The sequence below is a fragment of the Syngnathus acus genome, chromosome 10 (genome assembly GCF_901709675.1).
Source record: "Syngnathus acus chromosome 10, fSynAcu1.2, whole genome shotgun sequence".
Taxonomy (NCBI): Eukaryota; Metazoa; Chordata; class Actinopteri; order Syngnathiformes; family Syngnathidae; genus Syngnathus; species Syngnathus acus.
In genome coordinates, this window is record NC_051095.1 from 6,966,574 (window position 1) to 7,110,752 (window position 144,179).

The window sequence follows — 144,179 nt, forward strand, 5'->3', positions numbered from 1 at the left end:
ATATAGAATTTATTTTATTGAATTCAGAGAATTCAATCTGTTATTTGTGGAATGTGAAATGAGGAGCAAAAGTGACTTGTTTTTATTCATCTCAGAGGGCAGAGGTTGTCCACTTGCTGTCGACTGAAAATGTCATTATAATTATCATTTGTGTCATAGATTTGTTTGATTCAACATCCATCCGACCATATAGTTGTGATGTTGTTTTCAGACTGTGTTCCAAATTGACTTTGTCCAGAAGTTCTCAGTTAAAAACTCTGTAGGATCAAACCAAGCTTTGGGGTTCACCCGGAGTCCTTTAGAAACTTGTCTTTGAGTCTTCCGTTCTCAAAACTTGCTGGAGAGTCTTTCTTCATCGGGCCAGGCGTTAATAAGTGCACTAATTATGTGGGGGGGTGACAAAAAGAAGAGAAGCGACAGCGAGACGGCGTCCGAAGATTGCTCCGTGCCGCTGACATCTTGGCGACGGCGAGCAGGGCTGACAGTGACACTTCTTCTTCTTCGCTCGGCGAGGAAATTAAATGTCAAGCACTGGCGACTTGATTGGGGCTAAATTGGGAGTCAATTGTGTCCGAGCCCAGGATGGTCCAGACGGCGTTCTCGCTTTCGCCGATAAAAGACCACTTGGACGAAAAAGGACCTTCAGAGAACAATCCTCCGCTTTCCTTCCTCGACCTCTATCATCTTCCTCCGTGGCTGTTTTATGGCCGCGTGTCGCCGTGGAGGCTGAAAACAAACAGTGGGCCAGCAAGGACAGTAAATAATTTGGTTCATAATAAAAGTATGACTCACGTTCACATAAGAAATGATCTCACAATGATGGTATGATTATGTGATGTTTCCCTAGTTCTCTTGTCGCCAAGGGAAGCTAAATAAACCAAACCTCATCTTCTGTGAACCCAACTGAGCCCAACATAACATAACCTGGAAAAAATGTAATCTTGACTAACCTAAGTAACAATAAATAAGTTTGTCATGAATTGATTTGGTTTAGATTTGATATTTTTAGCTCGTGCTCCATGTTCACGGCTCATCAAGGTTTTTGTTTCCACCTGTCCCTGCGCCAACCCATCAGCACACGAGACAACGAGGCACACCCGGGCCAAAAACGTGGTAGGTGTGCTTCGTTGTCTCGTCAGTTGTCTTGTATTTAGTTCTCGGCTTCCTTTCAATCTGTTTCTCCATCTGTCATGTGTTGTGTCTTGTATCCACTCGAGGTTTTGCTCCTTAGTGTTTCATCACTTGCTTTTCTGGGACTTTGTTCAGTCATCCAGAATTTCCAATTGATTAGTTTTGTTTGTCTTTTGAAAATAAACGCCACACGAGCTGTCTTTTTGCCAATTTGACCAACAATCTAGACTAACATGACCCGACATTGCCTAAACTAATCTGATTTATCATATTTCAGTGTACTCTAATAATGTAAACAAATGTGATCAGCTCTCACTCATCCGTTAGCCCCCAGGCATGTGGAGCGGTTCCGTGTTGGTTTTGTTGGATTGGGATTAGGCCGCATCCTCGGGACTATGCAATCATCCTTTGAGTGCTCAATTAGCGTCAGTTTTGCCAAACTTCTAGCGTTTGAGGCCCTAGTGTTCACTGACGGGGTCATACGCATTAAATCCAGATTAGTTATCACCGCTCCAGCGACCAGTCGGCGCGTGCCGCTAATCCGAACGTAGGCGGCTTGCCGTTTGGGGACTTGTGGCGTGTTTGATAAGAGCGGAAGGCCAAAGTCGTGCATGATGATATCGTTTGCTGCCGGATGATGCGTCCTGCTGGGAGATGACATACACCCGCGAGACGCTGATGGCCGAGTGATAATGACCGTACGAGCTAATGCCGTCCTGGAGAAGTGATCAAGTCCTCTGAACAGGATGATGAGGTCATACACATTTACATGTAAAAGGGATAATAGAGAAGTGAACCAGACGGTGGCGCTATGATGAAGTTATAAAGTACGATTATGGAAAAGCACTGATGTACGAAGGAACTGACGTAGTTCTAATGAAATACTTTGAAAATTTCTGGCCAATGATGATTTACAAATAAGATGACAACATCCTTGTGAAATATCTACTTGTGTGACAAAATTTTGGTGAAGGGATTACATATACCGTATTTTCCACACTATAAGGCGCACCGGATTATAAAGCACACCTTCAATGAATGGCCCATTTTAAAACTTTGTTCATATATAAGGCGCACCGGATTATAAGGCGCACCTTCAATGAATGGCCCATTTTAAAACTTTGTCCACATATAAGATATATACATTTGGCCCGCGGGCCGGACTTTGGACACGCCTGCTGTAGTGGGTCAATATTGGTCCATATTAAGGCGCACCTGATTATAAGGCGCACTGTCGGCTTTTGAGAAGATTTAAGATTTTTAGGTACGCCTTATAGTGAGGAAAACCGGTAGTGTCCTGGCAAGTTAACTCTGTCTTAGCAAAAGTGGTTGGCAGTTGCAGAGTACATTAGGTGCATTCTTGAAAAGGAGCCACATTTCATTGTTGAATCAATACTTCTACCAGTACGAGAGTCAAAGTATCTGTAGTTCTACTTATGTGAGAACATTTGTCATTTCTGATGGTGCTTTTGTGAAGTAATTATACCCAGACAAGATGAGAGCGACCTGGCCATGGGTTGACAAGAGAAGACGGCAGCAAGATTGGTGGCACACTTGAGGAGTTGGCAACCTGACAATCGCAAACATGATGTCGATCGTCTTGCGACTTTGTAATCGAGGTTTAATGCACTTCATTATCATGACAAGAGTGAGGAACTTAGCGCGCCAGGTCACACCTGAGTTCCTGTCATGATTGACGTCAATGTCAAAGTAACCCTCTTCGCGACCAATTAGCATCCGAGCGCCACTTCCTGTATTTGTGGAGAGCGTCAAGAAGATACGTCCATTAGTGCGCACGTGAAAATCGATAGATGGGAGATTAATGGCGACCTAATAGATCCAACGCCTCCTTCTGCTCAACATTCAAAGTCTTGCGTAATGTTTGTTTACTGTTTGATGGTGACTTCCTGTTTCTTTTCTGACATGGCTTCTTAATAGAAAGTCTAGGCAATTTTTTTTTTATGGCACTTAGGACAGTTGTATTCAGCGTCTGAATTTTCGCAAATCCAGAACAGAGCCATTTTTAATCATAAATCTAGGCTTCTTCAAAACAAAATGGCAGACATCAAGTGGACTTCTTAGTGGGTCTACACATTACAGACTTGTGTACCAAAGTTTATGTTGAATTGGCTTCAGGGGTTGAATTTTCATAATTGAGGTGCTTTATTCCTCTTACTAACCCATTTAAAACCGACCCTAAAATGGTCACGCCAACGCACATCTGATTTCAAGTCGTCTTTTGACCATGTTTTTTGCGGGCCTTCTACGCTATATCATATACTCTATTTATCCCTTTTATCAAAAAATCTTGAATATATTAAAAAAGACAAGACATAAGCAAGAATGTAACATCTCTTAGCCAGACATGAAGTCCTAAACCTGTCGTTAGGTGTAACATCACAAGTGATGGTGATATTGTGACGTGTCAGCAGTCACTTCAAAGCTAGCCAATGACGTTACACTTTGATTTGTAGCGTTTGTGATGTATCACGTCTAACATTAGAAGTGACTTTAAGCTAACATGAATACGACTAACTCAAGAACACACACGCACACACACTTGCACGCGCAAGCACGCACACACTCACCGACGCAGAGGGCTCGTTATCTGTGAAATTAATGGCGGCAATAAGCGACGGCCGGGAGACGCCGGGTGATTAGCAAAAGCAATCGGCTTCTTTATTAGATTTAGAGGAACAAAGACGCAATCGAGGCGGGCGCTCCGGAAGACGAATGGTCGCCGCGTCCTTTGGGCTTCAGGCTGAAGGAGAGGCCCACTATAACGAGTTTGAGAAAGGAAGTGGAAATGTTTGAAATACCGTACAGTTGCACCCTACTGACTTGGTTCCGTGACCACACTTGTATGTCAAATGATTGTCACCTATAAAAATAAATGGAAATCTTTCATCCGTCCGTCGATCCATCCAAATAAACGTCATACGGTGTAAAGAATTGTTTGTGCATGAAACTTATTGTTGACTTGAGAATTGAGCGTGATGCCAACATACAATTGAAAACGTCAATGACATGCTGACAGATAGCGTAGATAATTGCAATTTTAGTTTTCAACATTTGGATATTTGAACACAGGTGATGGAGCAAAACACGTAGACCGAAAATGGAGTTCGGCCCCATCTTCTTTATCCAATGTACAACTTTTTACCGAGTTATAGTCGCAGCAGTTTGCTTACTTGTCGAAGCAATAACTCCGCCCCACAACGGCTTGTATCTCGACAAACTCATGAGTCGGGTTAGTCATATCTCAGTGCACCGTTGAATTTCTATTTTGTCTTGAGAATGCACGCCAGCGTCATATTGTTGGACTATCGACGTTTCCCCATCGATCCTTCCTACAGGAGTTTCGTTTAAAACTTTGAAAACAAACCACGTTGGCCGTCGTTTTACTGACTCCATATAGCAACTTTTATTGTTGGCCAGCACTGATAAGATTCTGCAGCCACTTCATTAACAAGCCGGTGTGCGTGCGAGTGCATGTGCGTGCGTGTGTGGCCTTCCGCCTCAGATTGTCTGTTGTACAAATTGTCCGCACGTAATTGGCCAGTTTCAATTAGCATGTGTCAGATGCGAGCAGGAGACTTTTAATGATGTGAACATGATTTTCACTGATGCTGTGTGTGCGCGCGTGTGCGCGCGTGTGCGCGCGTTCCAATGAGGAGAACTAATTTGCATTTTTGCAGAGTCAATTGACTGCTTTGACGCAACAACAAAATTAATGACTCCCATTACATGTCCTCAACTGTCAAATCAATATACTCGTGTTACAGTTGAATCCCTGTCTTCTTTTTTTTCTTGATTCCCTTTTTGATTTATTTGCTATGCTAGCTGCAAGCAGACTAATCAGCCTAGCCACTAACAGCGTGTTGTTGTTATTTTTTCAATGGCTTTAAATGGCCATTACCTATCACTCTAGGTCAGGGGTGGGCAAACTTTTTGACTCGCGGGCCGAACTGGGTTCTAAATTTGGACCGGAGGGCCGAACCAGGAGCAGATGGACGTAGTGTTTGTGTGAAGTAATATAAGCGACCTGTAAAGGTCATTGCATAAAAGATTTTGGCCTTTAGTAGGTAGTAAAGCATGGATATTCCAAACAAGTTTTTTGAAAACAAATGCATTTATTAACAGCATTAAAAAAAAAATCACTAAAAAACTGCTATCAGTGATTCTCATAAAATACGACACTATTATTATGAATAACAGTCTCCATCACTTCAGTGCCTGCAGGTCAGATTAATGAAAAATGTTTATCTTATGAGATCACATCAAACTCTTAGGAGAGATCCGTTTACCTCGATCTGTGACGGGTTGATGTGGCTGAACGTCACGTCGCGTACGTCGAGCCAAATTGGCCACTCTTTTAACATTCGGCACTCACTTCTTTTCTTCGGGCCACTCATTTTAATGGAAGGATTCCAGGGGAAGGTTTGTGGGTGGCTTTAGCGTCAAACTGTATCTGAAAGCTCAGCGAGCGAATTACAAGAATGCTGTCGTCACAGCCCACGCTCTAAATTCGGGACTGATACAAATAGAGCGCGAGTGCGCCATGTCCGTACTACTGAGTACGTACGTACACGCACTTGTGAGTGTGCACCGAGCTTTCTGACACGGCTTCCGGTAGTAAATGCGCAGGCGAGCGGTTCCCCATCTACTGGGGAAACGCAGTCATTGCAGGCAAAATGACAAAAAAATAAGTTTAATACAATTAATTCAGGGTTGGCGGGCCGGATTAAACGGTCCCGTGGGCCGGATGTGGCCCGCGGGCCGTAGTTTGCCCACCCCTGCTCTAGGTTGAAGTGAATAAAAAAAAATACAAAAGAAGAAAATACAATGGTGCCATGAGATGCGAGTGACTTGACTTGCAAGTTTTCGGGGACACAATTCATTTATTACTTTGACTTGTGAATGCTGACTTCTTCTTGATTTGGCTATTCTAATGTTTGTCATTCACTTTCCATTTCCATTTATATATCTTGATATCAAGAAGCATCTTGGGCTAATATGCTGCTTGCTTGCTAACTGTCGCGATGCTATTAGCATGTTGTTTCGGCAGGTTCGAATATTCTTTTGTTGACTTGTTTATTGCAGCGGTGTCGCTCAAAATGCTCGCTATGACGTTGTTTTGTCGTTAACGCGGTGACAAAGCAAAGGAAAAGCTTCATTAAAAGCAAAAAACTGACGCTAAACACATTCAGCCCCAATTAGCCACGACGGACGGACCAGAACGTTGACATTTTCAAGGCGCTCTCATGATTAGCTTTATAATATTAGTGTCTTAACGCTAGGGGGGAGAAAAAGGAGCGTCGACAAACACGTTTTATCTGCGGACTTGATGGTTTAAAAACAGAAGCTGGAGGAGGACGAGAACGCAAGCGGACATGAAAAGAAAAGATATTATAAAAAGAGAGCGCGAGAGATGCTTAATTTATCAAGGCGGCCGCGTTGCATTCATCCTGTCAAGTCGGCACGAGTTCAGTGCTTTTTTTTCTTCTTCTTCTCGAGACACTGCCAGCCAGAGCCTGTGATTACTCGCCGTCACTCTGAGGCAAAAAGACAAAAGCCCGTCGGGCAATTTGACTGTGAGATGACGACGAGGTAAATGGCGGGTCACCCCTTGCACGATGTCAGCTGTCGTGTTCACGTTGACAGCTGACATCACTACCGTCAGACTTGACTCTATCTTCAACATTTCGCACTTAAACAAAACTTTCGACTTGAGCACTTGCAAGTCGTTCCGCTCCATCATAAAGTGTCGACCAGTTGTAGTTTGGGGACTTTTGGATCGTCCCCTCGGGTGTAAGAAAAATAACGACTGCTTCTGGATGGGGAATTATTATTATTTGTATTATTATTCATATATATATATATTTTTTTAATTATTGTTAATGTATTTATCTAAATCGATGACTAAATTCCACCTCAAATGGCGGATTTAAATCAAAATGGCTGACTTCCTGTTCAGTGTTGGCGATGGGTCACTTTTTCTACGGGTCTTGTTATGATAGACATTCCCACTCAATTTTGTGTCGCAACTGGTGTCAGGGGCAATTTTATTTCTATTTTGTACATGGTCCTTGAGAATTTCCTTTGTGCATCTTGTTTTGATGAAGAAACTTGTCAGAGGTTTGGAGGGTTCAAAGGTGTTTTTCTCGGCGCTTTAATTCTTCCAATTAACTTTTTGATCTGACACTGGCCGGCGCGGTCGCGTCTCGCAAAAATCTTAAAGGAAACCAAAGTTGAAGTGCGTGTTTGTGGAAAAAGACAAAAAGTTGTGCCGTGGAGAGGCGAGGAAGGCCTGCTTGAAAGCCCGCCTGCCTTTTGTGATTGGTCCCCGGGGCCTGTCAATCACAGCGGTGAAGTCAGGTGTGACCAGCCTTGTGGCTCTGTGATTGACAGGACCTCCTGCCAATTAGACGGCCAGCGCGCGCGCACACACACACACACACACACACACACACACACACACACACACACACACACACACACACACACACGCACACGCACAGAGTCAAAGCTACAGTCTGCCTGTAAAAGTCAACTGGCTGCCATGGACATCCGTAATGACTATTGTGTCTCACCATCTCCCATTATGTCCCATCAATTCCAATTTCATCCCATAGTTTTCCATGGCATCCTCGTTATGTCTCACTTTGACATAATATCCTATTTTGGCCCATAGATAAGCATGTAACTTTATTTCCCTTTTTGTCTTCTATAATGGACCATTGTGTTGTGATATGCCCCTTATATCTCACCACAACCAAATATAGTTTTGTCCCATTATTTCCCCTATTTTATAATCATCTGGTTTAGCAAATTGTCCCATTTTGTCCTCTATAATATCCAATTGTGTCCTGTTTTGTCCCATAGCACCACGTAATATCGATTAGAACCTACCATTACGTCTTATAAATGCTCAAAGTGTCCATCCTGTTCCATAGTGTCAATAAGTGTCGCCGATTACTAATTTTTTAAAGGTGTGAAATAAAATGCTCAAAAGAATTAGATTATTAGTTGTTATCAACAGGTTCAAAGGAATAGCAGCCATTGTCGTCCAAAATGCCGAAATGCCTGTTCAATAAAAACCGCGAGTCGTTGATGCTGTTGATTTCTCCAACTCGGCGCAGTAAGTCTTTCCTGAGTTGCCGCCCATTTCATTAGGCAGCCAGCGATAAACGGGCCGCTCTGCTCTGATTTGCTAACCAAGGCTAACACAAACACCTCACTCGACAGCCTTAGCATTTATGTCGTTATTACCATTCAATCATATGTCAAATAAACATAACACTGATGTTAATTCTCCACAAAAGTGCATTTACATCCGGATTAGTTTCAAATTATTATTAGTATTACATCCCCGAAAAATGCATTTAAGCAGATTGGTTGCATTATTTTCCATATTTGCACTTAAAGACTTTAAATGAAACCCGTAGATTTATACTTTAGTATTACGAACAGCAGGGGGTGTGCAGAACATTTTGGAATACTCATTATTATTATTATGACCAATTAATCCTCTTTTGCTGGCCTTAAATTTAGTGAGTATGCTGTGTAATTTACATTATTAAAATACCAGGGGGAAAAAAAAATCTCCTTGACACCAGTTCCATGGATTGACTTGAAATTGGGTGGACTGAATGGGACGCACAAAATAGTCTCAATGACCCAAGCAGAAAACTGAACAGGAAGTAGACAGTTTGTTGTCTGTTTTTGCCATTCAAACGAATGAAAAAAAAAAAAACTGTGGCAAAACTCCAGTATGACTGAGCTGCATGAGATACGTTGGTCGTCTGAACGGGACACACAAAAATCTCCATGAACCATGCCCAGAATTGAACAGGGTGTCGGCCATTTTAATTTGAAAAAGCCAGGTGAGGGGCAATTTTTCTATTTGCTAAAAAAAATCAGCCCTCGACAGCAGTTTAGTAGATCGATGTAAAATCGGACAGGTTTAACAAAAAGTCTCAAGGACTCGAATGACACGAATGATTTGAAAATCAGCCATTTTGGTGTGAAGCCTCATTTTAGGTCTCACAGCATCACTTTTGGTGGTCACCAAATAACGACGAAAAATCTATTAAAAATAATAATTATAACACAAATGAAATTAATAGTAATAAAAAAATAACCAAAATGTAATCAAATAAAACTTTGACATACAATTAAATTAACCAGTTCATGGAATGAATTGAACTCTTGAATCAAGCTGCCCACTGTAATCCTTTAAAAGTGCAAAATAAATGTCTACATTATTTTTTGCAGATTATTTTGGATGGTTAGTACACTAATGTATGGGTAGATATTTAAAGGTTTACTACATAAGCGGTGACATTTGCAGATTTAGCGGCGCTTAAATCCAAATGAAACAATCTGCTGCTTATTTGCGTCCTTAAACGGTCAAAGCAGCTGGAAACAATGGAGACACAAAACGGAGACGAAGGCCTTGATGATTGTTCGGATTTGTACGCGTTTAGCCGAGCTTTCCTCATCTTCTACAAGTCTATGGGGAGAAGTGTTAAATCTAACATTAACACACATGCGCACTTGGCTGTCGTATGATTTTTAATTACTCGCTGCTATTTTTAGCCAGCGTCCCCGAGGGTTTTAGCTCGGCGTGGCGTGTTTCGCTCGTGGCGTCGTCATCTTTCAGCTGTCGTGCTTCCCCGCAGTCAAAGGCGCTCTACGTCAAATTACAACAAACGCAAAACTTGCACAACTTTACAAGGCGGTCGGCTCTGATCGCACGCCAACACTACAAGCAAGACATCATCCATATGCACTTTGAAAAAGGTTTTCATGTGACTGGTTGGTAATATAGTGGTTCACATATTTTCATTTTCATATTTTCATTTTTGTTGGGAATTATCAGATTGGGTCAATTTGGATATTCAATTGAATTCCAACTATTGTTTCACTGATCAGCAAACAATTGGGTTGGCAAGTTTATCATAGAAAACATGCAAGAAAAAAATCCAACCAATACGCTAATTCGAACTGGAATTTTGCCAATTTGGGTCAATTTTACTTTTCATGTGACTAAAAAAAGAAATGTTCGCGTCACTATTTTCACCATTCAACATTAAATTGGCATAACAAAATGAATCTCAAGGAGCCATTTCTTTAATTGACCAGGAAGTCAGACATCTTTGTTTGAAGCCACCATTTTGAATCGGCAATTTGCTTAGATAGAGAAAAAAAATAGCTTTCAAAACTTGTCTATTTCAACAACATAATTGCGCAACCTACTCAAGTTAAATCAATTGGGAAACTTTTCTGAGATTCTGATTGAAGGGTGTACCTAATGTAGAGTCCACTGAGGATTTTCCTTCCCATTTGCCATCTTTTCTTCCATCTCGCGACTTCTTGTCTTCTTTCATCCGGCGCCATTTTTGTGAGAAACGTTGTTATGACGATCGTGATGATGACCACCTCGGCTTGCCGGCAGCCATCAGGCAAACTCGCGTTTGCCAGCATATGCAGATTCCTCCATTTGCATGCATCATAAACTCCAGCAGGCGCACCGCCACTTCCTGCCGCCTCCCGCCACTTCCCGCCTCCATCCACAGCCGGCAGGAAGTCAATCGGCGTCCCGGCCCGCTCAGCCAGACTTCCATTTTAGTTTTCTCCAGTGAAGTTACTTTTGATAGGAGGAAGAAGAAGCAGCCACTGATTATGATTATTATGATGATGATGATGCCCCCATAAAGAATATATGATCAGACCGCATGGAATTGGAGGAAATATTAAAAAGTGCTTCTCACCGGTGTGATACATCCGGACAAATTATCTTTCTAATTGGATTGCCTTGTTGATACTGCGAGGCCATCACACACACACACACACACACACACACACACACACACACACACACACACACACACACACACACACACACACACACACACACACACACACACACACACACACGCCTACATTATAGACTTAGACTTAGACTTAGACAAACTTTGTCATTTTGTAAACACTGGGTGCACACAAAACGAAATTACGTTGCATACGGCTTCCAACAATGTGGTGGTGATATATATACGAAATAATAGTACACAAACGATATCTAGACAAATATATTTTAGACATACACATTAATACACATTTAAGATAGAAGTACATGAAATAATACACAATTGTTTTCACACGTTGATACGTGCATGACGTTTTTTTTTGTTTTATGTATTTGGGTTGGTTTCTATTGTAAACACGTTTCGCTGTTCAATTGGCGTGAAAAAAGATGCTGAAATAGTTCCTCTACTAAATGGAATGTTTTAAAGTTACGCTCCCATTTTTCATCATTCTCGTCATCATCATCCGCCAAGAAGCGGTGGTCTGGGACCCCCACGACCGAACACTTTGCTCCTTGTCCAAGTACGCAGACGTCCTCCTGGCCCGAGGCGATGCCGCCAAGACAAAGCAGCAGATGTCTCGCACAAAGCTGAAAGAAAGCAGAAAGGCGGAGGCCATACAATCGCTGACATTCATGAACGGATACAAAACATCAGCGTGCATTCTTTGTCATCAAGTGGAAGCTAGCGCAGGCACAACATCGACCTCTCCATCTGAAATAAATATACACTGGCTTTGATTGGGGAAGAAAGACCTTTTGAGGTCTGAGTTTTGATAATTGGATCAAAAACAGTAGGGGAAAGACATGTCCCATTCAATTTTATTTTGTAAATCAATTCATTTTACTGATATGAGTATGATGGTCATAATCGTTTTTAAGTTGAGAAATATTTTTCACTCTCTTGGCTTAACATTCTAAATTATGAATATTTAGAAAAAAATATATAAAAAACTTGAAGCATTTCTGTTTGGGACACATTTACATACAAAACCAAGTTGGAAAAAAAAGTGTCAATATAAATCAAATGTTATCAAAATGACCCATACCATATGAATATTATGCGGAAAAACATTGACGCTCACTAATGTTAATTTTTGTTATGGTTGCCTGAGAGACATTTTAGTTCATTTTAGCGTGCGTGTGTGTTTGTGTGTTGAGACAAAGACAAGTTGTGACAAGACGATCCTAGAGCACTGGTGAATGTAACCTTTACCATACAGCACTAAATCATTTAGCATCTTCTCGTATGCATATTTCAAATAATTAAAAAAATAAATAAAGTCAATATAAAACTAAACTGCATTAAAGCACACATGACAGCTGGAAAGTTTAATCAATTACTAGACAGACCGCATTAACGCAGTTTGACATTAAAGGAGTGCCGGCCACTAAAGGAAAGAGCTGGCGTCCCCGTTGAGCTTTTCTCAGCCAGCATTAACGCAAGCAGTGAGAGGTTTGTGTCAGAGCAGGTTATCCTCTGCCGCTAGCGGCATCGTTGCGCTACGGGGAGCCCCTGAATCATTCACGTCGTACTGTATACCTTATTGATGCGGATACGTTGAAAAAGAAGAAGACACTGCAACCTTGCCAGTCGTGTCGATGGGTTGACGAGTGAGACCGATTGAATCATCAACAGGTGGAACGCAAATCTGGTGAAAGAAGGCATGATGTAAAAGATACGAGTCAAACGTCACGCTGGCAGAATACAAATTTGATCGGGTGAAACGTGACTGAGGCTGAACATTTATAAAACCGGTGGAATCGGATCTTATATGATGCAGGTGGAATGCAAAACTGACAAGATAGGATGCTTGAGGGTCAGAAAAGCTGAGTAGTGGAGGATGACTCAACTACCATCCAACATGATAGACGTTGATTGAACTAAATATTAACAGAAGACAACACAAATAGAATCAAACTAAAGCGTAATGGAATATGATACCGGTGGAATAAAAGATGAGTAAATTGGAATAAAATGTGCTGGGATGTGATCATGTGACACAAGAGGCACAAAACAGACAAGATGATAGAGGCGGAACAAAAGATGTTGACCTTTGACGGAGGAAGAACTTGATACTGATGGGACCAAATATCAATACATGATGAAATTTGACACATTGAACACAAAACATAAGGCATTTGGGGTCATGATACAAATCCGGCTGGAATGTGATCCAGGTACAATATGACGTTTGGAATGAAAAAAAAATGACATAGATGGAGCATGATATAGGTGGAAAAGGTTGTTATCAGCACGGGTTCGTGTCGTCCGTGTGACCAGGTCAATTCGAGCGAGGAGAATTCATTTAGTCGGCCGGGTCGCCATGTCGGCGAGCGTGACTGATTGGTTGTCAGCTTCAGACAGACGAGTGTTTGTTCTTTTTTTGGAATCACTCTGTGTCTCCTAGTCCGAGTCCCAAAAAGCCTCCGGGAAGGACTTGCTTTTCCGACGTTAATCCCGTTCACAGCAGACGGGAAGTCGACAAATTGTTTTGGCTCCTTGCTGGAACAACGGGGTGTTCAGAGAAAGCTGTTTCGTGACCAAGCTCGTTTTGGCGGATCCGCTAAAAGCGTCCATGAAGGCAATCTTCCCGGCCGTTACTGCTGTCGTGACGCTGCGGCATTATGGGATGCCGTCGTCTCCTATTGCTTTATTTTATTTAGTTTGTCCGCTTGACTGCGTCCAAGTCTGATGGGAAGCGCCTGAAGGCAACGCGACAGTCCCGCCTGACACCAAAACTACTTTAAGGAAAAGTTTTCCTGACCAATCAGGGTGAAGTTTACTGACTTGACGTTGCTGCTTGGTTTGCATAATTCAACATAATCAAATATGAGACTTCAGGGCTTTTGTTGTGGTTTGACTTGATAATTTCCTTAAAAAAAAAAAAACATCCACGGGCTCCACAAAATAATTATCATATCTTTAATATTTTTTGTCTACTAATGGCTCAGTAGATCAACTGAATATTTTGGTCATACATAAGAATAGAAAATTGGCAAAATCTGAACTCCTTTTATGAAATGTTTACAGTATTGCATTCATAAAAGTTAGCAAAAACAACTTAGTTTCATCCTTCCTATGATTATCGAGATGATCTCTTTAATATTCCTACATAGAGTTTACATAGAATGTTTTTCATTCTTATTTATTATAATAATGCAAATAAACAACAGAGCTGGTTCAATAAAGCAGACAAAAAACTGAATTATTCCAGTCAAAAAAATAGTTTAATGCAAATAACGTGAGTTAAAGTTAATTATTTTGGGCTCAATTTGTCATCATCCATTATTTAAATGAAAGTCAATTAAATGACCTAATTTGACACACATTTTTGTGCACTGAAATAAGATTCCAAAGGATTTGCCTCACTTTGGGTGGACTCAAAACTTCAATTGGTGGAATTGTGAATTGAAGTGAGTGTAAAACAAAGCAGAGTGTTGTTTCTTTTGATTACAGCGGCTGACTTTAATGATCCCACTGTGACAATAAATGTCAGGGAAACACAATTAGCAAGATAAGTTCAACTCCAACACGCACGCACACACGCACATGCTTGGTGTTAGTACTTAGCTGGCAAACGCATCGAGTCATATAAACCTCCAAAGTCAAAGGCTCTATAAGTGGACCAACTTAGAGTTCAAACAAACTGGGTAAAATGTAAGAAAATAACGGTTGCGATAGTGTACAATTGTGTATATTTGTGACATCTGCCTATTTCTAAATCCTTATTTGAAACACAAAACATTGCTTGAAACCCCCAACCTATATAACCCTTACCCTTTCTTGAAACTCTTTAATTTGAAGCAAACTTATTTTTTTAATTTGAAACTCTGAACATGTTTTGAAAACCTAAAACGTCATTATGTGAAAAACTGCGGCGGCAGTAAAGACATTCCACAATGTGACATCATCCCACACCATGAACATAAAATATGACTTGTTGTCATCTGCACATTTAACGGGTGTAACATTTTTATCAATATTTCCTCAGGCTGATAGCGTTTTGATCACGAGAATGCCGACGCTAAATATTGATTAAGTTGGCTTGGGCTGATTTATTGACAAATGTGTGTTATAGCAATAAAAGAAGAGGACGTGGAAAAAAGGAAGGAGAGGATATAATGAAGTGTAATGGAAGCTGAAGCATTTGAACGTCGTTATATTATTTATCTATTTTTGTGTCCTCATTACGTCTCTGTCGTTAGCATGTTAGCATAGCATAGACAACTACTTCCCGGTGAGCATGAGGTCACGCCTACCGGCCATTTGATTGGCACACGGTCATCGGAAGCATTGCTAAACATGACAAAAACAAAAACTTGAACCGATTTAATGTCCACCCCTGTTTTGAAATGAAAAAATATGAAATGGTTTTGATGTTCATGCAAAACAATGTATTTTTGTTGTTGGTTTTGCTGGTGAACACCTCATTTGGCAGTCAATACAAGTTGGATCTGGATCGAATCCAGATCATGCATCTGTTGGACACGTGTGTATGGAGATCAAACTTCACCTGGGCATCCGTTTTCGACTTTTGAACGGGAGCATCTGTGGGTCTTATTGACAGTCGCGTTATTGACAGTGCGAGAAGGCCGCCGCGTCCGTGGGCCTGTCTGGACGTGGCACGAGAACACAGGCCAGCCCGCTCATAAATATGCAGGACCACCAGGCGTCTCTTTGTGGCGTGGCGATCCGTGGCAATGCATCGGGATCATTAATAAACATCCTCAGATGGTCAACAACCGTCACAAACATTTGGATTTCTTCATGTCGTCACTATTTTCGCGTCAACTTTATCCAGTCATGTCCAACTTTTTGGTTGTGTGCGCATGTGTGCGTGTATACGTGTATGCATGTGTGTTTTGTTCAGTCTTTGTGTTTTTGTGTACAGAATGTGCGTGTGTTTCTGAAGGTGTGTTATACATGCGTGTTTGTATATGATTTGTGCTTGCGTCGTGTGTGATTGAGAGTTTGTGCAGGTGTGCGTAAGACAGAGTAAATATGACGATGCCATAATAACCTGGCAGTCGAGAGAAACAAAAATCCATGACATCGATCAAGTGCGAGAGAGCGTCCGTCTGTATCTGTCACTCAATTTGATTGATGGAGCTGTCATCCAGTGGAGTTCAGGTGTGGAGGAGGCGGGGCCAGCTCATCGATTGTCTGTCAGGGGAAATGAGCAAGACCCTCCATCTTGTGTCGTTAGTGCTCAGCTTTTAGGCTCACCGGGAATCACCCGACTACTTTCCCGCTTACCTCTTATTCATTATCATCCTTGCATACTTTCAAACATTAAAAAAGAAAAATCACTTTACAAAAAGTGTTGTGGATCAGACATCACAGTTTTATATCATTCAAATATAAATTCATACAAAAATGTATGGTTGTGTGACTACGCCACTCATGAAGCACTTCGTCGCATTTAATGGGTAACACTGAGCATCACACGGCTACGTACGTGCTTACATGCAATATAAACATCTTACCAATACCAATATGAGACATTTTTGTCCTTTGGTGTTATTTTTAGATTGCTGTAATTTACCCCCCACACCACTAGAGGGACTCATGTGCGCATGGCTGTGTTAAACGCCAAGAAAATGTTATAAGTTGTTTACCGTATTGATTGCTAGGGAAAATGAAACCTGCAAGTATTCTTCAGATCGTCATCAATGGAACAATGTTTTTCTTTCGTATTTTCAAGTGCAAGGCACACGTCTTAGCACTACATTTATCAACCACATAGGGTTTAGTCACTTCAGAAGATGCTAACTGACAACAACATAGGCCATAGCATTTGTACGATGCCACTCTTGACGCCAGGCAAGCTAATTGATGATCAGTCAAGGATTGTCTGAAGAATCTGGTCCCCCTAAACAAGAGTCTTCCGCTCCTCCCTTGTGTCTAATTGCATGCTAAGAGGTAATGCTAATTTAGCAAAGAAGACAGCGAAGGTTATAGCGTACGAACATGCGTTACATTCTTCGGCAGCCAGCATGTCGCGGCTCAGACGTAGCTTAGCCGTCGGTGCGCTAATTGGCTTGAAAAAATGTGTCGCTCTTCACGTCCCTCGTCTGCTGTCACTAAAGATCCTGCCCTTTCCATACTTACTCCCGGCGGGATTCCGGCAAAGCGCGGCTGCTTTAAAGGTGTGATGATCATGATGATCATAACAATGAGAAGAACGCTCCTTGTAGCTTCTTTATTCTTGGAATTGTCTCACATCATATTGATGTTCCTCTCTGAAAAGTTGTTTGTGTTTTACAATGGCCCCATTTGCGTTGCCTTTCAGAGGCATGATTGCCATTTATTTAACTGCCATTTAAAGAATTGCTCCATTAGCACTTTCGTGGCCACATTTTGCGACTTTTGTAGACTACCCTGAAAGCTATTGCTAAAAAAAATTGGCATGATCTTGTTTTGGCACCTGCAAATGCGCTCCTTTGTCATTATTTTGAGCAAAAGCAGCAGGAATAAAATCATATATGTTTTTTTTTATTGTTACGGTGGAAGGCACCAACAAAACATATACTGGAGATTTATTAGTATTTATGGAGATTTTGGCGGTTCAAAAAAACTTTATTTGCATTTAAATCATGTGCGGCCTTTTGAGATTTGCTGGCTTGTCTGGTCACTGTCCTGTATAAATAGTAATGATGTCAGTTTACACATTATTTTCCACACAACAAGGAGGCGAGTATCAGGTGTTTAATTACTTTTGGGTGCACTGTTGCCTTTCAGGTCTTCTACATTCACAAGCGTGATTAAAGCCCGCGTTCGTCTTCATCGGGAAAGTATAGTCATTGCAATGTGCTTTCAAGTCTTTTTCCCAGGATGCAACGCCATTTGCATCGTAGGGGTGCTTTTTCATTCTGATGATTGGATTCTCTTAGGAGCTGTCAGAACCTTGTCGGTGATCACACGCTACGCGGCATTATTGTTTGACGCCGTTTGATGTGAACGACGTGATTTCCTTTAGCGCCGCTCTCAAACATGCCTTTCATTCCTTTTTTCTTCTTGACAAGACGCCGCAGTCAATGTGACTGCTGACGTGCTGTAGTGTCAAGCTGGCTAAAGTGTGACTGCAAGAGAAAAGTCGACGTTTACTAGCAAACACGTCTGCCGTGTGCCGCTCATTTAAACCTGATCACTGACACACACACATATTTTGTATGTATATATATATATATATATATATATATATATATATATATATATATATATACACACACACACATATATATATATATATATATATATATATATATATACACATACACACAGTAATCTCTCGTTTATCGCGGATAATTGGTTCCAAAAACCACCCGCGATAAGTGAAATCCGCGAAGTACGGTCACCAACAAGAAGTACTGGGCAGGGTAACGAGTTAGCGGAAAGATGCTAATTCGCGATCGTGCCAACACGCGAAAACGGAATTCTAAAGGAATGTAAACGAACATTTGGAGCAATACTACATTGTCCTAAAGGTTAGACACATGTTTCCTCAATTTAGAAGTTTTATTTTGACTTTTAAATGTTTTTTTAATTTGGAAAAATTTAATCTGCGATGTAGTGAAGCCGCGATAAACAGAACGCGAAGTAGCGAGGGATCACTGTATGTGTGTATATATATATATACATGTGTATATATATATATATATATATATATATATATATATATATATATATATGTATATATATATATGTATGTATGTATATCTATATATATATGTATATTTGGGAGTGATTTCTGTGCACGTGTGCATGAGAACTTTTAAGCGTCCACCACTACGTGTGGGTGAAAAGTTGTCATTTGCAGGGAGTGTCGATGCAATTATTTACACGTTTTCCCGTATGGCAGTCCTCTTCCTCGCTCATTAGTGGACACGACAAGCCAACATGCTCATTACAGATACGTCGACGCATGTCTGAGAATATGAAAAAGAAAAAGGCGGGAAGACTTGTCTCGTTATCTGGCTAATGACCGTGGCGACTCCCTCAAAGGCTGAACCCCTCACACTTGCCGTATTCCCGCCCTGCCTATCGCTGACAACTTTTGACACGAACGAGCCCGCAAGGGACTTTGAAGAGTCGATTCGGATCAAGGAGCAATCACCTGAAATAACGACAAATGTTTGGTAAGTGGAGTTCGGCACTTACGGCGATTTAATTTCTCACCCTTGAAACGAATGGATGGCTAACCGATAAAGTGTTGTTTCACGTTTTGTCATAAATCCCTTTTTTCATGTCACGTCTACGAGTTGGAATTTTTTCTCACCCTATTCTCATTATTCCAGTTCCTTGAGTGAAGCAATGAGCTCTCTCCAGCCACTCGTATGTTGTCTTGTGTGCCTCGTTGTCCTGCCAGTTTGCCGCTATTTGGTTTCGTTTAGAAGCAGTTAAAGTTGAATGTCGTTGTTCACAGATAAGTACAATAAAGGTCAAACATTAGGAGCTCTCCAAAAGTCTGCACATTCAAAGCATTTCATGATGCTTCTTCTGGTGCTCTAAAGGGACAGCACTGCATATGTACATACAGAAAATGGATGAATAAAAGCAAAATGGCTTTCGTGTGATATCAATAAAATAAAGGCGTTTTTATGAAGACGTTCTCATGTGTGATGTCACGAGAATAAGGGCTTTGCTCGGCGGTCGCATGGCGTGTAACTTTTGGAGTGCAATCATGTGCTAATCAAAGCTTTTACATTCAAAATTGAGTCAATTAAACTGCATCTTGACCTGCACTTGTAGCTCCCAGCTTACAATTAAAATCAGCACACACACACACACACACACACACACACACACACACACACACACACACACACACACACACACACACACACACACACACACACACACACACTGCACTTGGCTGTGAAGGATTATAGCGATGTGGTTGTAATTAGTTGTGGCATAATGAACATTTGGCCCTTTGGACAAGAATAATGAAGCTGCACTTGATGGTGATCGGCCTGAATTTGAAAGAAGAATTAAGAAAAAACACTTTTACGACGCATGATCCACCAACCTACAATACACACACAAATGTACATAACTGGAAATAAATATAAAACATGAACAATAGGACGGGCAAATGGAGACAAATCTTTTATGATTATGGATATTAATAAAATGCCATTTTCAATTCCATGTTTGGTTAAATTGTATTTTGTTAATTTATTCAGGCACCTATATTTTGAAATTTGAATTGCAACAAGTATTTAAAGTTAACAAAGTCAGTACAGCATGTACTTTGACGGAGTTAAACAATAGTCATTTTAAGTTCTTGATTTTCTTTTGCTCTGAACAAATTATTTCAAACTTTTAGCAGTCAATTATGTTAAACTGATTAAAAGCCAATCTTTGGACAGCAGGAGGCTTTCTCGAGAAATAGACAGAAAATGATTTCGTTTCATCACAGGTTTTAGTTTTTTTTTTTTAATGTCCACAGTAAAGGTGTCACCAAGTTAGCCTCGGTCATTAGCAGCTGAAGCGAGGTAAGGAAAATGGTGGCGCCTTTTGTGGGTAAGTGGCTTATCTTTTCTCATTACGCTGGGATTCCCGCACAGCTTCTCGACGCTTCTCGGTGTGATTACATATTCCGCATTCTTCATCTGGCTGTGGCAGAGGAATGATGAGATGGTTGGAACGTTTACACAAAGCTTTGGTTCCGTGTGCACAAAAGCTCGCTTGAAGGCCTTATTGCCCATTATGCTCGGAATGTCAATGCAGGGAGTTAATGAATAAATAAACATGCAATAAGTTTCAGGGTGTATAAGAAATCAGTTTTGAGATCTGAAAGTTTCTTACATCAATTTTTATTTTCAACCCAAGTAAATGTAAGGCCTCATTGTTTGGCTAATTCTAGTCAGGCATCTTTGTGGGCACCTGGTTGCCTTTAACAGCATTTTTTTTTTCTTTTAACCATTAGGGTTAGGGGTAAATAATCTATTGTTGTGATAAATTTATTCTAACCCTGTGCTCTATTACATGCACTATTTTCAAATGCAACTCACTTGAGTGTCAACTTATTGATAAATTGTCTTGCTTTGGTCTCGTGTATATTGATAAAAAGTTGGACTAGCGTTCTTGCGTACACTTCCAATCATGTGCTAAGGAATCAGTCTTTGTTTTATTATTGCTAGCATTAGCATTCACATTTGAAAAAACATTCAGAACTCCATTTACCAAATGTCAAATTGACATTTTCTCATGTTTCTACACATCAGTGGCTTCCACAACAGCAAAGACAATTACAAAATATTGATCCCATATTTTATTGATCTAAGTGTTTTCTCTGAAATCTCTGGAAAGTGACAACTTTTAAACAAAATGACAAGCTTTCTTCAAACCAAAATGCCAGACTTTCCATTCATTTGAAGGCAATTGGTCCTTGAGGTTTTTTTTGTGGGTCCTGTCATGATAGCCAATCCCACCAAACTTTACATTGGTCGATGACGTTTGTTGCACGGGCACTTATTTGTGTTCATATTTTTTAAATCCCTAAAAAAAACAATACTGTACCTTAAAACCAAAATTGATGACCACCCTCAATTGGCATATTTCCCATTCTTTTTTAGTCATGGTTCCTCTCTTGTGAGTTCTGTCATGTTGGACAACCCCATTATATTCCATTTGATGGATTATTGTGGTGTGGAGGGGTCTAATTCCTCAAAAATCTGAAAAAAAAAGACCTAAAAAAACAGACAAACCACCTTAAAACCAAAATGGCAGATTTCCTGTTCATTTTCAAACGTTTTTGTAGGTCCTGTCATTATGGCAAAATCACACAAAATAATTACATTACACACCACCACCACCCAAATCCCGGAATGATAGTACCTTCAGACCAAAATGCGTCACCAGATACAAGGTTGATTGATGAGGCTTATATTAAGAGGTGGAATTTGGCGGGAATTCTATTGATGAACATGCATGTTGGATTTCATGTAACTTCTAACGTTCTAGTCTTTCCCAATTGAGCTGGCCTATGCATTTTTTTTAACAAATTAAAACGCCACAAAAGGAAGAATAGTAGCAAGAAACAAAACAAGTATGTCCTTGGCTGTAAAGCGGAAATAAGATGTGCTTGTTGCCGTATGAAATATAAATAGCACACAAGTTGTTGTCTCAAGTGAGCTGAAGTGAGCAGAGCTTGAGAGCTAGCTTGCGCATGGCCGCGGGCATCATGTCCTTGGCGGTCCGCCGGCTCGTACCCGACCCCCCTCCTTTGCGCCCCCTCCCCGCGGCATATTCTTTGTAGCGGCCGTGCAGTGGCCTTGGGGGTTTTTACCCACAATCCTCCTCAGGGCCGGCCGCTATCGCTTGGTGCGGCGCACAAGGTCAGTCGCCCGCCGGCCATGATCATCCACCCCAACAAAAAATCTTCAACTGAGACACTGGCGCAGCTCAGAAGTTGTCGGTGCTCTTCACCTCACTGGAATAAAAGTTGTACAAAATGTATTTTTCAAAAAAGTTATATAAAAGTTCTCTCGCAGTTTGGATTAAGAATATTTCTCATCTATCAACTGATTTTATAAAATGGCAACAAAACAAGTTACAAATCTAGATTTTCACTGTCAGCAATTAGAATTACATCTCATTTTCAACATTAATATTGTTTTTATAAACAGCTATCGAAAACATTTCATTATAATGTACTGCAATGCCTTGAATAGTACAAGTATTAGTAAAAGATAAGCCGCTAAACATTCACCCTAGGAAGCCTGTTTGACTTGGCAACGAGAAATTTGGTAGGTATGTCAATCATGAAGAGACCCACAAAAAAGTCATGGAAAGCCAAGCCCCAAAACACTCAGACTCTTTAATTTTAGTTTGAATAATTCATTTTAGTCTCAATAGGTGGTGGCTAACTGTACTCAAAAAATATGACATACCGCTTTCAAGGCCAATTTTATTTAGCAACAAGAATCTTGATAGATTATTTTAACATGAATAGACACAATTAAGGTCTCAAAAAGCCATTATCAGAAAGATTTTCCCTAGCAAGGAGTAATTGGGTATACACGTCGACCATAAGTAGATCCTAAAAAAAGCTGAAATGGAAATGCAGGCAAAAAAACAAAGTCTGCTTCTGAATTTTCAGGCTCATTGTAACTGTTTCCATTGTTCACTGTTTAAAAGCTTCAATTATTTCCCTCCATCTGTGCACCATTTCTATTTAAATCACAGTTTTAAAAGTCACGTGGCAGAAGTCAACATGTGTCTTGACACGTTTGAAAAATGATGTCTGCCGTTGTCGCACCTGCGTACTAATTAGCCATCAACACGTGAATACTTTTGCACGCCAACAAACCAAGCAACTTTGATTTATTTGTCTAAGTTGACTTTTTATTTTGTCACACAAGTGATATCCATTCATAAAAATTACACCCGCTTTTATGCACATTAATGTCAGGGAGGTGACGATTAAATGTTGTGCTGTTTGGGCGTTTTATGGATTGTTGCCGATCAATGCGTGTCACCTGTGTACGCGTGTGGCCTGTTTTCCAGCAATTAGACAGCGCCATCAATCAGCCTGCACGTGTTTAATCAAAGCTTATTGATTATCTATATGTGGTGACGCACACACCTGAGTGTGCTTGTTTGATATGTCCACCTTAGCATTTCAGGATGTCGCTGATCCTGGAAATGATAATGCAGGGAGCATAACATTTTTGCATTTCAATCGCAACCTAGTAAAAGGGACACCAAAAATGAAGATGGTTGACTTCATGTTTTCAGCACGGAGGTTTTTTTATGTAGGTCTGCTCATTATAGACATTATTTGCAAATATTATGCAACTATGTCAAACTGGATTTAGAAGCAGAAATTTCCAAAAGACACAAATTCTGTCCGTAGAAGGATTTTGTCTTTGAAGGACCTCAGAAGAGGGTAAAAATGCTCCCAAAAAAAGACTTCCTTTGACTTTTTGGGCCTGGTGTCTTTAGACTTTTTGTGTAGAAGTAATTTGAAACTCATTTCTGCCCTGGAAAAGGCCATAAAATATCTACTTCAAACCAAAATGGTAGAGTCTGTGTTTCATCTGGTATTGTATGCGACTTTTTTTGTGGGTCTGCTCAAGATAGATATGGCTATCAAATCTCAAGGACCACCAAAAAACTGAGACAGGTCCATTTAGTGGTAACTGAAATCCAACTTTGTTGGCTTCATCCATCAGACGACGCCTCTGATTGGCCCAAATTGCCTAACCAATCACTTGACATTTTCCTTCGGGCCACCAACCCCCCCTCCCCAGAGCTGTCTGTGGCCCGGCCGTGGTCCATTTTGCAGTGGTGATGAGGGCGCGGCTCCTTCATTTCAGGCTCCGAAATCAAGCGCCGCTCCGTGGTAATGTAAGCTGTTAACTGGAATCCCTTTTCATCGTCGCCCTTAATCTTCGCACGCCGCCATGAGACCGTGAGACACCATCCCAAAGCCTTTCAAAACCTTAATTCAATCTGCAGCCTCGCTTCAAAGTGCATGTCAGATTAACACACACATACACACAAGAAAGAGCGTGTATGTGTGAAATTGTCCCGTCTCGTCGAAACATTTCTACAAGCTCTAATGTGGAAATGTGACGTGTTTTCCCTCTTATCAGCGTCCACATTTGTCGCAATACCTTTGATGATTCTTGACATCCTTGCTTGATTATAGTACTCACATTTTGTGACATCAAGCGCAGTAACAAAGACCAAAAATGATCTCACACTATAATTTAAACCTACAGTATTATTTTCCAATAATATTCTCAGATTGTATGCCATGTGACGCACAAATTTGGAAGACGTTTTTACTATTTAGTTTATATCTTGCGTTTGTATCGAGTCTCATTACATTGCATATCCTCGAGTTCTCTTTCCGTGATAATCAAATCACATCAGTCGAAACTGTTAAATTGAGTAGTTTGGACAGTTTTGAAAAAATGCTCCACCCCTCGGCACAATTTTAAGAAATGATACTATCCTACAACATTATGCTGAAACGGCACAGCACAATGATAAACTACGATATTTTCTACAATGTTAAGCTATGGTGTTAACATATGGTGATGTCACACTGTGATAATAATACGTATACAATAATCTGGTTTGATTTTATACCGCAATGTTACGCCGTGTTGGCCCTACTATGCAACGACACTGTGCTACGTTGCTATGCTACAATGTTTCAGCTCGTCTCGATTCTAGCCGCATTCAGTCATAGTCATTTTGGTTTCTATTGTTGTTTTGTTTTCTTGTTGGCATTTGTAGCCCCGTTAAGGAGCTTTAGTCATCCCAAGTGGACAATTAAAAAATTGTGTGGTTGTAAACGTGTTGTTTCTTGGGCCTAAACGATGGATTAAGTGTTGAGTTTATCAGGGATTAAACGTGCTGCGCCGGCCGCTATCTGCCTACACGTCCACCTTGCTTTAATTGTGTTCGCCGCTTTGTCCTGGCTCGGATTATGCCTCGCCTCCTCCCCTCCCTCATATGTAAACACTTGGTCTATGCTTTTTCTTTTCTTCTTCTTGTGTTTTACCGTGGCGAGAAAGTGTTTTAGCGCTCTCGCTTCTTAATCTGCAGCCAAAAAGGCGATCGAACGAACATGGATTATGGCGGATTAGCGACTGGTCGGCAATGCGCCTTCCTGATTAATCCACCGGTTTATTGTGTCCGGGGGTGAAAGGTTAACCAGCGTGGGTCCGGGGGTGACCCACATCTAAGAGGCTAATGTTTGAACAGGGAATAAATACACAACATGCAAATACGTACGCACTGGGTAATCCCCCCTTTTTACAGTTATTATGAATGGCCTTTACTTATTTATTTTTTATCTTTAGCTCAAGCCACAGAGGCTACATTTGTTTTCTGTTTGCATCTTTTTATTGTGTAATGTTGCATATAATAACAGTTGTTTTGATAACGAGATAGGGTTTATTGCAAATAAATTTTTGACCCTGTCATCGAGTGAATTTGACTCGAGACTTTCTCCTTAAAGTAAAGATCAATAAATCACTAAACGTAAATAAACAAAAGGTGTGCTACATTCTTTGGCTTCACCAAGTTTGGAGACTGTTGGATAAATGTAGCAGGAGAATTTTAACTTCAATATGACCTTGCAATTTATTTGTTGATTTGGTTCCTTAAAAGCTCTAAAATCAAAGAATCAACTCATTGAATCGGAAATATTTGGATGGCGAATTGTGCCATGAGTAAACGTCAGTCCGCTACTTCCAGGAGAACGTTTGGAATTGGATACTACACAACTCACTTGGTGCACATGACCCACTTAAGCGCTCGACAAAATGCACAACAACACAATCTGTGGTGTTCATTCATCCCTAAATGTCTCTCTTCCGGCTCCAGTCCATCTCCCTCCTTCCACTCAATCACACAAATCAGATTAGCAGACATATGCCAGCCGCCATTAAGACCTTAGCGGAGCTCTTACGGGAAGCCGTGATCGGCCAGAGAATCTCAATCAGAAAGTCTGGAAATTGCCTCTTTTATGGGAGGGGGGGGGGGGGGGGGTTGACAATTCCCCTGTCTGATGTTTACTCCATGCACGCAGCGATGCCAATTAACGCACTTGTTAGCAGATGTTTTTATTATTTCTCATCTGCGCACCGTTGACACCTTCTTCACACATTCAAGTCCAGAAATAACCTGCTTCAGCTCAATCTCACAACCGCAGGAGATCTTTGATGCTGGGGAACACAAAAGAGTTTTCTCTTGTGAGAAAGTGGTGAAGTTGCTTTTGGCTTTGTTAATTTGAAAAAAGAATTTACTGCGGCAAATTATGTTTAACTGATAGTCTACACTGGGCAAGACTTTTAGTGGAGGATTGTGAATGGAAAAACATAAATGTGTAATTTGTGAAGATTTTTGTCGAGGGAAATCTGGCTTTCTGGCAAGCGGGAGTGTGTGGTGGCAGCGGAGAGCCGGGCTCGGTTTGGCACACCTCAGGTGAGATGATTCACTCGGACCGAAGACGCTTTGCTGGTTGGACTAGGGAGAGACGCCTACGTAGGGTGAACATAGAGCCAAGAAAAGCAGAGAAGGGATTGAGTGGAATGAGGAGGACACCGGGGACAGGAAGGTGGAGGAGAAGCATAAGGATGAATGGAAGGATGAGGAAGAAATAGACGAGGAGAAGGAAAACTTGGAGTATGAGAAGGAGAGTGGGGGGGGAGCACAGGAGGGAGAGAGCACGACTTGACGAGTGAAAATGAAAAGAATGAAAAGAGACGACGGGGGAGAAATGGCACAGGATGTGCAGGAGTCCAGGCGAGAATTTTTGAAGCGTTTTTAAGTGAACCTCATGTTGTTCATATGTGCTAATGTTCAAGTGAGGAGCAGCAAGACGAGGAGAAGGAAGGAGGTAGAAAGGAGAAAGTGGAAAACATGATCATTATTTTTCATTTACTATTTCTGCAAGCCAGCTAACCTCCCTACCATCATCATCATCACACCTCCACCCCCGTACTTCCCTCTCCCTGCCCCCTCAACCTCCTCATGTTGTAGGTAATGAAACATCATGAACATCTTCATAAAAAAATAAAAAAGTCTCCCGATGTGCTGGTGAGGAGTTAAAGGTGAAATGCTGCAAATGGTAGCGAGGTGTTCAGGGGCACCGTTAATATGACCGCCGCCCGCCTGCGCTCATTACATCAGCGCAACAAACACACCGCCGGAGGGCTAAAGGTTAGCCATGGTGCTAACTATGGTGAACCTCACACAGCCATCATTTTGAAAAAGCTGGGTGCAAATTACAAGATTCAGCCCTCAAAGCCAGTTTGCCTTCGCAACATGAAATTTGGTAGCCACAGAAAGACCACTACTACTATTTTGTCCTTTTCCAGTGATCCTTTAAAATCAAACTCCCATCAAGATTTTGCTTCCCAATTTGGAAAAGTAGTGAATTACAAAAATAACTTGTTGATATTGCATGAAATGTTGAAGTTTATTTAAATGCAGGATGAAGACTTTTTTGCAGGATAAAATAATAATAATGATAATAATTAGATTTCTTCCTGACCTCCCTGGCAGCATACAGTGCGTTTGAGACGCGCTCGTGTGTAGGCGGGACCTGTGGGGGCAGCGTCTTATTGGCTGCCGGCAGGTGCGCTTCCTGAACGGCGCCCCACCCCCGTAATGAGCGCCAACGGGTATCAAACCGCGCACCCAGGCCAGGGCCTCGGGTGGGCCGCCTCCATCACCCGTCAGGGGTACCGCTCATGCCGCTGCCGCTCGGCCGTGCTACATTCGAGGCAGCTGGGAAAGATGGCGATTAACTCTAGTTTGTCAAGGCTAATGTAATGTTTTGGTTAACATCAGAGTTCAGATATTCTTTTATATTTATTTATTTATTTTTAAAATGCCTACAAATGGGGGCGGCTCGGTGGCGCACTTGGTAGCACGTCCGCCTCACAGTTAGGAGGGTGCGGGTTCGATTCCACCTCCGGCCCTCCCTGTGTGGAGTTTGCATGTTCTCCCCGGGCCCGCGTGGGTTTTCTCCGGGCACTCCGGTTTCCTCCCACATCCCGAAAACATGCTTGGTAGGCCGATTGAAGACTCCAAAATTGTCCCTAGGTGTGAGTGCGAGTGCAAATGGTTGTTTGTCTCTGTGTGCCCTGCGATTGGCTGGCAACCGGTTCAGGGTGTCCCCCGCCTACTGCCCGATGACGGCTGGGATAGGCTCCAGCACTCCCGCGACCCCCGTGGGACTGAGCGGTTCAGAAAATGGATGGATGGATGCCTACAAATGAACTGGTGTAATTAAAGTTACAGCATTGGTTCGTCGGCTTGCGGGAGAATTCTGTCAAGCAACCAATAACAGCTCAAATGAAAACCTGACTCGTCTTAAATTGGAATTGGCATTATTAAACATTTTTTGTCATTGGCCTTTTGATCAAGTCTGCCTAGCATCAAGTGACACTGTAAACATACATTTGAGAAATTCTCAACGTAGAAACTGCGTGATAAAGTCATTTCTCCTCAATTCTCAACAGTGCGTGTGTGTGCATGTATAATTAACAGCGATTTGTTTGATGTAACAAATGTTTCACTAATTGTGACAAGTTTTGGGCTTGTCGTTGCTTTTGTTTTCTGTCTCAAAGCTTTGATTCCTATTTACTCTCTCAGCTCTTTTGTTTGTGTGTGTGTGTGTGTGTGTGTGTGTGTGTGTGTGTGTGTGTGTGTGTGTGTGTGTGTGTGTGTGTGTGTGTGTGTGTGTGTGTGTGTGTGTGTGTGTGTGTGTGTGTGTGTGTGTGCGTGCGCACGTGCGTGCATGCCCTCAGGGAAAGATCCCTGCAATCTTATTGAAAGATGTTTACTGTGTGCTTCTAATTAATTTGCATGTTTAGTGACAGGTACCATTCATGACCTAACGCATTGTAATTCAATACCAGTGCTATTTTCAAAGAATTAAATCATTAAGTACAACAAAAGTGATGAAAAGTACAACTATGTAAAACAATGTCTGTACTTATTTATGATTTTACAGTAGCTGGAACAGTGCAAAATATACAAAGAACAACAGCGGTAGTAATAACGATAACATGAGGGAGTACTATGGTGGCCCAAAGGGTCAAAACTTTGCACAAAATGGTGATTGAAGTTTAGAGTTGTATAAGGTCGTTAAACTCCTGAGGCAAATGAGTTATCGTCAGCACTTGAAAAGACTTTTCCACCACGTCTCCATTTTGGGGGACGTTTTTTAAAAAAAGTGTGAGTCTGAGGACTGAACGATTATTAGCTTATTAGCATAGCATCTTGCATCGCTAATTGAATGGCCTTGGATAATGAAGACGCTTATGGTCTTTTTAATTCTTTGTGATTGAATGTTTTGCTTTTGTTGTTTCGTGACTTTGGCGCTCCCGGCTTGATGAAGAAAGTAGGAACTTTTAATTTTACACGTATTGTATTTTCAATTGCAGACAGGTTTTCCAAAGTTTGTACTGAAGCGAGCCTCATTACTCAGTACTTGAGGATTTTTTAAACCTTTGATTTACAAGTAGTACGATTAAATTGTTAATGAAAAACTCCGTTAGAGTTGTTGAACATTCTAATGGAGCAAGCCTAGTAGTTAACCTCACCACCAAAGGCCTTGTATTAGTAGCTTAGCATTTTGATTAATGAGCTATCCATTATTTCAATTCAAATAAATTGTCTTGAATGTTTATGATGGTTTTATGTCAAATAAAAATGCAACGATAGTGAACTTGGCGAATCAATAAACATGTTTTCTAAACTTGTTTGTGCATCTGTGAACTGTACCAAGGTGAACGTCCGGAGAATATTGATGAGGATATTAAAGGCGACCACTCGGTACGCATGGGCAACAAGGTTAATGACTGCAACGAATGCCGGGAAGCGAGCGGCGATGCTGGGGGGCTCGGAGACCACGGAGAAAAACTTCTTGTCCGCCCTCGGGAAGAAAAAAAAAACAGAACAAACAAAAGGGAAAACGGCAACCAGTAGACGTGTCCTCGTCTTGTTTTATTGTCACGCTGCACACCAGGTGGGCGGGGCTTGGAGCCATTACATCATTGGAGTTCATAAGCTAATACTCCTTCTGGAGATGTTATTTTGAATATTTCTTATTTGTGCTTTTATTGTCATTTGACTTCATGTTATGACATCAAACAGCATTATTTTTTATTAATTTGTTTTTTAAGGTTTTTTATTATCTTTGTGTTTTTGTTTAACACATCTTTTCATTTAGGATTTTTAATAAAAAAAGTACTGGTGTTTTACTTTCATGGACTGATTTACAAAAAACAATTATTTAACATGTTTTTAATGCTTTTGGCTGTTTTTATATAATTTATTATGTTAATTTTTTAAATATTGCATTTTGATCATGGTAATTTGAATAATGCTTTTAGTTTTATTTTGTGTTTGTAATATTTTTACTGACGTATTGTAATGTTCTCAATGATGGTTTTATTTTTTAATGTTTTTTTATGAGTTTTTTAATAATGTGTTTTTAATCTCTTATTTTTAATAATGCTTCTAATGATGTTTTTGGCTTGTAGTGAACAGATGCCGAACAAGATAATCCACATACACTTTGTAAGCTGCTTTTAGTTTTTACACACGCTCACACGTATGCTCATACGCACAGACACGCACACACACACACACACACACACACACACACACACACACACACGCGCACACACACAATCTACACTAGCCCAGATAAAGCAAATTATTGAGCCACAGTTTATTCTTCTGCTTGCTTGCTTGCTTGGTTGGTTGGTTGGTTGGTTGGTTTTGGATGGGTGGATCGACGGACAGGCGGATGGATCGTGTACATACAACAAAGTTGAGTTTCCGTGCATGTCAATCAATGCATATATTCTTATAATTTGACACCAACAGGATGAAAACCATTATGTTCTTCCTGCCAGTTGACAATGAGGACTTTATTTTCATGATTGGACTTTTTAGTAGTCTTGAAGTGATACAGTAAGACTGAGTGCAAACTGTCATTAGATGAATTTGTAGCACACCGTCAATTACATCACATAAATAAATATTAAACTGGAATGGCTATGACCCGCTCTCTGAACTCTGTACTAATACAGCAACAAATATACAGTCTGTGTCGCCACCAGAGGTGGTCGTAAATCACATAAGGGCAAGTCTCAAATTGTAGCCTTTAAGTTTCAAGCTCCAATTAGGAAAAATAAATCAAGCAAGTCAAGTCACGTCGCTAAAAAGGAAGTCTTTGTTCAAGCAAGGGAAGAATGAAGTCACAAAATCTTACTCAACATACTGTACATTAGAGTGATGTTGTTTTTCACTGATCAAGTGAAAACAAAGAACTTCTGTATTTCTAAATATTAAACAACAACTTGAGTATGAAATATATGAATGTGTACATAATTTTATTAACATTTGCTTGGCTGTTTACGGCTACCACCGTATCAAATGCTGCTACTGAAATCAAAACTTGTCATGAGAGGAGACCCAGAAGCAGTCATGATACAAAAGTTGAAGATTAAAAGTCTTTATCGAGTATCAACAGAAAGCAGCAGGCCTGGGCATTTAAGAAAACTAGACACGCTACCTGAAAGAAAGCTTGACTCACTGATAATTTCTCGCAGGGTAAACCGAGTTTATATACTGTAAGGCATCAGAATAAAGGTTGACATAACAACAGGACAAATTGTATAAGGGAAACAGCAACTGCATAGCAACTAATACATTTTGGAATCAGGCTTATGACACAAAGAAACTAAAACAAAAGGACACACCATAAAGAATCAGCGACTTTATAAAAACGGATACATCAACACTGTTAAAGTACAGTATAATAAGTAATCTCTTAAACATAAACACATGCAAGCGCACTCACTCTCAAAAAAACTAAGACTACATAAGTCCTTAACACATACACACAGACAAAAACTAAATGCCTCAGCTTCAAGCAGCTTATCTATCCGTCCATATATAATTCCTTTTCCTGTTGTCTCTTTCTTTACTATTCCTGACTACCGTGTTGACTCTCCTCTATGACCTCTTGTCACAAGCCTGCGACCCAATCGAAATTTCAATTGCGTCCGCCTCTTTCAAACGAGCATGTAACTGCTCGAACATGAGCAAATACGATCTACGGTGGCTATGCAGAACTTCACCAAGTCCCCCGCCTTGTCCTTCCAAATGTAGCCTGTAGGGGGCGGTCAAAGCCCGGCAGATGGCAACCTCACGGATCTCCGCGACGCACGCACAGGCACAGCCACTCGCACACACTGCCGCTCGAGAATGGTTAAGTGCAAAAGATAAATGATTTTTATTTATTGTAGTCGGAAAAGATTGATAAATACGAAGGTTAGGGAAGCGGTGTGGGGCGTTTGATGTTGAGGTCAGAATGTGCATACGTGGTTGGGTGGCTTGACAAGCAAATCATTACAAAAGCTTTTAAAGCGCTTCTTGATTTGAGGAAAACAGCCATGCCAACATGTTTTTTTTTTTAATTTATTTGAATATAAATGGTGTAAAATAGAAGAACTTCCAGACCGTTTGCCGACCCCCCCGCTTGCCTTCCAACACGCACGCACACAGCACTCCTCCCTCCTCCCGTCCCTGTGATAGAGAGACATTCACAAACAGGACGAGAGAGAGAGCGCGAGCGAAAGAGTAGTTGCAAGCTTGCAAGACTGTGCTTCAGTTTGTCATCACCCGGGCGGCAGCCTAGCAGCACGCGAGTAAGCAGCGAGCAACCGAGCCGAGGCGCACCGGAACCGGACAGCATCGGACGGCACTGCGAATTGACACCACAGAGGAGTTTTTCTTTCTTTCGATAATCTTTTATCCTCTTTCCCCCCCATTTCCTTTTAACTTAAATTTGTTTACATCCCCCGCTCACTTCTTGCTCCAAAGAACCAGAACCTCCTCCACCACCGCCTCGCAGAACCTCGGACGTGATGCGGACCTCCGCCGCGTAGACGGCTGATCCGTATCTCACTCGCAAAAAGTGGACTTAATTGAGAGAGGAATATTCTCTTGGCTTCATTGGATTTCAACTGCTTTTCACTCTTCAATCGTGTGGATTTTTATCCCATTTTTCCTGCTTTTTCGCACTCCCCGAGTTCCAGAGTGGACACCGACGACAAGCGGAGCCTGGAGTGCTCCAAACTAGGCTACCGCGCAGCGCTCACCCGCTCCAGGTAGGAAAACAGCCACCTGCTCACATGCATCACATTCTCCATGATTCTTTTGAACTACAATGACTCGCTTTCAAAGATATTTTAAAATAGTTTAAAGAACGGATGTGCATTGTTGAAGAATGTTGCGATTTGAGACACTTGTTGTCCAAATGAATTCGAGATTAAAACCAATAGCGTGTTCATTTCCGCCTTCATTGCACTTATTGATCCGTATCGACCGCCGTCCAGCAGAATCCAATAGAACCTGCCTGACACCAGCAGTCGTGCTGGTTTGCGTTCTGGTGGGCTCCATATACAACAACGATCTGAGTACAAAGAAAGTCTGTCTGATCTCAAGTTTGTGAACTCCTTGACAGACTGTGTTTCCGGAGCTAATTTTTGACGAGCTTTCCTCAAAGGGTCACCACACCTCCCCGTTTTTGTGTTTGCGAGCTAAGACAAATGAATCGCAATGGAGAGGGTCCTAGTTGGACCTCTGCCTCGAAATGACCCCAAAACCAATTAACGAAGTGTGATTTCTGTGCGTCCAAGGAAAACAAACATGCATGCGGCATTTGATATCCATCAGATCCACTTTCGGCTGATGCTGATGTTTGGAATCATTAAAAATGAACGCAATCACATCCTCATCATCTTTCTCGGGACCTGAAAAGCGCATTTCTTTGCATCATCAGCGATGTTCCGGATATGTAAGTTCCTGACACGATGGACTTCTTTGCAATTTGAAGCTTGGCTGGTGGCAAGCCCAGGTGCTTTCTAAATTTTTGGGAGGGGGTGCTCGGGAATAGTTTAAAAGCCAAGGGGAGGTTATCTAGGATCTTGTCTGTATGTGTAGTTAAATTATGTTTTTGAGAGCAAGCCTATTCAAATTTCATCGTAGGATTAATGTTAAAAATTATTATGAATGAAAATTGAGTGGTTTTGGATACCCATGCTCGAAACATGTTTTCAAAGCTCTGTGTGTGTGTGTGTGGGGGGGGGGGTTGTCTCCTGGGCGGGGTTGTATATAGGACCTACAAAGATATTCCGGCGTGTGTTGAAGCCTTCAAAATTGTTATAGAAATAATGCAAAAATGATTCACATGAGATGCCTAAAACTTGAAGACTCAAGCCTTGACTATCCATGTTTAGAACATACAGATTGGATGGGGGGGGCAGCCAAGACCCCTACACCTATAGATGATGACATGATGTAGGGGGAATTTGCAATTTTGTTTGTTGCCTCCAATCATTCTGATGTATTTACAAAAGAAAATGTTTGACTTATGCAAATTAAGCAGATTTTGAGGTGGTACATGTCCAGCGTTCCGAAGGTTTGTACACTTCCACCTAAAATAAATGTTTGGAAAATTGTGCATGTTTTAAAGATGATTTTGTCACAGGAATAAAATGATAAGGAGGTATAATGGAATAGGAATAAAATGCTAAAAATTAAAGTTTACTAAGTGTACTAATGAGTGAATGTTGGGGATATTGAGGATGGTAGCGAGGAACCCATAAAAGTGAAAATTTCCAGAAGGATACACATGTTGAGAAACCTGGGCATTTTTTGGGAGTATATAAATGCACCCTTAAACTAGATTTCATTGTGTGGGTAAAATATTTATAAATTATAAGAATTAAAGCAGTTTCAATTTACTGCTGAGCAGGCTTTTCATTACTGTGCATTCTCATCGGGATACACAAGCACCAAATTCACTCAATAGCAATGTTTTTTTTCCGGGGGGGGGGTCATTTTAAAAATGATAAGAATTATTCAAGGAGGGGGTGTCATTTTAAAAATGATAAGAATGAGAAAGTTATAATTGGGTCCTTATACTGCTATCCCCAGGCCTTGAGGAACTTGTGTTATCTTTTATTATCTGTCTTTGAAACACACAGACTCTTGTAAGTGGATTTAGAGTTTCAGTGTGTTTATCCGTGCGTGTGTGTGTGTGTGTGCACGCATGTGTAAGTCAGAGGCGGTGAATCCGGTCTCTCCGGTTCTGCCGGAGGGGCAAGAAAGCGCGTGAATGAAGGAGGGTTTGGCTGGAGACTATTTACATGCACAGCTCACAGTTTGCGGCCTACTCAACTTTGACCTCCTTCCCTACTTCCTGTCAAGTAGGCCGCCAACCTCATGACACATGTGTGCGTCTGGTTATTGTTTTCCTCCTGACACCTGTCAACGCAACGTGTCGGGTATCTCCCAGAGTGTGACTCAAACATGTCCAGGAAGTAGACATGTCCACGCCATCTTTCATAAACATCTACATCCCTCATGAAAGATGATTCCATGCAGTAACCTTTGCCCTAGCACGTGTGTCTTTATATATATATATATATGAAGAAGTCACATGACTTTGGATTTACTTTTATTCTTTCAACAAGTTAACACCTGCCACCAAGGTTTGCTTTTATTTTTTATTTTTTTTGCATGATGCATTCAGGTGACTTGCCAAAAGTGCCGATATTTTTATTCTGTTTTGTTTTCCTCATGTCCTCAACCTTGAATCTGATTCTCCATCTTGTTGGTTTGGTTTGAACATGAAAAGTCCTGTGACTTTGGATTTACTTTCATTTTAGTTCATGAAAAGTTGGCATTTTCAACACGTATCACGTAAAGCACAACGTAAACTGGCTACTGTAGATTGCTGTATGTCAATAGATGTGCGTGCGTGTGTGTTAATCTGCATCAAACAATAGAATGTGAATGGAGTCATTAGTGTAATCCCTTTTGTCATGCGCCCTGGCTGGACCCCACACACACACACACACACACACACACATACACACACACACACATGCACGCACACACGCACACTCACATTTCCGCTGTGTGTCTTTTGTCTTGTTGTAGCTTTGTCAAAGAAAACTAAATTGACTTGAATACTAGACCTGTGTAAAGTACCGTGATGCCGATGCTGAACCGATCGCATGGCAAAACACGAAAACCTCATTAAAGGTTGCAGACGACAAACATTAGAAAACGTTTGAAAAAGTGAATGTTTGTAAAAACATTTGAAGTCAAACAATTTCATCCAACTTTGTAGGACAAGAGCAAGCAAACATCTTAAAATCCAAACAAGCCTTTTTGTTAGTTTTTTTACCAGACCACCATTTCCATCACTTTTGCAATTGTGATGAATCCCTCAAGGATAACAAGTTTCAAAAATAGCTTTTAGTCTCTCATGTATTGCATAACGTTTTGACACAAGCATGCTGTGACATTTGTGACTTTTGTGTTTTGAGGTCATGAGAAGTTTGTTTTATGTCTCACTAAATTCCAGCCGCGGCATTCACATGCTCTTTGCTGACATGCGTGCTGACATGCGTGAGTGTGTGTGTGTGTGTGTATTCACATGCACTCTGAATATGTGTCTATTTACTTTTCATACTTTCCCACATTGATGTTTCCTCAGAATGGATCAAAGCAAAAAAAATAAATAAATACAATAACAACAGAAATCTAGGGAAAGATTGTTTTAAATTAAGAGCTAGCTCGTTGCTTATTGTAGCATTACGTACTTCAAAAAGATGATCAAATCCTTTTCTCTTCAACAAACTAGATCCACAGTACACAATAGAACCAGAGTGACAACTACGTATACATGACAAAAACATACCTGGACTGAATATCATGTTACACCATGTATGTACTGTTTATGTAGACGAAAAGCAGCAGGAATAGTCAACAGTGCTGTACGCAGCGGCCATACATGAACAAAACGTGCATTTCGCAGTTGCGACGTTAGACACTCCATAATAATCATCGTAACGCATCGGATGACAAGGTGACACAATTTGAGTGATTGCGGCGTTTCCACGGTAACGAGGGAGTGTGAAATGCCTTGGCGATCAGTGGACTATTTACCGGTTCTCAAAGAAAGCACACACACTCATTCACAGCCAAATGGAAGGGTGTGTGTATGTGTGTGTTTGTGACACAGCAGGGAGGCAACATGAGTGGCCAGCAGCAACAGGCTGAGCATTTGCTGCTCTTTTGCTGACTTGAAATAGAAGAATTAGAACACTTGGCTCTCCAATAACCTCACTTGTTCTTTGTATGTAACGTGTACACAGCTCAAACAACGTTACCACGTCGCAAAGTTAAAGTTGTCTTCCACCCTCTGGCCTAAACGGTTTTCCACTTTTTTGTCTTCCAGATTAATGGCGGCCCCAAGGCGGCACTTCCTACTCTACCTGGCGGCGGCACTACTATCGTGGTGCAACGCCACCCCCACCGACATCCTTTACCGGGTCCTCGAGGAGCAGCCGCCCAACACCCTGGTGGGCAGCCTGGCGTCGGACCAGGGGCTCCCTGACAGCGGGCACCTGTACAAGCTAGAGGTGGGCTCTCCCTACCTCCGTGTAGACGGGAAGACAGGCGACATCTACACCACCGAGATCTCCATTGACCGCGAGACCCTCAGGGACTGCCGGAACCTCTTTGATGATGACAAATGTTACCTGGAGTTCGAGGTGTCCATCACGGACATGGTGAAAGGCATCGGATCAGGGCCTCGCCTCATCGAGGGCCGCATCGAGGTTCTGGACTCCAACGACAACACGCCCCAGTTCTCCTCACCCATTCTCACCCTGTCTATCCCTGAGAACACCCACGTGGGGGCTCTGTTCTCCATCCCCATGGCGACCGATCGTGATGCCGCTAGTAACGGCGTGGCCGAATACTACCTGAGCACGGGACCCGACGCCGAACAGCTCTTTGGACTGCAGGTGGCGGTGGACACGGACGAGAAGGTGCCCCAGCTGGTTGTTAAGGGGAACCTGGACCGTGAGAAGAAGGACTCGTACGACCTAAACATTCGCGTGGTGGACGGTGGGCGGCCGCCCAGGGCCAGCAGCGCCCTGCTGAGGGTGGTCGTCACCGACCAGAACGACAATGCGCCAACGTTTGAGAGGAATCTTTACGATGCTGAGCTGGCGGAGAACAGCCCGCTGGGACACTCGGTGCTGCAGGTCAGTAGAATCGAAAAAGTAGAGTACAAAAAGTGAGATTTTTGTCATTTCTTTTCACCACTGTTGAAGTCCTGCTAAGTTTTGTCACGGTCTCCCACGGTACTGTGGGAAGATATGGCTGCTGAGTCCCAAAGACTCAAAGGTGCACAACGGTTCAGCTTGCGGTTTACGACGAATGCTGTGCATTCCTTCCAGGCCTTGCACATGCTGATCTAGTCCCTCATGTTTCTCACGATCTTTCAAGACTTACCACGGGCGAAATGTAGACGTCGAGTAGCTGGGGAGGATGATTGTGGCCCTGGAAGAGTCTAATCAAGGTCCCCGTCGCTGACTTTGTTCACATTCGTTCTTTTGCACAGTAACACATATTCCCGTGTGGTAGCAAGTGTGACATAAAAATGGCGTCAGACATCTTTGTTTCTCATTCCGTGCCGGTATGTTTCACGCAGAAACATGGGGAAAAGCTTCCTTTTATGGGCAGCGTGAAAGGGGTTTTAGATGTGTGACAAGGTCTGGCGTAAAATATTGCAGTAAAACTCCTTGCAACACAGAAGAGCCAAAGAAATGATTGTGATTTCACACAGCCATCTTGGGCTATAGATTCTGCAAAATTGGTGTACAAGAGCAATTTTTACACCGCAGAGTGGTCGGTCGGACTGTAATTTTACCTGTCAATAATTTTGGTCGGAAGTGGTCCCTGCTTCCCAAGTTGGACTTCTGCCACTGAACATACCCGTTTTATCTTCCACACTGTCACAGACTTGCGACAGTAAGGATTTGCCAAGGTGATAAATTCCATGTGAGTCACCCATAAGGTAGCCTTGTTAGCATGTGACGTAGCGCTAGTGAAAGAGGCGATTGTTGGCATGTCAACCTCAGTCAAACATTAACTGCGGCTTCTGGGAAGAGCTTTTTTTTTTTTTACTTCTGTCTAGCCGATTCTGCAACAAACCTCCTCGTCACTCTGAGCGGTCACTAGCCAATCAGGGATTATCTATTGCTATTATTGAAGGCGATGCTTGTCACGTAACACCTTTTCAAATGAATGCGGCTAAATGTGAAACATATTGATTAAAAAAAAATTACAACCCAACCTTAATTAATAACTCCCCCCAAAGTTTCATTTCCATGACAAACCATTTTGAATCTTAATTTCAGATATGGAAGTATGCATCTGATTGTAGATTTTATGATATGATTCAATTAATGGTTTAATGAATCCACCTATCCTTAGATGGATTTTAATGTTGAGGTAGCAAGCTTTATTTGAAAAGAAATGTAAAGGAATACAGTTTGACACAAAAACAAGACTATGAATTGGCGACACACTTTTTGCCTACTCTGTATATGCAATCCATATATTTTCTTAGAGTTTACGTTGCTTAAACAACCCCTTGGCATTCTCTCTTTCTTGATCAACAGGACAAGTCGCAATTGACCTCATTCTTTGTTACTTGTGTGCTTTTGAATCCAGAACATATTGTGACTTTTAAGCACCTTCAAATGATGGGCTGTAATTGATTGTTTACAGGCATTGACATTTTCTGATCCTTAGTTGCGGTTGTCCTTTTCAACACTAATCTTGTAGTAGTCATTTGACATGGGAGGTTTTTAGATAAGGTCCGCTGCATCTTTTCTCTGACAATCAATACAAGACGGACGACTCGCAATCTCTAAATCCCGGTAACAGGACGTTGAATCGCGTACGTAAAAAGTCAAGTTGCCTTATTAGTGGTCAAGCGAAGACGATCGACTACAAAAAGAAATGTGAGCTAAAGCGTCAGAGCGGGTCACGTTGGTTAATTGTTAGCGTGGAAGACAAACGGCACTTCTGTCGGCCGTTTGCTCGTCGGCTCGATAGGCAATCCTGCCCCAAGCTGTCAATAATTTACAGGCCGCTCGGCGAAACGCGGCGCTCCTTAAAGCCTTCCCGCCTGGAAAGCAAATCAATGGGCAGGAGAAATGATCTTTTCTTCAGCGCTAACCGCTGGCGACTGGAATCAGCAGCTTCCGACTGTCGGATTTCACTCGGCAAGGGGCAAAGAAGATTTTGATTAGGAGGTCGGATGAACCTCCCGTCTTGCTCTTACAAATGCCTCAAGGATTCTGCGGAGCGAAGCAACCTTTCACACCCTGACGTTGCTTTAAAAAGAGAACACGGCTGCTGAATTAATCATTTTTTTTATTAACATGAAATAGAAAGAAAAGACACACTAACGTCTTCCAGTTTGAGCTCCAAAGTTAAAGATGAGTTGAACTTAACAGTACGTGCCAATACAACTCTTGGACATTCAATCATACTTTTGTGGTTAGGGATAAGATTAGTGGGGTAGGCTTAATGGTTGCTCAAGATGAGGAGGTTTGGTAGTGGTAGACATTAAGGGGTCAAGGTTAGGATAAAGGTTTATGGCTAATGGCCCGGGTTTAGCGTTGGGCTTAGGTTCCGTGAGTCCGCCTCAGGGTTTTAGTGTAGGTCAAGAAAGTGGGTGTCTCAACCGTTCACCCCACTCATATGATTTGTGCTGCGAACTTGGGCCTTTCTCAGCTGCATAACATTTGTATAATGTTTCAATCCTTTTTGAGGATGGCAGACCCCAGAATGAAGAAAAGAGACATACTGTGTTGCTACAATGATGTAAGAGTGTCTCACTTGCCAAGGTGAATTTCTGAGCATGTCTGTATCAAGTACTGCTTTCCAGTAAATATTTATTGAGGCTCGTGTGTGTACGTGCATTTGTGTGTATTATAGTTTGGGGGTAGGCTTTAGGTGGATTTGTCACTTAGGGTAGAACGAAAACATGTTTGGAAGGTGAAGAACCTTTTAAGGGAATAACTCCCGTCATAACGCTCCCTTATGCCAAGAATCGAAGTGCACTTCCTTGAGTTGTTTGTACACTGACCCTGTTTAAAAATTCTCTTAGTTGAAAAAATAGCGTTTGTTCCCCCATGTCAAAAGTCTGATTAAGACTTTTATTTCTCCTGACAGGTGTAGGGTATTGTTCTAAAAATAATAACATTAGTGTGCACTCATGTAGCCATCTTATTATTTTCCATGAAAAGAAAGTATTAAAAAGACAAACACAATTCTTCTAATGATCTCCAAAGATGAATGAACGTTATGTGCCAGGACAATTGGACATTCAGAGCAGCTCTTGTTTTCCTAATCAAACTTGCTTTATTTGGCTGAGTGAATGCGTATCACAAGCGGCTATGATGGGTCCTCCCTTCCCGCTGCTAATGTTCCCAAGTGGAGGCTGTGCTTTCGTCCTATTAAGAAGAAGAACATTAACATTCATTTGTGTCCGTTAAAGGGCAATGAGCCGCCGCCTGTCTCAATGATTCTAGCTTCCAGCTGGACGGAGGGGAAATGTTTTTAGCGGTAACTTAGCTAGTCGCTGTCTCTCTTTATAACTTTTTGCGAGGGAGTAAGACGGAAAATAATCTGACTAATGCGTCTGGTGTCATGAAAGTCTGTTGGACTTTTTAGTTGAACAAACATGTCCAGTAAAATGTTATGTTGGAAACTGCTTGAACGTTATGGTCAGAGTTTAAGGTTATTTATTCGTGCGAGTTTGGTGGATTAGGATAAAATTGGTTTATATGTAGGGTTAGTAGGTTAGGTTGGGGGTCAGATTTAGAATTGGGGTTAAAGTTAATAGGTTACTCTTTGGGTTAGTTGGTGGGCTAGGGCTTCAACCGAGGCTTAGGTGTTATGGGTTTAGGTTAAGGTTAGATCTGAGTGATTATGGGATTGGCTCCATCTGGAGATTAGCGAGAAAGAGTAAGGAAAGGGTTTGGGTTTATGTTTAGAGTTAATGGTGTAGGGATGATATTTGTGTAGGTGTATGGTTAGGTTTAATAAATTAGGTTAGAGGTCGAGTCTAGGGTTAGGGTCAACGGTAAAATTTAGTGGGTTAGAATTTCAAGTAAAGGTTGGTGGGCTAGGCTAAAGAGCAGGGTTAGGAGTGGAGTTATGGATACGGCGAAGGTTAATAAATGAGCTGTCATGGTTTATGGGTTGGGTAATTGGTTAGGGGTTATTATACTACTTATTTGGTAATGTCTTCAAATGTTTTCATGGTTCTGTCATTTGGGACTCAAGTGGTGAGCCTTGAAAGGGTAAACGCATGTTGTCTGTCTTTTCAGGTCCGCGCCAACGATGCTGACACGGGCACCAATGGCGAGATCGACTACAGCCTGCACCAGATGTCCGAGGCACTCCAGAGACTTCTGCGCATCGACCGTTCCACAGGAATCATCTATGTCAAAGGCATGGTGGACCGTGAGGAGGAGAACATTCTCAAGTTCTTCGTTGTGGCCAAAGACCGCGGGCCGAACTCTAAGAGCTCCAAAGTCCTGGTGACCGTCAAGGTCCGGGACCAGAATGACAATGCTCCCACTATCGAGATCCGCGGCATTGGCCTAGTAACTCACCAGGATGGAATCGCCAACATCTCAGAGGACATGCCGGTGGGCACCGCTGTGGCGTTGGTCCAAGTGTCGGACCGTGACGAGGGGGAGAATGCGGTGGTGACATGTGTGGTAGCCGGCGATGTCCCATTCCAGTTACAGCCTTTGGGTGAGTCCAGCAATGACCGTAAAAGGAAATACTTCCTGCAAACCACCACGCTGCTGGATTACGAGCGAGTGAAGGATTACAGGATTGAGATCGTGGCAGTGGATTCCGGCAACCCCGCTCTGTCTAGCACCAACTCCCTAAAAGTGCAGGTCACTGACATAAATGACAACACACCCATCTTCTCCCCAGCCATTGTGGAAGTTGACTTTGCTGAAGGGAACCAGCCTGGTGACAAGGTGCTACAGGTGCTGGCCACTGATGCAGACAGTGGCAGTAATGCTGAGCTGGTCTACAGCATTGTGGAGCGCTCATCCACCACTCTCTTTGAAATTGACGGCAGTAGCGGCCAGATTCGAGTAAAGAACCTGTTGGATCGTGAGGAGATAGAGCGCTACGAGTTTCGTGTGGCGGCAGCCGACAAAGGCGTCCCGAGCAAAACTGGCACAGCAACAGTGATAATTAACATCCTGGACCGGAACGACAATGACCCTAAATTCATGCTGAGCGGTTATAGCTTCTCCGTCATCGAGAACATGCCACCACTCAACCCCGTGGGGGTGGTCACTGTTACAGACATTGACAAGGGCGACAATGCCAGAGTAAAGCTGTTTGTTGAGCCCGACAATGGCAAGTTTGTCATCCAGAATGGCACTGGAAACATTTTGTCCAGCATCTCCTTCGATCGAGAGAAGGAAAGCACCTACACCTTCCAATTAAAGGCGGTGGACGCCGGTGACCCACCTCGCTCCTCCTATGTGGGCGTCACCATCAATGTACTGGACGACAACGACAATGCCCCTTATGTCACCACACCTGCCAACTCATCCTACACATACCTGAGCCCTGTCACCCCATTGGAGACCCTCGTGGCGGTAGTGGATGCTGAGGACTTTGATTCCGGACCTAATGCTGAGCTGGACTACACCATCACTGGGGGTAACCCCTATGGACTCTTCCATATTTCGCCCACCACGGGGGAGATCACATTGGCGCAGAAATTCACCGGCAAGCACAACGGGCTGCATCGGCTGGTGGTTCAGGTTCGGGACAAAGGCAAGCCACGCCGTCACACAACCGCGCTGGTACATGTCTTTGTCAATGACACCAAGGGCAATGTGTCATTGGTTGAGGCTCTGGTGGGGCACAGTTTGTACACCCCCCTGGACCGGGACATCGCAGGGGACCCCAACTATGCCCTGGCACAGCGTAGTAACATCCTGTATGGAAGCCTGGCCGGAATCGCCGGTGTTATCATGGTCATTGTGGCCGTGGTGGTCATCCGGCACAGGCTCCAGCAGGACGCAAAGAGCGGCTACCAAGCCGGAAAGAAAGAGAGCAAAGACCTGTATGCCCCCAAGCAAGGACCCAAAAACTCCAAGGGCAAAAAGAGCAAGAAAGGCAAAGCTCCCAAACCGGCCAAACCTCTGGAAGATGATGAGGAGGCCAGCCTCCAGAAGGGCCTCAAGTTCAACCTCATCAACGAAGCCGTAAGCGACAGCCCCCGGATACATCTGCCCCTCAACTACCCGCCGGGTAGCCCCGATCTGGGGCGCCACTATCGCTCTAACTCGCCGCTGCCATCTATCCAACTTCAGCCGCAGTCGCCCTCTGCCTCCAAGAAGCACCAGGCGGTGCAGGACCTCCCTGCTACTAACACCTTCGTGGGCACGGGTGACAACAACTCCACAGGCTCCGACCAATACTCGGATTACAGCTACAAGGCCAACCCGCCCAAATACAGCAGCAAACAGGTAGGCCACTACGCAAATGCGCCCATGTACCAGCGGGACATCTATTGGACCGACGGGGTGTGGTAGTTTGGCCCCGGGAAAGTACGTAGACCAAAGTTGCACTCATCGAACCTAGAGTCCCCTTGCCACCACGTTCATCTTCATTTTTTCTTTTTTTCCGTTTGCTTTGGTTTCCCTTCATTTTTTTATTTCACCCTCCACATGGACATCATGAAGGATGCGGAATAGACCATATAAGTGAACCCTACTGAGACATTTTGTTGCTTAAACTACAAAAAGGGGCATTTAAAACTTGACGTGGGTCTAGCCTTACTTTGCTGTCTTGTTTATTTTCACTTTTGCGTTCATTGAAGGAGCTTTTGCCAGCATATCCTTGCGAGTGTCGACTTCTCACGCAGACGACATCCCGGTTCAGCGTCTATTTGACAAAGCACCACTGTGAAACCCTCACTTTAATTTTCTTTTGTTTTTGAGTTTTCAGTTTATTTGTTTTTGTATCGTGGAGAGATTTCTTTTGGTTTTGGACCCGTCCAGCATGTTTTCGTAGAAGACATTTTTAAAACGTTAGGAAGGTCCTTCAGTTGATGGTTGTCAGAATCAGTCAAGCTCCCAAAAAGACAAAAGGTTTGCACAGACTCTCGGTGGGTAATGTTGGCCTTCTTTTTTTTACCCACGGTGCCTTGTTCTATTTAATGTCCTCGGTGTGTCTGTGTGTGAGTGAGACGTTGTTCTGCTGTTTGTGTTGACGACACATGCACAGGCAAACCAAAGACGCACAACACACATAAACATACACACACTTTGCACTCAGTTGAAATGATTTACACCAGTGTTCTTCCTCTTCTTGTTCTCTGCTTAAACTTCATGTACATACAATGTTTGTATCATTCTTTATTTGTTGTTGTTTTTTTAAAAATCAAGTTAAAAAGCAGATTTCATTTCAATAAACATGCTTCAATGTGATTGTGGCGCTCTGTGCTTGCTTTCACTCATTGCTTGATTATGACGAGGACGATGATGGTGGGGATGATGAGGATGACGAAGAGGAGGATAATGGTGCACGGGACGTCTTCATTTCCATCTTTCACAAATGGAGATCAAATGTTTTGCATATAGGGGTCACATTAAACATTCATGTTGGTAGTGATTTAGTGATTTTTTTCATGTTAAGTTAAGTTAAGGCTCTCATTATTGTTTATTTGAGTAAGACAATAAAATAAATAGAATATAATTGAAATATATTAGAATATACAGTTTCATGCCCTACGTGTTTCTTTTTATTCATCCCCTCAAAAGAATTTTTGAAATTAAGATATGCATGATAGATGTCAGAATGGTGAAAAAGATTTTGAAAAGCTTCATCTTAAAAAATAATAGTTGAATAGGGGTTTGTAGACTATTAAAAAGAGAATTTGTGTGGGCACAACAAAAACTAAGATGCATTTTTTTGTTCTATTATTCATATTAATAAGATAAGGGGGGTAATAAATACTTAAAGCTACAAACCCAAAACATTTGATCTCCGTAAGTGTCACGCTTTAATGTTGCATTTCACACATAGGGATGTCACATTAGCAGTCGGACGCGGTGCTTTCTGCCTGAACATTGAACCGTCGCCACAGCAACATGATGACTTGTGTGTATGTGCGGGCATGTGTGTGTGTGTATTAACTCAGTCACACATACACATGTGACATAGTTAGCATGGTGATGTGTCTTTTTGGGTGCGTGTGAGGTCACTTCAAGACTTCAAGACAAGGTTGAAAAAATGTGCTCAAGACCCCTTACTTTTTAAACGAAAACGTTGTGTAATCATCCCACATTTATCACTGCATGGTACCTACTCGGCATTGTAATGAATCAGATTTGCCATTGCCTTGAAACTTGGACCAAATTTACTTTCCGCAAAAACTTCAACCTTGCAACTTAGAACCTACGACGCAATAGAACCAACCTCAAACACACATGCTAACATTAGCTTAGCTTGATGCTATGCTCACAGCTTCCTTTTTGATAAAATGTAAACAATGTCCTCCAGTTGTGTTTGTTAACAGGTCTCCATGCAACAGATGCGTTCCGTGTGGTGTGTTTTTTTAATCACCAGTTTCATGCGGTCAGGCCATTGTGGAGTCAAGAAGCACTCGCGAGAAGTTTTTAGCGTGTCGCTAGTCAATTGTTGTTTGACTGCATGTTTGATTGACAGATGGTGTGAATTGTCATCCACAGTGGTTTCTTTATGCGGCTCACTTTTATCTTACATTCAATGACCTAGAAACAACTTTCACCTGAAGAACCAACCGTTTTCTTATCGAGCCTAGAGATAACAACATGTTGACCATGACAATGACGAAGAATGCCTTACACCCTAGAATTAACCTTACAAATTAACCCTAACCCTTACATACTAGAGCTTATAGTAATTTACAACTCTTTATACCCCAGGACCAACAGATAGACCACTTAATGTTAGCTTTAGATGCAAAAACAGTACATGTCACTGCGAAGAAATAATTGTTAAAAAGTAATGTTGAAAAGAAGCATGTGTGTGGGCAAACTAGAAGCACCCCCGTTAAAAAAAAAAAAGCTTGCATGTTAGTCTATGTCAGAAGTAAGTAAAAGTATAGGACCCCTTGAGGGCAATAAACAAGTTAGCGTGCGTCGGTATCAGTGTTAGCAGGTGTTAGCCTTCTGCGGAGGTGGAGGTCAGTGCACCGATGTACCTGTAGGTAGGGTTTAAGGTCAGAAGCGATCCAGCTGCTCCATGTGCTTGTGCAGGAGAACACGCAAGCAGCAACAATATACAACACAAAAGGAAAAACAGCGAAGAAAAAAAACTCACATGAAGGATTGGCATCTAAAGTTGTGCTTTGTTTGTCAGATGGTAACATGCACCAGAGACAAGTTGTTAGTCACGCGAGCTAATCTTGATTCTAATCTTGCTTTGTCTTTTTTTTTTTTTTCAGGGAAAACAACTGTAATTTTATGAGGTTTAGTAATTCCTTTGGGAGGAAAAAATGAGGCACTCTCTGAGAACGCAGATAACAAAAAAAAGTAATCTTGTTGAATTGAAGACCGGTCTATTTTTAGAAACAACAAGTTTTCCTGTTGGTTACCAGTGAAGGACCTCTTTGATGCTCTCACATGGCAACCCACAAACTTGTGTCGCTTTTTCCATCAACACAGTCACATTTTGTTTTCCTGACACGCCACCGTGATTAAAGATATTTAGCTGCAAGCTAATGGTGACAAAAAATAGATTGACCCAAGCGAGTGACTCTACCAAACACAAAACAAAACAGCTCTAGTCACGCTAACATGCTAACAGACTAATAAAACACTAAACTAAGCTTATTTCTGAGTAAGGAGAAAAAGGGTCATAAATGTAAAGGAAAAGTCAAATCTTACAACAATATATATATATTTTTTTCAAAATGAAAAAGACAATATAATGGAAACTCTCGATTCATTTTTTCATGTTTTTAATGAGTGGTTTTACCGGACTTTTGGGTGGACAAAACAATACATTTTTTTGTCAATTTAATGAGTTTGTTAGTACAAAGCAGACATCTTTTGGTGACTTTGCTCTGTTTGACATAATGGCACAATGCACTTGTGCTTTACACAAGGACACTTGTCAAATTTTAAGGCTAACAAAAACAGATTGAACTGCATGCCAGTGTCTCCTGAACAAATCATGTCATTATCTGTAAAGTGCTGTTACATATTTTTTATTATTATTTCTTATTCACCAGAATGTTTACGCTGTGCAATACCTCTGCAACATGAAATACATTCCAATACCTGCATTTTTCTGCATATTATAGACATTTTTCTAATGGGTTACTTTTTCTTTTCTGTTTGCAGGCTGACATTACGCAAAACTGGCAAGCATTAGCAAGCCATCATGTAACTTGCAGGATTAGTTAGCAGCAGCATTTAAGGAGCACTTTAGCCGGCTCTTAACATTTGCGTGTGCGTGCGTCAACATCTGCTCTTTGCTAATCCAGCATTTGACCTCACATCTTCATTTCTTTTTTTTTTGTTTTTCTTTTCCTGATTTGAATTTAGAAATGTTTCGAGAATCTTCCGTAGTCGAGTGAAGCCGAGCTGTTAAAATCCGAAATCTGGAAAATACATTACCAAGAGAATGAAAGACGAGAACAAAATATATGGAAATGTCAGGATTAGCATCTGGCCGTAATCTTTTAGGATGTTAGCGAAGGATTGAGGTCGCCTGTAAACTCACACATTCCCATCGTTCACATAACTTTAACATTCAAATGTCTGACACAATTAAGACAGATTTGAATTTTTCAAACTAAATTTTAATCTTATGCGGTTATTTTCTAGGGAAGAGAGCTGTTTGTGGTAAAATACAGTCAATTTTGATAGAGAAATGGTAGATCTTATTTCCTGGAAAAGAGGTATTTTTGTTAGATATTTTTTTTTTACTATATTTACTATTATCTACTATTATTACTATTTTTCTTATTTTTACTAGATATTATAACAGTATTTGTTTAATTAACACGTTTCATTAATAAATTAAATAAATAAATAATGTTTCATAATTATTTGTTTTATTTTATTTAGAGTTAGTCACTGCTATGTCGAAAAGTCACAATCTTTTGCTAAAGTATCATACTCCAGTATATAACTTTTTTTATAGTTATAGGATGAGGAGAAATATTTAGCGACAGGTTGAGTTCATCACTTCCTTTCACTTGTTCTTCTTTTTGGTTTCTTCCTTCTTCCTCTTTTTTAACCTTTCTTCTCTTTTTTTCTTTCAAGAAAGAAAGATCTTATATTGTGGTTAAAGTTATGCATTTCTTTTATTTGAATAGAAATAAAAATGCAAACTACCAGTAATAAAATTGTATTTGTAATAGAAATGAAAAAACTATAGGAAATGTATCATCAAGAAAGCCACCTATAATCATGGAAAAACAACTCATATTTTTCAAAAACAAAAAAGTCGCATAATGTTGACTTGAAGTCTGGCATCCACACATCAAAATAAGAAAAGAAAACGTTAAAGAAGTCTGGGATTAGTGCCTGAGCATAATCTGCCCCAAAAATTAGCGACGGATTGAGGTCATCACTTCCTGTCACTTGTTCTTCTTCTTGGTTTCTTCCTCTTTTGTTAATTGTTGTAAATTTCCCAAAGGTTTTGTGTTCAAAGGCACACCAAATCCTCCACGCAAGCTGCCAAACACGAATCAACAAAAGTCTTGTGTTGTCTCTATGTGCATAAGTGTGTGTCTCTCTCTTCTCAATACATTGTCATTTCAAACAAAAAAAAAATCTCTTTTTGACTACATGATTTGGACTTTACCAACATCTAACACGAAAACACTATAAATATATAGTGCATGTATATGTATCGTAAATATATAGTTTTGTATGAATACAAAAAAAATGTGTGAGGAAAAAAAAGCAGTTAAATTTATATAGGTCGTTCTTTTTACAAGAAAGTAAAACTAATCTTATGTTGTGTAGTTTATTTAAAAAAAAACATAAAATTAGATTACCGTATTTTCCGGACTATAAAGCGCACCGTATTTTCCGCACCTTCAATGAATGGCCCATTTTAAAACTTTGTCCTCATATAAGGCGCACTGGACTATAAGGAGCACCATTAATGCATCATGTCAGATTTTTAATCCAAATCAAATCATTCTCCATTTTATCTTTTTTATTTCAACTTCAGACGCAACAAATTACTTTATAATCACAAAATAATGATCCACAGTCTTTTTGATTCATGATTCATAGTCTTCAGCGGGCCACTTATGATTGATTTCATGACACAATGCTTCGGGCCAGTTTAAATTTAGGAATTTGGTCCATATATAAGGCGCACTGGATTATAAGGCGCACTGTTGGCTTTTGAGAAAATTTTAGGTTTTTAGGTGCGCCTTATAGTCCGGAAAATACGGTATTCTTAATACTTTACTCAAGTTACCTTTTTCCCATGTGAAAGTTTACCACTTCCCTTTTTCCTTTTTGCCACCTTTTGTACAATTTTTCTTTCTGTTGCACCTAAAGTGTTAGCGATGCACAAAAGGTGATGATGGGCCTTTGACAGAGTGACGACTGAAATGTATTGACCTAGCCGTTACCATGTTAGCATACTGCTTGAGGCGTTATATGTCGCAATGGCAACATTTTAAAAGCTTTCTTCACGCCTCCCTGCTCCGATAGACAATGTGATTGCTGGAAGGCATTCTGGGTAGTTGTGGAAAGGTAAACTTGTTGGGATGTTTTTGTTTGAGGAATGTGGCTTGGCAGTTAGCGTCAGATGATTACTTAATGCTATCTAATCGACAAACACAATCTCAGTTAGGGTATCGTGGATTCGTGGCTATCAAAATTAGCGATTACTAAACTACTCCACGCTTTTCAGGACAATAAAAGACAGATTGTCTTGACATTCTTACTTCGAATCGGTTGATGAGACCTAAGAATATGAATATTTGCCTAAATGTATCTTTAATCTAAAATTCCAAATATTTAAAAACTCATGAAAACTAACCAAGCTGCTCTATGATCTAATTAAAACAAACAGAATGGAGAAAAGTAGTAAAAATAAAATAATTGTTCTTAAACTCAAATTTTAAAAATTGCTAAAGCCTTATCAGAATTGACAAGCTAATTGGCTAGCAAAGTTAATAAATTAAACTACTAAACATGTCAGTTAGCGTTAAGGATGGTTATTTAGTCTAAATTATTAACTAGAAAACTAATGAGGGTAATATATTTTGCAAAAAAAAAAAAAACTGAAGAGCTTCTTTGCCACCCGAAATTTGGTAAACAAAAATATTAGACTTAAATAAAAGTCCTTCCCTAAAAAGATACTGGAATTTTATCATTTTGCTTTCAATATGACAATGGCTCAGTTGTCCCCTACCACGTTATGTATTATTCAGTCCCGGAAGTTTTTGTCTGATTGCTGCTCCACAAATACTACGAGACAGATGGATGATGCTAAATTGCAAATAGTTTGAGTTTCATTGCACGTGGGCGAAGCGCGTGGCAACTTTGGTGACTCGCCACGAAATAGAAATCGGTGTGACAGCAGAGTCCGTTCATTGTAGATCGCAGCTTTAATTGCTTTTTTTCCCCTTCTTCTTCTTCTCTGCGCTTACAGAGAGATATTGAAGCGTCAAGGCCACCCACCCACGTTCATCTACATCTTCTTCACTTGGACGCAAAGTCACTAACAAGCACTTTTTATTTGCATTCTGCTCCTTGCAGGCAGTGAGCCGCTCGTATTTGCTGGTTGAAACGCTGCACGGCAACAACAACAAGTAGAAAACCTTTACAGGGCTTGACTTCGTTCTAACCTCAAAATCCTGCTTTGACCCTCTTTTGCTGGCATGCGTGTGAGTGTGTCTCTTCATGCGTGTCGTCTCTTGGTGGTATGCACTGTGTCATCACTTAGTGACTGACAGGCAGACGACTGACAATTGACAGGATGTAGAACCGCACGTGTGTGCATATGCGTTGTAGTGCGTTATTGTTTATGTGTTGATTCAGGCTGGCGATACAGACTCGAATGCACTTTAAGGAAAAAAAAACAAGGCAATTATGCTTTTTTTGGAAGTCCATTTCCCATCAGATGTTTGACGTTGCTGCGAACTTGACTTTATGCTAGTACCTTATTTCTTTGCTGTGTCTAAAGCTCAGACTGCAAAGAAGCAACGTGACCAGTATTAAGTGTTTTGATGCAGATTAGCAAGCAGGAGAGACCTCTGCCGAACAAGTACAATCTCATCGATTACAGTTCGGGGAGTAACTTGGCCAACAGTGTTGACATGCGGGTTGAAAGGACAAACATGGCCGACTCGGCTTTCTGGGTTACTTTGGACGCATCGCTCACACGTGTCTGAACACTCGCTGGAAGAGTGTTTGGAGCCTCTGGGGGCAATCGGGGTATTGATCGCTATGTGTGTGTGTGCGCGCGTGTAATCAGCTACCAACAACACACTTTTCTGTTTAACACACACACTACCAACAACACACTTTTCTGTTTAACACACACACACACACACACACACACACACACACACACACACACACACACACACACACACACACACACACACACACACACACACACACAGAGTGTAGGTCAGTGTGTGTGTGTTTGAGCCAGTGTCGATGGCGCCAGCGGCAGTGGGGTAGACTGACGCACACACGTGTCCAGACACACACACCAATCATGCTGTCACAGATAACTGATCGGCCGCAGCTTGTTGGCAGAAAATTTTGTTCTATTTTCCACGAAGAATCGTTACGTTCCCGTTGGCATGCCACGCAGGCCACAAAACTTTAGTTCTTTTGAAGTATATCAATTTGTTGTCCGTGATTTTATTTGTTTAATTTTTAATGAAAATAATCCAATCTATTTATATAGTGCTTTTCTAGGTACACAAAGCCACTTATATAAAAGTACAGATAATGGATGGATAGATATTTTTTATGTGTAAATAAGTAAAATGTATTTTATTTTTATGTCTTTATGTCCTTTTTCATCTTTATTTTCCCTTCTCCATCCTCACGTCCGTGAGGCGAACGTGCTAACCAGTGCTCCACCAAGCTGCCCACACAATGTTGTAATATTTAAAAAAAAAAAAAAAATCTGTTTAAATTATTATTATTATTATACTATTTTGGTCTCTTCCCACAACTTTCTTTTTCTTTTCATCTCCAAGTTTGAGGTCCAAAGGTTAGCCACTAAAAAAATATATTTGCAATTTTGAAAGTACATGTTGACATTTTTCATTTGTTGATGAGGTGATGCTTTTACTTTAAAAGTGCAATTTGAGATGCTTGTAAGTTCAAAGGCCTTCCAGCTTGTGCGTCCAAAGCAAGTTTAGAGACTTGCAGCAAATTGAATCAAAGTCTTCCTGTTCGGGGTCAAAGGTGAGCCGCTCGCACGTGGTGCTGGTTATCCCCTGGTTAGTGCGACGACCAGGTGGAGGCTGATTGATGAGGTGCTTTTTATCCTGCTAATGGACAGGAAGTGACCACCCATAACCTCTGAACTCAATCACACACACACTCTAGCACCATGCTGAATAATCGCACACACACTCGCACTTTCATCTTCCCCTCGCCCACTAGGCAGGATGGGAATTAGTTTTGCCGGCACTTTTGTGGCTCTGACCGCAGAGGTCTCGCAGGACAAAAGACTCCGATTGGCAGCGGCGGGAACTTCTGAATACGACGGGAGCCGACGTGATTGGATGACTTGGCCTCATTTCTATAGGCCGATTCCAAATTAGAATTCAGTTTAATCGATTCAATGGATTTTCCATTTGTAGCCACGGAGGACCGTGCCAATATGTAACAACAGTGGGAAAATTATGGGTGTTGAGATCATCCTATTTTTTTTAAGTATTTTTATTTTATTTTGTCAACAAAAATACTTTTTGTACTTTTTTTTAGTTTGAGATATTTTCTTAGTTTGCATGGACTATAATAACCTTGCGCTATGAACGCTATGAAACGTGTCTCTTGATGGACTGTCAGTTTGGGCAATGACGCCCAACGAGGCAGTAGAGTGGAATTGAAAGCATAAATAAAATGGAAAAAGTGAGCAATTGTCAATAATGAAGCTCAGGTAATTGGCAAACTCAACTGCTGGCTAATTAGCTCCTTTCAACTCGAAACTAAAAGTGTGCAAATAAATCAGCGTAATTGTTGCTAGCATCAGTGTGTGCGTGTGTGTCACATTTGACTGATTATCTAATTAGCCAAAAGCACAATTGGATAAAATTAAAGACACTATGAATGTTAAGTGCGAATGATTACTGAAACAGTACTCTGGATAAGTTGGATAAGGCAATATTGTTATTATTACTACCAGTATCATTATTATTGCTGCAAATTGTCCTTTAAACATAGTGGTGGCAGCAATCTACAGACAGGCACTGGCTCTAATGAGGCAGCAGGAAGGATGCAGGGGCAAAGGTCACACTCACATTGAATTCCTGTCTGCAGCCGAGGGGTGAAAGGTCATCAGGCGGCGCACAGCTGGGACGACACAGACAGATTTGTCAGACTTGTGCGAGCGGGACTCTTTTAGTGGCCTTTTTGCTTCTTCCCTCGACTCCATCCCAGTCAAAATTAAAGACACGGATAATTGGAAATATTGTTTCCATGACACATTTTAGTGGACGCGCTGGGAAATTGGGGTGCGTCAACTCTGTTCGGATGTTTGCTTGATGTGGGGCTGGAAGAGAACAAACAAGTTTCCTGGTGAGTTTCAGGGATGTTTGAGCACAAAGTGACAGAATGACGTTCAGCTTCCACCCTTTAACGCTCGCCGACACGACCGACAAGGTCAGACAAACAGGAAACCTCATGGAAATGATGACCGCACTCATTTACCTATCAGCTCCTTACATTATCATGAGTGACTTCCTCACGGACTTTCTCTTCATCAAACTAGGTTTGTGTCAAGATAACTGCCACTTTGGCAGGTGGTGAAACGGATTTAGTTAAAACACAATTTCATACTTTTCAGGAATATCTGATAAAAAGTTTTTTATTTCCTTTAAAAACAAACTTCATAATGACAGTTGTCAAGTCCATTGAATTCATTCTGTGCTTCCATTGGCTTAACCCTTTTGGCACCTTCCACCAAGAACACTTATGATTGGCGGAGAGAGATAACCAACATGGCAGCTCTTGTGAAATGCAGCAAAAGTTGATTTTTAAATGACATGGCCATGAAATTTCGCCATTTTCTTCCTTACTAGAATATCCGTAAATAACACCCAACTCCATTGTGAATTATAAATTGCCTGGAAGGATTAAATTCCCGGACAACCAGTGGCAGTTTGAAAGTAAGTCTAAATATCAGTATGAACAATGTTGGTGCCAAACACACGAGTGGACAACCATGGGAGGTCAGAAAATGAATGGTAGGGGGAAAATAATGTCCACTTTTCCACCATAGACATGGAAATGTCTGCTCTCATCCCCCACCCAAGTCACCCAAATGGCTCCTTTTGTGCTCAGGCATTTTGTTTCTCAACAGAAGGTCTTGTTCCTCTACCTCCTCCCACAATTGTCCATTTTAAAACTAATAGCAGCTTTTACACCCTAAGCTTTGTGAATCCTACATCTCAATAGTAACAGCAGTCATTTAGAATGTATACATAACAATGTGTACATGCATGTATTGAATACGTATTGCTTTCTATTGAAAGGGTGAACAGGTGAAGCAGCAGGGGAGCACTTGATGACCCCATCTTCATCATCCTCTTCACCCTCCTCTTCCTTCTCAGTAGGGGGGACGCAGGGTACAAAAAAAGTGACCAGGCAAACCAGGGAAGCTTTATGAGGGGTTTTTTCAGTGGGAGGAAGAGGCCAACTGTGAAGAATTGAGCTAAACTTGAAAGCACACACGCGGAAAAAACAGTTTTGCGTAGTTAACATACAGGCCAGTAATATTGATTTTGAAGGCAAGGCGGCAGATTTTACATGGCAACATAAAGAAGCTAAAATTTGATTGGATAAAAATATCTACAGTCCGCATGAAATGGAAGCAGTGCGGCCATTGATGCAATTTCACAGGGGAAATGTTCAAATTGAGCATGTAAATGTATGATAATGCTTCTGGTGTTGTTTAGGACTTGCTCATTTGTGTGTTTATGTGTGTGAGTGTATGAGTGTGTGTGTGGGGGGGGGGGATGTGTGACATTCCTTGTTTGAACATAAACAAATGCAGATGGGATGCTTGTCAACAAACGGAAAGTTTAGCCATGTTAGTCGACATTTCAAACAATTCACAATTCATACAGAAAGCTTCCAAAGTGAAGCATGTTGATGACTAGTTTTTTAGATTTTCATTATTATTATTATTATTTTTCCTGAACTCCACTACATTGGGTGTTTCGTTAAAAATTCCTTTCAATGTAATAGGGGAAAATTTTATGCATCATAATTACAGGTTGTATTGGCATTGGCACTCACTGGTATCGGTCTGAAAAAAATTATATCAAACATCTCTCCTTTCAACATGTGCATAAAATACTTTGGATCAACGTGTATTGATTCAGAGAAATGAATAACACACGACAGAAAAGTGAATCGTATGTAAGTAAAGTAGAATAGTATGATAGTGGTTGATGTCAAGCATTTGTGCACAATGTTGTGTGATGTTTGTGTCATTCTTCGAAGCTTCTTTTTCACACACACATGCATGAGCGCACACACACACACACACACACACACACACACACACACACACACACACACACACACACACACACACACACACACACAAACACACACTCTCACATACGTATAAAAACTCCATACATACAAACAAAACCCGCCGGATCATCCACCCGCGTCTAATTTTAGCTGGCGTTCGATCCCCGCAGCTTGTGAGGCAGTCAATAGAATCCTCCGTTAGCCTTTGGACATCTTGTCTGAATTTGATTCCCACATCCTTCGCCAGGCCACAACACCACTTCCTCATCTTCCTCTTCATCAGCATCTTCTTCTTCCTGTTCCTGGGGTGTGTCGCAGATGAGAAAGGCTCTCAGCTTCAATACCAGCCAGTTTCTTTTAGCAAGGTTACACAGGAATAGCCCAGAAATAGCCTGAGGTCCTTTGCTACTATATGGTCGATACGTTTTTTTTTTTTTCTTTTGTGTTCACGCTTTGTTTGCTTTCACTTTTTTCATTGTTGAAACTCTCTCTTGGGCGAGTCGATTGAACCGAATTTTATTGACTAAGAATTCAAAGACACACATTTTACATTTTCTTGACCTTTTTCACAAAAATTTAATTTCTGGTATCAAAAGGCGCACTGATTAGCACGTCCGCCTCACAGTTCAGAGAGTTCGTTTCCACCTCCGGTCCTCCCTGTGTGGAGTTTGCATGTTCTCCCCGAGCCCGCGTGGGTTTTCTCCGGGCACTCCGGTTACCTCCCACATCCCAAAAACACGCTTGGTAGGCTAACTGACCACTCCAAATTGTCCCTAGATGCGAGCGCGAATGGTTGTTCATGTCTGTGTGCCCTGTGATTGGCTGGCAACCAGTTCAGGGTGTCCCCCACCAACTGCCCGATGACTGTTGGGATGGGCTCCAGCACCCCCTTGGGGACAAGCAGTATAGAAGATGGATGGATATCAAAAGGTTTCTTTTTAAGAAACCACCAAGTCTGTGGAAAAACAATCTATCAGAGACAGAATGCATGACTGACATGCTGTCAATCATTTGTAATTCAGTCTGGTACTGTTTACTTTGCCAAATTTGGGGAATTATTCTGATAATTATTCTGTTAATAAATTAATAGTTATGTGAATTTTTCTTCCTACCAAACATCAAAATTGACACCTGATTGAAGACCTTCCTTTTGGTCTGACACCTATGATTCCCCGATGTGTTAAACTGTCACAGTGTAGCACCTTCTATTGGCAAGGAGGACTTACTCCATGTCTGATTCACTGTACTATTCGCGGCAGGTATCAGCTGCCTTCGCGAGTACCCAATTCCCCAAAGGCCGGTATTATGGGCATCATACCTGCTCTGTCCCACAATAATTTGAGTTATCACTATTTTGAACAACTTATTGGTCTGCTGCTTCTTTTGTGACCTACGACTATATTTTTATAGAACATTTTCTTCCAGTTTGTGAGTCCGGAGCCATTTTGTGCGTGTGTGTGTGTCAATAAAAATGTCTGTAAATAGACAACAAGTCTTGCTGCCACAAACTTGGAACGGCACGTTGTCTTCTTCCACTTTGTGTGCGCACACACACGTACACGCACTGACATATAGCTACGTACATCGTTTTATCTGTCAGTGGGTAGTGAAGCGGAACAGCTTGCTTAAATTTGCGCGCGCCTGTGTGTGTGTGCGTGCCGTATCACTTCTCTCTCACACACTCACAAAATTAATTTTCAACATGGCTGCTTTTTTCTGCCTCATGTCCGTGTGAGCTGCCGTCAATACTAATTTGGTGCGGGAGAAAACAAATGTATTTAATCCCTGCTTGTCTTGTCCTGTCCCCCCCACCCCCCACCCCAACCCACTTTTGCCCTCCCCGCGGCGGAATGATAGCCATTCACGCTGCAAAGGGAATATTAATGCAACGATGGCCTCGGCGCAAAGAAAACACACCTATGGTTATCATGGGAAAGGATGTTTCCTTAACCTGCATGGACACATATACACGATAACTTTGACACAAAGTAAGGAACTGTTTATTTGATCAACTAAATCATAGAGTCCCCATTTGTTTTGGAAGTAAAAGTTGTCAGAATAAAGGAGCACTCAAGTATTCAATTAAACAACAGAAAGCTAAATAATGAACGGAAAGAAATTTAGAAAGTATTATTTGACTTCACACACATGGCCAAACCAGTTTATCCAGTATGACAGGACAGTTTGTTTCGTGACCTTGCTGCGTTCAGGTGGCGTAGGAGAGCAGGGCTTTCTCACCATACTTACCGCTTGAAAACGCCCATGTCCATTTATTGAGGCAGATTTTGATAGGCGGCAAAAAAGTCCAATAAGTAATTGATACACTAATAATCTATTTTTAAAACGCCGAATAAAATAGCTGATTTTGCAATCTCTTAACGCCTACAACAACAAATATTTGAATAAGAAGCATTTTATTGTTTAATATCCGTTTTACATTCGTTAAACAACCTAATGAGTTAAATAAACTACCTAATGAGTAAAACAAATTCTATTTCATTGACACCATTCTTTGCCATAAAGTGATGACTTAAAAAAAAGACGCTTGTAACGTCAAAATTTGTCATGTTTGACAAAGTTGTTTTTGAGAGAGAAAATTCAGCTGAAGGAGAAAATCTCGACACTACTGAACAGCATTTACTGCTTTGTCGGAAGCAGTAAAGTGCTAATGGAGACGCTCGAAAGATGGCACACTTGTCTTAAGGGGGGGCTAACAAAATCCCCTTTCATCCTGCCAATCAGGCATTTTCTCACTTCTGTCCACCAACAGGGAATAGGCAGGAAGAAAAACCGTGCACATTTAATTTTGGTCAAAGCTTCTGTTGTGCCTCAGAAACACGTTGATTTGAACACAACCACCAGTACCTTTCACGCGGAGAACCTGTTAGCTTCGATGGGTCATGGGAAAGACTCACATGCTAAGTGGCTGACAGGTTTGTCCACATTGTAACCGCCTTGAGAGTTCCGGATCAATTCCGGGTCGTTAGCTTAAAACATAGCTTAGCATGGGCTGTTGATTCATCACTTTAGGGAGCGAGAGGAATGTGAGCGGACCGGAATGACACCTCGCAGTTTCGGCCTGATTCACGCCGGTCATCAGTCTGTGTATGCACGTGGTCATCTGATTCCCGCTCAGCCAGGTGATGCGATTGTATTGCGTGCACTTCCTGTGCTAAAGGCGTTTCAGTTGAAATCCCATCGCCACTCTCAGGTTTCACAGCGCGTCTTGATACTTGATCACATTTTTACTCTGAAAGCTCTCTTCCTCTCTGCACTCATTTGGCCATACATACATTGCTTTATTGATTGAGCGATTGATTCTGCTGTCTCGTGTTTTTAGCCTTTGTCATGTCAACGGGGGAAGCGGTGTTGTTTTGATTAGCTTGTCTCCTTTCTAAATGTCACATTTATGCAGCTAAAGATGCTTGGTCCAAAACCCAAACCTTGAATTTAGCTCAAGCCCTAATCAAAATCCTTACCCCAGCCCAGAACTGTCACATAATATATATATATATATATATATATATATATATATATATATATATATATATATATATAGAATGGAATATAATGTTTTTTCAATTGGAATGCAACATGGTAACTTCTTTGAAAAAATAGCTCACCAACAAAGTGAAGTCCTCAAATTTGAGCAAAGTCATTCCTGCTAGATATTGTAGGTCTTCACATAGCTGAATTTCAGAAACGATTAATAATTCAAGATAATTTGAACCAATTTTCTATTTATGAAATTTGTGTCAAACTGCATGGTAGTACATGGCATGGCAGTGAACAATCGAGTCGGTTGCAGTTAGGGGCCGAGTCAAACAGCAAATGAGGAAAATCTGAGTTGGCCCTCTCTTATAACTGCCATGAAGACAAAAATGAGAATGAAAAGTAATTGGTGATAGTTTCCAAAAATAATAATAACAATTTGTATATTTGCAAATGCCAAACTTTTAATATGAGAGATTTGGTGACACCTGCCTTCAACACTAATGCCATTTCCAAATCCCTAATTTTGATTCAGAATGCAAAATTTGAATTAATCCCAACTCTTAAACATTAATCCTTACTTTGATCCCAATACCTAACCCTACATCCTGATTCCTGACCCATAAATCTCTAAACATAACTTTTAGAAACATGAATGAATCTTTATTTTGAACATGATTTAAAGAATAAAAACATTAAAAAACAAACAACAAAAAACCAAACGATATATATCACTGTTTTATTGTTTTTATTCTTTAAATCATGTTCGAAATAAAGATTCATTCATTCATTCATAGAAACATAACTTTTATAGAAATAACTAAACATATTTTTTTTGCAGTAGTGTCTGATATCCAAGAGTATACAACACATTCCCAAGTATTTATTATCACAGCGTGTAACGTAACCTCTGGAGGAGCACATTGACCGCATCATCCACTTGCAACTTGCTTTTCTTTTCCACCTCTTGCGTTACAGTCATGTCACACGCACACACGCACGCACGCACGCACACACACACACACACACACACACACACACACACAAACACACACAGGTGACAACTCGGCATGTCGGCGAGTGGAAAACTATTTGTTTAAAGAATCAAAAAGTGTCCTTGAACATAATAAAAATGCCATTTTAGCACTTTGCGTCGTGACACTTCTTGAAACAATTCTTGACAGCAGTGACGAGTCAGCGAATCAGCGTGAGCCATGTCTCCCGGGTGTGCGTGCACAAGAACGTGCGTGCATGTGTTTTCACTCAGAGCTAAAAAAAAAAATATTGTACGACTCAACTGCGACTGAACGTTGGCCAGTCGAAGGCTGCGATGTGATTGGATTATATCAGGATTTCACAAACTTCGGCTGGATTTCCACGTCACGCTCCATATGACAGATTTCACATCATTTTGTTCTCGAGTGGCACAATTGTGAAAAGCAGAAAAGGCGTGAGGAATCAATCGCATGTGCTCCGATGGGAAGCGGGCCTCGTTCAAATGTGGACGACATTTCAGGTCGGATCGCAATGATCTGATAGAACCCTGATGAAACGTAAAAGGTGTTTTATATGCGATATTCAATGTGTGAAGAAAACGGTGGATTATATTGTGCCAAAGTCAAAGCAGATGTTTGCCAAGGTCTTATTTTGAAAACCGTGGAGACAATAAGACTGCATTCAGCAAGAATGAAATCTGAATGTAAGGCTGAAATTCTGAGTATTTTGACAATTTCAGGTCAATTATCAAAACAGTTGAATCATTTTCAAATAGATTTTTATTACATATATAAATGTATATGTATAAGTGAGACGGCTCAGTGGCGCATACGTATATATTATTAGATTTTATTCATGAATTGTTGCATTCAATGGGTCAAAGTATTAAAAAAAAGAAGCCAGTCAATTAGTTAATTTTGTGGGTGTTCACATAAAATAAAATGAAATAGTCTTGTGTAAACGCAACTTTTTTGTATTGTAGAGGCCACAAACAAGTAATATTCTCGCCTTTTTCTTCAGTGGTGTGTTTCATGTGTCGCGGTGGTGAGCACAAAAGTGGAGGGGGACGGCATGTGCGGGCTGCGATGAGAACATGAAGCGTTTAACGTGGTGTCTGCACGCCGTCCCGCCGTCCTTCGCGGCGTGTCGGGCAGGCAGCTAAGCGACGAGCTGAATTTCAAAGAGGACGCACACAAATTGAGTGTCAGCGAGCTGTGAATGACACCTTCATCCACATTGCGTCACGCACGCACACACGCGCACGCACACACACACACACACACACACACACACACACACATGCACACGTGCACACACGCACGCACTATCCTCTCTCTTCTCTGTGGTGCAGCCATGTTTGTTTCCCAGCAGGTAAATGCGTAGAGTCAAAGGTCAGTGTGCGCAAACAGGCTAATATTGACACGAGGCGAGAGAGAATGCTAGGCACACACACACACACACACGCACACACACACACACACACACACACAGGATTGTGTCGACCAATCGAAAGCCTCGCTGCACGTTCATCCCAGAGGACGGCAGCGAGGACTGGCCAGTTATTGCAAAAAAGTAATAATAACCCAATTTGGGTCAATATGACCCAACTTTCTGGATCATTTTTGTACAAAATAAGACAGTTGGGTCAAATTCACCCAAGTAATGAATCTGTGTCTTTTTGACCCAAATTGGGTTATTTTTGTTCCAAGACTTTTAGAGCATATCATCCAAATGAGTGTTTTCCAAACTTTTATTCATCCAAGATAGAAAACATCTTCAAAACAACAGGTCCTGAAATTGTACAATCTGAATGCGAGCACAATTTTCCCGAAAATCTAGCATGTAACGTGTATGACACATGTTTGACGTGAGCGTTGATGTGATGGTCTCGTGATGTCACACACACCGTTTGCCATTAGATATGAAGAAACTGCAAGAAACATTGTTAGTGGAAAATTGGAGGTTGTCAAAACGGTGTCTGGCTGCTGTCGCTAGCTAGGACGCTAGTTTGTCAACATGGTGACCCGACGAGTAGTCTCATCTCAAGTCACCGGGGACGGACTCCATCTTGCCCTTGACCTGAATGACTACAAACACAATTAAAAAATAGATGACAGCTAGCAATTGTTCCTGAGGATTGTTTTTTTTCAATGGCAGGAAATGTCTTGGAGCGCCTGTCTTGTTCCCCTAAGGACATGCAGGATGTGATGTCATCACTTCCTGTGCTGTGATGTGGGAGGACAGTGCAACTGCTAAAGGCCTCCCCCAGGGAACACACACATTCTAAAGCAGGAAGGAACTTGTCAACAATAGATGAACAACAAAAGCGAGACAGGAGGAAAAAACAAGTGCACCCTCTTTTCCCGCCGTAGGGGGAATCCCTGGAAGTCACAATGACTTTACATAAACACACACGCACATCCAAACATCAGTCAATAAGTTCTTCCTGTCATCCTTATAGCAGGCCTTGAGTTGAATCCGCTCAATGGCCTCCGTGTCCTTTTGCGCGGTGCACATCCGCAGCCTTCTAACCTCAGCTTCTCGACCGCACAGATGAATGGTCCGGCGTGGGCCGGAATCAGTCTGATGGGACATTTGGCTTGCAGCAGACTTTCCCGCGCCAACATTTTAATGTCTTTAGTTATTCTGCTTATTGTTGAGTTGTGTGGCGGTGCGCTGCGCTGCGCCGGTGCGTCGCTATCCGAGGAAATCAGACATCTTCTGCCTCGGTTGCTTCCCAGTCCATCCGTCTTATTGATGAGCCACCGGGACCACCGCCAGCTGGCAGCCGCAGGTAGCGCGCGATGTCATAAAATAAAATAATTAATACGTGAAGAAAGCACCACGTAGAAGCACAGAGAACCCCCGCACAACGTTTCGGCGAGTCATTTGATGGAGTGTTTAACTTTGATTAGTGTAATGTTCTATTGCTATCGTCTGCATTCTCTCAAAACGAAAAACAGCCGCAATTAGATGAGGTTTCTTTTTTTTTTGCTGCCGTCACAATTTGGAACGAAATCAAAGTTTCTAAATTATTGAGTGATCATCAAACTATAGTTATCGATTAATGGTTGAACTGTTGCACCTCAGAGCATGCACAGCCTCAACAAAGGTTGCATGCGCATCCATGAGGAGATGGGGTGCATTGACGTGTAAATGTGCCATGTCATGCGTGTTGTAACATGTGCACACGCGTGTTTATCCATCAGCAGCGTGTTTGTGCGGAGCAGGCGCATTTGATGTATGTGCCTGCGCTGAGGTCAGCAGTAGAATCCTAATTCTTCACTCAATAAGGCTGCTGCCGTTCCTTCCCACTCAAGTGCCCTTGCCTTGCCTCCTTTCCTTCCTGCCTTCAGTCTTTCCTCCCACATGCTCGCACTCGACTCATAATCTGAATTATTGATGGTTGTCGTGTCGTCATAAACGATCACACTCCCATATCTTACAGGAAATTGTAGATAGGATGAGACTGAGGCATTCTAAGTCATTTTCTCATGTCCTCTTCCTTGTGGGCGGAGCTATCAACAAGTTGTAAAAGATTCCGAAACAAATGCTTTAATCACAAATCAAAGAATAATGATAACTACATATGGTTTTGAGTTTTATATTGATAGTCTTGGAAGACATACTCGACGACACTATGTTTTTACACCGCTAATGCGCCGAGATGAACCAGCAAAGGAGACACGGCGCTGGGTGCGCTGGTGCGTCAGTTCGGAAATCAAAAATTTGGTTTATAAGTAGATGCAAAAAAGCACGAGGCTCTGGTTCATATCTCAAAAAATTCGTAAGTACGTACCGTAATTTTCGGACTATAAGTCGCGGTTTTTTTTCATAGTTTGGGTGGGGGGGTGACTTATACTCAGGAGCGACTTACATACATATATATGGGTTTTTTTCACTTTTTTGGGCATTTTATGGCTGGTGCGACTTATACTCCGGTGCGACTTATAGTCCGAAAATTACGGTATATAGAGGTGCCACTGTATTATAGCCGTCTTTTGAGTTTGTGAGATTTGTGGCCGCGTGGTGGTATCCTTCGCACCAAGCGAAAGGAGCCAAAGGAGCGAGCGCCAAAGGAGCGAGCGCCAGAGCCGCGACGCCAAACTTACCTCAGACTGCGACTGGAAACTCTTTGACGACCTTGGACAGCTCACTTGTCTTCTTGGCTGTGTACTTCCCGCTTTGAGCTTTTTTCATGTTGAAGAGGCCCAACTCTTTCTTCTTGGTGGTGAACTTGGGTAGATCATCAATGCCAGTTATATATATAATTTTTTAATTTATTTTTTAAAATAAGTGCTCGCTCCCTCATTGATGATGGCACAATATCGTTCAGTAAAGAGCCAGTAAAAAGAAAACGCTCCTTCCTCAATGGGGTTACTCATGTGGGCAAAACAAGCACTTCCACAATGGAGCCTTGAATCAGACAAAAAAAAGTGTTTCCTTTGTTTTGTCGTAAGTTGAGCCAATGTTTTTTATTTTTATTTTTTTTTTATTGTCACGACCGTAAACACTCTGCCCTCCTGAATGGCGTTTTTAAAAAGTACACGCATGCAGGTAGGTTGCCGTGGTTACATCCCTTTAAGCAGCTTCTCAAGTGCTCCTTCACCTTTACCTCACAGCCACACAGAGGCACCACACAATAGGGCACAATTAGCTGGCTGTCTGGAGGGCAAAGCCACAAGGTAACAAAAAGTGAACGTTTGGTAGTATTCTTAGCTGTACTTGTAAATTATAGCTTAGTCTTGATAGCATACGCTGAATTCTATTCTGTAATGCCACCTTTGTGTACAGTATGTTCTTTTGTGACTCAGCATTAGCATCTTTCCTAGACAGCAAGACTTTTTCAAAGTTTTTTTTTTGGTCAGATACCCAAATTTATTGGTACACTGTATATTTAGTTTCAGCATTAGCATAAGCAATTGCCTGTAATTGGCTGGCAACCAGCGTACCCCGCCTCTCGCCCAAAGACAGCTCAGCGAGGGTCCAGCATACTCGTAATCCATCAGAAGGAGAAGCCATTCAAAAAATGGATGGATACAATTTAGGGTGACAGGTCACAATTATTTTAACAATCCATTATTCTGTGCAATATTTTTGAAATTTGATCAAATAAACAGATTTTATAACATGTTTTTTATAACTATCCCTTTCATTTAATACGAGGCATTTTGTTTTAAACTGACTGGAAAAAATGCAAATCAATTTGGTTTTCATTCAATTTCAATTTGGTCAGCATGTCAATAAATTGACAAAAAGTTTCACCAGTTTTTCAAATTTTTTTATTTAATTAATTTAATTTATTCATCTTGTTTATTTTTTTGTTTATTATCGATACATTATTTATTGTATAAATATACCTACTGATGAGAAACTGAAATTAGAGGAATTGGATGGTTTTAAGCTAATAAAAAGTTCTCTAATTGAGTAATCTTAAAACTTTAACTTTAACTTAATCGTTTCCCAAAATATGAATTGATTTTTGAATCAGTAATTGTTGCAACTGAAATGAAACGAAATGTTTTAGGTGGCTCTGATTCGAGTGAAAAATGATTGGCAGATTAATCGATTATTTCAACAATTGTTATTGAACAAAAGATGTGAACTTAATCCATGTGATTAACATCGGAATCTCATGGACGATTGATATGGGAATTGCCAGCGTAAAACCCTGATCGGAACACCCTTAGTGTTTGTGTGTTGTGAGCCACACGAGGAAATTTTGAACCTTCGGTAGCGGGCAGCCATGTTACAATTAGGCTTAGTATTAGCATTAGCCTCCCAGCGGAGCCTCTTGTTGGCCGGCCGCGGCCATTCTTGGCAGGCAAGAGGCGGCTAATCCTGCCTGGACGCTAATGAACGCTGGCTGGTATCCGCCATGCGCCATCTTTATGAACCCCGCTGGCTAAGCTGGCATTTAGGTGCTTCTACCTGCAACATCTCATGAAATGTAGGTAAAAAGTTGCCATATTATCTTAAAAATTGACATTTCTGTTCATTTGAATGATTTTGGGTCAGCTGTGTTGAGAAAGGACACGAAGGAAGTGTCAATACGGATGTGTACAATAGTGTTCATTTATTTTGTTCCTGTGGTTGTTGACATGTCTGAAATGAATTTAAGAAAGAAGAAAAGGAATCACCAGTCAATGACAAGACACAGCTAGACAAAGACGGATTGGACCTCTGTCCAATTTGGAGTCCTCTGGCCACCTTTTCATCATATTTCCCGTCTTTGAATTTGCAACCACTCGCAAACTGTCATGCTTTTCCATCCTCTATTGTTTCTACACAATCGACCCGAGCTCCTGTGAGCGCAATCCCGCCAACCCCCCTTTCCTCTCGCAGCCCACAACCCCCCTCGCTGCTATTTTTATCCACACGTATGGAAACGTTTTAACGCACACCTGCGTGCTCACGTGCAGCCATCCCGCGTGATTTATTGACCGAGCATATAGTGGCTTCTCCCACTACCTTTTTTTTTCGTATGCCCACTGAGGTGGTGCACCCGCTCTTCTTCCCAACTCAAAATAAATATATCCCATTTGCAGGCTTGAATCGGTAACGATCAATGCCAGTGTTCGTTCAAGGTGATTAAGCGGCCGCTTGATTAGCGCCGATCTGGTAAAGCTCCTCTGCAAACAGCAAACGTGATTCATTCCAATCATCCGGGTGCAAATAAACACGCCCGCTCACGCACATTCAAAACAAAAACAAACGTTATTTTTGGTGGCCAGAGGGCAAATATTATCCTCAGACTGATAAATGTGAATGGAAAACACGCACGTTCCCTGACTTAGGAGTTGAAATAAATTCTCCACATTAGAATGAATAAAAATGGCATAAATCTGTTCCGGATAACTCCACGCACCCGTTGCAAAACACCTCCTTTTTGTGTGATGTAATATCGGGCATTTGAAAGTCATTCTTTTGTCTTCATGGCGAGGCAATAAATTCATGTCACAAGGCAGCTTAAACTTTGACTTTTCACCGCACAAGCGTCTGCAACTCAGAACACCACCACACCAACGTCGGGAATTTTACCTTTGGCCTGTGAGGCTATAAAATAAGATCAACATTGGTATTTTCTCCTGTCGCACACATGTGGGATTGTTCTCATTGTTACCATCACCTTTGACCCGACGTGGCTTAAACTAAAGCGTCACGTCACTTTCTGCTCAGCTTCATTTCCTCTTAGTATGTCACATGACCTCGCCCGCTGCCTGCTTGCTATCATTCTGGTACAGTACATCAGCATATAAATGTTATCTGGTTATAAGCAGCGAACTCCATTACCATGTAAAAATGATGTGGTTACTGTGAGCTGGGTACATTAGCATGTAGACGCTATCTGATTGCTATCAACTAGCAACATGTATTAACGCGTAGATGCTAACTGGGAGCTGAGGGGCTACCTACATTAGCTCGTGAATGCTCTTTGTCTTGCGAGTGATTAGCTGTATTTGCATGTTGGAGCTATCTGTTTTTTTTTTTGTTTTTTTATGCTATCCGGTTACTGTGGGCTAGCCACATTAGCCTGCAATTGCTTACATATTGTTAGCAACTAGCTATAGCTTCAGGGTGACATTTAGTGCTCTAGGGCCTAGGTTATAATAGTTTTAACTTGTTTTATTTTAGTTTGTTTTTCTATTGTTTTGACAATTTGTATTGTTTTAAAATTTTGAAAGTCATTTTGGTAGGATTTTTGTAAATGTTGTTTTAATGTCGTTTATTATTGTGTGAAGGCGATGGCCTTCACACATATGTTATTCTACTTTTTTCACTTTATTGTGTGAAGGCGATGGCCTTCACACATATGTTATTCTACTTTATTATTATTATTATTATTATTCTCTTTTATTCTCCACACTTTTTTGTCCCGCTTCTTCTTCCACAAAATTCATCCGATTCACTCCATTCCACTTTTCACGTATTCCAAATATTCACGACATGAGCGCTTCCATTTTTCTAATTCCGAAAATTTTCCGTTTTCGCAAAATTCCCAGAATTCCGACAAATTTTTCCCCATTCATTCTTAATGTAACATTCGACATTTCACAAAATTTCGTTTTTCACCTCTCATTTCTACATTTTTCAACCGATTCAACCCATTCCAACTTTCAACTGTTCAACCTTTTGCCTACCTATTCCACAACTTCCCACTTACCAAAAACTTCACATCTTTTATTTTGAAATTCAACCAAAATTCTCTAAAATTCCGTTTTTCTACTCTAATTTCTACATTTTTCAACCGATTCAACCCATTCCAACTTTCAACTGTTCATCTTTTGCCTACCTATTCCACAACTTCCCACTTACCAAAAACTTCACATCTTTTATTTTGAAATTCAACCAAAATTCTCTAAAATTCCGTTTTTCTACTCTAATTTCTACATTTTTCAACCGATTCAACCCATTCCAACTTTCAACTGTTCATCTTTTGCCTACCTATTCCACAACTTCCCACTTACCAAAAACTTCACATCTTTTATTTTGAAATTCAACCAAAATTCTCTAAAATTCCGTTTTTCTACTCTAATTTCTACATTTTTCAACCGATTCAACCCATTCCAACTTTCAACTGTTCATCTTTTGCCTACCTATTCCACAACTTCCCACTTACCAAAAACTTCACATCTTTTATTTTGAAATTCACACCCAATTCCTTTTTCCTTTCTCATTTCTACATTTTTCAACCGATTCAACCCATTCCAACTTTCAACTGTTCATCATTTTCTACCTATTCCACAACTTCCCACTTACCAAAAACTTCACATCTTTTATTTTGAAATTCACACCCAATTCTCCAATATTTCCTTTTTCCCTTCTCATTTCTACATTTTTCAACCGATTCAACCCATTCCAACTTTCAACTGTTCATCATTTTTCTACCTATTCCACAACTTCCCAAAAACTTCACATCTTTTATTTTGAAATTCACACCCAATTCCTTTTTCCCTTCTCATTTCTACATTTTTCAACCGATTCAACCCATTCCAACTTTCAACCTTTTGCCTACCTATTCCACAACTTCCCACTTACATTCCCCGAAGAAGTTATTCATACATTTCGCCTTCACACGCAATTTCTCCAGAAATTGCACATTCTAGTTATTATTCTATTTTATTCTCCTCACTTTTTTGTCCCGCTTCTTCTTCCACAAAATTCATCCGATTCACTCCATTCCACTTTTCACGTATTCCAAATATTCAGGAAAGGGTGGCTTCCATTTTTCTCGTTCCGAAAATTTTCCGTTTTCGCAGAATTCCCAAAATTCCGACAAATTTTCCCCATTCATTCTTAATGGGACATTCCACATTTCACATTTTTCACCTCTCATTTCGACATTTTTCAACCGATTCAACCCATTCCAACTTTCAACTGTTCATCTTTTGCCTACCTATTCCACAACTTCCCACTTACCAAAAACTTCACATCTTTTATTTTGAAATTCAACCAAAATTCTCTAAAATTCCGTTTTTCTACTCTAATTTCTACATTTTTCAACCGATTCAACCCATTCCAACTTTCAACTGTTCATCATTTTTCTACCTATTCCACAATTTACCAAAAACTTCACATCTTTTATTTTGAAATTCACACCCAATTCCTTTTTCCCTTCTCATTTCTACATTTTTCAACCGATTCAACCCATTCCAACTTTCAACTGTTCATCATTTTTCTACCTATTCCACAACTTCCCAAAAACTTCACATCTTTTATTTTGAAATTCACACCCAATTCCTTTTTCCTTTCTCATTTCTACATTTTTCAACCGATTCAACCCATTCCAACTTTCAACTGTTCATCATTTTCTACCTATTCCACAACTTCCCACTTACCAAAAACTTCACATCTTTTATTTTGAAATTCACACCCAATTCCCCAATATTTCCTTTTTCCCTTCTCATTTCTACATTTTTCAACCGATTCAACCCATTCCAACTTTCAACTGTTCATCATTTTTCTACCTATTCCACAACTTCCCAAAAACTTCACATCTTTTATTTTGAAATTCACACCCAATTCCTTTTTCCCTTCTCATTTCTACATTTTTCAACCGATTCAACCCATTCCAACTTTCAACTGTTCATCATTTTTCTACCTATTCCACAACTTCCCAAAAACTTCACATCTTTTATTTTGAAATTCACACCCAATTCTCCAATATTTCCTTTTTCCCTTCTCATTTCTACATTTTTCAACCGATTCAACCCATTCCAACTTTCAACTGTTCATCATTTTTCTACCTATTCCACAACTTCCCACTTACCAAAAACTTCACATCTTTTATTTTGAAATTCACACCCAATTCCTTTTTCCCTTCTCATTTCTACATTTTTCAACCGATTCAACCCATTCCAACTTTCAACTGTTCATCATTTTTCTACCTATTCCACAACTTCCCAAAAACTTCACATCTTTTATTTTGAAATTCACACCCAATTCCTTTTTCCTTTCTCATTTCTACATTTTTCAACCGATTCAACCCATTCCAACTTTCAACTGTTCATCATTTTCTACCTATTCCACAACTTCCCACTTACCAAAAACTTCACATCTTTTATTTTGAAATTCACACCCAATTCTCCAATATTTCCTTTTTCCCTTCTCATTTCTACATTTTTCAACCGATTCAACCCATTCCAACTTTCAACTGTTCATCATTTTTCTACCTATTCCACAACTTCCCAAAAACTTCACATCTTTTATTTTGAAATTCACACCCAATTCTCCAATATTTCCTTTTTCCCTTCTCATTTCTACATTTTTCAACCGATTCAACCCATTCCAACTTTCAACTGTTCATCATTTTTCTACCTATTCCACAACTTCCCACTTACCAAAAACTTCACATCTTTTATTTTGAAATTCACACCCAATTCCTTTTTCCTTTCTCATTTCTACATTTTTCAACCGATTCAACCCATTCCAACTTTCAACTGTTCATCATTTTCTACCTATTCCACAACTTCCCACTTACCAAAAACTTCACATCTTTTATTTTGAAATTCACACCCAATTCTCCAATATTTCCTTTTTCCCTTCTCATTTCTACATTTTTCAACCGATTCAACCCATTCCAACTTTCAACTGTTCATCATTTTTCTACCTATTCCACAACTTCCCACTTACCAAAAACTTCACATCTTTTATTTTGAAATTCACACCCAATTCTCCAATATTTCCTTTTTCCCTTCTCATTTCTACATTTTTCAACCGATTCAACCCATTCCAACTTTCAACTGTTCATCATTTTTCTACCTATTCCACAACTTCCCAAAAACTTCACATCTTTTATTTTGAAATTCACACCCAATTCCTTTTTCCCTTCTCATTTCTACATTTTTCAACCGATTCAACCCATTCCAACTTTCAACTGTTCATCATTTTTCTACCTATTCCACAACTTCCCACTTCCCAAAAACTTCACATCTTTTATTTTGAAATTCACACCCAATTCCTTTTTCCCTTCTCATTTCTACATTTTTCAACCGATTCAACCCATTCCAACTTTCAACTGTTCATCATTTTTCTACCTATTCCACAACTTCCCACTTACCAAAAACTTCACATCTTTTATTTTGAAATTCACACCCAATTCCTTTTTCCCTTCTCATTTCTACATTTTTCAACCGATTCAACCCATTCCAACTTTCAACTGTTCATCATTTTTCTACCTATTCCACAACTTCCCACTTACCAAAAACTTCACATCTTTTATTTTGAAATTCAACACAAATTCTCCAAAATGTCTACATTTCTCAAGTAATTCAACACGTTTCAACGTCATTCCGCAGCATTCCCCGAAGAAGTTATTCATACATTTCGCCTTCACACGCAATTTCTCCAGAAATTGCACATTCTAGTCTTTAATTAGTGTTTGTATTAGTTTTTAGGTTTTGTTAAATAAGGAATTATTGTTGTATGTGAAAGTAAGATGCACTCAGCACCATTTAACAACACGAACACAACAACACTAACAACAACATCTTAGAACTAGCATAAAAACAACCATTCACAAGTCACTTGCAGAATTTCAAGTGCAATAAGCATACTGCTGCTTCTAAGGTTGGATTAAATACATCAAAACAGAGAGTAAAACCATTCATGAGATGTGTGCTGCATTGGTTTTACTTTTATGTCTTTAGCCCTCTGTCCATCGTTATAAACAAAAACAAAATAAGTACTTAATTGCATGCTTTACTTGCTGAGCTGCCAAATTGCTAACTCCTCAAGTGGACTTTCACATTTGTGGCTGTTATTCCCCTTGAGAAATATTCCACTCCAGCACAAGGCAACTGGTTTCATACGCAACAGAGATAGATACAATACATGGCCCCAAATCTGTCATAAAATTGTCTGAGCTGCAATATAAATAAATGTACCTTAAAAACTCATGTCAAAAACTCGAAACACACAAGATAATCTGTTTTCATCAAGGATTAAAATGAATTGTTTCTGTTGAGACTGACATAGGAATTGGGTTAGAAATTGCTGAACAATTACTGGAATATTAATATAGTTGTCGAATTAGTCGACAATTGATTATTTGTCGATTAGTCGATTCATTTTGACAGCTCTGCTATGTTTATCTTGCTAAGGACTAGCTACTTTAGTTTTGGGATGCTAACTGATTACTGTATTAGCATGTTGACGTTTTGTGTCATTTGAAAAACATTTTTACCGTGTTTTGCTAAGCCTCAGAGCACGTCATCCCATGGACCTATGCCCCCCCCCCCCCCCCCCCCCCCCCCACACACACACATACAACACCACCCTGTTCTCTTTCACTTGTGGATTAAACAGTACCACAAAGAAACATGACTGTTGCATATATTAAATTAAACGCCGAACCTGCAGTGCTGCTTTGCACTGATAGTGTTGCTTTAAGTGGCTTTCATGTGTGTGTGCGTAGAAGATGCACAAAAGGAGGCCTGTGATGCTTGAGTGACAGCGGAGAAGCGTCAGCAACTCTCAAATGCGCACATTCAGACAAAAAAAGCGTTGAGTCGCCGTACGTCCCTTTTACAGAGCTTTTTTTTTCTGCTCTGCTGTCATCCTTCGGTGCTGCGTTTGGGTTCTGTCCGGATGTTTGAGCGTCGGCCCGGAGAGCAGCCAGGCAGCAAATTGAAAAATAGCAGCGGAGAAAAGAGATTTACGGCTTTTTTCCTCCCTCACACTTGTGTGCTGTGTGTGCGTGTGTGTGCGTCGCTTGTGAGTTCATCGGATTGCCACGTCAAGTGTCAGTGTCAACACGCACACGCGCACACACGGCGCACACACCTGCAGGGCAGACAAATGTTGGCGTTCTACTGAACTCTAGAAGCAGATGATGGACTCAGCTGACCTGTTTTGTGTGAGCGAGTGTGTGCTTGTGTGTAATGTCACTGTCAATAAGCGCAATCACACAAACACGTACACATACAGACACACACATACATACATTCCTAACACGCTCAACACTCATAACGCAGACACATATTACGGTTCATCAGCTAATCCAAATAATTGCTAAACTTCCACTTGGATGGTTTTAATCTTTTTCCGTCTTGGCCTGATTACCTCGCAGGATTTTCTTGTAGCCTACCCGTTTTCAGGTTTCCCCCGACTTGCGATAAAGTAACGTCTGAAGAAACTGAAGGCGAACACAAGGGAGGGCCAACATGAAAGTGGCTAACAGTAACGCTACCGCCTCGGGAAATTCCTCGACGACACGCGCTCTCCTCTCCGCTCGTGGCCTCTTGACCTCCCGCGAGTCGTTTCTAAGACGTTCACGCATGCGAAGTGCCCGTCGGACGAGCTGCCTTTGATGCTTAAACCTCTGCCTGCTCTCTGCCGTCACATGAGCTCATGTGACTTAACGGGTAGTGTGGGAGTTAGTCGGCAAGGTATCGATTAGACAATTCCTCACTTTTTCCAACATTAGCAGAAACCAGCACTTCTAGCCCAACTTGTTTGCTGTCTAAGCAGCTTGATGTTAGTAAGTTGGCATCTTTCTTGAGCTTTTCCATCGTTAGCATAAGGCACTACAGGCCTGATTAGTTTGCTGCCTAACTAAACGGGCTGCTGCTGTTAAAAAGGCGCCCATAATCATGACTTCTCTGTCATGTCAGCAACCAGCAGAGGGCGCAATCACTTCAGACCCAACAAGCTACTTTTGAAATCAAGTCTGAAAATTCAACGCGTGAAATTACGTAGAAATGTCAGACACGAGTAGACTCATAAAAAAGGTCTTCAAAAGCCATGCCACGAAGTCGGCCATTTTGGTTTGCCATCCTACGAGTGCTTCCATGAGACAGAGAACTTGCCGAAACAATGTGGACGAGTAGCATGGACGCATCTGCTTTGCCCTACATTGTAGCCTCCCTATTGGGTTTGATTTCGTGCGGCCAACTTGACACACCCGCGGACACACAAACACACACACACGCACACAGTCCCTTTCACAACTTACAACAATCACTCACTCACTCACTCACTCACTCACTCACTCACTCACTCACTCACTCACTCACTCACTCACTCACTCACTCACTCACTCACTCACTCACTCACTCACTCACTCACTCACTCACATAACATGGGCTACTAGCGCACTCCCTCACACATTCTTCATTTGTGTTAACTCATTCATCAAATACTCAAAGTGATGTGGCGCTGCTGTGTGGAATTATGAGATGTCGCAGCTCTCCGCGTTAGCCGTCTGTGTGTGTGTGTGTGTGTGTGTGTGTGTGTGTGTGTCTGCGCAGACGTGTGCATGTGCATACTTGATAAGCACACACTTTTATAAACATGCACAATGCAGCCTCACATACTCTTATCTCTCACAGGGAGGTAATGAGGAGCTCACACACAACACACACACGCACACATACCCACACACACACACGGTGTGTTATCTCCCGCTTTGTGTCTCAGCTGACAAACAGCCGGCGAGGCGTTGTTCATTTCTCCTCTCCTGGTTGCTTTTTAATCATCAGCAGGCCTCCTCATGCTCCTCACCGTCCTCACTTTCCTCCTCGTCTTCAAGCGGACATTTCAGCTTCTCCTGTGGGTGTTTTTAAAATCTGGCATATTCCTCCCAAAAATGGAGGTTACCACCATTTGCTTGCAATTAAATTCAATTTTATTTTCCCTTTTAAGTTCTAATCATACAAACGTGAAAATTAATGCAATAAATATTTTCATTCCTAATTTCCTTAGCATGGTGATTTTCAAGATTTTCACACCAATTAAAAAAGTACTTGGCACTTCATTTGACCAAAATACTGATAATTTTCAAATACAGTAGCAAAGTAGGCCTGTGTTCAATTTTAAATTAAATCCTGCACCACAGAACTTTAAGCCAGACATGCTAACCAGTGCGACAGTCTTCATAAGTTTACCAATTGTATGTTAGCTCGTATTGGCTAACACGTGCGACGTGACAGACGAAAATAAAGAGGTACTCGTGGGTGTCCCGCAAACAGTACTGTTGCGGAATCCGAAGATTCCCTGGGGTGACTGTGAGGATTTTCTTTTTTTAACCATTATTTCTCAACTGTGATGCGCTCAGCGCTGAGATGGCGCTGAGATAGGCGACGACTTCTATTTACGGCAAACAAACACATGCCAGCGTACAAGTACAAAAGGACAAAAACAAAGATTTGTCACATTGTGTGTGTTCCTGTTGCAAAAGTCCCCTCACTCTGTACTTTACGTGGAAGCTCTGCATATCCACCCTTTGGCATTCACCTTTTACACAGGTGGGCGAGGAATCTTGATCATTTGCGCATCCTTTTCTTTCCTCCTTCGTTTATAACCAAGCGTCGATTTCTATCTTTCGGCAGATAGCAGGAAGTGTTTCTTAATAACAACATTCCGACAAATTCTAATTTGCCGCTCATGCCGTGTGTGTATTAGTGTGTGTGTTGGAGCAAAAAAACAAAAATGGTATTGAACATCCTCAATTTTGTATTGACCATTTGTTACTGGATGTTTGTTTGTGATCATTTTTTTGTCAGTTTAAACAAAACAATCAAAACAACAAAATTTATATCTCGGCATTTTGCGACCTCGCTGCTATTTGTTTTTCCATTTGAAATAAAATCCTTTCTCAGTCCAATCCTCAGGGGTGTCGCAATTGGCGACCGCTGATGGTGCCGCGTCTGTTTGATCCCTCGCACCACACTTCCCAAAGGGACACCGGACTGTGGACGGTCGCCATTTTGAAAGAAAAAAAATACAAAAAGTCTTTTTGATGCCGTTTGAAGCGGTTCAGGGTCCTGACTAGGGTGACACCAGTTTCCATGGTGACTGAGTATCAGGCCAGCCAGGGATGTGCTGTTTATCTGTCTGGCCCCGTTCAGGTGCGTGTGTGTGTGAGCGTGTGTGTTTGGCTCAGTGCGCGTGTGTGTCCTGCAGCGCTACATGGACAGCTAATTGTATTTTAATTATAAAAGCATCAAGTCAGACGGCTTCCTCCTCCTCCTCCTCCACAAAGTCAATGAAGCGTCAAAGTCTGTTTTCAGCCTGCTGCTTTTATGCAAACTAACTCGTCGCCTTCACATGACATTTCAACTCCAAATTAACTCGGCCGTGCAAACTAGAACGTGACGGGGAAGACTTCATGTGACTGTGTTGCATTTTTAGCAACTTTAAGTCGACTCTCACGCATGCAATTAATAGCCGAGCGGACATATTAGTTTCCGTCAGGCATCTGCACGGACAACTGTTGTCTAGATGGGTCACCAAATATTTTTAGTGACTCTCATTTTTAGTTAAATTTTTTTATACATAATGAGTCAAAGGTTGCTTTTGCAAATGTGACTTTGTGTTTTCTGTATGGTTAGTTTTAAGTTTAAGGCAATCTTGACATGTTTTTGGCTATTGTGCTAACATATGACATATTTCCAAAATATGACTCAATTTGATTTCTTGTTAGTTAATTACTGACCTCGATATGTGATTGGATCATTGCTTTATAATGGTTGCTAAAATAATTGGAAATCTTTTGCCAAATTTGTCATGTATAAGAAGCCAAAAGCCTTCATATCAAAATTTAATTTGATATACAACGCATTGTTGATTTCTACCTTGCGATTAAATATGGACACTTTGCAGTTTGAGGTTTATAGGCCATTTGATCACTATACAAAGGCATACAATTAGAATATCCACAGATCCTGAAAGCCTTCGATGCAGCCTTCGATATGATATGTGACTTGATGGGGTTTTGTCATTGGTCCTTTTCTTGGCCATCGCGAATAATGTTACAATTTTGCGTCTTTACCCAGCTGCCACACCGTCGGGTGACTTTCTCTACGGCCAATCAGGCGCAAGACCTGCAGGATGCATCGCAGCACAGCTACTACGACAGCGGGCTGGATGAGTCGGAGACTCCCAGCTCCAAGTCGTCATCCGGGCCTCGGATCGGCCCACTGGCGTTGCCCGAGGACCACTACGAGCGCACCACACCTGACGGCAGCATTGGTGAAATGGAACACCCCGAGAATGGTGAGTTTACTCTTCGCCGTCTGGTTTGACCGAGTTTACGATGGTAGATGGCAGGAATCCCATCGTCTAATCGGATTCCCGCCATTCCCCGCGCAACGCAATCAATATGCAACATAATCAAGTCCCACGGCTCAGCGCATTAACATCACAATTATGCAAATGACGGCCAGTCCAACCTTCCATCAGCTCCACTTAAGAATCCACAGGGGGAGGCTCGTCGGGGTAAGTGAAATTGGGTTGGCCCTCCGTAACGTTTTTGTCAGCCCGATAACGTGTCGGCTCACTTTGTGTGCGCACCGTGTGTAATGTGGTGGCTTGGAACCCGAACAGGCTAAAGGCACACTTTTTTTTAGCGTTGCGTTTCTTACCTCGTTCTTGAATCTACCTTGTTTAATTGGCAAGGTGTCTTAAACCCAAAACATGTTCCTTTGTTAATTGTTGAGTATACAAGGTGCGAATTGTAAATTTCATTACAAATCTACAAATGTTTCGCTGCAACCTTCGATTTGATTTACGATTTAATGTGCTGTGTTTATTTGGTGGCCCTTGTTGCTTAATCTTTTTGTTGTATGATGGCCAATGTTTTAAGTGAAAATATAATACAATTCAAATTTTTGATGGCTTCTAATTGTGGAATGAAGAACAGCTAATTAGGATTAGCTTTGTAATGTGATCAAGTTCTGTAGGGTTAACTCAATCAGTCTTAATTATGAATGATGTTATCACATATTCATATTTCATTGTTATATTCTGAAATACCTCTTGAGAGGAGGTCCTACTTTCAAAGGTCGTCATCTCGTACAGGTCAAAGTTGATGGAGCTAACTAATGGACTTAGGTTGAGATGTTGCTTGTAAGATACAATAATACAATAATTGAATTGTACTGTTTAGCATTGTACATGTGTGTGTGTGTTAAAGCCAAAATAATCAATGCAAATGGACTCAATAATAAATCAGTGGACAATTAAATGTTATTTTAAGTGCGGATCTCGTATGCAAATGAGCTGCTGATGTATGCGCTTTGCTTTGATTAACTACCTTCACAAATGCGCGCACAAACACACACGCACCTTTCAGACGCTACTGTTTTGCTTAACAATTAAATAGAACTGTAGAATTTTTTTTTACATCCATTTGTGTCAGGTCCAGTATGTTGAAGAGAATGAGAATTAAAATGAGTGGTGTTCAAAAAGGACATTTGTGACACCATTCTGTGTGTCGCATTTATTAATTAAATACTGGCGTTATTAGTCGCTATAGCAACAGCTACATGCTGTAAAAAACATGCAATTCACAGATAACCGCATCACAAAATATAATATATATATATATATATATGTTTGTTTTTAGTGGGATAGCATTGAGAAGCCCGCACACATGTGAGGCCTGCAGATTATATTCTAGATGAAATCCAGATTAGCAACCCCATACCACCGTAATCCACCAAGGGGCATTAAGTGTACCAAACGGCCGCTCAACTGGGGTCGCGAGTCACGGGCAAAAGCTGGTCCATCTGCCAAGATGCTGCACCCGCCGGTGTGTTGTTGCTCGTGTGTTAGCCACGTGCTATGTGAACAACTAAAAGGAAAACTTTATTGACCACTTCGCAGACTTCCCAGGTGTCTTACATGAAAACCTGCGGACCTTCATGTCAAAAGCCAGAAAATTGAAAAAGAAACCGACAAGCATCCACTTGTTGCATGCTTCGGGGTTTCGCGAGAGTGCATGTGTGTGAGACAAACCATGTGTGAGAGTGTATGACAAAATGTGTGAGACTGTGTATCTGTATGTGCGCAATTGTATCCATGTGTGTATGTGAAAGAGAATTTATGTGTGTGTGTGTGTGCGCTTTGAAGTGCGGAGGATAGAAACAAAGTGAGGATGATGAAGATGAAGAGTGCAGATAGGAAATCTCACACCGACTGATGCGGGCGGCAGATATAAATTCGCAAACACACACACACACTCACTCACATACACACATGCAGGCAGACTCCATTTTGTGCCTCCTGTCGCTGGCTCAACTCTCAGCAGACCTCATTGAAATCCCCCATCATCTTCATCATCGCCATCATCGTAATGCTCTCTCCTGCCACGCACACTCGCCACCGACAGGAAGTGGACACATTAGCGGCGCAAAGCAGGCTAGAGCCACCGGCATTAGTGTCCATTACGAGAGCTTTTAGAGTGCAGAGAGATGCAAGCGAGCAGATCTTCATGAAGCAGGAACGCAAGCCAATGTTGCGGACGGCGCCGCCGCCGCCGACTCTCATCATGATGAGGTTGTTCGGTCTCTGTGTTCGGCTAACAATTTTGACAGCAAGGCATTCCGAAAAGTCATTCCCAACTAACTCGTACATTGCATGATTTTTTTGTATTTAGTCGCAAGTTGATGACATCACAGCATGTTGAGGCTATTGGTTGATGCAGGTTGAATATGTCATAATGGATGACGTAATGACATTATTCCACACGTCGGTGCCTATGTGTCAAGTTGTTGATGTCACGAGTGACATCGAAGATTGAGGATATGGCAGGTTGATGGCGACGCCATGACGTCATAGCATGTTGCAGATCTGTTTTTCTTTTTATACATACGGTAAACCTTTTTTTCTTGGCTCGTGTAGTAAGTTCAAGTTTTTTCCACGAAGTACAATAATGCTGGAGGAGTTACACGACGAGGACGTGGATCAGGCCAACATATATTTCCTCTCTTGGCAGCTTGCTTACTTTGCAAAAAACTAATAATGGCTCTCACACACACACGCGCAGTCATTAGAGCCGGCAGTGTTCGAGTGTGTTCAAAGGCTTTCCAGGCTGAACAACGCACACGCTGGCAGCACCGTTGCGTAACCATGAAAGCGGACGTCCACGCTTTTGGAAGTGGGACACTCACTGAGAGATGGGCTGACGAAACTGCCGTCCTGAGGAAGAGTGCGTGTGAGTGTGTGATGCTCATTAGCCGGCAGATAAAAGCGCCACTGATAAGAGAGGTGATTCCTCCCCATGGAAGCACACGCGCATCTTCCTCTTCTCCGTTTCTGTGTTTTGCTATTTGTGTGGCAGAGTGATCGCTTGCTGTGATGTGGAGGAGCTTTGCGGGGAGCTCTTCCCGTGCCCCCCCCCTCCTCTGCGTCTCCCCACCCGATGGATGTAGAGAGAATACGAGGTGGATTTATTTCCAGGTCTGTTGTTTATTTCAGCTTATCTGTGTTGGACGTTTTGTACACACACATAAAGCGTTTTGCCTTTTATACGGAACACAGCAAAAGAGAAGATTGACACCATTGTTTGTGTTCATACAGCAACACAGCAGCGATGCTGTTCTGTCTGTTAGTAATCAACCCAGGAACAAGGTTTAAACAAGACAGAATTTCCAATTAGCCTTTTAAACAAGGATGGGCCTTATACCAGTTTCCAAGTCAGGCTGCAGGTGTTTTCAAAATACAAAAGTGTCTGAGCCAGGTGAAAGGGTTTGGGTTACAAGTTACTTTTAAAGTACGGTCTAAATTTAGGATTTCAAATGAACGTTTCAAGCCAGAGTTAGGGTTCAAAAAGACAGGGATGAGGTTTCAATTTAGGGTGTTGCGTTAGGGTTTGAAATTAAGGTGTCAAACCAGGGTTAGGATTAAAAATTAAGATTTCAAGACTGATTTTGATACTGTGACCCCATTCACATGATCCCCTTTTGCTGGTTTCTGCGTAAAACACTCGTCATTTAGAGGCACTGAAAATGTAGATAATAATAAGCATAACATAAAACAATCCGTATATGTGACATGATGGAGGTTAGCGGCACGTGTCGTTGTGATCTAACGGCGGGTCGCCCAAAGCCGCCACCTGCTGGCGCTTGGCTCAGCTCCTGTCCTGCCAGCTGTTCCCGGTGAGTTCTGACGATGCAGATGGCCCAGCGACCGGCGGGAGGTCTGGGGTCAGTAAGCCGTCCAATGAGAGCACAAACTCAGCAGGGGAGTTTGCCACAGGTCTGGTCGCTAGGTTAGCGCTGCATTATGGGATCTAATGAACGCAAGGCGCAGTGTGCGTGATCTCGGCGGGGGATGTAAACAGGTGTGTGTGTCTGTGTGCGTGCGCGTGTGTATGAGTGCGAGTGTGTCCCTGGTGTGTCTAACTTTGTTTTCGTGCTGACCTGTCCCTGTCCTCAGAGATAAGTCGCCATGGAAACAAGGAAACACCCACTGCTGGTGTTGTGGTGGATGATGGGGTTAATTGTCTATGGAAAGTTACGTGACACACGCTCGCACAAACACACATATGCACGCACGCACGCACACACACACACGCACGCATATTACATTTCGGAAAGAAAATGAGTACGCTTAGTGGCACACACATAGAATGTTAAACACTTTCCTCTATACAAGAGAAATCAGCAAAACTAAGAAAAAAATGAGATCAAATGGATGTTAGCATTGGCTACAGGGTTATGCTAATTTAGCAATTTTGCTTAGCATTAGGCTTATGTGTATGAATTTGCATCCAGTGTCTGGGTTAGCAATTGGTTCGTGAAAAAAATAAATAATTTTAATGTCTCCAAATATCTTTAAGTGAGACAGTAAAACGTATCAAGTAGGGGTGTAAATCGCGGGTTTTGTCACGATACGATATCATATCGATACAAAGCCCCACGATACGATATTTGCCGATATCTTAAAGCCTGCTGTGATTCATTCACGATACATCACGATATAGTGCTCCACGATCGTATATATATATATATTTTTTTTTAAATAAAAAATATAGAACAATATCCTGATTTATAACAATTCATACGCAAAATCAACAAGGTACTGCAAACTCTTTATTTAGGAAATTACAAGAGTATTGTAGGATACAAAGTGCTTATTTTAACACTGAACTTTATCAAATTCCTATCTTTTTTCTCATAGAAGTAAAGAAAAATGAATATTCTTTCTTTTTTTGTAATACCATTAACTTTAAAGTGCATTACTGAACTATTTATTTACAATAATTTTAATTGTCCGTTGAGCCATCTTTTCTTTGGAATCCAAAGTGCTTCCAAACGAATGACTTGAAGCCCAAAGGGGAGCGAATTTCCTCGTCTTCTTGGACACTAGCCATAGCACCAGCCCAGGAGCCGCGTAGTTGTCGGCTCCCCTTTCACGTGCCTGCTCTGCTCACAACACAACACGCCGCGTACTGCTCCCGGAAAGAGGAAGCAAGCAACAATGAACTGGATTTCAAAATAAAGTCGCGTCTAATGTCCGAGGTCAAACACGGCGATATAAATCGATGTTTACGTTTAGCATCGATGCCAATAAATCGTAGAGCATTATTTCGATTAATCGATGTGTATCGATGAATCGTTACACCCCTAGTATCAAGTGAACACAAGTTGCAAGGCAGTTTAGTTAAGAACATTCTGGGACACGTAGACCTCCTGCCAGTCACTTCCTGTGTCAAAATAAAAGCTTTCCCTAGCTGCCTCTCCTTCACTTCAATTAAAATGTTGTCGGAGGCAATTAAAATAGGTGGCGGCTGATGGATTAGCCGTGGCTTAAAGGTGCACGCTGGCCTCATAGCACCAATTAAATGTCGCGCACGCTAATTAATGAGCAGCTCACAGTAAACGTACAGTCTTAAACCAATATTGGGGAAAAAAAAACTACTCGTGCGTTTCCTGTCACTCACTCTGATGCTGATGACAGGATTAAAAAACATTAGTGCTAATGTGGCTAGACGAAATAAATATTAGACTTTAATGCTGTAACTCAGTAATCCATTCTGAAATGTGTCTGATTGGCACAAAATCCGACACGCATGTTCATCATGACGTATGGAATCAAAATAAAACTATCCATTTTGGGCTTGTGTCCTTTTGGTTTGAAGTTTCAGAAATATGTGTATCATTATGTACCCATTAGTGTTGAAAATATGACACAGAATTTAGTACATGTTCATTACCAAGGCCAAGAATCAAATTCTAACCTATGATAGGTAACAAACAGCCATAGGGACCTGAAAATGGACTTCAAACCGCTTTAAGAGTCATCATTCCAAACCAATTGTGTTACTCTTGCAGTACCAGATTAAAAGTGAGTGACCGTATTCACCCACATTGCACCTGTTGCTAACCAACAGCTGCCACCTTTGGCGCCATCTCAACCCAGCAGGCGTTTATTTGTGGCTTTTTTTCTTTTCTGTGTGTGAAGTAGAGCAAATGATAGCTCGTTGCGCTGCCTTCTTGTGGCCACGCTGCGAAGGCTTTGCCAGGTCCTTCCGAGCAGCCACCCGCCCGCCAATTATCCGCCCTGCTGGCGTCCCTTCAGCCGAAGCAAGCGGCGATGAAAGTGGCCACGTTTGAGCGGACGCCTCGGCATTCATCCGCCGGGCGACCTCTCTGACCCGTCGGCACAGGCCGGCCAATTAGGACTGAGGCGTGAATGGAAAGATGGGGGCGGATGGGGTGTTCATGCAGGGCGGTTGTCACGGCAACACGTGCTTTTGATGCTTGCTATTTTATGTGGGCTAACAGACAGAGCGCGGAAGAGGTCGGCGGTCCAAAGCCAGGAGGTAATCGTATGTTAAGTCTTGAATTGAGATTGAGTTGACAAACACTTTTCCATAAATTATCAAATTAAAAAATACAATGGATAGATAGGCCCGTCTGAAGTTTGCTAGAGAGCATTTGGATGATCCAGAAGAGGATTGTGAGAATGTAATATGGAATGTCAAACTACAGACTGTACTGGCTGAAGCAGGGGGACACGTCTGGCACTCCAGGATTTGAGTCCCTGGTTACTGATGGTAGTCTTTGTTACTTTGGTCCCAGCTCTCTGCAGGTCATTCACTAGGGGGACCCAGTGTGGTTCTGGGATTTTGGTTCACCGTCCTTGTGATCATTTTGACCCCACGGGGTGAGATCTTGCGTGGAGCCCCAGATCGAGGCCATTATTGACCAAAAACTTCTTTTTCATCATAATTTGCAAATAAATTCTTTAAAAATCAGACAATATGATTTTCAGGATTTTTTTTTAAATTTGGTCTCTCATAGTTGAAGTGTACCTATGAAGACAATTACAGAGAACTTGCACAATTGGTGGCTGACTAAATACTTTTTTTGCCCCACTGTGTGTGTCTTTGATAATACCTTTTGAAACTTTACTGTTCCATGTGATATTATACCTGAAAAATGCGCCAGCCATGAAAAGAACCGGTCTGAAGCAATGGGGGATAGCTGTTTGGCCACCAGCCTTCTGCTTCACAGGATTTTTAGCAGATTACGAGGGGAGGTTTTTGGGGAGGGGAGACGTCGGGATGAAACAAAAAAGACGGCGGCTAATCCACAGTGACCCTCCACTAATCCACTTATTTGTCACGTATTAGCGCAACGATCCCTCCCGAGTTAATCAGGTTTTCCGCCCAAAGGGTTTCCGACACAGCGGGGGTAAGTGTTCGTCCAAACAAACATGTCTGCGCTCAAATTTGGACCGAGTTTATTATGGTCTCAGCTACGTATGCTTGCATGCTCATAACAATAACTTTCTGGAAACATTTCCAGGTTTGGATTTTTAGGATGTCTTGAATGGGCTTCGAGTAAAAAGGGTTATTGGGTTAATGGGTGAGTTACGTTGATTAGAGAATTGTATGAATGAATTGGGTTAGTATTGGATTAATGTTGGATTAACCCTAAAGCCAATCTTTCTCTTGGGTTACGGGTTTTTGGGTTGTGATAGGAGTCCAGGCTATATATTTTTCTCTTTTTTCTAGGTTTAAATTGATTTGAGAATAACAAAGATTTATATGAAGGATAGTTTGAGTTAGGATACATTTTCGGGCTTGTGGCTAGCCCAGTCTTTGAAAAATGAAATACCGCAGAGATTTAAATTTCACAGAGATTCAAATTGAGGAAAAATACCTTTTGAACCACATCCACTCGTCAAAACATTTTGTAAACATGTAGACAGGAAAAACGTTTCAACACTTGAGGTCGTGTGACTTTGTGAGGAAGGACGAGCGATGAGGAAGAAGAGCGAGGAAGTGTAGGCAGATGATCTCAGGATTAGACATAGACGGGCAGGTAATCCTGGTTCAGGAGCTCGTTAGCCTACATGCGACTAATTACGATGAGATTTGTACTACAGGCTGCTTACTGGGGGACAAGATCAAGTTAACAGTTTGATGGATTGATATTTCTTGAAATTATAATTATTTTGTGGTCTTTAGAACAAAACCAACATTCTTTGGGAGACTTTCATTGCTAGAGCAAACATGCTACCCAGCTTGTTAGATTAGCATTAGACACACGTCCAGTCCACGTCCTTTGTCATTTTTACTGTTTCTGCAAAATTTTGGTGAGCTTGGACGTTTTACTTGGTAAGAAAAAGTTAGTCTATTTTACATCTTGGAGATTGTTGTCATGTTTAGGATTTGGCCTCTACTTGCTAGAAATTCCTGCACTTCTTTTAATATTGCTGTTGTTTCGACTCATCTGATTAAAATCATTAATTTAGTAATACCCTGAACAATTGTGATTCTCAACAACCCTGATTGAACCCAAAGCGGAAATCTCTCGCTTGTGGTCAGTTGAATGAAAGCTGACACAAAATTGACAACAACTGCAACATGCCCCGAATGGCCAATTCCAAAAAAAAATTGTCTCTTCCTCACTTTCTTCCTGTGCCATTTCCTTCTCCTCCTCCTGGTTTTTCAAGCGTTTGAGTATTGGCTTTTGACTATCGATTGTCACGCTTAACTTACTTACGGCCTTGGAGTGTTTTCATAAAAAAGTATCACGTACTGAAGTCATTTCGTTTTTTTACTTCAAAGTAAATGATTGCCATTCACAGGAAAATTGCCTGAAGTCATCCACCTCATTAGCGCCGCGATTCCTTCTCTTCACTCCTTCAGCCAAATCTTGAATGTTCTGATCGCTGTTTTTTTGGGGTGTGAACTCATAGCTCCGAAACTCCATCTTGAATGTGATAGATGTCGTGTGACCCCGCAAACCGAGTCCTCAAATCACTTGGCCAGTCTCAATCGAATTCCCGACCCACAACCAATCAGAAGCCGAGATCCAGGTGCGTCCGCTATACGCCGAGCGGGCTGAACCGTGATCCGCTAGCCGTGATTGGATTATCCCGTCACCCGCGGCGCGCGATCTGCCCATCCTGCCTAGGCTCGCCCGGCCGCATCCCGGCCTGGCTGATCCTAAGCAGATTTGATAGACAATAGCATTATATGTCATTACACCCGCGCCACATGGCTTACATTAACACCGGACGGCAGGACGCCAGGGAGGGGGCGGACGTGTGGCAGGTACCAGTGGGATAAAGCCTCTTTGTCGAACTGAATTCTTCTGATGGAGCCCCAATGTACATTTAGGACTGTCCAAACTCCAACCAGGGAGCCATTTGTGCCCTGTGACATATACTAAAATTCACTATTGTGTAAGGTTACTGAAACAATGCCATCCATAAAAAAAAGTATCGCACTTTTCCAGCCTACCTACAAATCTAGCGCAAAGCGCAGTCCAAGCGCTTTTGAGTTTTCTTTCTTTTGGTATTTTGGCGCAGGTAGAAAGAGGCGTTTGCGCCGTTGTGGGAGTGAACATAACCAACCGATGGTAGCTGCTACCCTCATTGCCTTTACATTCAGTGCATGAGAGTCGCACGGTCTACTTGGCGCAAGCAGTTGCTGGAGTCCATTCGTAAGATTGGGGCAAGCCAAGTTCAATTAAAAGTAACCGTAGGAAGATCTCCACAGCCCCACAAATAGTCAGGGGTGTGCTATTAATATATATTTACAATGATAATACATTCAATGAATTGATTTCTACGATGATTCATGATAGTCATGACAGATTTTACCTTAAACTTTATATTTAAAACTCCACAAAAATACAAACAACACACACATGCAAAAACACACACGCACACACACACACACACACAAACACAGCGTGTCAATGTTGTTCAGCAGCAGGAACATCCGTCATGCAGCATCACTGAGGGCCACAGATCAGAGTTCATACTGGTGGGGGAGAGGGGGGGGTACAAGGACGGAGCCTGGGGGGCCACGCACACACACACGCACACACACACGCACGCACACACACACACACACACACACACACACACACACACACACACACACACACACACACACACACACACACACACACACACACAATGTATGGTGACACACATACAGGGCGTCCCGGATGACGGGGTCACCTCCCCCGCAGCGCAGAAACATTTTTCTTCTCCCGTAGGATGACAAAGTCAGAACGTAACAACCTTCTTCCTCCTCGTCCTCTTGTTCCATTAACGGGGCGCTCTGTTCGCTAGCAAATCAAGGCCGTCAGTGTACAGAGCAGTCTTCATTTTTGTCCTCGTCACACCGGCTCACAGCCCAGATGTCTCGGCAGATGTTTGCCGGCTGGCCGGCCGATTCACATCCTTCGGGTACATCCGACAAGTTCCCGACCGGGTGGCAGGTATCTTGTTCCGCCTCACTCACCTCAACATCACTTTAGGACAACACGACAAAAACTAATAATACCTTTAAAACTTACGAAATATTAGTCCAAGAAAGTAATCAGACTACTTTCTACATAAAAAAACAAGACTTTTCATATTGTAAATCTCATACAACAACTGAAGAAAGACATTTTTGCCACAACAACCCTTCCAAACTGGTGTGTAACCCTTGTGTGTGTATTTTCACACGTTTGTATACTGAGAGGAAGTCATGAGTCACATCTCAGAAATACAACCGCGTGTGTGCAAAAATATATAGCCATCAGTGTGCGGCAGCACGTAAGCGTTGAGATTCATGTCCGCCTCCACTTGGGTGTACCTGTCGTGAAGCCTTGTGCGTGTGCTTGTATACGCGTGTGTGCGTTGTTTTCTGGCGCATATCTCACACTTGTGACAGGAAGTCAATTTCCTATTTGCAGTTTGTTGTGGTGACGATTGGTCCAGTCGGAGTTGATTTGTCTTCCTGACGACCAATCGGATCCCCCCTCCCGATGGATTTGTTTGTGTCATTATTTACATCCATTTCTTGATGTAATGTAGCACTTTTACATCCAATTTTATCTTTGGTACACTTTTAATCGAGTATATTTTCAACACATCTTTTTGGTGTGGTGCAATTGTATCGATATTTGTATAGATCTAATATACATTTATACATCTAATATAAATCTACATCAAACAAGGACTTACTTTGTCGTTTATTTTTTACCTGGATCAATTTTGATGCTCGTCTGCACCTACATCATTTGGAATTATTATATTTACATTATATTTAATATCTAAAGTATAATATTTACATCAGGTTTAACATTTGCAACTCTAATGTGGCATAATTACATCATATTTAATGTTCAATTGACTTCTAATGTAGCACTTTACATATGTCATGTATTTAGCTCAAATGTAATATATTTTTTTGATGATGATTACACTAATGTAGTATATTTACGTCGTACTTAATGTCTATACACTCCCAAAGTGTCATATTGTGATTCTTATATAAAAAAGTAAATCACAGCACTCTGGAACAAAACTATTCATTTACTGGTGGCATTCCACTTTTACGAGGAGTTTACAAGATTAAAACTGGCAGGAAATGTATATAAGTCAAATTAAAAAAATGAGGTGAGTGTATTTGGGGTGGCTGTAGTCTAATTTGTGCCAAAAGAGAAACATTTCTGTTTTCGATGAAGATACAGGCATTGGGGCATTCAAGTGTTTCAGTTTGCAGAGGTATCGTAGAGTGTAAACGTTTAAGTGAGCAGGATGGGGGAAAAAAATTCAAATATTGCACAGTGGTTGACAGATTGTGATGTCAGTGGCTCTGGAGTCTGATGGTGTCTGGGGAGAAGCTGCATTTTATTTTTTTACTGATCTGGTTGTCGTGTGTGCCATGTTTATTGTGGTGTATATAGCTTGACATGATGATATTCAGATCCTGTTTTGTGTTCCATAACCCTTTAAAGTCGCATATTTATATCATCTATGTCTAACTTATCATAGCTATGTCATATTCTGTCGATTTAAACACACTTCTAATGTTGCCGCATTCATTTCATATTTCGTCTCAATACCTAACATCGTGTAACTTCAGTTTTGTTTTTTTTGCTGATCAAATCACTTTTCAATCCACTTTGCCAACAAGGTGCATGTACTTCAAGGGTCAGGAACAAAATGAACGCTTGTTAACGGTATCGAGATGCGGGTGCCCGAGGCTTTTTTTTTTTTTTGGAAGTCAAGATGGAGACAGCGCCGACATGAAAAAACAAAACCTTCTTTTAAAGCGGGCGGGCGGGTGGGAGAGGCATACTGCTTGAGGAGTGTCGGCGTCGGCGACGCTTCTGCTTGCACCTTCATTGTGCGGCGCACAAAAGAGCAAATGAAAAGGCGGCCGGGTGTGTGAATGCAGCTTGAAAAGGCAGAAATTCAAAAGGCCCGGCGGATTATCTACTAAAGCTACACGAACGTTCGGGGCCAAGGACTCGAGTGGACCTCGCTCATGCTAACATGCTAACATTAAAAACGTCTTATTTGATTCATTTTCCTTTCATGTAAACGTCTGAAAAGCTTCACACCTAGAATGTGTTTGCGTTGTCGAGCCAGTCCATTCAGTCAAACTGCTGCCTCGATTGACCTGTTGAATTCACTTTTCATTCCAATATTTGGAATTCCACACAACCACCGCAACGACAGACACCGGTGGATACGATCAGCACATTTTTTTGAGAAGAAGATCAAGAACAGGCGACACATTTCTGCTTATCACATCATCCCTGAGCGAGAGAAATGCCAATAGGTTGGAAAACAAGAAGACAAGAGGAAGAGGTAAAAAAAAAAGTAGGAGAAGGAGGATGAAGCCAAGTGAGGAGGAGGAGAGAAAAGAAAAGGGGACAAACAGGAGGATGAAAGGGAAGAGCGGCAAGAGAGGGAAGAGAAGTAGAATGAGGATGACTGGGAGGAAGAAGAGGAGGAGGAAGAACAATGAGCAGCAGCGGGAGGAGGAAGAAGGGACGTGGAGAGAGAGGAGAGGATGAGGAAGAAGGAGATAGTGAGATGGAGGACAAAGACGAGAGAGGAAAAGGAGACAAATGCAAAAGAGGAGGAGAGGAGGAAAAGTTAAAATAATGATGAGGCGGAGGAGATAAATGAGGAGGAAGATGAAGATGAGGAAGAAATTGATAAAGAGAGATGAGGTGAAAATGAGTATCGGGAGAGAAAGGAGGACCAAGAGAAAGGAGGAAGAAGAGGAGAAAACAGAAGCTGGAGCAACAATCATCGCCGACCGACAGCGAGACTCTATATAGTGTTCTTAAAAGATTTAAATGACACACACACACATGCACACAAGCACACACTCATCACTTTTTTTTGTTTATTGTTGAAGGTGTGACCCACGTGCCATTCTTTCTCTGGAGTGTTTTTTTTCTCTCCCGCGCATGTCCTTTCAATGCCTCCTCATCTCATCTCATCTCATCTCATCTCATCTTGTCTCCTCTCCTGTGGTCTTTTTTTCCTCTCCTTTGTGATTCCTTTTTAAATCCTTTTTCTGACTTTCTTTTTCCACTCGCCTTTGACGGACTGGAAAAAGAAAATTACCTTGACTGCAGCCGGTTAAGTCGGAAGTGCGTCACTGGCATCCTTTTCATGTGCGACACAACACGCTACGTCCGTGCGATACGTGCTTGCCATCTTCACCTTCACTCTGACTGCGACTTGTCTTCTCTGAGCAAGCGCATCCATTTAAGTGTCAAAAAACTATTGTGGGACAGAGCAACTTTGCCATACATTTATTACTACACAATGTATTAGGATCATTTAAGACTTAATAAAACAAACTAACAATGACCAACTTGGCACCATCGATTGAATTTTTAGCAAAATTGCTCATAGACTCGACAAACATCAAAAAGGGACATCTTGTGTAAACAGTTGGCAACAACTCAGAGCGACTAGTGACGCCGTTATTTTGTGGCTTAAAATGTATGTTTGTCTTTCAGCATGATGTAATTACCAGTGATGTACGCTAACCGTGCCTATGTTTAACAACATGGCGTCGGGTGAAGACCCCCATTAAAGATTCATTTCCATGCACATTAAACGTGAGTGGCGGCCATTAGTGCATTTTAGCGTCTTGAAGGAGCTGCGACCATCTTGTGAAAACGTCCGGCGGCACGCAGGACTTCTTTGCTGATGTGTTTGTTTGCTTTGAGGCAATCTGCTTGCGACACGCGCCGCTCATTAGCATAAAACAAATATTTGCTGTATTTCCTCAGCGGAGTGTAAATGACTGCAGTCAGAAGAGACCGTTTGTAATGAGGAACATGCCAAGACGCATCATTTTTATTTCATACTTCAATCACACTTTATTAGCGCGGTTAAGTATATGTATTCATAAATCTCTCCAGGGACAAAAATGGCTGCTTTAGGCAGATTTACTCCGTATTTCCAGGCAAGGATTCTGAGATTTTGTTGTGGGTCTACTCATGTTTAGCAAATATCGTATTGCTAACTGAACTGGCTTTCGAGTGTTGACTTTTATTTTTTATCTAGTTGAGCCAAAAATGGCTGCTTTGAGTCAAAATGGTAATTTCTTTTTTTTTTGGCATGCCTTCATTGACTTTTTTTTATGAATCATGATAGACATGTCTGCCGCATTTCATGCTACTTAGTCAAAACGGCTTAGTTTTTTTTATAAACCAGTTTTCTGCAATTGAGCCACATAAGACTAAAATGGTCGCTTCGGAATGTGTTCTTACGAAAGGAAAAAAAAGTGCGAACTTGCTTAACTTAATTAGTAAGTAGACTGCCGTTGTGATGCTAACCGTGGCTCATGATGCTACTATGTCTGATTTCATATAAAAAAACGTCAGTGTTTTTTAGGTGACGTTTATGGTCTTTGCTTTTGTTTACTGAACCTAAATACGCATTCAATTTGCATATTTGCATTTTTTCAAAGGTTTTATATTCTTAGTCTTGTGTTTGATGTCAAATTATGAGAAATGTACATACTATTTTTTTTTTCCCAAGAATCCATTTTGCTTTACTGCACGGGTACATTTTTTTCAAGCCACTACTATTTTGAAATCCCATCTCTCCCTCCATTTTTTGAATTTTTCTTTTTGTTTTCTTTTTTGCATGGACTGTGCTCTTGTGCCTGGCGTTACCTGAGGTGAACTGAGGTGTAAGACGTTGCGTGTCTATCCTCTCGTAGGTGCAGCGTCGTCCAGCAGCCAGCCGGAGAGGGCGGCCGGACTAAAAAGACTTCCTTAAGACAAAAAAGTCCCAAAGACACTTTTTTTGTCTTCTCTTTTTATTCTTCCTGGTCCATTTTTAACACTATTGCGCTTTTTTTTCCCAGTCTTTGTTGCATTTGTATAGATTTTTTTTTCCACGCTCCTGAATGAGTTTTTGTGCTTTCTTGGAATGAGGAAAACGTTTTTGGGACTCCCATGGACTGACTGGATTATCAATTTTTTCTTTTTCTTTTTAACCTCTTTTTGATTTTTTCACAGCATTAGAGTTACTTTTTTTTTTAAACTTAATTTGTGTTTGTTTCGGAGGACAGGGTGAAAATTACAATGGCTCTCACTGGACAGAATTCCTGCCAGAAAAGTGAGAATTATTTATTTATTTTTTGAATTGGTCTTAAAGAATTTCATTGTTAAAATACTTTTAAAATACTTTAAAACCACTGGCCAAAAAAACCCCTAAAGCTTCTTTTCATTGAGTATGTTAAACATGATGTAACAGGAAGTACGATCACAGTTTAAACAGGGTTTCCATAGATCCATAACAAGCATCTTGAATCTAACCCAAATGAACCAACCTTAAATTTACTAACAGTAAGCTCAATTTACCCAACTTCAAACCTCAACTTTAACCCCAGCTCCAAACCATACCACCTACCCTAAATTGACCAAACCACACACCCTTAACCAATTAACATCAACCAAACTAACCCTAAAACTACACCCAGCAAAACTAATCAACTTAAGATATTACACCCCAATCGAAAACAGTCCCCTAACTGTAACATTTACCCCAATCAAACCTTATAACTATGAATTGACTAACTTTAACCCAACTAACCCTAACCATCTAAAGCCAAATCCGAATTGAAACCTATCCATAATGTACTCTAGCAATAGCCACTAAATTATTGTAACTAACTCTAACTAATCCTGAACACTGAGTCTAGGGGTCACCAACCTTTTTGAAACTGAGCTACCTGGGTTATCAATTAATGCAAGTGCAATACTGATACATATAAACTTATGAGGTGAATAAACTTGCCAAATTACCAGTCCACTTAATAAATTTTCACCCTGACTAAACTTAGCCGACTAACACAAACCTGATCTTGAATAAAAAAAACCTCTCCCTTCAAACCCTAGTCCTAAACCAACCCTAACTACTACACACTCAAGTTCTTCAAATACTAACCTTCAAACGAATACCTAAAATCAAATCCAAAAAATAACGAACGAATTCCAATGGCACAACAAATTTTGATATATTTTCTTTGTGCTTGGTAATAACTGAAAATGTGTAAAAAAAAATCTAATGCAAATTTTATATTACAGATAGTAACTACTCCCAATAATCATATTTCACAAATGATAGGACTTCATCGTGACTTCCTGAAAGCAGTTCAAAGAATTGACAATAATACCACAACATTGGCATGTTCAAATAATGACAGCAACCACATGATTGTTTAGCTCTTTTGCATTATTAGCAATTTGCTTTTGCTGAAGTAAAAAAAAAAAACCTTCTCCCTAAAAAGCAGTTTTCCTTTATTTGCTTGTTAAAGTCTCTGATATTTCAACGGGTTCTGTACTAGTTGCTAGGCTAAGTGGGCAGGCTAGCTTGCTGGGCAATGTGGCTAGGGTAGAGCGCTAGGCTAGGATAGATGGCTATTGTGAATGATAAAGTGTCAAATGGCATGGAGACGATGAGTGTTCTTTCAGATAAGCGCAATTTTTCTCTATTAAAAACAACAACAAAATTGTAGTGTTCTTTCAGAAGACTGGAAATGGATTAATGGAATTTAAATCCATTTCAATAAGAAAATATAATTTCATATACGTGTAAATTAAGTTATGAGTTTGGTGAAGGCACAAATTAAATTCGTCAGTCAAGGTTAGGGTTAAAGCGCTACCAAGTAATTGATTGTCTGACAAAAAAAATCACTAAAACCATTAACATCAACTTCTCAAATCTGTTATGCCTCACACGGAGTAATTAAATGCACTTGTTTGCAAAGAAGTCATGACTTGGCACGATAACAGCTCATACGGCTTTAACTTTTGTTAACAAACCGAAAAGTGTTACTATGTAACCTACCCTCTTAAGTCCCGCCCTCCACGCAAGCTGTCAATCAAGCCTTTCTTCTTATCAATACCTAATAGTTGAATGGACTATTTATTGCGTGTCGGTAATAGTAGTTTGTGAGTGTGTGTGCGTGTGTGTGTGTATTATGGGATGTAGTCATTACTTGGGGGGGCTATAGCAGGAGGTTGTGCCTGTGAATGTATTTATGATGATGATTTGTATTCACACGTTTTTATGACAATAAAGTCGTGCTGAGCTTATGTAGTGTGTTGGTTAATTCACCATAAAATTTGGTAGGCTTATCAATCATGACTAGACCCACAAAAAAAAAGAAAGAAGCAGTGCCCAAAATGTCACTGGAAATCTGCCTTTATGGTTTGAAGCAGATATTTTAAGCTCATTTTGACCAGTTACGCAACTTAAAAATCTTAGACTCGGATGCTAAATGTCTATTATAAGCAGACCCACAAAAAGTCTCAACAAGCCCTCCCTGAAAAGACACAGGTTGTGTGACATTCTTTGTTTTGACGACAAAGTCAGTTATTTAACGAAACACCAAAACGACACTGAACATATACAGATCTGTACTCTTTTGTTAGCAATGGGGCTTTGGTGGAGATCTACTCGACACGTTTTCAAAATCTAATTCCGTATGTTTGTTGTTTGAAAAACATTTAGATTGGTCCCATTTTGTATGTAACAAAAATGTGGAATTTGAATGGACTTTTGTGATTCATTCATCCATCTATTATCAGTAGTGCTTATATGAATATAAATTGGCCCAATGCAAAATCTATTTTACGTTTTTGTGTGTTTATTTGTTTAGTTTATTGATTTAATTCATTAAACAGCAACATTGTTATAATCCTGCTAACTGTGTCGTATTAAGCTCGTGGCATCCCAAGACTTTTGCCCACGGCCGTGCATTTATATATGTAGGAAGCCATTTTGATTTTAATTGAGGTTTCCCTAATAATTAACATTCCCCAGCTCACATTTTAATCTCATTTGGTTTCAGGCCTTTTTTGGATCATGAACATCGGATCATGCCGCTTCTTATCGCAATTTATGTTGCGTTATCTTTGGTGGCAAATAGCCAGCTAAAAATGTATTTTGTGTGTGTGTGTTCATCTTTAGTGCTGCTGTTATATTTTAATTAAAGTTGAACAGCGGGCTTAATTACTGCCATGATAAACAACATCTTTCTCGTTCGCACTTGCCTGTCTTCAAAGCTCGGTCAAATGCACGCGTGTGCGCACACACAAACACAAACACAAACACACACAGACAAGCACATACACACACATACACGGTGTCTGTGCGGTGATGTAACACATGTGAGTTTATGGCTCTTAATGAAAACTGAGGCCACAGTCCCAGAATCCCAACACTAATCACCATCCCACTCTCTGGACACCACACACACAAACCAACACTGATACTGTGCGTGTGTGTGCATATGCAGTCATCCATTTTGCCACACTCCACACTAGAAGACTGTGTGTGGGTGCCACAAGTCATGCGTGCAACACAGACTGAATTTTTCCTTTTAAGTCTCACAAAAAAAATCTGCCCCCATAGCCAGTTTGACTTATCAACATACATATGGTAGGAATGTCCATCATGAGTTGACCCACAAAAATATCTCAAGAAGCTATGCCTGAAAGGAAACAGGAAGTCGCCCATTTTGGTTTGAAATAGCCATCTTTGGGTTATCCAACTCAAGGGCTTTTTTTTTTTTTTTAATATAAAGCCAGCTGTCTCTGGGCGGGGTACACCCCAAGATGGTTGCCATTCAATCCACGGTGCTTTTAAAATAGTTTTTAATCCCATATGCCAGTTTCACGTACCTACACGTAGCTACATTCGTTATACATGTCATAAGTTAACACAAAATAAGTCTGAAAACCATACCTGGAAATACAGTCATTTTCAAAATCAATTCAAAATATTACACAATATAATATATATTGTTTTAGGTTGCTTTGAGGGCAACGTTTTTTTTTTCTTATTAGAAGGAAATACTTAGCAGCTACTTGCTATTTTTCTGTACTGTTAAACATAGCGTAGCGGCTAAAGAGCGTCAGATTCCCTTGAGAGGCCAAAAACCCTTTGAAAAGAAGAGTTGGATTTAACCGCAGCCAAATGAAGGCCGGCGTAAGTGCTAATAAAGCTCCGCGGTGCAAGCGTTACGATGGCAGATAAAGCTAACCAAGTGTTTAGCGGCCGCGCGTCACAAATTAACAGCGTCGGGAGTGGAGCCGTGTTTTGGCGCCGTGAATCAGAGAATAATGAGAGTTTATTAAGCGCTTGCCCCGCTCAAAGTGGCAATGCGAAATGGACGTTAAAAAAAGCTCAGCGCTAATTTAATTTTCTTTTTTTACGAGCCGCACACTGTCTGCATCTGCAAGCGCTAAAGGGTCGTATTCGCACATCGGATACCCGTACGGGAAGAAAAGGTGACAATGAATCATATTGAACCTCCCACCGAGAATTTCATTAGCCCTTTTCACACGTCACCATCAAAACCCATTTGTGTGAAATGAGCTAACACGAGAAACTCCAGCCAAAGGAGAGCTATTCATTTTCTGGATTCTGAGGTTGTATTAAATGTTTAATAGGGGGAAATGATGGCTGTGTGAAAAGGTACAGCAGGGACCGGGCGGTTTGAGGTTTATCCGGTATTTGTGGCTTTATCAGTGGGAGACTAGTTGTTTGACTAGTCTTCTGGCAATTAGCATAATATAGTAGCCGTGGTATTCGAGGTTTGCTGGGTGGGATGGTGGCTGTGTGAAAGCAGGGACGGGGGTGGAAAGTTGAACAGATGACACCTCTTCTGCCCTGTTTTGTCGAAAAAAAGAATGTTGCTCTCCAATTATACGTGATCCCAACACAGACGTTGTGTTAAAAGCAATTGTATTTCATAAAAGATTTTAGTGGATAAATTAAATAACGAGATAGATACACTTTGGTGTTGGTGGATAAATTAAATAACGAGTTAGATACATTTTTCATCTCACTTCAAATTGAGACTGAAGCCATGATTTCAGAACTTCCCTCAAGGCACCGGATTAGATTTGATAGATGGATGAATATACTTCAGGTGCCATGTGAGAGGACGTTTCAGAGCGTCCCTGAAGGCTAAACACAAGCTTGCTCGATGAACGGATAGACATCATACAAGTACAGCAGATAGATAGTTGGAGGTATTTGGAACCATCGCTCAGTTGTCGTGCAACAGGAAAGCTGTGATTTCAGAGTGTCCCTGAAGGCAACACCTGACATAGATAGATACCGGAACATCAAATACACTCAAGGCCTATGACCACGAAGACAGGCAGAAAGAATTGTTGGTATCACTTGATCTCATTATCACCCACACCTTGTTGTTATATTTAATGAAGGCGAGATGTTAAATTTGACCAAAGTGGCTTTAAAAATGTCTTTTAACATATTTTTAAACCTGCAGCCACCCTGTGAAAAGTCTTTGTGCGTGCATGTGTGTGTGCCTTTGTGAGTGTCCCAACTGTCCTCCTTAATGAGGAAACACAGAGCCGACTAGTTTGTAGAAGGAACCTTCCAACCTCTATTACTGCAATAGTTACAGTGTGTGCTTCAAGTGTGCGTGTGTGTACGTGTGTGCGTGTCCCAGTCTGTCCCCAGTAAACAGCGACTTCTCATTAAAGCTTTCTGCTCGGCTGCCGGCTGACTCCTGCAGACCACCGTGATAATCCACTTCCCAGGACACAAACTCGCACGCAGGCACACACACACGCACACTCACACAGACACACACAGACACACATACTCGCAGTGCCTTGGCGGTCACCTGTGGCGAAGATGAGAGAGGAGAGGGATGAGAGTGATGGAGGTGGAGGAATGAGACAAGAGTAAATATGATGTTTGACTTGTTTTGTGTAGATGAGAAGGAGAAAGGAGGGGTGCTACCGAAGAGGAAAAAGGAAAGCTATGCTCGAGGGGAGAAGAGAAGAGAACTAAAGAAGAGGTAGAGGATTTTTGTTTTTATATTGGAAGAGATCTAGAGTAGCGCTGCAGAAGATAAAGCAGTGGACGACAGGAATGAGTTTTTCAGTAGATCCAGATCTAGAAGGGAAGAAGAAAATCTAGTGTAGAAGAACGGAGGAGCGATGAGTTGGAGAGTCGAAGAGAGGAGTTACAGAGTAGAAGACTTGATCATTAAGACAAAAAAAAGGGGTAGAGATCTAGAGGAGGACACAGAAGCAAAGAGATGAGAACTCGAGTGGGTAAGGAGGTTAAAGGGGGGGGAACAGAAAATATCTGAAAAAGTTAAGATGTGAGAACTCGAGGTGAGAAAGCAGTCGACATGAGAGGGGAGAAGTAGAGTTGAAGAGATGAGATGGAGATGTGGTGAAGATGGGAGATCCTGAGAAGAAGGAAGATCAATGAGAGCGATGAGCTCCAGGGTAAAAGAAATCTAGTGGAGAGAGGGGAATTATAGAATATGAGAAAAAAATCATATAGAAAAGCAACAAAAATGAAATAGTGAAAATATAGAGATTTAAATGCACACAGTCATAACGGGATCCCTCCTTTGCTAGCTTTTGTCTCGGAAGCAAAGCAAAAAAAAAGCCATATCTGCACTTACATCTTCAATTCAGTCTGTGGGCCTCTCGAGCCCCTTTCACGTAATCAAAATAATCAGATTGTTGTTGTGTGGCAATATGATGCTGGGTTCTGTGTGAAAAGCCCAAGTTGAGAAACGCAGACTCCACCATAATGTATGTCATGAAACTCAGACTGCACGAGAAGCAGGGCGAATTGCCCTTGCCCTCGTTCGATGACGCTGCCTTTGACGTGGCGCACGACACGGCGGAGCAAAGTCAAGTGCTGTGAAAGTGTTTTGACAGAGGGGGTAGCGCCACGATGAGTTAGTGCTGCCTTCCCCCGCTTAATCCTGGGATATTATCGCCTCCTCTGCGTGTAAGGATTAGCCTCCCCTCTGAGCTCCAGCACAGGGGCTCGCTCCTGCTCCTGCTCCGCTCAGTCCAGCCACAAGCCCTCCTTGGCGACTATGCTTGCGGCAGCGATCCCCCTCCATCACCTCCACCACCGCCTTCCACCTCCTCCAGCTATGCATCGGTGGATTGTTTGGTCCAGAGTGTGGTGCTGAATAGCCAATGAAGGGGACGGCAGTAATGGCGAGTGCGCATCTCCCCGGGCAACACTTAAAACGCCTCCCCCCAATTAACCTCACACACACACACACAAACACACGCACACTGAACAGATAACATGCGCATTGATATGCACTATACAAAGTCATACAGCGCGGACACGCATCAGGGTCACAGGGAGGCTGATGCTCATAATTCATATCACATGCAGTCACATACACAATCACAAATACACACACACACACGCTCACTCAAGGAAACATTAGCACACACAGCTTGGTGCAGGATTCTGTATTTACAATTCGGGTCACATAAGCACAGATAAAACCACACCAAGGCCAACATGGGTCACTGGTGCCACTGACTATAGTAAACCAATGCACGCACACGTGCACGCACGCCATGCATACACAACACACACACACAGTCTTACTGTAACACTTGTGTGACCACACACACACTCACATTCGCACACATGGAAACAGATAAAATGCAAGTAAGACATGCACACAATCGAAATATACATGCACATAATTCACACTTGTGCGCACGCACACACACACACACACACACACACACACACACACACACACACACACACACACACACACACACACACATATAAACTAGTGAAAAACACTGTTCAATGTAGGTACAATGCACTCCAACACATACACAAACACATACACAACTAAAATGCATGCAATCACACATAGACATACATAAATACACACACTTGAGAAAACATTTACATGATATGCAGAAAAATGTCATGCGTGCACATACGCACACACACATACACACTTCCTTCGGGAACAAGAGAAATGAGCTCTCTTCGACCTTCCGATTTGCCGTCTGACTTTCCAGTCACTACAGTAAACTATTCTCATAGCCGCCGGGGTCCCATTGGCCGAGCTGCTGCTGGGGGGGCGGGGCCAAAGCCTCCCAGGCTCGTTGACTGCAAATGGACGCGTCAGACGTCGCATCACATCCTTCACATTTGTTGGCTTAGGGGACATTACGAGGTGTGTGTGCGTGTGCATATGTGTGTGTGTGTGCTTGTCTAGAGGCTCCATGTTGTTCTGCTCCAGTTGTGTCGCTCTCTCAGACACCAGCCCTGTCCTCCACGGTCCACTTCCTGTCCATTTCCTGGTGCCCCTTGACCCCTGCTGGTTGACTTGAGACTTCCCGGGGGTCCGAGTGTGTGCGTGTCTGTGTGTGCGTGTGTAATGAAGCGTAAAGAGGCACTCGGATGATTTTCCCTTGTCTTTCTACTGAACTTCACACTAATCACTGCTCAGTTACAGGAGGCGCTATTACGCATAAGACGCGAATACACTGATACACATTGTTTATTTTCATCAGGCGTTATTTGGCAGTTAGTTAGCATCGCTTACCTAACAAGGGCTGACTGCTGTTAGGGGCAACGCCCTCAATGTCCCTTAAAGTAAGAGTTTCACCTGGCTTCTTCCGTTGCGTATTTGATCTCCGTTAAATGCGGCTGAAGACAATATTGTCAATTTGGTGACGTCAGTATTATTATTGTTCTGTTGGAGTCTAAATGGGAGGCTGAAATCCAAAATCTCATTTTTGTACTTCTAAGAAAGTATCTGAGGCAGAACTGTTTGCATAAAAAGGGGGCTTCTTTCTCACTGACTCTCAATGCTGAACTTTTGTCCCCCTGATTTGCTGCTTACCGTGAAAGGTAGATTGAGAATAATTTTTTTTCAGTTTTGGAATACTGTCAGAGGCAGGACTGTTTGTTTATTAAAAATGCATACGTTCTTATTCCTCAGATTTATTGAGCTGTGTGAAAGATAGATTAGAAAATATCCCAACTTCTGGGGAAATATCAGATGCAGGACTTTTTATGCCTGAAACACACATCACTAAATTAGGGTTTTTGAAGTTGACCTGTCGATTTGTCAACTTTTGGAGCGGTATGAGAGCTGTGTCAAATTAAATAAATAAATAAATAAATAAATAAATAAATAAATAAATAAAATTGTGACGAAGTGAGTGTCAGGGTGAAACTTTACCTGCTCCCGATGTCTGCCCTCTGTTTTCACTGTTTTGTGTTACGCCGTACATAAAAAATGCAAAGACCGTCTTTAACACCATTGTTCTAAAAAGTACCGACACCGAATATGCTAAAGGAAAAGTTGAAACCGCGCAGGAATTCGTGATAAAAAGTCGACGGCGGGTCGTGGGGTCATTGTTGTGGGTTTTGACACATCACTGCCGTTCCCCACATTTGCGTGAAAGGGGGCCACTCAATATTTAACGCACGCTGCGGGAAATGTGCGCGGCACGAGTGGGGAGCGTGTTTGATTCATTATTCAACCTCCTCGCGCTTTTTCTCCCGCTCGCTCTCGTGCTGCATGAGCGAGATAACGGCTCGGCTTCACGCCGTAATTCTTTTGCATCACAGATTAGGCAAAGGGAAAAAAAACCTGAAAAAACTATACCATGGAATTTTGCAGGGGGAAAACACGGAAAACACTCAGAAACTCGCTTCTGTTGTTTGTATCTTCAACATTTAACGCTGGGACGATGAAGAAGACGACGGAATGACCGTAACCATCCTCTTCCACATCCCCCGCCGCCGTCATGCAAATATACTGCAAAGAAATTTCCCAGCGGCTTCCTAGACGGCCGTCAAAAACGCTGCGGGGAAAAAAAAAACAACCCAATCCCAACGTTAACAAATCCTTTCATTTTGCTTCTTTCTCCCGCTGGTTTGCTTCGTTACGTATGCAAATGAGACGGTCCCCCGCCTCGCGTCCCAGCGCCTCGTTACGCGGCGAGCTGGGATCAGTTACAAAGGAGAGACTATGAGCGCGGGGGTGCAAGGGAGCGAGGGAGATCAAGCGCCAGAAGATGATGACGATGATGATGGTGCGCACACCAGCATAAATACACACAACTCGACTCACAAAGACTCACATTCGCTCTCACAAACACACTTCCACGCACCCAGACGGTGTGCGCGATTCTAAACTTTTGGCTGCATTTTTGCTTGAGAGCGCCCCGCGGCAGATATGTTGCGCCACATAGCGTTGTGGGCAAAGCGGGCCCCGGGGCACAGTCACATTTAGCGCAGCTACGCCTTATTTGTTCATTTCACGCCGAACACCGCCTGATAACAACTTCCTCTTTTATCTCCCGCAAAAGCACGATACAACAACCAACCTTGGACTGTGTATGTGCGAGCGAGCGCGCGTGTACGTGTTGTTCCTGCGCGTGCATGTCTGACCAGCCTGTCCTCATGTGAACACCGTGTGGTAAATCAAAAAGTTTCTTTACTTCATTTGGGAAAAAAAATATTACAAGTGCGTACACCCACGCACGAAAAACAAAGCCTCATTGTTGACGATGAAGACTCAAGTTTCTCCATCTCCAGGAAGTTTAAAGCTTCCTCCAAGTCAACTTGCTCCCGGGAAAACTTTTTTTGACAGAATTTTACTGGAACGCTTCCAAGAAAAAAAAACTTTTATGTTCTTAATCTTTTCGCATTGCCGCATTGTTGTCGTGTGTGTCCGCCTGCGTGTGTGTGTGTTAATGATTTTGTAATGTCGATGTCTGCGAAGTTGTGAGAAAGAACCTCACTCATAATTTAACGCTTTTCTCATTTTTTTTCTCCCGAAGAGGATGACAAAATCTCTTTCTCGCCGTGTTCCACTTTGCCCAAATGTCGTATGGGAATGTGTTGTTGTTTTTCTGTTGGTGTTAGCGATGTGCATTCCAGTTCTTTTAAGTGAACTGAAGCTTTAGAATTAGTTTATGCATATATATATATAAAATATATATATATATATATATATATATGCCTGAAATTTGTTATCCAATATATCTACTGCAATTTCACATTAGATTGCTGGTTTGAAATTTACTTTTAATATTATTATTATTAAATAAACATTTGTTAAAACTTGCCTGGTGTTTTATTCCATGTTTTTGTATTCGCCAATTAAAACATAAAAATCAGACATTTGGTTAACTGCTTTATATGATGATGTGTTTTACGTTGTTATAGGAGTTGGTGTCCGCCAAAATAACAAATGTCGGCATAACGGATGTTTTTTTTCAAACTTTTATTCAAACACATTCGGTATAATAACTACAATCCAACAAATACAAAATTAAAACCTCAATGTCGTCATAGCGTGTGTCAGCTGGCATAGCAGCAACGCTGTCTGTCATTCACTCGTGTATCTTCGCGAACGAACCTGAAAATGGCGGTGTACCTAATAGAGTGTCCGAATGACGTCACAGATCAACCAGCCAACCACCTCATGGACACTTCAATAGGTACACTACACGAGGTAAAAATAAATAAATAAATAAATAAATAAGAAGGATTCGGTGAATGATTCTTTTGAACAAATCTTATGAGTGAACCGATTCTAAAGATTCAGTTCTTAAACGCACTGCACATCACTAGTACAAAGGAGTGCAGACGGCCAGAAAGTACCAGGTCGGAATAGCCGACTGGTTAGTGATACGCGCTCTTGCTCGGTAAGACCTGGGTTCGATCCCAGGTGAGAGCATATACCTTGATGTGCTTTTAGTGAAAAGTGCCACACCCGCCCTTACCCCCACTTTCTGATTGGCCGTTTGATCGGTGACGTCATTCGGACACTCTATTAGGTACACCATCATTTTCAGGTTTCAGGTAATGAAGTGGCCAGTTATTAGATACATTTGAAAATGGCGGTGTACCTAATGGAGTGTCCAAGTGACGTCACAGATCAAACAGTGAACCAGGGGTGTCGACCTCCAGTCCTCGAGGGGCCGCGTTCCAATATGTTTTCCAAGTTACCCTCGTTAAACACACCTGCGTGAAAAGATTTTGGTCATTTTCACGTCCTGCAGGAGCTAAACTTTTCACGCAGGTGCACTTAACGAGGGAATCACACGGACACTCCATTAGGTACACCGCCATTTTCAAGTGTACGTAATAACAGGCCACTTTATTAGGGAAATATCATGGTCAAAGGTCACAGGTGTCAAGCTCTAGTTCTCGGGGCCGCGTTCCAATATGTTTTCCAAGTTACCCTCGTTAAACACACCTGCGTGAAAAGATTTTGGTCATTTTCACGTTCTGCAGGAGCTAAAACTTTTCACGCAGGTGCACTTAACGAGGGAATCTTGGAAAACATGTTGGAATGCGGCCCCAAGGACGAGAGCTTGACACCTGTGACCTTTGACCATGATATTTCCCTAATAAAGTGGCCTGTTATTAGGTACACTTGAAAATGGCGGTGTACCTAATGGAGTGTCCGTGTGATTCCCTCGTTAAGTGCACCTGCGTGAAAAGTTTAGCTCCTGCAGAACGTGAAAATGACCAAAATCTTTTCACGCAGGTGTGTTTAACGAGGGTAACTTGGAAAACATATTGGAATGCGGCCCCTCAAGGACTGGAGGTCGACACCCCTGGTTCACTGTTTGATCTGTGACATCACTTGGACACTCCATTAGGTACACCGCCATTTTGAAGTGTACCTAATAACAGGCCACTTCATTACCTGAAACCTGAAAATGATGGTGTACCTAATAGAGTGTCCGAATGACGTCACAGATCAAACAGCCAATCAGAAAGAGGGGGTGAGGGTGGGTGTGGCACTTTTCACCAAAAGCACACTAAAGTATATGCTCTCACCTGGAATCGAACGCAGGTCATACCAAGCAAGAGCGCATATCGCTAACCAGTCGGCTATTTCGACCTGGCAGCTTTTGGCCGTCGGCACTCTTTTGTACTAGTGATGTGCATTCCAGTTCCTTTAAATGAACTGAATCTTTAAAATCGGTTCACTCAAAAGATTTGTTCAAAGGAATCATTCACCAAATCGTTAGCTATACTTTCTTATTTATTTATTTATTTATTTATTTATTTTTACCTCGTGTAGTGTACCTATTGAAGTGTCCATGAGGTGTACCTAATCACAGGCCACTTCATTCGGGAAAAAGCTCAAGTGAAAGTGCCACACCCGCCCTCAGCCCCACCTCCTGATTGGCTGGTTGATCTGTGACATCATTCGGACACTCTATTAGGTACACCGCCATTTTCAGGTTCGTTTGCGAAGATTCACGAGTGAGTGACAGACAGCGTTGCTGCTATGCCAGCTAACACACGCTATGACGATATTGAGGTTTTAATTTTGTATTTGTTGGATTGTAGTTGTTATTATACAGAATGTGTTTGAATAAAAGGTTGAAAAAAACATCCATTATGCCGACATTTGTTATTTTGGCGGACACCAATTCCTATAACAACGTAAAACACAGTCATATAAAGCAGTTAACCAAATGTCTGATTTTTATGTTTTAATTGGCGAATATAAAAACAAGGAATAAAACACCAGACACGTTTTAACATAAATGTTTATTTAATAATAATGATAAAAGTCAATTTCAAACCAGCAATCTAATGTGAAATTGCAGTAGATATATTGGATAACAATATTCAGGCGTATATATGCATACACGTTATTTAAAAACTGCTATAAATGTTATAAAATCAAGATTACCCAAAGAGAAGCATAATCTCCCCGTTGTTGCATAACGGCGCATCCCTTCATGCAATAAAATTAGCCGTTAGCTTGGAGAAAACGTGCATAAAATAAGTGGAGTTTCAGTGAGTGGTTCTTTTTTTCCTTGGCAAATCGTAAATCTAACATTCTGGTTTACATAGTTCACGCCAGGAGACGCAACACGTTCACTGACTGATCCGTTGATGCGCGTCATTTTCTTCTTCGTTTTACTTTACGGCGAGGTGGCACCAGCTTCAATGCGCATTACCGACACCTACTGGTTGAAGTCATATGAACCGTTCACTGAAAGAATTCGTTCTTTTGAACGAATCGTTCACTCACGAGCCAACACTAGTTGGTGTTGTTGCTGCTGCATGGTGGATACTTTCACTTCCTATTTCCTTACACTTGCTGCTTCCGTACGGAACTTTTCACTTTTCTACGTAGATGTTTTCATTACTTGAGATCACATCATTCACTGTCACTTGGGAAGTTTTCAATGACTTCACTCGTGTGTGAGGAAGTTCTTACTCTCGCATGGTGTCTTTTTTACTTTCTGCATAATTCCAAGATGGCGGCGTCCCATTAATGAGTCCCCTGGTCCCCGTGGCCCCTCCCACCTTCACTTGCTCCTTAGTGCATCCTGGGAGATATTACCGCCGCGGGCGCCGACTCTGCAAATTTATTCACTTTTGTTGGATAATTGAATTTTCCTGTCATAGTAGGGCCAGACCGCAGGGATGACAACCACTCTTCCTTCTCCTTGTCTTTCTTCTTCTTCTATTAATAATCATCGTCGTTGTTGTCAAACCGCCGCTAATTCTGTACTGCCTCAGATGTGCGTTGATTTACTTTGCTGTTGATGTTATTTACGTTCTGGCGGGTGCGAGCGTGACGCATCCAGACGACGACGGGGTGCCGAGAGGGGGGTGGGGTCACTTATTTCCAGCGAGAAGGGCACTTCCAGTTTTGATGTGCGGGTTAACGCCAACAACGCTTTTAATCTACAACGCGATGACAGCTCCAATGCGCTCATATGACATGATGGAAAACAACAACGTGTGCATGCGTCAATCATGCGCTATCAATCGGCCGCACGCTATTCAGATGTGTAACGGTTGATTTAAAAATGGAAAACTAAAATTTCTCCACTGTTTTTATTTTTTGACGCAACAGAAAACACTATGAGCACATGTCCATCAATTGTGTATCTTCTGAAGTATTTCACTGACAGAAAGCTGTCTCCACACATGCACCATCAGTTAACTATTCCACTTTTTCATCTTCTGAAGTGTTTTTTTTTCTGCTCTAAAAACCCTAACCATTTCACACTCACACCAATAAATCAAATAAACTATATGCGTCCCATCAATTGTCACATAGTTATGACATTCAAGAGATTCTCATGACACATTTGTGTCTCAAAGTGTTTGAACCAGGCAACACGGATTTAAAACAGAAAAACTCCTACTGTCGAACGACACAACAGGAAAAAAAAAATGTCTCAACTACTCGCCATCAATCGCCACCCCTCGCCATCAATCACCACCACTCGCCATCAATCGCCTTGCGAAGATAATCGCTCCATTTGCATTTACAACGAGAGAAAACTGAAACGCTTCTGCTCTCATCTGATACGACAGAAAACTACTCGTGCATATTTCCATTACTCGCCACCAATCGCCATTGCATCCGAAATGACCATTCTGCTATTTTGACCTTTGAAATGTGGCACCTAGTCTATATTTGATCTTTACTAATGTTTCTCCCTTAACTCAACAATACTGTCTTGTGTCTTTCAAAGGTAGTTTTTCCAATTTAAAGCATGTATTTTTCATTTATTAACGAAATTGTCTAAATGTAAGTGTAAGTGATTGGTGGGTAGCCTATTTCTGTCAATTGGCTGGCTAACAATCCAGGGTTTATCCACGTGATCAACTCCAACTCACCCGCAACCTAATGAGGACGAGCAACAAAGAAAATAGAAGGATGCTACAAAAGACACCATTTTTGTATTCAGGTCAGCTTGTGAATTTAAAGTAAAGTAAACCTTGTAGCTTTAAAGACCTCGCACACTCACGCACACACTCTGACACGCACACATACGCACAACTCGCATTGGTCAAATATTTATGTGCTGGAGAAGCTGCTGCAGCGTTATTGCACTTGAAGTTGCTTCAGGCGCCTTCTGTCCGATTCTTTCACAAATGTTAAAATACAAAATGCTACAAAACTCGAGCATCAAACATGCACAGGCACAAACAAGCACGGAATGCATCTCCTCATTCAGGACAATCTGAATTTCACGCCGCCCTTTACAACCAGATTCCTCCCATGTGGCTGTTTTCTACAAAAGGTAGAAGGCACAAAGAGAGAGACCATGACAATTTCCTGTCTTTTCAGGTTGTATCAAAGGCATAACAGAGGCAGGTCAGTGTGTGAAAGGGGATTAGCCAAAAGAAGGAACGGGGGCTGTGAAGTTTAACAACCAGCATTCATTTTTCACACTTACTTTCACACTGGCCACCTTTCACTCTACCATCAAAAAGCGATTATTTCTCTTTCCTTATGTATGACTGGACTGTGTAAACGTTTCAAAGCTTTGTGGAAAAGGACACCAACATTTTCCACCTTAGAATGGAGTACAAGTGGAATGAATTGCACTGCCATTAAAAACAGATTTTTTTTTTTACTGTTTTTAACCATCAAAATTACCTTTCACACAGCTTACAACCAACAACGTTTTCTCATTTTTCTTCTTCCACGTGTTGTTGTCGTGTGTGAAAGGTACCAAAGTAGATGGGAGGGACCAAGACAAATTTCTGACTTCTGAGGATTGTTGTGGCTGCATAACATACACTTTGCAGAAACGCGGAAGTGAGAAATTTCCCAGCAGTTGTGTGAAAGGGGATGAGAAAAAAAACGTTCTGTGTGAAAGGCACCAATTACAACGCGGACTTTTTGCACAATCACTGTGTGAAAAGGTTTGAAAATTGCTCATTGAACAAAACACAGGCGAAAAAAAATTGCCTTTTGTCAATTATTTATTTTTTTTTGTCCTTCAGACGTCATAAAATAATGTAAAGAATGGGGACAAGGGTGTTTTCGAAAGAGCGGGCAACTTTTCCTTTTTTTTTATTGTTATATTTCATATTCTGCAAGTATTTTTCTTTTGCTGATAATTTCCCGTCTCCTTCCTTTACTGCCAAACCTGACACATGAAAGAGCTCATTCCCTTCACTCCCTCTCTTATTTTCCTCCATCTTCATCTCACCTTCGTCGTCGTCGTCCCTGCGTCCTTTAAGTAATTGCCGTTTAATTGAATTTCTGCAAAAGTCGTTGAAGTGAGAATAAACAGTGACTAGACAAAGTTTGAATGTGACCCCCCAAAAGTGATTGGTTGGGGGGTAGTTGCTATAATTTTTTAACAATACAAATGTTACTAGTAAAATTAATTCTAAATTCAGCATGCATAAAAAAACTGTGAAAAGGGTGTGATTATTTTTCAAAAGCATCACTTAAATGATCTCTTTAAAAAAATGACGCTTAAATCCTCAATCCAAGGATTCAAATTAATCAAATTATTGTCAATTTAAGACACCCATAAAAAAAGAATCACTCATACTTGACTTGCAAGTCTTCAGTTGACGTTTGTTCTCCACAAAAATACAAGAGGAGCAAGACAGAACGTTTTCAGCACTCTGGACAGCTCCCCATTCACCCAGTTGTCAGCGGAGCCTCTCGCCCCACCATCGATTAATTGTTTCACCTTTAGGGGAGAAAGCTTGAAATAGTCGGCCACAATGGTATGACAATCGAATAGAAATCACGTTTTAGGGACCAAATGCAAAGTTCATGACGCAGCATTAGCCGCATTTTTTACTCAGGAAGTCCTTCAAGCGCCAACCAACCGTACATCAGCCAGCGGGAATAATAAAAGGCGAGAGAGAAAGCAGGAATACGAAATGTGTGAGTGAGCATGTTGGCGAGTCAGCAGCGGCGCTCGCTCGCTTGCTGCCTGCAAAATGGAGGCCATGAATTTCAATTGACAACAAGCGGACGGACGCCATTTGGGGGGCAAGTAGGAGGGGGGCTGCTTTTACCGGCCAGGACAGAACCCCCACGCACCCCTCCTCGCCTTGCACCCCCTATTCCTCAGAGCCCGGGGTATTAGAGAATGATCTAATGTCACGCGTGGGGAGAGAAAGGTTACTTTCTGCACACGCGCTTCACATTTGCCTTTTGCCTCGCTGACCTTTTCGGCATTCTTTCTTCTCCCACTTTTCTTCAATATCATGCGTTCTCTTTTTTCTTCTTCTTCTGTTGGGCTACTAATTGGCTTTGTTCACGCACATCGTTTAAAAAAGCCGACAGCGCTGGCGCACCGCTAACCTCAGCACCACATTATCCTCAAAAGCATCTAACAAATCTTATTAAACATCTACAGAGTGATTTTGCATCACAGAAGCACCATCACAAAACTTATTATACCGCTCACCCCTTTTAAAATTCCGTCAGAGTTAGCACACCCCTTTCCAGGGCACCCCAACCCCTTTCAAAAGTAATTTCTATGGAGCATCCGTTGATTGATTTTGGATGATTTGGCAGCATTTAGTCACTGGAACAAAAAAAAAAATTACTGGAGTGAAATCAATGTTTACAGCGGTGCATCTTTTTCATTTTCGTCACGCCCTGGAGATTGCCCACCAGAGTTGCATGAATTCCACTTTTTCCATAACAGTTTTAATCAAACGCAGCCCGTGGAGGTCCCCCATCCCTTGGGGAAGCTGTCATTATATACTGTATGAAGTTAATTAAAGTTTATTTTCATTGTTGTCACGGCAACACAACTTATTAAGCGTGTGTTGTGTTTTGCAGATCTGAGGCCCCTCCCGGACGTGGCCATGACGGGCAACTGCACGCGTGAGTGCACCGAGTTCGGCCACTCGGACTCATGCTGGATGCCGGGTCAGCCGTCGCCGAACCGCAAGGTGCCCAAAGGGGCCGCCGTTCCCCCGAAGCTGTCCACCTTCGTGCCTTACCAGGAGATGGACGCCACTCACGACCCGCCTCCACCCGTGGCTAATGGCAGTCCTAAGCCCGTCCCCGTGGAAGAGCGTGGTGTGGGCGGTGGCAGGGTTGCTAACATGCGCTTCATGACGCCCTACAGCAGTGCCTACCCCCTGGGGGCCGCCGGCCAGACCCCTGCCAAAGACTGCGGCCTGGAGGAGATCCCCCTCAGCCAGGCAGTGGAGTTCCACTCAGCCACCACCCCCACAGGCCACGCCGCCAAGAGGGAGATCTACCTGTGAGGGAGGACCGTCGCGCGTCACTCTCCTTTGACGCTGCTCACTTGAACACCTTGACAAAAACACCACCCCAGCCCACCTCACTATCCCCCTCAACACCTTACCAGGATCTGAAACCTTTCCTTCACTGTCCCCTAAATACCATTCCGCTCTACTATTCACCTTCATGCCCACCCAAAAACACTACCCCCACCCCTAACCACCTCACCCCTCAATCAGCTCCTTTACAGCCCCTGAACACCTCACCATCCCAAATGACATCCCTGCTCTATTAAACTATTACTGTCCCTACGGAAACCATATTCTCCAACCAACTCACCACCCCTTTAAACATTTCATTGAGCTCTCAAACACCTTTGTTACAAGCCCAAACACCTCCCTAATTGCTTGTGAGCGCCTCAACACATCGTTAACACATGAAACACATTTCCCGTCCCTCCATGACCTCACCATAACCCCAAGGCCTTTCCATACCCAAATAAACGCCCGATGCCCGAAACACCTCATGGGTTCTCCTGAATACCTCACCACCTCCAGCAAACCTTTCACCGAGCACCTCTCCTGCCCTTAAACACCTCACCTGTGCCTGGTTGTGTTTTAGCACAGCCCACATTCCCTTATGCCCACTGCTCTAGGCCCCGCCCACCTGGCTTTGTGCCAGCCAATCAGCTGTAAATGAGGAAATGGAAAGAATGTAAACAACAAACTGCTTTGTGTCTTCTTTTTTCACCCCCACCATCTCACCCCACCACCCGACGCCTCCCCCTCGAGTGGGCTTTGTTGTAAATCTTTTCTCACTATTCTGCGTGAAACTATCTAGCCTGACTTTGAACTTCTTTCTTTGGATTTAGGGGAAGAATTTCTGGACGTCAAACAATCTGGCATGTTTGTTTTTTATCCTTTGTTTTACGAGGATATTTGCCTCGTTAACATATGGAGTGAATCTTTTTTTTCCCCCTAATTCCACATGTAAATACAATATTGTAAAGCTCATGTGACGTCACGTTGCTGGACTGATGAGTTTTGCATGTACAGACGCTGCAGAAATTTTTTTTTGGGGGGGAGCGCTCGTGAAGGGACAAAATTGTTATCCACAAGTTTACTGCCAGATCAAAACTGAAACTTTCATCGTCGTCGTCATCATCAAGGTTGTAATTAGTAATATTCAAGTGAATCCAAAATGTTTTTGTGATTGTTGTTGTCGATTCAATTTTGATTGACACAGAATTGATCAAAAGAGGAAGTCAATCAACGTAATAAAAATCAGCACAAATAATCAAGTTGATGTAAATTGTTCCCAACATAATCATCATAATTAACAACTGTTGTTCATCCTGGGAGGAGCCAGAATGTTGACATCAAAACATTTATTATAATTTCACCTATTGAGGGCCACATTTCAGTTTGGTTTTGGTGCCTATTTTGTTGGAGTGATCTGCTTCCAAATCTGTTAATCTAAAAAGTAGTTTATGAAGAAGTATTTCCATTTCAAGGCCCAACACACGCCTCTACCTTCCTCCTCCTCTTCATCTTTCCTCTCGTCCTGGCCGTCAGGAATCAGGTCATTTTTTTCCACTTTGCACCTCCCAAGCGGCCGGTGTGTTTTGCCGCGTGAGGTAAAGATGGAGGACGGAGGTTACATTTACTCTTTGCCGCCAATTAACCTCAGCTGACCCTCTGTGGCCTTTTGCTGCCTCTGTTGGTTTTTAGTGTGTGTGCATGTGTGTGTGTGTGTGTGTGCATGCGTGTGAGAAAGAGTGCAGTTCATTTTTTAAAGTTTAAAGGCAGTGTCACAAATTATTCGTCTTAATTTGAGACTTTTTGACCCTGCAAAGAAAAAAAAGTTGTTTTTTTTACTCACTTTAATTTGTTAGCCTTCGAAATTTCACTATCATCGTTGGGCAATAAAATGACCCCTAATTCTGATTTGTGTTTGATTTCGCAACGTGAAATTCGGTAGACATGTCTATTATGAGTAGACCCACAAAAAAGTCTCAGAACAACATTTGCAACATTTCTGGCTCTCCTAAGGACGAAGCGGTTCATTAGCCTAATAGCACAGTTGCTATGTTATGTTATGTTATGTTATCGAGTTTAATGTTTTTGGTTTTAAAAAAGAATCGTGATACGATTTATTTGGCAAACAAAAATATTTAAAAAATGCCAACATGCTTGCAACATTTTTCTTGTTTTTGAAGAACTTTTCAGCAACTACATTTAATAAGTTACTACAACTCAAAAGTGTTTTGTTTTCTATCCTTGCATTACTTGCAAATATTTAGACTGGAAAATTCCTCTGATAATGAATCCTTTCTTTTTTTAAAAATCAAACTGTCTTGTTCAAAGTATAACTGATCTCTTCAACTGTCACCCAAAGTGAAAAGTAAAGTTGTTGACAAATCCTCCCTCCCGCACACGCTACATGCTAACGCTAACACTGAGCGCGTCTTACATTAACGCCACAGGGTGCCTTGTGTAGCGTGTACAGCACGAGTGGCGAGAGTCCGAATTATTTTGTTTTTAAAAACGGAAAAGTCAGGTTTGACGAGGAAAGGCAGGTTGTTAAAAACATTACATAGAAAAAAGAGAAGAACACATAGTTAAAGTTCTTTGAAGTATTTTGTATTCAAAACAAATCATGTACAATTTGACACTCAAATTTTCAACGTTTGATAAGCGTTGGAAAGGACATTTACCACAACTCATATTTTTTTGTTTTTTTATTGTGTATTATAATTCTGTGCATGAAATAAGCAGACTTTATAAATATAAAAAGGTTTTGAGGCTGTCAGTTTTCCCATTTGATCAGTCAATTACTGGTTTCGTGTATCAAAATGTGCTCTACATTTTATTTTATTTTTTCTCCTTTTTAACAAAACTTTGAGCGGGCACACTGTGTTTTTATACCTCCCAACTCCATTGCCACCTGATCGGCACATCATCACAACAACTCGCCACGAACAGTCAGTCCTTCAAAAGTGTTAAATGACAAGAATCGCAACTTTCTGACACCAAAATGAATCAAAACCAGAAAAATGAATGCAGATTTGATCCAACATATGAGACGTGCAAACAATGACGTTAAATGCCAATTTGTAACCAGCTCTCCATTTTAGCCACAAATAGGAATTTCAAAACCTTCAAAGGTATTAACAAATCACAAGTTACATCGAGATGTTTGTTTCTAAGTCTTAAATCACAAGTTATTGATGTGGGAATCATTCAAGCTAGCAAAATCATGTTTGCATTAAGTAAAATAAATAAATAAAGTGAGACATAAGAGTAGTGCAAATGACTGAAAAAATGAAATCTAATGGTTATTCAAGTTGACCTTTTATGATTTACAAAAATGTCTTTTTTATTTAAAGGAACTGCAGTATTTTTCTAATGTGACAAACTGATCAATGATAAAAAAAACAATTTTTTATGACTAACTCCCAAACGTGGTTTCTTGTCATTTTCTTACAAGCTCTTAACTTGCCCAGTTAATTATGAATGATTCAGGCTGCTAAAACTAAATCAACCTTCTTGTAATGTAAAAAAACAAATTTAGTCAATACCTATGACAAGTGCCAATAAACGTTACAAATCAATTTGCTACAATCCCTCCAGTTAATTGTTTCAGTAGAGTTCTAATTTTGTGAATTAAAAAAGGTAATATTTTTCAAATGGAACACACTAGCCGACATTTTTTTTCTTACCATAATTGTTACATATGTGGCAGAGGTTTTTAGGCTAACAAGTTAGCATTAGAAATTTGTAAACACAACTTTTGTAACCTTCTGACGCACACCACAAAGGTAACAAAAAAAATAAAGGAAAATATCGCCTGCGGAAACTTTTACCAATTTTGAAGCAGGACACTTTTTTTGTTTTTAGAATTACTGAGAAGAAGCCTGTCCATGTTTGTAGACTTGCTGTGGGTTGGTTATATTTCTATAGAAACAATGCTAGTGATGCCTTGTTTTTTGTACAGTTTTATGTACATGCAATTGTACTTTTCTTTTTGTTTTCTGATGAGATGACAAATATGAATATATATAAATATATATATATTATCTTGTATCTATACTCGAAACGTGTGAAGGAAACGTGGCTCGTAAGCTTGTCCTTGTTCGTAGGCTCGCGTAGGCTCGTCGCGCCGCTCGTCCACTTTTGATTTAGATGTTTTTGTTGAATTTTTTTAATGATGTTATAGCAAAGGAATGTCGAGTGATGACGTGTTATTTTTTTTGTTGTTGTTGCTTTGTTTCCTTCTTCCTTCTTTGTCCATTCGCATGTTTGACTTTGGAATCAATGTCAGTGTTTTTTGGGGGGGTGGTTTTGCTGAGCAAATCAAAGAAATGATGACATGTAATTACTTCTTCCTCATAGCTTTACAATAAAATACACTAAGTTCAACTGCGGTGTCTCCTTGTGTCTGATTTCAAAACTGTTTCGATATATATGTTCTTTTTTTTGGAGGGGTGAAATATGGATGGATCATGAAAGCAAAGAAAGGAAACAACAGGAAATCAATGACAAAGCGGATATCAACACAACTCTCCTTCTTCACCTCCATCCTCATCTGTTCATCACTCCATCTTTACTTCTGTCCATCCCTCATCTTTCTGTCATCCATCTGTCCACATCTTTCTCTTCATTCATCCATTTTGTCTCATGATCATCCTTTCCTTTACATCTGCTCGTCTTCATTTCATCTTTTCACCCGTTCATTTTTTTTTATCTTCGATCCATTGATTTTTTTTCACATTTATCTACATGTTTTCTGTCTATTTCTCGTTTCTCCATCATGCATTTTTTCATCTGCCCATCTTTTTTTAATCAAACATTTCATTCATCTGTCCATTTTGTCCATCTTTGAATCAATCCATCTGTCCACATCATCTTTTTTGTGCGTCCATTTTTTGTAATTCTTTCATCTTATGAATCTTTTCATGTTTATCATTCTATCATCGTACTTTCTGCTGGCAAAAAGAAAAAATCCAGACTTTTATGCTCTTCTTCTGGACTACTTTGAGGAACATTTAACAAGTGTGCACGCACAAACACACACAAAAACACACACACTTTCGTTCTTTGATGGAGTGAAGAAGAAAATGTACTTGAAACACATCACATCGTCTCAGCCAAGATCAATACAATTATTGATTGTTTCGACACACGCATATACACACACACACACACACACACACACACACACACACACACACACACACACACACACACACACACACACACACACAAAAGAGTATGATTGCTGATAACAATTATGCCACTTGATGAAACAAAGCGGTCGTCAAGGCGTGGATTCGTACGTTATCGTCCAAGCTCCTGCGGCGTGCACCCATGCCAATTAGCGTGTTGCTAATTAGCGACTGCCGTTAAAAATAGTTGCAGCGAGTGAGCGACAAGATGTAGATCAGCGAGACCGCCTTAGTCCTGTTTGCACTCACCACCGCACAAAAACTCCAAAAAACTCCAAAAACTCATATTCTGTCTTCTTTTTGCCACTTAGCAGAGCAGATCGAGTCTTTGGTTGAACACCAAGTGACTAGTCACACCTTAATAATATAATGTAACATAACATAACAAAGCATAACATAACACAACACAACACAACATAACATAATATAATATGATATAATATAATATGCAAGTGAAATACAAATAAACTAAATAAATAAATAAGTAAATAAATAAATTGAGAACACTTAACCAATAGAAAACAGACTAAAAATACTAAAATGTAAAATTAAGAATATTTTTTAATGCAGTTATAATGGTTGTCAATTATTGGCAGCTTTTGACTATTTGCCTATTGACAGCGTGAGCTTGGTGCCTCGCCTCCCGATTTCCTCAAAGGAATGTGTGAGGTGTAATAAAAACCCAGCAAACATCATATTTCAAGTCAACATTAATATCCATGTGCGTGCGTGACCTGCACGAAATCGAAACAGAATTGTTCACAAAGTTGACTGTGGAAATGTTATGCAACGACTTTAAAGTGCCTGACTGAAAAGAAAAAACAAGAAAAGCCTACGTGGCCCTGAGAGCGCGACGAAGGTCGAGCGTGGCGTTTTTAAGTGTTGACGTCGTCGTGGAAATAATGAAGTGTTCTGTTTTTCAAGCCGGAAAAATGGTCCCGTCGCTCGAAGAGAAAAAGAGAGTTGAGATCCTGCAGGGATGTCTTCTCGACACATTAGGAATCACTTCAACGCTCATCAATATGCTACTGAGATGCCCGGACCACATCATGAATATTCACACACTAAACGGGAGGCTCTCAAACCCCTATCCTAAACTCAACCCCCCAAAAAAGTGAGAGATGTGCTGTGAACCCCCCCCCCCCCCCACACACACACACACACGTGGATTCCGGTGCCAGCGCCCATTGGACCCGTCTGTCTCTGCATCCCTGCCACTATTTCACACATGGACCATTCACAGTGTACGTGAATGTGTGTGAGAGATTCTGGCTTTCGTCGAGTAAAGTCCTCCTGGTGTTGCTGCGGGCGATCCAGCCCATCCAACAACACACAAACAAGCAAACACACACACACACACGCACACACAAATAGTGATGAACAAAATTATTGATTGTTTAAGGGGGAAAAATTCATAAAGTCCAAAACTAACCCCAAACTCAAACCAAACACTTCCCCTAAAATAAACATGACAATTGCTTGTTTTGTCCGCTTGATGAGCATGTGCAATCTTATGTAAGAGTGAAACAAGGTGGTCAGACGCTTTCCACAAGAATAATAAAACAGTTCATCCAAACCACGCAATAACCAAAACCCAGTGTGATCCTCACATATACTGACAAATGCTATTATTTTATCCAGTTTACAAGAAGGTATATTTTTGCTAAAATCTGAAACAAGTGGTCAGAATGTCTGAAAGTCACAAGTCATGAAAAAAGTTAATTAAAAGCAAAGCAGTGATCTTAAAGGTGAACGTTAAAGGAAGCGGCGGGGGCGGGCTGTACGGGAGCGTATGTGTGTGTGCGTGTGTGTGGGGAGGGGGGGGGGAGTAAGGATGGGGAGGGCAAAGAAGATAATGAAAATAGTCCCTGAACTTGATTTCCTTAATCACTTCATGTCCCTCTTTTTGTTAATTGAAGATAATTATAGGATTTTAATTTCCTTATGTAGGTTAAAGAGGAGATGAAGACGACGAGGCACACTAACTTTATTAGCTCGCTTGCTCACATGCGCGCGCTAATACGCGCGCACTCTGCTAGGCTCGCTAATCACGTCTCGTTAGCGCAACGAGCACATTGACGAAACAACAGCTTCAGTTAGCGCTGGCCAACCGAGCGTCGCATTATTAGTGCCTCGTTTATGCATCTAAACACATACACATGCGCATGCACAGAAAATGGTGGACAATAATTTATGAACGCCGAGCTGAAAACACAGTTAAACTATACTTTTCTCCCGTTATGTAACTTGAGGCCTGATGTGGGGCCAGAATAAGTAAATATGTGCATGAATAAAATAAGACATCTTACATAAACGCTTTTATTTGATACGAGAGCTTTCGCACGCGCAAGTAACACTATCACGTTCACGCGGGCAAAATAGAGTTCAGGCTGCTAACTAACAACTGCACTGATCCAATCCTAACTGAAACATACTGGAATAAACCTGAACCCCACCTAACGTTAACCCTAACCTCCTAAACCCTAACCCCAACCCTAACTTGAAGCTTCTGTATTGGCTTTTCATCATGTGTGCTTCTGTTATGACTAAAAAAGAAATCAGTCCGCTAACTAACGGGTGCACTAACCCAAACCCAACTGAAACATACAGGAACTGACCTGACCCCCATAACCCTAACCCCAAGTTCTAACCCTAACCCCTCTAATTCTAACCCTTAACCCTATCCCCGTACCCTAACCCCAAACCTAACCCCATCCCCTAAGCCTACCAACAAACCTGTAACCGTAACCCCTAACTCATAGCCCTACAACCCTGAACCCTTCTAACCCTATCCTAAAACCCTACCCCCAAACCTAACCCGCCTAACCCAACCTATCCCCAACCCCTAACCCTACCAACAAACCTGTAACCCTAACCCTTAACTCATAACTCTACAACTCTGAACCCCTAACCCTTACCCTAACACCAACCACTAACACTAACCCTAAGCATTAACCCTTACCAAAATCCTAACCCTAACTCTTAACCCCAACTCCTAACACTAATCCTAAACCTTTCCTTAACCCTTACCTTGACTCCAACCACTAACACTACTCCTGACCCTAACCCTTAACCTTTCCTTAAACCTTACCTTGACCCCAACCACTAACACTACCCCTGACCCCGTAGCCCCCTAACCCTAAACATTTTTTCGGAACTGCCGTGGTTCTGCTCTTTTGGGTATTTCTTACCCCTGTCGTGGCCATACTCTGGTTTTACTTAGATTTTTTCAGCCTGTCTTATGTTCATAAGGGACCTTGGATGTGAACGATTCTGGTATTTCTGTTGCTCGAGTCTTTGTTCCGTTAGGGCTCTGTGTTGTCCGTTCCAAATTTCATATAGGCTTTAATCATAAGGACACAAGCTGGTTCAATTCGGGTTCTGGTCCCAACATTTCCATTTCCTCCTTTTTCAATAAATCTCTGCCAATGGTTCTATTGCTGCAGTTGGTGATTTTTTTGTTTGCCTCAATTGACTTTTGTGTACGTGTTTATATTTTAGTGTGTGTTTGTTGCCATAGCGATATGTGTCACTTCCCGGCATTGTGGCGTCCCCTCGGCTTCTGCTGCCTTTTAAAGTCGTCCAGCTCTTAATGTGTCCCTGAGTGTCTTCAAGTCTTCAACCCTGCGGAGCCTTTTTCTCTTCCCCTCCTTTCTTCTTCTTCTTTGGTGCTTTTATCTAAGCCAAATCCAAGATGTCAGCCTGCGGGGAAGCTGAGTGTCTTGCAGCCTCAGAAGAAGCCGCCGCCGCTCGTCTTTGGGGCCCTCGTTCACTCCCTCAATTCTTTTTTCTTTCTTTTTTTGTGTTCTTTTCCCATCCTGATGTGGGGCACTGTAATTGAGCGGCGGCAGGCCCGATGAAGTGAGGGGGAGGGGCAGCGTGGGGGCGAGAGGGTGGGCGGCGTGCGCCTGAAAGTGATGTTCCTCGATGTGCACGACAGCAGTGGGAGGGCTGTGATGAAAAAGTAATGATGCTAGTTACATTCTATTAGAGGAAATGTGAAGTCCCCCCCAGTGCTCTCCCCCCTCCCTCAATATCAGCATCAACCAAAGGAATTCTGGGACACCGCACACACGTTATTTTCTTCACAGTAGCTCCTTCCATGTGTTAATTTTGCTGCTTTCATGTATTTTTAATGTCATATTTTACACAATTACAACTTTTTATTTTGTGTTTATGCGCATGCTGAATGCACAAGTGTAATCAGAGCCTCATTGGAAAATTAAGTTAATGAACTGGCAGCCTTTAATATTCATCACTTCAGCTTTAATATTAATCATTTTGTGATTTTATATTCATGACTTCATTCTTTAATATTTGGTGTTGACCGGCCCTGCGGCGCCACCTGGATGCAGCGTGAGTATTGAGCCAGGCTACATTACATTAAGGTTTCGCGCTTCAACTTTTCTTTTGCTTTAAAAGATCATTTTCATTATTTCATTCTTGAATTGGTTCTGGATGTGATTCTCTGGTGCTTTTTTCAAATCATTTTTGACCATATTTGATTTTGTCTTGATTTATTCATTCGCAGATGTGCTTGGTCGCACGAAGAAGAGGCGGAGGACGAGACAGTCTAGCACGGAGCCTTAAAGCAACATCATTTAGCGCATGGCTGCACTGCTGCACTAAGACACCCCCTTCTCGCTGTCATCCACCCTGCGCGAGGCTGCCTCCGGCACAACTTTCGCCCCCACCAGCCCGACTTGTGTAAAGAGATCACAAACTCTCACATGAAGACAATGAGCTGTCCGCAACATTGGACAGACCAGACATGGAACGCATTGTACAGTAACCCCAACCTCCACATACCAGGCCACACCTAAAATAAGTGAAATCTCCAATACAGTATGTCGTAAATATTTGGCAAATTTTTCTGCCATTTATAACAATTAATTAAAAAAAAACAGAATCCATACACATACAAGTATAGAATATATTGATCCAAATTTACCATCTGACAACAAAAATCAATAATCACACCCAAAATCTACATTAATAAATAAACCTACAGCCATGGCTTTTCTGTAATAGGAATAGTTAATACTATTAACTTAATAGTAATAGTTGGACAGTCAATAATATTTAGCAAAAACGACTTCCCGTTTTTGTTCTTTCAAAATTTAGTGTCAAACAATAGTGTCATCATCTAGTGGTTGAAAGTGGAATTACACCCAAAATAAACTGAAAGGGGAGGGGGGGTTACTGCACAGTTTTTTTTAACTAGACCATAACTATTAGATTTGGTTCGATCATGACTGGATTCTGGCTTTGTTTCGGATGTGGTTCTCGACAGAGTCCTTTGGTGGTGTTTGTTTTGGTTTTACGTTTTACAATGTGATTTTTGACTTGGTTCTTGACTTGGTTCTGAATGAGCAGAGTTCATTATCTCTAGTTTCAAAACATTGCTGGCATCAGTTCTGTGTAAAACGGGCGTATCAGACAAACAATAGAATCACATTCCCATTTTCTGTGCTAAATTTGCACATCATCGGCTGGCTTCGGAGTCACACCACGGCCTCGTTACCACGGCAGCCTCAGTGTCACCCGACCGTCCGTCGTCCAGTCCCGTCTTGTTAGCCGCTGGTCTTGATCACAATCTAATTGCCGGCGAGGAACGTGGATCCCAGTTTGTACCCTAACAATGGTGGCGAGCAATTACGCCAGCGAGGCGGACAGATGATTGGAGTCCAAATGTTGTTATGGTTAGCGAGAGAAAATAAACAGTTAATGGGGTAATTACAAGTCGGCAGGCGAGTCGCCGGCGCATGTGGCGCTCGGTCAACACAAAGGCGCCGGCTCGGTTTATGATGGTAAACAGAGCCGACTGCGGTGTAATGCCACTTTTCAAAGCCCACTGATTGGCCGCCGGCGACCCCGCAAACGAGGAGGGCACGGCCACAAACGACACGGCTGCCCGACGCAAAAGTTTTGGACGGAGGAGGAGTTTGTCAAATATAGAGTGTAGGGAACTTGATAAAAGGGTGACAATGTAATTATTTGTTAGCAAAAAGTTTGTTGTTTTGTTGACTTGTTTCTGAAAGTATTTCACTTTTGTGTGTTGGAGGAAGCATGCGAGTCAAAAACAAATTTTCACCCCATTAGGAACTTAACAAATATGAGCAAATACTTATCTTTTAAAACACCAACTGTGCAAACGACCTCCCAACATCACTTCGTACATCGTTATCACACACGTCTTCAGTAAGTTTAGGAACTGAAGTTCGGATATTTCAAATATCGGATTCAAGACACATTTACGCCATCATTAAAATTTGGGCTTCATGGCAGCATTAGCAAGCCTGAAAGTAGGAGAAGGGTTTCAAAACAATGACATGGCTTTAAAGTAGATTTCCGTGGCAAGTTTGGGGTTTTAAATTGGATTTTCAAAACAGGCTGAAGGTGTCAAATCCTGGTTAAGGTTTCAAGGTAGGATTTTAAGATAAGGGTAAGGCTTTCCAACAAGGGCTATGGTAGGGTTTCAAGGCATGTTTCAGTTTGTAGTTAGCAATAAGGTTTCAAAATAACGTCAAGGCTTTCCAAGCTCGGATTAGGGTTTCAAGCCAGTTTTAGGGTTTGAAAACCGGGTTAGTTGCACCAGTACATACATTGTCGTCATGTTTAAAAATGTGGCAGGCACATTTTCCTTGTCGCTGTGAATAAATACTGGTCACTTGTGCATGTAAAAAAAAAAAAAAAAAAAAAAAAAAGAACCCTGATGGAATATCTGCAGGGCTAATGAAAAGAATGCTGAATATGCCATAATTTATATTTACATGGGAAGTGGCGGCGGCGGCGGCGGGCGGGTGCGACGCAGTATTTGGGCCAAAGAGGCCTTATCTGCCCGCTCGTTATCAGCGGCCGGATGCGCTCGTCATCATATCCGACTTGATAACTTCACATTTCAGAGCTCCTTAGCTCGGTAGCTCATCGTATCAGCCCTCCGCACGCAGATGGGACGGCGTTCATAATCACAATTCACGCATTTTTCAACTCAATGCAGGTCGGAGGCAGAGGCTGACTCAGCAGTTTTGCGTGCTCGCCATATTTCCCGTTGCGGGCCAGGCTTTTCCAGGCTCAACCACGGCTCAGGCGGCCTTTAATCAACACACTTAGTAAACAATACACGTCTTCCTCTTCCCACCGTTTGGCCCCGGACCGCCTTTGAATGTTCGCCAGACCCCTACGTGGATATTTTTTCCCTTCGGATCGAAGCGATGTTCATGTGCCAAGTACTCTTCAGTAAATTGATCAGCTGAGTGTGATGGAGAGAAATGCTTGGATGTGATTGAGTGACGGATACTCCTCAAGAGACTCAAATCCAGGGAACACCCAAAAAAAGCCAAAAGCTTTGAAAACCGTTTCTATTCACCACCAATAGATCGGAAGCCAGTTTTACACAGCAATAGAATTTGGTAGACATGCTCATCATGAGTAAACCCACAAAAAACATCTGAAAAATCGAGACACAGGAAGTTCGTTGGAAGTGGACAATTTAGGGAGAAGTCCTTCAGTCTTACTTTTAAACTCTAATTCTGTCTTGAAGTCCGAATTTGAAACCCTGACTTTCAACTAAAGTATATGTTGAAAGCATCACTGTCTAACCAGAGTTCGACTATCACTCCCAGGTTGATCTCGATGCCCAAATAAAGACCTTAATACATAAAAGTGTTGTTGCACGGAAAGGAGGAAAAAAAGATTACTGTATATTTCATTTTTAATTCCAACCGTCCTCCACCGGGAAATAACTTCTGTGGACGAGAAAAGAAGCTCTCAATATTGTGTTTGCTTGGCAGAGTCATTATTGTGGATATTACTGCAGTGGGGGGGGGGGGGGCGTGGTGAGCTAGTGAGGGCGCCTTCGGTTGGACCTCGCTACTGGAAACAGAAAATCCCCTCAAGCCAAAAATATACACTGTGAGTCACGGAAGAACTTTAGACAACTTTCTACTCGACACAAAAATTGCCTCACTTCATGTTTGATATGAATTCCTCGTTAAGACAAGCGGTTCGGATTCGGAAGATAAAGGAATATTATTAGGATGATTATTATGAAGCAGACGTCTTTTGTAATACCTGGAATGACCTGTGAGTGGCAGTGTGGTGCACCCAAACTGCTGAGCAAAATACAAAGAAGAGTCTTCATCTTTTTCTTTTTATTGTGAACAAAAGTCTCTTTTAAATCAAGGCCTTACATTTGGGGTTCTGTGTGGGGTTCAACCGGATTAAGAATCAAAAGTGTATTTAATATTTAATAATTATTTAATATTGCTGGACAATCCCGATGTAAAGTGACGGGCGACGGTCCCCTCGGTTGTTTCCAATAAAGCCGTTGGGACAGTCGGGTGGCGCACGGGCGGTTCGGCGTGTGATTGATGATGTCTGGGTTCAGCCAGAGAGGCCATTCGTCAGCGCTGTGCTTCGGCGCTTTTCGGGTTCTGGTGACGAGAGATTAGGGATTTTTTTTCCTGATGATTTGAGGATGTTTTTTTCCTTTTCCTGCCATCCAGATTGCATGTTTGATTAGCGTATGTTAATCCGGCTCTGCCGATACTTTATTTCCCCCCCCCACCAAGTTTTACGACATGTATGCGGATGAATAAATTCCAAGGAGAACCTTCTCCAGGATGATTTAAGGTGCAAGTGGAGCTAGCAAACGCTCACTCAGCTTTTCCCGTTTTGATTTTGAACTTCCAACATCAATCAGAATGTCACTGGCTCACTCACATGCCGTCAAAAGTTTTTAACTTTGCTTACTCACGTGTTGTTACTTAGGGAGGACCAAAGCTCCTCAAATCCAAAAGGAATATACAAAAAAAATGAAAACAAATGTAAAACATGTTAAAAAAAAACTAAACTTATTTGTTTAGTTATATTTTTTACATTTATTTTCATTTTTTATATATTCCTTCATATATATTTAATTGTATTTACATATTTATCATTGTATTTATTTCTTATGGGTAGTTATTTATTGTATTTATTATATTATATTATATTATATTATATTATATTATATATTCATAACTGTAATTTGTCAGCCAATCAGAGAAAAGCACCCCAAGTAGCAAAATAAACAAAACGGTTGAGAAAGATATTTTCGAAACTCATCAAGTTTTATTGTAATTTGAAGGCGTTTTTGGACCAGACGGGACATTTTTTTTGACAAAAAAAATATACATTTCTCCAGTACATATTATTTACTTTTTAGAATTCCAAATAGACATTTTTGACTGGCTCTCATACTTGGTAATATTGCTAACTTCATGTTGCTTTTCTGTTTTCTTGGTGTTATCGACAGTGTTGTACAGTATCTTTATTTTTTTTTGTCTGCTCAAACTGGGTGGATGTAGACCGTTGTAGACAAAACGCTCATGCAGACATCCTCCCAATCAGTATTCCTCCCGCGTTCTTTTCCGACAGCGACGTGGTTCCGATCCAGTATTTCCCAGGGAAGATCAGAGCGTGCAAAGTGACTGCAGGGCCTTTGGGGCCACAAGAGGATGCACTAAAAGGCCCGGCCCGGTCTCGCTCTTCTTATTTAAGGCTGCCGCTTCGACCCTGACAGTTCATTTAATCATATTTATATTCACAGTGGAGGAACGTCTCAGGGTTAAGCTGCGCAAAAGCGCCGCAGTCAGTACTTTTTATCTCGTCGCACACATACACAAAAAGCTGACCTTCCTCTGTGAATTTCCAACCAGGAGGGCAAGATGGAAAAGTTGCCACTATTGACTGAACACTCCGGGCCCCTCTTGTATTCATTTAGCCTCGCTAACAACCCGCGCCTCCTGTATTCAATTGCCTCGGCGATCCGGCCTGTAATGTACTCAGTGTGTTTCTACATTTGCTTTTGAATTCGACTGCGAGCCATTAGCACGCACACACAGATAGCGATTGAACACACACACACACACACACACGAGAGTAAACAAGGCCTTGCGCGGAAAGGCAAACGCAGCAATATCGAGCGGGCGCTAGCGCATTTGCATTAGCCGCTATCTCCTTGCTCTAACCGGTCCCCGCAGTCTCATTTAATTGAGGGCCGCCGTAAATTTCTAGTGAGCCCCCCCTCCATATTAAGCAAATTAAACAGTAAATTCCGTGGCTGCTGTTTGAGCAGGAAAGCAGCTCGAGCTGGCACGATCAAGTGCGAAGCGAGCATCGCCGCCGTAAAGCTTTCACAGCTAAACGGGTGTCACCGTTTAGACGCTCAAGTTTGAAAACCGTAAATCCCAAACCGGTTCGTTGAGGTTACATTTAGAATCCTCCTTCCTTTGGGAATTCTTTTTTGTGTAGATCAGTGCTGCACGTTTTGTGATTTGAGTTTGTTGGTGAGAGCTTTGTGTTTTGATGATGTTTCTGTTTCTTGGTGTTACATTTTGAACACGGACAGTGGAACCTCAATTAATAAACTTCATTTGTTACTCGGCTGTTCCTGAGCCGAGGCAGTTTTTGCCATCAACTCAGTGATGGGCAGGGAGTTCAACATTGTGTCAGAACAAACTTTGATTTCAAGCATTTGTTTCACCAAAACATGTGGTTAGTGACCCAAAAGCAGAGAAAAGGAGATTTTGTTCATGTTTAATGTTTGAGACGTTTCTCTCCAATAATCTAAATGGACTTTGACACCAATGCCAGAGACAGTGCTTCTGATGGCAACATGCAGACTGTGAAACAAGAGGGAATGAAAATCTGACAAATCTGAGAAATATGACAGGAGCAAGACAGAGTTCATTCTGTGGCAATTGACATAAGACAATTTTGAAAGTAATATTTTTCAAAATATGCTTGGGACCACGTTAGGCGGATATGAAGGCAATACAAACAATATGATACCAATAAGGAACAATCAATCATCGCTGATGAGGATTTAGCACATTTTACAACCGTGGCGCCACTCCCAGCACTTCCTTTCACTTGTGCGCCGCCCCCACAAAACGAGACGCTTCCATAAATCAAGCCGGCACTTCATTTAAAAACTAATAGAAGCGCAGAACTGCTCCCTCCCCCCGTCCCCAGCGGTACTCCTAATCGAGCCGTTTTAATCTGCAGCCAATGTGAACGCGTTCTTTCTTCATGAACTTACCACCGCCGCCACGACCAGGTTGCACTTTGAAGTACCTGTGTCGCTTTGTTACACCGCGAGCGCCGTTTTAACGAAATGTCAATGTCGGGGCGCTTGCGCAAAACTCAAGAACGTGCGTGTGCTCACTGCAAAAAGACGCATTTCTCCACGGTATCTTTGCTCTATTACATGATCAGATGTTAAAATTAAAGTAAACATGATAACATTTAATTAAAGCCAACAATATACAAATTAAAAATTTGTAAAATAAAATAAAAATATACATGGAATTAAAAAAACGAAATATAACATAATTATATATAAAATAATTGTATTAAATTAAAGTCAATTAAACAAGATGATGAAAAATGAAAGTAACAGAAAATACAAGTTGAATTAAAATAAATTAAACCATTTTAAAAGCAAATCACTTTAAATCATTTAGAAAAATAATTAAATTAAAGCCAATTAAAAGATAAGATAAAAGATAAAAAAAATTGAAAAAAATGAAAACAATACATTAAATCAGTTTTTAAAAATTAAATTAAAAACTAAGTAAACAGACTAAATGAATTCAATAAAATAAAGTGTCACTTTTTGCAGGTCCCCTTTGCAGATAATATTTCTATCACATTAGCAAGAACACCATTTTTTTTTTCTGCCATCTGACCTGGGAGGAGCCACAAAGCCACTTCTTTTTAGTTCAAGAAATGTTTACCTCATCTCCCTCACTGATTTGTGTTTGTTTCTTGGTTGATAACAAACCGCAGACACACACAAAAATCAATCAAAATCCCTGTGCATCCATTTTGTGCTGGCAAGACGTCATTTGCATGATTGACACATTTGACAAGTGGAAGAAAACAAGTGTGTCTTTGGAACGTGACAACAAATGTTATCTCTAATCACGGTTTCATCACTTCTTCCAATTTACCACCACATCGTTCGCTTTTGGATATTCGGCAATCAGACACTTTGAAAAAAAAATAGATTGTCTTGATGTCCCGATATTTGTCCCGAGACATTTTAGATGGAGCACTGTGTTATTCAATGTATTACTTTTCATTGTGTTGCAGGCAGCACACCTGTGTGACACTAAGATTTCTTTTATTTCAAATTCACTTTAGTCATCTGCCTCCACAGCAGGCAGCTAATCAAAGCTGCTTTCTTGATTCTTCTATATACCATAATTTCCAATGAATAATAGGCAATTCTAAAAAACAGATCTAAAATACCAGGGGAGTATTGTACAAGGGTTTAAAAAGAAGTTGTTGTCACACATTGTTACATTCCCTGTTATCAAAAAAAGAAAACGACTTCCACGGCTTGTTGTATTCAGGGTCATCTTATATTTGGGAAATTATGGTACATCTGTTTCGGTGTCCAAATGATGCATTAGTTACTACAGTGGCCGTGATGTCACACTTGTGGATCACACCGATGGCTAATCCAAAAGCAGTTTCCTTGAAGATCTCAGAATGGATTAGCTGTCCAATTGTCACTTTGGATTGGTTGCATGTTGAGCAGGACAAGGGACTGGTCGCCAGGGAATGGCATAAAGAGACAAACAAGGAGCCCCGCTGACAATCACACTTGTAGATAGGTCGAACTTCAACTTGAAGCTAACAACCGCGACTCAATCCCAGAACCTCCAAACTGCGAGGCAGGCATGCTACACTATAGTGCACCGCGTTTGCAGTCCAGGTACCAAATGATTTTCGCTGCATTGTGTGTGTGTGTGTGTGTGTGTGTGTCTGGCGGCATACGCTCACAATGTGCGTGTGTGTCACATTCAGTTGCTATTTGCTGAACTGGTTGAAAACAAGCTGCTAGAGATTAGTAGACTGTATCTTCACACCCAAGGCTTTATGTCACACGCACACACACACACGGGCACACACACACACGTAGCGGAGAATAAAAGCCGCCCTTCATGTGCTGTCAGGGCGGCTTAGGAAGCTTCATCATGATTCAGACATCAGTCAACACGCAGCAGTGCAAGATTAAGGTGGCTTTATTTGGACCACAAGACAAGACAGCTGCACTTCCTCTTCGCACACGCACGCACACACACACACACGCACTATTAAAAAAAATGCTGTTTGCACAGTTCATATGACAGTTGTCCCAGCATATCACAAACACACACACAGGGATGAGCACACACACATGCTAGGCCGAGAAAAGACGAATTGAATGTCGGGATTCGATGGATTGGTTTGTCTGGGCCTTGACACTCCGGCACCGTTTTTCCGCATCATCTCACGTCTGCTGGCACGCACGCACACAAACACACACACACACACACACACACACACTGCTAATGCAGTAAAGGTGTTCCTGCGACAGTGTTTCCAGCCCTCCGCCGTGGGACGTCCGCCTCCACACTCGTGCGGCGCGCGTGCAGCCGCAGTCACACGTTAGATTCCCCCGACCTCCCGCCGCAGGATCCTCCCGCCCGCTCACTCGCTCGGGGGTCCCGACGGGCTTCATTAAAGCTGCGCTTAGTGCTTAAATGGCGTCCGCGGAGACTCTGGCCCATCCCGTGACGGCCGAGAGTTTGACGGAGTCGCTGACTCGTGAGTAATGAAGAAGAACGAGAGCGGGAGGAGGAATTTCACTCCTCCGGCGGGAATTACCCCTACATGTCATCACAGGATAAAGCTGCGGTGAAGCAGCATGCGGTTCGGGTTCCCCTCATTGGCTGGCTTTCTAAGAACAGGTGCCATGCATGCAAATAAGGTAATTCAGTAAAAGCGGTTTGATTTAGCCAGATGAAATTTAGTTGGCATGCCTCTCATGAGCAGACGTGCACAAAAAATGTTCTTTGCTCAAAAGGATACAGGAAGTCAGACAGACATTTTTGCTTCATTTTGAGAAATCCTTCAACTCCTCAACATGAGACAAAGCCAAAGAATGAAGAGCTCAAATACATTTTTTTTGTTGGAACGTTAGCCTGCTTAGCTTAAAGGTAATTTTTAAAAATGGCGGCAAGAAAGATGGCTTCAAAAGGTAAATATACTTTCTGCCATCTAGTGGCAGAATATTTAATCAAGTCAAGTCAAGTTTATTTGTATAGCCCTAAATCACAAGCAGTCTCAAAGGGCTTCACATAGACAAAATATTGACAATTATTCTCAGAGCATCCCCTGATCTTAAGCTCCCAAAAGGGCAAGGAAAAACTCAAAAAAACCCTACCAGGGGAAAATGAGAAACCTTGAGAAGGGACCACAGATGGAAGGATCCCCCTTTCAGGATCACCAGGCTGCAATGGATGCAGAGACGGGCACAAATAATACATAATATGAAAATCAATGAAAAAGTGGATGTCCAAGTCAAAGCAAAGAATTTAATTGTTCTGCATTATTGTCTCTTTACACAGTTCGATGAACAAGCATTGCATATCAGTGTCTTTTTTTAACCAGGAAAAAGTAGAATATTTGTAGCCCAAAAAGGAAGTGTAAAAATGGGCCTTGACACACTCACACACATACACACACACACGCGCACACACACTGTCCAAGTCTGCTTTTACAGGAAGTGTCTTTGACATGTTCTCGGAATAAAAATGTCCTCCAGGTGTGCGTGAGAATCACGACATGAAACAGCGTTCCTTTCAGTTGCCTGCTGATGTTCGGACCTTTTCCGTATAAAAGGCAAGACGGGACGAGCGCTACGGGATTTCTTGACTTTTTGGGTTAAGTGAGCATTTCTTACAGCGTGTCGAGCGTAAAAAAAGTAACTTTCTCTGCTTGGATTCACGACAAGGCGACTTTGGAAAAAGGGTAAAATGTGTCCTTCTCCATGGTGAGCCGTCTTCAAAGTGTGTGTGGGGAGGGGGGGGGGGGTTGCTAGGGGGTGATAAGTGCTGGGGATGTGTTAAATTTGAATACAATAACATAAAATAAAGCCGGTTGTCACGCTCAGACAGACCTTTCCTTTCTGTCCAAAGCTGCTCGACACAGTTACGGATTTACCAAATCCTCCCGAGACGAAACCAACTCTGTCGCTTCATTGTGTGAAAGGACGCCCCTCCCTGCGCTCCTTCCTCCTGTTGCACCCCCCGCCCTACCACCACCACCACAACTCTGCCAGTCATTCCTCTGCTCCTCTCTGGGTAGTCAGGTGGCAGTTTAAGCTTTTAAGCGTTTTGGGATTTGTTTCAATTTGATGTGGAAATGGGAGGAAAATAGGTGCAAGAGTGAAGCTAAAGTAAAGCTGGATGGGCCCTCGCCATATGTTTACGAGAAAAGGCTCAAATTTCACAGCCGACAGACAACATCTGTCTTGACATCAAAAGATGTCTAGAAATGGACTAAATGAACCTAAAATGGCTGCTTCAAACCAAAATGGCTGATTTCCAGGTGTGGCTTTTCGAGGTTTTTTTGTGGGTCTACTTTTGCTAGACACCCAAATTTCACATCAGGGCTTGGATTTTAAAATTGACAACATTTTCTCAATTTACTCTATAATGGTTCCTTCAAATTAAAATGACACACTTCCTGTGTCTTTTTGGCTAATATATTTGAGGACTTTTTTTTTTGCACGTTTGCTCATAATAGACAAAAAAATGTTGAAGGATATTCCAAGCTACCTTTTTTGTGGTTACATCTAAAATGCAGATTTGTAGGTTTCATCAGGCTAAACACAACCGTAAAAGTCTTTAATTCCGGTGAAAGCTTTAAAAACGGTGATTAATTTGGCTTCAGAGTAACAAAAAAGAAAGAAAGATAACTATTTCACTACATGCTCAAGCCTTATAAAAAAGAATCCATTAAATGCAGCCGTGTCTCTGGGGTCACCTGGTCTATTGAGCAGCATGGAATTGCAGCGAGAAGGTATCAAGAATGAAAAAAAAAAGAAACAAATTAGCTAGGAAATAATTCCTGACATTTTTATGAAGTTTTTCCCTTTGATATGCTTGTAATATAATCTTAATTAGCAGTGTCTGCTTTGGACAAGTGATCTGTAACATTTATCTCCAAACGGGAGAAATAAAAGCTTAATAAGAGGAGGGGGAAAAAAACTTTAATGAGGAAGAAAAACTATTTCAAGCGAGAGTTGAAAAATGGAAAATATTCCCAGAAAGGGAATGATGATAACAATAAAAGGCAAATGGCGTGAAAACATCTGGTAAAAATGGCCACGGAGCTTCTGGGGGGGAAACATTGTGCCGGTGTGCTTTAAATACACGCAAATCAAAAGTCGGCCGGCTAAAAACTGCTCGGGGAGCCACTCGGTGTGAAAAAAAAGATGCCAGCGGGTTTGAGTCCATAAAAAGTCAATGATGGCAAACGTGGCTTGAAAAACGCAACCGCTCTGAAAATCTTCTCTAATGGAAAAGAAGCGGCGGAAAGACGCTGGCATGCAGCAGACATTTGAAGATGAAAAATAATAGCAAAAAATATACAACACCAATTCAAACAAATTAGTTTTAACTCGGAAATATATAGCAGAAAGACTCTCATCCATCAAACAAAACGAGTCGCTTCCTCAAGAATACTGACCATAACTGTTGCAACAAAAGCAGTCAAAGCAAAATATGTTCTGTTGAATCTTGGGAAATGAAGAATCAGAATCAAATTATTGACATTATATGTGAAAGATACATTCTCAACTTGGATTTTTTTTTTTTGGCAACTTGTAATTTGCTAATATGATAAAAAATGAATTTGCGTAGGATGTGCATAATTCCTTAAGTAATAATTATTTAAAATATGGCCTCCTGAAGCTAATTTGACCTGGCAACATGGAAGTAGCCATACCTCAAAGGACTCAAGATGGATGTCATTTTCTTATGAAGTTGCCACTGTAGATTAAATCGACTCAATTTTGCCAGCTTTTGTTGAAAAATCGTCCCAGCAGCTAGTTTGACATGACAACCTTGCATTTGGTCGGCAAGTTTATCACAAAGAAAATGGGCGGACAATATTAACGGAGTTCTATCGCTGTTCGCTACTTATTGTCATTATTTGGCAATGCTTAGTAACAGCGATGCATACAAATAATAATACTAAGCCCACCAGTGGTGCTGAAAGATGGTTAGTAATCAGAAGACTTAATCGAAATTAATGTGAGGCATGAACTCACTTTGGCTCACGTAAGAGAGGAAGCTGACGACTTGCGGCAGGAAGGCGTTTGAATCACGGCCAAAAAAGCGAGAATGGCCGACAGGACTTGAGAGGCGGCGAAGCGGCGAGTCATTAAAGGTGCTCCTAATGGGAGAGTAGTCGTGGAGGTGGGAGGGGGGTGCGTTTGATGTAACACTTCCCGGCAGGACCGCCGTTCACGGGAGGGGCGCTGACATGACAGTTGCCGATGAATGCGTTTGTTCCGCCACTCGGATAAACACGCCGAGCGGCTGACAGCAGATCGGAAAGCTAAAAATACTCAGCGGATTAATTATGGCGGTGATGACCCCACCCGCCTTTCAGGGGGGGTAAACATACTTTCATGCCGCCTGCCTTTTGTTGCGCACACACACACAAACACACTGAAAGACACAATCAAAACATAACGGTAGTTGACTTTTTTTGCGGCTATATTGATGGACGTTTCTGGCAAAGTTGGTAAAGTTTGTAAGTCGAATCAGTTTTTGGCGCTCGATTCTTTTTGTTTATGTAGCTGAGCGCAGCTGAGCCTGAAACGCCCACGCCAAAACAAACTACGGTATTTTCTGGACTATAAGTCGCTCTGGAGTATAAGTCGCACCAGCTGTAAAATGCATAGTGAAGAAGAAAAATACATATATAAGTCGCACTGGAGTATAAGTTGCATTTTTGGGGGAAATTTGACAAAATCCAACACCTAGAACAGACATGAATAGGCAACAACAGGCTGAACGGTATGGTATGCTAACGTTACATGAACACATAAACGAGGAACTTAGAACGTACCTGATGTAACATAATAAGAGTTATTCAAATAACTACAACATAAATAACAAGTTTAACGAACTCATTCAATCCAATGAAATTTTCATCTTCTGTCTCACAGTATAAACAACTCGGCTAACCCCGGAAGTAGAAAATGCGGCACTTCCTCGTCTACGTGGCTTATGTCAGACTCATCGGCAGTTGCAGTTCCAATTATTCCACATGCCTAGAGCGCCCTCTTGTGGTTTAGTGTGAAAATAACGTGAAATGATATAACGTGTTAATAATTTCACACATAAGTCGCTCCTGAGTAGAAGTCGCACCCCCTGCCAAACTATGAAAAAAACTGCGACTTATAGTATGGAAAATATGGCAACTACTTTTTTTGTGATAAATATGCCTACCATGCCTTTTTTTTTTGGTGCTATGGCTGTCAGGGCTGATTTTCTCCAAACCAATCCAGTTTTGCAGGACTCTCTACGGAACTACAAACTATATTTTGTTTGTTCTTGTATTCATCAGATTTGGTGAATTGGACAGGATACAACTTCTGACAGTATTTTAGAGTAGATTGTCAGAAGCTTCCAAGTTTCCCGTGGCTCCGCGCTCCTTTCTTCCCAGGGAATCAAGAGGAAGGGGGGCGGAAGAAGCAGTGTGAAAGTGGAGTGATGGTAGAAGGCAAGTTTACAAAGCGTACCATCTGCAAAATTGTCAAGACGGGGCCAGGAAGCCGAGGCGGCGCAGGACCTAATGGAAACTGATGAATAAAATGTTCATCTTTCATCTATTTCTCCATTTTGCTGCTAATATCTGCTCGCCGTCCCCTTCGCTTCTCCAGACGCCGTCTGGAGTGCGGCAAAGAACATTTGGTAATTGAAGATCATTGTCTCTGCGAGGGCCTGCAGGATTGAGAAAGTCTCATCGCTCTCTCTCCACACACATGCACTCACACCCACAAACACACACACACAGCTTCTTGGTTTTATCTTTCCTGACTTCCTTCCTTCCTTCCTTGATTCCTTCCTTCCTTCCCCATAGACTTTTTTTTTTGGTTAAATTGGATTTTCATTTGTGACGAAGCAGAAACAGTCTCGGCGATCTCGCTGCCTCCCTCGCATCAATTTTCTTTCTTCTTCTTCTTTTTTTGCTCTCTGGTGAAATATCCCCTCTGCCTCGGCCTCAGACAGCAGCTCCATTTTCCTCTTGATGGATATTGTGGAGGAGGAAGGAAAAGAATTAGGAAAAAAAAAATCATTCGTCCATCCTTTCGGGAATGTTTGCTGCTGGCGTGAGAAGTTGAGAAGATGGCGATCAGGCAGAAGATGTTCCTGTAGGTTGCTTTGACCTCTCTCTCTCTAACACACACACACACGCACACACACACACACACACACGAGAAAAACAACTCGTTTTCTCGTCCAGCTGAACACTGCTTCTTAAAGTCAATAGATCTGTTCATTTAGCTGCATGCTTGGATTAGTGACGAACGCAAATGCCTCACAGTCTAAGTTATTGGTTCGAGTAGTTTCCAAGGTTTGTAATTTTTCAACCAATGCTAGCATATTTGTGTCATTGTATACTCCCAAATGTTCATAAGTGTGAATACTTGTTTGTATATTCTGCATGGACCCTGGCATTGACTAGTTGCTCACTTCAAATGGGTTACCTATCCATACAAGTGTGTAAACAATAGCGTGTTTAGGATGTGCGAGTTGAACGATACCGCCGTCCCGCTCCAACCGGCGCTTAGCATCGATCTCACTATAAGACGATGGCAATAAAGCTGGCGCTTCAAGTGAGGTGTAATTAGCTACCCCCCCACTAATGAAGTGGTGTTATGCGAAAGGACACCGGGTAATCAATAACAGCCCAGACAAGCTCATTGCTCAACTAGCCCAGCGTGCCGATTCCTGCAAGATCGGCCGGGAGTCATTTTGAACACGCCACACTAACGAGTCCATTTTAGTGACTGACGTATGTCGCGAATTTGGAATATGGAAGCAAAAAAAATGGCATATTTGGATTAGCTGTCCACTGTAGTACATGTAATGTACATGTCTACATATATTGCCTGACATCTCTTGAAAACCTTTCATTGATGTTCCAAGGTTGTCGTTTTCGAAAGATATCAGTGTGAGCTGTGATATTTTTTTTTATTTGACTTGCTTCGGCCACTAAAGGCTGAAGTGTAACCGGTTCGTTCTGCAGGCGCGTGCAAAACTGCCGATAAAACAAATCTGTCTTTTTTTTTTCTTCTTCTCTGCAGCCTCTCTTCTCTCGTCCAAATCAAGTCTGCCGGCGCTCGATAGGGACGCCGCCCCGCTCCTCTTATCAAACAGGAAGTCAACAACATGATACCAACGCTGGCTTTTTGATCAGGTTTCGTTCCCGCTAAACACTTTTGCTAAGGCTAATTAGCGGGCGACACTCTTCTGGAACCTGACACGCCTCCTTCTTCATGAGAGCCAACTTCATTTGATTGACCTCCTGATACTACACAATACTGATACTGCACAATGTACCTTAACCTTTACACACTGCTCATTTTCCCAGCCAAGAACATCCTCAGGATTGTCAATATCCAAATTATGGGATCCTTTCACTTTGTATTCATAGCAGTCTGATAAATTGCAGTGTGTTTATTTTATTTTATTTATTACATCAGTGGCGCTCGTAATTTTTTACACTAGGCACCACTCCAAAATAATACTTAGTTCTCCCAACCACAGCCATTATGACCAATATAAAAACACAGTAGCATAGTAGGCCTAAGTGTTCATCCAATTTCTTATTACTGCGTTTGATATTGTTATTTAATATAAGGAAAACAAATTTGTAGTTTGAATAATGTGTAAGGGTTGAAGGTTTTTGTGATGGAGGCGTGAAAGCAAAAATTGACCCAAATTTAACAGACAGAAATATCAATGAAACAATGAAGCTGCTCTCAAATGTCAAAACAGGTCAAATTCATTCTAAAGAGGATGCGAGGGTTAACACACCATCACTTCCCTCGCCACTATCGCTTCAACCGTGGAATTCCCGCTTGCTTATCCTGGCACATTTCGCTAACGGCCCTTTTTTTGGCGAAACGGTCTGTTAATTTCGAAGTCAGCACAATTTTTAAACGAGACCCCTTGACTTGTGCCGCCGTTGCCGGGCGGATGAAACTCAACATTTTAAGTGTCACAGACGCAGTGGACAGGAAAAGCCACCGGAAATGGCCCCTCTTTTTTTATGTATGCTGATGTAATGACTTGATTCAGTGTGCATACATTTGCATATATTTGCATACATCGGAACGGGCCCAGCCTGAGTGCATTCTGAAGGGTCATTTAAGGCAGGCAAGCGTGCTTTTTTAAGTTGAATTCAGATTTTGATTGGGATGTTTTTACATTGCATTAGCTCCAAGGAATTCTGATAGGATTTAGAAATAATAGAAATTTTGGCATGTTGCAAAATGGGTTGGAATATCTGACAAGGCTTAGAGGTAGGCATTTTGAAAGCAGCTTTCTAAAAAAAATTCAGACATACTTCACATTTTACAAGATAGTTGTGTGCAAGGCACAATAACATTTCCCGATAGTTTGCAGACCGTCGGTAGCAAAACGATAAAATGGAAATTCAGAGTCGTATGAGTAGTCGGCGAGGAATGTTTAGTCCATACACTTCTTTGGCCAGTTGTTGACAACACATTAGATAAGAAGACAAAATCAATACGGTCCTTGAAGACGTCCAGCAGAAAAATCCCATGACACAACACAGTCATTTTAAGAATTTTGACACCACCTTCTTAACCACACAAGGTATGGCAAATCAAAATACCACAAATCGCTGGAAGTGAGAAGACACCAGATATCTCAAGCATCTTTTTATATTAAGAATCAGTTGTGTCCTTGCTCTGACAACAAACGTGATGTATCAAATGGATTTTAGTGAAAGCACCTTTGATCCAATTCCATCCATCCATTTTACGAATTGCTTATATTCCTGGTTGGAAAAAGAATAGAAACCCGGATTGGTTGTAAACTGACATTACTATGAATTTTCACACTCTCTTTCAAAAGTAGAGCGTCGCCGCTCGACATTTACACAAAAGCTGTCATGACAAATTAGGAGTAACTCACAAGAGACTTGTCGCCCGAGGCACCTGAAACAGTCCAGATCGTTCATTTTTTTTTTTTTCCCCAAAAATCAATAGGAAAAGTTAAAAAAGTCAAGAGTTTGGGAGCTTTTCATTGGTCTACTCCATCAGGAGCTCCCGTGGGAGGCTTGATGAACTTCAAATCCGGCAGGTAACAGGAGAGCTTAGCAGGTGGATGGCGAGACAGGGGACACCCTAAACTTTCGTTATCTAATCGGCGGTCTGCTAATGAGTCAGCAGGACAAACGACTCTACCCCGAACCCCCCGTCGCCCCCCTGCGGGGCCAGTGGGGGCGAACAGACCCTTTTGTGCCAGTCCAGCTAATTACATGGCGTTCGTTTAATGTGGGACAAGGTGGGGAAAAAGGATCTGGTAGAGGGAAAGTGGCCACTCAGGTTACCTGTGTTTCCCCAAAACACACTGCCTCCTTGTTGTGGAGGCTCGACAGGGCGGGGCGGGAGCGTTTGAACCGGCGCATTCCGTCCTTTCTTCCCAGGAGGATTAAAGCAGAATCGACCGGAAAAAAAAAACCCTACTGACAATCAATCCCATTCTTTTCCCCTGATTACATCCCCCATAGATGTTTTTGTAAGTATGAGTTGGTGGATTTGAAAGTATGAACATATCTGACCAGCTCAGAAAATGTGTTTAAAATGCAGCACGAAATACGTAGGATTCTAAATGTTGTCACGAGTTAACGAAAGAAATTTCATTCAGATCTTGTTAAAAAAAAAAAAAAAAACGACTTCAAATAACATCTATCGATTTTAGCCCCACCACGGGACAATAATTTCTGAAAGTTTGAAGAATACCAGAATAAAACTGAATGATATTCCCCAAACTTTCAAACAAGATGAAAATGGCTACATGAAATGTTACTGATGGGAAAATGAAGCTTTGCAAACGAAAATTTGTTTCATGAACCAGTTCATGTTCAACATTGTGCTGAGAGCAGACTGATCTGCCATTTCTTAAACCTCTTCAATCAACAATGGCATTTGTGTCGAAACTGTTTCATGAAACAAATTTGAATCTTCATTTCCCTCCCATCACCACAAAACATTCCTTGTGGATTCTGCTATTAGCATTTTAAAGCACATTGGTTCACTTTGTTTGAATATTAACATGATTTTTTACCTCTAATGCAAAACAATAATGAGAAGCTTGATAAATATAAAAGTATGCAATAGACAACTGGGAAGAAATATTTAGTTGATTGAGACTGAACGGCAACTGTCCTGAAGCCTTAGCATTCCCTCAAAGACAATGAAGGCCTCTCCCTCGGCTACGAGGACCATCTACCGTGGGATCTCCCAAAAGGGATTGCCCTTGGTGTCAAGCTTGGTGTCAGAAACGAGATCCTCTTGACTGATCCTGAATGCAACTGTTTATGCTTGTCTTTTCAGCAAAGATGCAAAGCAGACCTGGACAGTGTCATGAATGGAATGCTTGGCCAATGTTTTCCACATTCTGAGTTAACTTATTCTTATTTTTCACCGTTTATATGTGTGCCTGAGCTACACACTCATATCCACACACACAAATGTGCATACACACTTTGCTATCCGCTTCCTGCGGTGTATAGTCCTCCCCTGATGTACATGGTTGTCCTGCAGGAGGGCGGATGAATAATGAATGTCTAGCAGAAAATGATACAACATTATGGTCCAGTGTATTCACTCTAAAGGCATGTGGCCCATTTTAACGACTGGCCCAGCCCATAATGTAACAATTGCCTCCGTCCCCCCTCGGGACCCCCTAGAGTGGCTGTAAAGCCACGGGTCGCCCCGGGCGAGCCAGATGCCTGATTTATGGTGCACATTTGCTCCTGTGGTTCTGGTTCCGGTTCTGGCTCCACAGCGCTAAAGTCTTCCAAGCACGCTGTCCGCCGGCCAAGAGGTAAACGTGAATTCTCCCAGGATGCTTTGCTGGAGATGCAACAATCCAGATAGTGGTTCATTCATCATTCTGTCACAGCTCGGCTGTTTTTTTTGGGGTTTTTTTACATTTACTCTCACTCATAAGGTAGAAAATACAGGAGCTGTAGCAAATTTATGCTACTTAATGTTCCAGTGAATTGTCTAATTCAGTAGGTCAGTTAGGAAGTTAGTTGCGTGGTTCATAAGTTATTTAGTCAGTCAGTTAGCGGAGAAAGTGATTCAGTTGATTCAGTCAGTTGTATTTATCATGATGTGGATGTCGATTAGTTAGAAAGTGATTCAGTTATTCAGTCACGTGGCGATCCAAGCAGCGTTGTCATTGTAACCACATAACTGATGTGACGCTTCGACTATAGCAGGATGCTCTCGTGGTCAAATGAAGGAAGATGTGGTGGCTAAGCTAATCGCTCATCCTCGTGCGAAGCATAGCGTCGGATCTCATTACACGCCAAATGAAGGCAACCAAGAAGTGACTGACTGAGTGCACCTACTTCTTCTTTCTCTTCTTCTCCTGCGAGGCGGCAGCGGTGTGATTAAGACGCATCGTCCCACGTTGCGCATTCATCAACCTCCGCCTTAATGAAGAGATCAGAAGCGCAGATGCGACGCGCTGAAATATGACGCCATTAGATTCTGACCCGCGGCATTTAGCTTGTTTACCCCTCAAACCCAATGCCCAATATGTGAAGTGTAAGTGATGACCTGCCATGCCGGCTCGGAGAAGGACAATCTTTCATCCTGGGCTCTTCAAACAGGAAGCACATGCGCCCTGCCCTGCCTTTGCTGCCTCTCTGGTGGCAATGATGCTAATAAAGTGTCAGCGTGTAGCGCTTTGTAATTGCATTTGTGCCTTGTTGAACAAAGAGCGAGGGGATAGCTGGGGAGCGGCAGAGTGACAATCTGTCCGCCTCGTTGGGAAAATGAGCAGGAAAATAAAACAGCCGCCACATAAGACATTGCGTAATGGCGCCATCCAGACGCTTGCTGTGACCTCATTGTTTGTTTTCGGGTATTTGGATATCGTTTTGATTCTAATTCAAATGGGAACAAGGCCATCAAGTGTGTTGAGGGCCTCAATCCTAAAGCATATCTGTCCTTAACATGACATCCTTGAAACACATCAGTCCAGAAGCACATCAATTGCAAGCTACATTGGCCTTCAACTATCCTAAATCACATGAGACCTTGAATGTATTTGTCCCAAATTACATCATGTCCCACATCAGTCTGGATCTCCATCTTCCCAGAATTTGTATGGAAACACATCAATCAGTTGCAAAGCCAAACTATGTTGTCAATCAGTCTAAAATCACAGCAGGCCTAAACCATATCAGTCCTGACATCAGTCTCAAGCCACATCACATCACAATCAGTACACAGTCAGTTGTGAACCATATGAGTCCTCTTTTGTCCTTAACAA

General features: G+C 41.6%; 1 protein-coding gene across 2 annotated transcripts; it reads left to right on the forward strand.

The window, feature by feature from the left end:
• Positions 1-33,115: 33,115 nt before the first annotated feature.
• LOC119129719 (protocadherin-1-like) lies at positions 33,116-114,498 on the forward strand. 2 transcript variants are annotated; one of them, XM_037263106.1, is made up of 5 exons: positions 33,116-33,673; positions 37,819-38,632; positions 42,779-44,962; positions 78,958-79,177; positions 113,100-114,498. In XM_037263106.1, exons 2-5 carry the CDS (start codon positions 37,823-37,825, stop codon positions 113,531-113,533), a joined length of 3,648 nt encoding a protein of 1,215 aa, XP_037119001.1. In that variant the 5' UTR covers positions 33,116-33,673; positions 37,819-37,822; the 3' UTR covers positions 113,534-114,498. The 2 variants fall into 2 exon arrangements, with proteins under 2 accessions (XP_037119001.1, XP_037119002.1); XM_037263107.1 differs by lacking the exon at positions 113,100-114,498 and adding an exon at positions 94,410-100,735 and having other exon boundaries at positions 33,118-33,673.
• Positions 114,499-144,179: the final 29,681 nt, after the last annotated feature.

Bases quoted from the DNA above. Each gene is read 5' to 3' on its own strand.
- LOC119129719 (XM_037263106.1), top strand. From the start codon at position 37,823: ATGGCGGCCCCAAGGCGGCACTTCCTACTCTACCTGGCGGCGGCACTA. The intron at 38,633-42,778 runs GTCAGTAGAATC...CTGTCTTTTCAG, and splicing joins TGGGACACTCGGTGCTGCAG to GTCCGCGCCAACGATGCTGA. The intron at 79,178-113,099 runs GTGAGTTTACTC...TGTGTTTTGCAG, and splicing joins AATGGAACACCCCGAGAATG to ATCTGAGGCCCCTCCCGGAC.